At 48.4% G+C, this 132,464-nt stretch overlaps 5 protein-coding genes across 7 annotated transcripts; 3 read left to right on the plus strand and 2 right to left on the minus strand.

Moving 5' to 3' along the window:
• Positions 1–1,997: 1,997 nt before the first annotated feature.
• On the plus strand, positions 1,998–10,163 carry FAM183A (family with sequence similarity 183 member A). Its single transcript, XM_021683796.1, has 4 exons — positions 1,998–2,130; positions 5,055–5,114; positions 7,072–7,175; positions 10,053–10,163. Exons 1-4 carry the CDS (start codon positions 1,998–2,000, stop codon positions 10,161–10,163), a joined length of 408 nt encoding a protein of 135 aa, XP_021539471.1.
• A 4,823-nt stretch (positions 10,164–14,986) lies between these two features.
• Positions 14,987–22,685, minus strand: EBNA1BP2 (EBNA1 binding protein 2). Its single transcript, XM_021683797.1, has 9 exons — positions 22,438–22,685; positions 22,271–22,354; positions 21,873–22,042; positions 21,099–21,222; positions 19,714–19,803; positions 18,056–18,131; positions 17,740–17,833; positions 15,550–15,712; positions 14,987–15,443 (listed from the first exon to the last, which is right to left on the minus strand). The coding sequence occupies exons 1-9, from the start codon at positions 22,501–22,503 to the stop codon at positions 15,393–15,395; spliced, it is 918 nt and encodes a 305-aa protein (XP_021539472.1). The 5' UTR covers positions 22,504–22,685; the 3' UTR covers positions 14,987–15,392.
• Positions 22,686–23,068: 383 nt separating this feature from the next.
• Positions 23,069–88,883, plus strand: CFAP57 (cilia and flagella associated protein 57). Its single transcript, XM_021683798.1, has 22 exons — positions 23,069–23,225; positions 27,293–27,609; positions 28,963–29,249; positions 31,012–31,219; positions 34,268–34,420; positions 41,671–41,810; positions 42,803–42,968; positions 43,691–43,804; positions 46,901–47,113; positions 48,502–48,675; positions 51,464–51,625; positions 55,689–55,844; positions 57,009–57,102; positions 57,700–57,890; positions 61,108–61,281; positions 62,394–62,552; positions 64,948–65,091; positions 69,924–70,040; positions 71,354–71,488; positions 71,572–71,715; positions 79,244–79,376; positions 88,567–88,883. Exons 1-22 carry the CDS (start codon positions 23,069–23,071, stop codon positions 88,779–88,781), a joined length of 3,753 nt encoding a protein of 1,250 aa, XP_021539473.1. The 3' UTR covers positions 88,782–88,883.
• A 7,451-nt stretch (positions 88,884–96,334) lies between these two features.
• TMEM125 (transmembrane protein 125) lies at positions 96,335–99,504 on the plus strand. Of its 2 annotated transcripts, none has more exons than XM_021683799.1 (3): positions 96,335–96,410; positions 97,732–97,869; positions 98,090–99,504. In XM_021683799.1, the coding sequence occupies exon 3, from the start codon at positions 98,231–98,233 to the stop codon at positions 98,888–98,890; it is 660 nt and encodes a 219-aa protein (XP_021539474.1). In that variant the 5' UTR covers positions 96,335–96,410; positions 97,732–97,869; positions 98,090–98,230; the 3' UTR covers positions 98,891–99,504. The 2 variants fall into 2 exon arrangements, with proteins under 2 accessions (XP_021539474.1, XP_021539475.1); XM_021683800.1 differs by lacking the exon at positions 96,335–96,410 and adding an exon at positions 97,457–97,487.
• Positions 99,505–109,236: 9,732 nt separating this feature from the next.
• Positions 109,237–112,844, minus strand: C4H1orf210 (chromosome 4 C1orf210 homolog). Of its 2 annotated transcripts, XM_021683802.1 has the most exons (5): positions 112,480–112,844; positions 111,169–111,262; positions 110,429–110,481; positions 110,160–110,276; positions 109,237–110,038 (listed from the first exon to the last, which is right to left on the minus strand). In XM_021683802.1, the coding sequence occupies exons 4-5, from the start codon at positions 110,176–110,178 to the stop codon at positions 109,719–109,721; spliced, it is 339 nt and encodes a 112-aa protein (XP_021539477.1). In that variant the 5' UTR covers positions 110,179–110,276; positions 110,429–110,481; positions 111,169–111,262; positions 112,480–112,844; the 3' UTR covers positions 109,237–109,718. The 2 variants fall into 2 exon arrangements, with proteins under 2 accessions (XP_021539477.1, XP_021539476.1); XM_021683801.1 differs by lacking the exon at positions 110,429–110,481 and having other exon boundaries at positions 112,480–112,529.
• Between the last annotated feature and the right edge of the window lie 19,620 nt (positions 112,845–132,464).

Consider the following 132,464-nt stretch of genomic DNA (forward strand, 5'->3'; position numbering starts at 1 on the left):
AAGCAGGAAAGAATGTCCAATGGAAAAAAGACAGTCTCTTCAACAAACGGTGTTGGGAAAATTGGACAGTCACATGCGGAAGAATGAAACTGGACCATTTCCTTACACCACACACAAAAAGAGACTCAAAATGGATGAAAGACCTAAATGTGAGACAGGAGTTTCATCAAAATCCTAGAGGAGAACATAGGCAGCAACCTCTTCGACCTCAGCCGCAGCAACTTCTTCCTAGAAACATTGCCAAAGGCAAGGGAAGCAAGGGCAAAAATGAACTCTTGGGACTTCATCAAGATAAAAAGCTTTTGCACAGCAAAGGAAACAGTCAACAAAACCAAAAGACAACCGACAGAATGGGAGAAGATATTTGCAAATGACATATCAGATAAAGAGCTAGTATCCAAAATGTATAAAGAACTTATCAAACTCAACATCCAAAGAACAAATAATCCAATCAAGAAATGGGCAGAAGACATGGACAGATATTTTTCCAAAGAAGACCTCCAAATGGCCAACAGACACATGAAAAAGTGCTCAACATCCCTCTGCATCAGGGAAATCCAAATCAAAACCTTAATGAGATACCACCTCACACCAGTCAGAATGGCTAAAATTAACAAGTCAGGAAACGACAGATGTTGGCGAGGATGCAGATAAAGGGGAACCGTCCTATACTGTTGGTGGGAATGCAAGCTGGTGCAGCCACTCTGGAAAACAGTATGGAGGTTCCTCAGAAAGTTGAAAATAGAGCTACTCTATGACCCAGCAATTGCACTAATGGATATTTACCCCAAAGATACAAATGTAGTGATCCGAAGGGGTAGGTGCACCCCAATGTTTATAGCAGCAATGTCCACAATAGCCAAACTATGGAAAGAGCCAAGATGTCCATCAACAGATGAATGGATAAAGAAGAGGTGGTATATATATATACAATGGAATATTATTCAGCCATCAAAAAACCCCCAAATCTTGCCATTTGCAACAAAGTGGACAGAACTAGAGGGTATTATGCTAAGCGAAATAAGTCAATCAGAGAAAGACATGTATCATATGATCTCACTGATATGAGGAATTCTTAATCTCAGGAAAGAAACTGAGGGTTGCTGGAGTGGGAGCGGGTGGGAGGGATGGGGTGGCTGGGTGATAGACATTGGGGAGGGTATGTGCTATGGTGAATGCTGTGAATTGTGTAAGACCGATGAATCACAGACCTGTACCTCTGAAACAAATAATACATTATATGTTAAAAAAAAAAAAAGTAAGAAGGGAAAAAATGAAGGAGGGGTGGAAAGTGGAGGGGGAGACGAACCATGAGAGACTATGGACTCTGAGAAACAAACTGAGGGTTCTAGAGGGGAGGGGGGTGGGGGATGGGTTAGCCTGGTGATGGATCTTAAAGAGGGCACGTTCTGCATGGAGCACTGGGTGCTATACACAAACAATGAATCATGGAACACTACATCAAAAACTAATGATGTAATGTATGGGGATTAACATAACATAATAAAATAAAATTAAAAAAAAATAATAGATGAAATCAGAGGGAGAGATAAAAAATAAAAATAAAATGGGAGAGGTTTCTGACTCCTTCCCAAATCTTTCTTAGGAAATGACTGTCCAAGGTGAGGTCCAATCCAGTCCATTACCTCCTGGGTCTGCTGCTGGACGTGTGCCCTCTCCTGGCCCTATGCAGGGGCCATCCTAGTAAGGAGGATCTTGAGGCTGGGGAAGGTGAGTCGTCGGGCTTCGGGCTTCCGGCTTTGAGCTTCGGGCTTCGGAAGGAAGCGGGGAAAGAGCTAAGGTTCTGGAAGTGGGGGTGGGATGGGCGGCCCGGAGGGGTCGAAGGGAGGCTGTAATCCGGGACGCTGTTGCTGGGAGACAGCGTGGGACGCCGTTGCCTGGAGACGGCGCTCCGCCCTGTCCGCCCTCCCCCCAACCGGGCCAGCGTCCGGAGGGCAGTGAGAAGAAGCAGGACCGCACCGGGCACCGCCAAAGCCATGGCCGGACGCCAAAAGGAGAAGGTGATCCCAGATGAGGTCCATCAGAACCAGATCCTGCGGGAATTATACGTCAAAGAGCTTCGAACCCAGAAACTCTACACACAGTATCACGTGAATCCCCTCCGCAAGGGTGAGGGGCGCCCAGGGGCGGAGGTAGGGGACAGGGTGGGCGCCCCCCCCGGGAAGGGGGGGGCGGTGGGGGTGCGGGGCGGGGATGCGGGGCGGAGCACAGTAGGAGCCTTCTCTGACCTCACCCCCCTCCCTAGATTTTGGGACTCTGACTCGGCGGGCGGTGCGGAAGGTCTCGCTCCGCATCCCATCAAATACTTTAATATATTAAAATGCACACATATCGCGATTAAATAGTATTTTTGTCAAAAGTTTGAAAGGCTTTTTAAAATTCTGCTTTCGAAATAATTATATTTGGTAGGGTTTTGTGTTTCGTTTTGCTGTTTGTGTTTTTGTTTGTTGTTAATAAGCTAGTTGTGTTTGTTAATAAGCTAGTTGTTTGTTTTTCCAGGCTTCTCATATTGTCTTAGATGTTTGGGAAGTTCAGGGGTGGTGGACTCAGGGCTCATACTGCCCCCCTGATAAAGCGGCCCTGCCCCCACTCCTCACCTGGCACATTCCTTGGGCAGTTGCATGTGGTCCTGTAGCATGAGCTGCCCCTGAAGGCCACCGGGTCTCAAATCACCGGCCCCAGACCCACACGCCAACCACCGCCCAGCTCTCTTCCCCTAGACAACACATGGATACCTTAAACTCACCAGTTGGAAAACTGGGGGCATCTTGCACCTCTCCCCCACCTGCTGCTATTCCAGAGTATCTTGTTTGAGCAGAAGGTACTGCAATTTTTTTCTCTCCCAAGTTAGAAGCCTAGAAGTCATCCTCAGTCTCTTCCTCACTGCACATGTCGAAGTGGTCACAGTCCTGGTTATTCCTTAACATTTCTCTCACCTGACCCTTCCAGTGATGTGACCTCAGTGAGAGGCTATGGTGCATGTGGAAGCATCTCCACCTCTCCTCACTTACTTCCCCCCCCCCAAAATAGGGCCTGAGTCCACCTCTCTCTCCAGCATCCCTGCCAAGCCTCAGCAGGGCCCTCCTCACTTCAGTCTGCACTGATCTGATGGGCTCCTAACTACCCTCTTCCTCCAAGCCCACTCTCCCCTACACCACTACTGGCTGGAGCTATGCTAAAAGTGAGTTCGATCTCCCCAGTCCCTCTGTAACCCTCAGTGGCCCACAGCTTCTGAACTGAGGTTTAACCTGCTCAGTGCATAAGACCCCCGTGGATCGGGCTCTGCCGCCCACGTGGCCTCATCGAGACTCCCCTCTCCAGCCACACACTGCTCCTTTAATAAATATTTTAGTGCCTACTCTGCGCTGGTCACGAGCTCCCTTCTCTCCCACCGTGTCTAAATAGATGGATTTCCGTGCCGGTCACGAGCTCCCTTCTCTCCCACCGTGTCTAAATAGATGGATTTCCTAAATATATCGCACCTTTCCCCATCTTGTTACCTTCATAATCATTGTTTCTTCTTCCAGAACTTCTCTCCCAACTTCTGGGCCTAATTAACTATAGTCCACTGCAGCTCAGCTCTGTAGAGAAAATGTAATGTCCCTTTCTAGATAAAAATTGTATATATTTAAGATGTACAACGTGATGTTTTGATATACATATACAGTGAAATGCTTACAACAGTCAAGCTAAGTAGCATACCCATCTCACAGAGTTACCCTGTGTGTATGTGTGTGTGCTTGTGTGTGTGTGGGGTGGGGGGTGGTGAGAGCACAGAAAATGTAATGTCTTCATTTTGCTCATAACTAACCTGGTTTTCCTCTGGAGCTCCCAACCAATTTCAGGAAAACAAATTAAAGGTCAATTCTGTTTAAACTTGGTCCATTACCACAATTTAAATAATCCCTTCAGGCAACGTTCAGGCTTTCTAGGTCTCCCAGCTCATGTCCCTTGGGCACATGATTAGTGTGATCCATTGGGGTAAAGTGAGGACGTATTAGAATTAGAACTCGTATTTCTGCTAGAATTTGTATTTATGTTTACTTTTAGGTATAAAGAAAGAAATTATACTACTCATAGTACATAGAGAACATATAAATACACATGTACTAGGTTTGTGCTCAGAAGTTTTTTACTGGTAGGAGTCTGAGGTAAAAAATCACTTTGGAGACCACTGGTTCCTTCTGGCCTCTGCTCATTTCCTACTAGCCTCCACCTAGCTCACTTCACGGAATTACTCTGGCCTTCTCGATGTTTCTCAAACCCACCAAGCTCACTCTTGGATTCCCTCACTTTATTTGGAGCTCTGCTCACACAGCACATTCCCTCACTTTATTTGGAACTCTGCTCTAATGCCCTTATAGGGACCTGTCACCCCCACTCCCACCCCACCATCAACTCTCTACCCATGTAACATGCTTTATTGTTCTACAGCTCACTTACTTTTGCCCATTTATTCGTTTATTGTCTGTCACCACAAATAGAAGCTCAGGGAGTACAGGAACCTCCTCTGTTTACAGCCCTGTCTCCTGGGCATCAGTAATTATGAGTTGAATGGATGTGTGTGGATTCTGCCCCTCTGTTATCACATAGCCTTCAGGGGATATATCACCATGTGTCTAACCTTGTTTGGCTGCCTGGTCTGTCTGCATCCTTGTAGACCAGCTGTTTGAGAGAACATTCTGCAACAATGAAATGTTTTGTATCTGTGCTGTCCAAAATGAGGGCCATTAGCCCCATGTGGCCACTGAGCACTTGAAATGTGGCTAGTGTGCCTATGGAATGAATTTCTAAGTGTATTTAATTTTAACTATTCAAATTCAAGTAGCCACATGTGGCTGGTGGCCACTGTCCTGGACAGTGCCACTCTGGATTGTGAGGTCCTTGAGAGCCTTATTCCCAAGTGCCCAGCACAATACCTGACATGTGGCAGACACTCAGAAAATGCTCAGCAGGTGTCTGGCTAGGGTAAGTCTTCAAGAGGGTGGGGCGTTAATGTTTTAACGTGAACCTATGATGCTGTTTTTCTCTAGTTCACACAATCACCAGAAAGCCCATGTCTTGGCACGATAACCTGGAGGAACCCGCAGATGGTAAGTCCCAGTCTTTGTGAACACCACTGAGAGAGAGCACTGATAAGCAGGGGGCTGGAGAGAGCTGTCAGGGTAGTGTTACCTTGGGGCAACACTTTGATCATCTGAAAACTGGACTCACACTTGTGAAGCTCACAGGAGACTGACATATCCAACCATACGGCCAATTCATTGACTGTCAAGCCAAGAAAGGGACTCCTAATGGCCTTAACAGTGCATTCATATATTCATTCATCAAACATTTTGCTGTTACAAGCAGAGGCTCTGAAGTCATTTTAATGGAGTTCAAATCCTGGTTCTACCACTCATTAACCGTGTGACTTCCGGCAAGTTTTAACCTCCCTGATCCTATCTCTCACATTGTTGTGAGGATTAAACAAAATAAAGCAGGTACTCAGAGTATAGAACAGTATCGTACATGGTGATCAGGAAATGCTATTACTTTCATTATTACATGAGACAGTCACTCTGATGGGGTGGGGGGGGGGGGGAGGTGCAGACCTCATACAGCAGTGAAGGAGACAGACGAGTAAATAGAGAGTAAAATTGGGATGGCAACAACAGAGAAAACAGGTGCCCTAGAGAGGCTGTGGAGTTCTGGGAAGTCTTCTTGGAGGAGGTGATAACAGGCCGAGGTGGAGTAGGTCAGGTATAGAAGACCAGAAGGACATTCTGAGTTATGTGGAAAGGCACAGAAATGAGAGACAGCAGCATGGCCCAGGAAGGTGGGTAGTGGGGATGGCTCTGGTATCCAAGTGGGTGGGCCACGCTCAGGACCGATGGAAGAGAGGTATTTGATGGAAGCCCTACCCTTCCTGGAAAGCTCGCCTCCCTCCCCCCCTTAGAGTAGAATTTGATGGAGGAAAGATGTAAGGTTTATATAGGACGACAGTGTAGGAAGGTGGGGTGGGCAGGAGGCGGGCGGATCTCAGAGCGTAGAGGAGACAGAGAAGTGGATAGACTTATAGAGCATCGTCAGAGGAAGTAAGGATGTTATCTGTGGTGAGGCGACCAGCCCAGCTGGAGGAAAGGAGAGGAGCTGGGGCCTTGCAGTGATGAGGAGAGTAACAGGCAGTGAGGGACCTGAAAGTGAGCCAGGAGTGTATTGCTAACTGCTTATATTATGGATAAGCTCAGCCCGGGGCCAGGTCCTTCATTCTCAGTCATCTTGCTGAGGTGGATATTGTCACTTGGCAACTCTGGATATCTCCCCATTTTCCAGATGAGCAGAGTGAGGCCCAGAGAAGTTAAACTACCCGTCAGGCTAGTAGCAGAAGGGCCAGGAATGTCTGACTAGGAAGCCCAGGTTCTTCCCGTTGTCAAACTGCCTCTCTCACATTGAGACATGATAGGGTGGAAATTTAAAATGAAACCTTTGGAAGTCCTCAGACTATGCAGTTACAGAGAGGCGTGGGGTTGGCAGCCATACCTGTAGCAGTACAGAGGATCTGGCCTTCTGACAGCCCTCCTCCTCACTCCGCCGCAGCCACGTTGGCCCAGCTTGCTCGTGCCTCAGGGCCTTTGTTCTTGCTGCCTGTACTGTGCTTTTCCTCTGCCTCGGTCTCAGGGCTGGCTCCTGCTTGGCATCCAGATCCTGGTCTCAAGTAGCCACCCCTGCCTCTTTGTGCCCCTTTGCGTCCTCCTCCTTCACAACTGGCATCGCTGTCAGATTTGTTTGTCCCCATGGGTATGGTGCCCGCCGTCACCCCACCTAGACCACAAGCTCCAGGAGAGCAGGGACCATGTCCGTCACACGCTGTTCTACCTCTGGGGTCCGGAAGAACGCCTGGCACAGTTTGTGCTCAACCAGTATTTGTTGAAAGATGAGGGTTGCAAGGCCTTGGCAGGCCCCCGAGGCCCAGGGCTGTATCTCTGAGGCAGGCTGTGGCCTGAGTAAGGGGCACAGGAGCTGTTGGTCCAAGCCTGCCTCTTTCATAATTCATGCGTCATCTCCCAGCCAGGTTTCTAAATCTTATCCACCATGCTGCTCATGGGCCAAGGAAGAAATACACAGAGACACAGACTGAAAGCCAGGAAATCGGATGGGACTCAGAGCCCTTGGTAAGTGTGGCTCCTTTTACTTAGGAAGCACAGAGGAAACAGAGTGTGTGGTTAAGAGAACAGTGTATGAGGCCCAACTGCCTGGGTCTGAGCGCTGGCTGCCACTTATAAGCTGTGTGACCCTGGGTAAGTCACTGAGCTCTTCTGTGACTCTGTTTCCTCAGTGTAACATGGAGATAGTGCAGATATTACAGAATGAGGTGGTGTTCGTAAGGTGCTTCGAAGAGTGCCTAACACATAGCAGATGCTGTGTAGGTGTGGACCAAACAAAGCCCGCTGGCGACTGCCTGCCTGAGTTTGCTCTGCCAGTTACTAGGAGGGTGGTCTTGGGCACGTCACGTAGCCTCACAGAGTTCCATCTCCTTATCTGTAAAATGGGAACGCTGGTAACAACACGCCCCTCATTGGACTGGAAGCGTACCAGTAGCTGCGAGGAGCCTGGGAAATGTGATCATCAGCATGTTATCACCCCCCAATGAGATAGGCTTCGTAGGAAGACAATTTGAAGGACTTCCTGCCACATTTGTCTTTTAACTTGCCCACGTCTTTTATCACATAGACTGTTTTAGTTTTTGAGTCAGATGTGCCAGCCTATTACATCACGGTTTCTGGGGTTTGTGCCTTGCTTAGGAAAACCTTCGATATCCAGAGTTGCCAAGTGACTAGCTTTCCTTTTAGATTTTTCTCCAAGTTGTCGTATCTTCTTAACACTTGGCTTTTAGTCCATCTGTGTATTTGGCACCTGATGTGAAGCTGGAGACGCTCTTCCTCAGCTATATCAGAACTTCCTGCATTCCCTCAAAGGCACCAAGGTCTTGCATGCCCTGTGTCCTTACGTAGACTGCTCCTGCAGCCTGCCTCCTGACCCTAGCCTATACTCCTTGGGGGGGGGGGGGTCCTCCTCGTCCTTCAGGACTGCTCAGGAGTCACCTCTTTATAAAGCCCCAGGAAGGGACGTGCACCCCGCACTCCCCACCAGGCAGAGCTGGGCACCTTCCCAGTGTGCTCCTGGAGCACCGCATGCCTCGGCTCCCACACCATTCAGCTCAGTTCTGTGGATCAATGTAACGTGGTGGCTCTGGAGCCAGTCAGCCGAGTTCAAATCCCGGCTCCACCACCTTCTAGCTGTGGGACCTGAACCTCTCAACAACCATTTACCCACCTTAAAATGGGAACAATAATGCTGACACTTGAAGCTGTGTTGTGGGGATTAACTGAGACAATGTGTCTAAACTGCTTAGGGCAGTGCCCAGCACATAGTAAGTGCTCAATAAATGCGGACTACTGTGATGTAAGTGAGGAGGAATAGGAAAGAGAGCTCGTAGCCCATCCAGGGAGCAAGCACCTGCTTCTCTTGGCCCCTTGTCTTGATCCCAGTTGTCCTTCTCTACTGAGCGTGCACCCTTCCCAAGAACTGCCCACATCCTGTAGTTCTTACCTTTCTACTGCGGGGCCTGGCCTTCTCACCCATTTATACAGCTCTAGGCTGGGGCATGGGGCTCTGCCGCAGGGCTACTGCAGGGAGATTGGAGTAAATAGCTCGTCATAAGGAGGGAGGGAGGGAGGGAGGCTCAGAAAAAAGCTGCTCCTTTACAACAGCTCCTCTTCAGATGTGAGGCCTCACCCTGGAGAGCGGAGACTGGGAGACTGGGACACAGGAAGTGGGTCCAGCGGGCGCACCCCACCCTCACAGGGTGACTGAGTCTAAAAAGAGCAATGCTCCAAGGGACAGAGGAGGAGGATGGGTGGGGGACTGACTTACAGTGAATAAGGGCGGGGCTGGAGGGTTGTGAAGGGAAAGATAAATTATCCGAATTAGATAATTAAGCAACTTCAAAAAATATTACAAAGCGCAAATAATTTAACTCACTATTCTTCATTTTCTTAAAGAGGAAAGGCCTGGCTCCCGTGGGTACAGAGTGTGCATGTGGAAATGCATCTGTGACCAGCATATCTCATGGCAGGCTCAGATGGCCATAACAGGAAGGGCCAGTGAGGGTGCCCTGGCCACCCTGCCCTGCTCCAACCCTCCTAGGCCTTGCAGATGAGGGACAGTGTGTGCCAGTGGATCAGCCATCGCTGTGGAGTTGCAAAGCGTCTACGAATACGCCAAGCCTGTTCATCGTCACAAATGTAGGGACAGTGCTGTCAGATGGCGCTGGTGGCAGAGTAAGAAAGTATACCCCCAAAGTTAGATCCAGGTGTTATGCAACCATAACAGTTAATTAAGCCGGAGGTTCAGAGTGATATGACTGGGGGCAAAAGAGGCTTGATCAGCCCGAATTTAACTCAGGGCTCCCTGCCCCCTAGCAGAACCTCACCCTGGACAAGCAGACAACCCCAATCCCAATATTGGGACACGGGGGAAGCCACACTCAAATACCTCTCAGCTTCTGCTCTCCTAGTAACATCTGATGAAGATGTATCCTTTAATTGCATAAGTTCATCTTAGAGCTTCTATACAATTTATGTCAGAGTGCTTGCCCTTAGTTCTCTGTGTAACCACATCAACAGTATCCATTCTTTCATTCCACAAATGTGTCCTGAACCCCTAGGGTGTGCTGGATACTGTTCTAGGTGTTAGAGATAAGCAGCGACTGAAACATAGAACAGCCGCCGTCCTGGAGCTTCCATTCCATGGGGACCAAGAGTCCAGAGGTGTGGCCTCCAAGGCAGGTGTGGGAAAGGGAAGTGCAGCAACTCTGCCTAGGTTACAACTATTTTGATGTAAATGCTGTCATTTCCATTTCCCAAACAAGGTTGTGCAAGGAGACACACTGGAGGCCACACTTTCGAGCCCAGGTCCATCCGATGTCGAACCCAGGTCATCCCACCTCCGCTGAGGCTTCCTTCTGATGCCTGCGTTCTCCTCTCTAGGTCAACCCGGAACGTGATGACCGCAGGCTGAACCACTTCAGGGTCTACAATGATATCACGCTGTACAAGGCTAAAATGTGGAGCTTGGGAGAAGATGATCGCCACAAGTAGTCTTCCAGCGCTGACGGTGGCCCTGTCTTTAATACCCAACGTGTGTGCTGCTCGGATGAATAAAAATTACTTTCAAGCCTCAGTCTGACTCTTCCTAGCTGAGTCTCACATTTCTCCTTTCTGCCCACATCCACTGCTTCAAATCCTTGATCTTATAAACTAGTGGCAGAATTTCAGGTTAAGATGCATACAATATTCCCTCTGCCTCCCCAGACCCCAATAAAGGACAATAAAGAGACAAAAACCTATGAGCGCACAACAGAGAGAATGGGAGAGGAACATCAGCATCCAAGAAGACTGAAGACATATTTCAAAGATAGAAAGTTGATGGAGGAAGGTGAGGAAACCACAGATAGGACACACTGAATGGGACACCTTGGAACACAGAGCCCTGGAGAGAGGGGGCTGTGAAGCAGGGAACCGAAAATGGACATTGGGAGGGAGATCCTCTCCCCACACACCAGCCAGGCATGGAGCATCTCCCACACTGGAGGTCTACTCTTAGAGAAACGGGGAAAGCCCAGGGCTCAGGGCCAGTGCATAAAACACAGGGTAGGAGTGAGGTGTGAGGCTACAAGCAATGAAAATCTGTCAAAGGAAGGCTGAACCCCTAGCCCACACGTACATTGCGTTTCTACCCTGGGACCGAAGCTGGCAGGTTCCTCTCTGGAAAAATGAAATGGCTCTAAAGAAAAGGCCCCCACCTCCCCCAGCCCCGTGTAGTACCATTGGGAGGTCCCGTAGAGAAAGAGGCACGGAACTCAGGGCTGGTGAGCGCATAGAGCATAGAGGTGCTGGGAGGGGGGAGCGCCCCAGAGCACCCGGGAGCCCTGCGCCCACCCATACCTTGCTCCGTGTAGCTCTTGCATTGGGCTGTTGTAAGTTATGCCTGAGAGGGTGAAGCCATAGAGTGCTGTGGTCACTCCTGCTTTTGGAACCTGACAAGATCAAATGGAAGTCTGCAAATCTGAGTGACCTTGCCCCGGGAGACATTTTCATACAATATGATGAATTATTAATCATTAATGACTACTTGGGCATCTAGAAATGTGCCCTTTTGCTATAAGGGATCTGTGGTCAAACACCAGGAGGTGACCTGTGCTATCATAGATCTATGCCTTTGTCCCCCGTTCCTGACACAAACCTCCTAAATCCCATGTCATTTCCTTAGATGTGATAGGAGCACCTTTTATTCTAATGAGGCAACTCTTAGCAGCCTCTAGATAGCTTCAGAATGGGGGCTGCTCACCAGAAAGACCAAATCTTGATGAGAAACTTGGAAGTTTAGCCCCACCCCCCACCTCTGGGGAGGGAAGAGGGACAGAAGATGGACCATCAACAGTGGTCAGTGACTTAATCAATCATGCCTACATAGTGAAACCTCCATTAAGAACCCCTAAACGGGGTGCCTGGGTGGCTCAGTCGTTAAGCGTCTGCCTTTGCTCGGGTCATGATCCCGGGGTCCTGGGATCGAGCCCCGCATCGGGCTTTCTACTCTGCGGGAAACCTGCTTCTCCCTCTCCTGCTCCTCCTGCTTGTGTTCCCTCTCTCGCTCTCTCTCTGTCAAATAAATAAATAAAATCTTTAAAAATAAATAAATAAATAAAAACACCTAAACTCAGGGTTTGGAGAACTTCTAGGCTAGTGAACACATCAAGGTGCTGGGAAGGTATCATACCCGAAAAAGGCATGGAAACTCTGAGCACCCTCCCTACCCCCATACCTTTAAAACATTTTGTCAAAATTTATTAAGATCCCCTTGCATGATTTCAGCAAGCAGCTCATTTTTCTGGTCCTGCGCTACTGAGCAAAATGAGGACTGCCTTTGTACAGAGTAACAGCTTACTCTCTTACGTTGAAGTGAATGTGCTGTATTTAAAGGAACAGACCTAGCAGGGATGACTTTCAGAGCCAACAACTCTGTGATGAAAAAGAACCTGGGACCTGATCTATTTTATAATTTATACTAGAATCAGAATTAGACTCACATCTCTGCATATCAACTGTCTGCCTTCTATGCTGTCCTCGAAATACAGTATCCAAGATGATTAAGAGATTTTTTAAAGTTCATCAAAGTACTAAAAGCTCCTATTGTTAAATGCATCAAATGAAAAAAATAATAAATCTAGCATTTGGTAGACTAGAATTTGAAACATTAAACACATTGAGAATCAAGTGTTTTGCTTATAAAAAAACTGTGCTTGCCTTTTTCCTTGTGCAGGACATGGAGCAAGCTTCCTCTCTGCATGTTGGCAAACTGTCTTCCCCCTAAGTTTGGATTCGCTTCCACCATTTTATCACCTGTACTTTCAACGTTACAAAATACCCCCGCAGGCCCCTTTAATGCGAACTTTCCTACCGGTGTCACCTCCTCAGGGACATCTTCAGCCTTTTTGTCATGTTCCTCATCACGTTGATAAGCTCGCTCTCACTCCCTTTGTGGCTGCGTATGGAGTCTCCAGAAAGCAAGTGTCGCCATTCCCTTGTCACCTCTTTTCTCCTCTGGCTCCACTTGTGTCCTATTCAAATTTTACTTCCAACCTTATCGCCTGCATTTATTCGTCCTACTTTCATCTTTCTTGGTGGATTCTCTTTCAATTGTCTGCTTTTGTAAAATGTGGGTTTATGGCTGGAAGACGAAGAGGCCACCCAAGGGCACTCTGCCATGTGCGCGTGAATGGGGTAAGATGTGTAGTGACCCACCACCCACGCACCCGCAGTGATGGTTGCTCACTACTCATTACGCATGTTATTTAGGTAGAGATTTGTGGCCTGAAGAGCTAGCAGCAAAGTTTCTACTTTCTGCAATTACTCATGGTTAACAATACTTAGGTCACTGAAATGTGAATAGTGTTGCCAAGAAACTGCTACCTTGAGAGCTGAAATCCACCCACAAGGAAGAACAGCCTGTATTTGGCGCTGGGACCTGCCCGGTCCTCACCTACGTCTCAATGCATGGGACTGCAATATAATACAATGGGAGGGATAATTCTGCCTGCACCCTGGTGATACTTTGTGGGCTGATATGGTGGAGGAGGTGACATAAAGGACTTCTATGAAGTATATCTCTGAAATTGAGGAAAGTGATTCCATTTGCTATCCAAGAAAAAAAAGAAAAGGAAGAAAGGTAGGTACAAGTTTTCAAATTCTTTAAAGGTACTAGCAGTAATGACTTACTTTTGGCCTTACCAGTGTGAACTGTTAACCTGTGTTCTCCTTTCTTAAAACTCTCAATATGTTCCACACATAATCCAAAGTCTTGAACTGAATCTGAGGCTCCTTATTTGAATTACTGTACATTACCCCATCCACTAATATTGTAGATTGTCAAAAATAGGTCAGGGTAAAACATTTTGGTCTTCTGAACACATGACCTGTTCACTCAGAATTTTGTTAACTGAAATTAGTTTACAAAAACTAAATTCATTCTTTTGGTACCAGAAAGAATTATATGGAACGAGAAATTTTATATACCAATGATGCTACAAGAAAGGAAACAATGTGAAAATAAATCATTTTTTCTGCTTAAAAATGTACAGTTCTAAGGTATTTCCAGCCTCCTTAAAGTATGGTTTCTAAACTGGTATGGTGAAAGGGAGGGCAAGTAAACTTCCTACCCTATCAACACAGAGTAAAACCCAACATGCAACATGGCCTGCCCACCCATGTCCCACCTATGCCTAGCTTCCAGACAGCATTTGAGTACCTCTCAAATATGTACCACCAAGGCTCAGACATTATGAAAAGCCCCCAGGCAAAATAATTCCAAGCAGGTATAAGCTCTTACCATATGGCAGGCAATGTTCTAAGTATTTTACATATGTTAACTCACTTAACGCTGACAGAAACTGTATTTAGTAGACTCTGTATAGACTCATGTCTATACAGAGATGACATAGCACAAAAAAATTAACACAATGCCCAGGGTCAAACAGCAGGTAAGCAGTAGAAACAGGTGTTAAACCCAGCAGTCTGGCTCTTGACTTCCACACGGCTCAACATGAAAAAGGGGTATCATAATGCACAGGGAGGGGCTGGGGGAAACCCAAGGAAACAGAATGAAAGGAACAGAAGAAAAGTCTTAAAAAACCAAAATTATAATTCACATTCTAAGATAATAGAATAAAGAACTCTTAGGGGATAAAATGGAAGATGAAAGCCAAAATAAATATTCACTAGATGATTAGAAAAAAGAACAAAAGAAATCTTTTCCCTAAAGTGGAACTAAAATACAAACTTAGATCATCAGAAGGGATTCAAAATGTGACTAACAGAAACTCCAGAATTAGAACAAAGAAAATAGGGAGAAGCTATCCAATAAAATTTGCCAGAACTGAAGATCCAGCATCCTTCCAAATACCCTAACCAAAGAATAAAAACAGGCCCACACCAAGGCATGTCATCATGGAATTTCAGATTGCTGGAAGAAAAGCTTCCAGAGAGAAGAAAGAGAAGGAATGGCAGCAACTTCTCAGAGAGGAGGCAGTGCCTGCAACATTCTCAGGAAAACTTCACCAGCCAAACTAAAGGCAACTGCAGAAATGTAGGAGTTCCCAAGTTCCCTTTCCTAGGAAGATACTAGAAGATGGTACACGGCAAAAGAAGGCATAAGCTAAGACGGGAATGGATTCCAGGAAATAGTGGGTCCAATCTAGATGGTCTAGAAGAGACAGGGTGAGAGCTGTATGACAGACCTAGGTTGGAGCAGGAAATTATAAGGTGGATAAAATGACATGCGTCTAAGGAAAAATAAGGATATAAAAGGAATATTAGGCATACAGAAAAATACAAAGTAATAATTAACTCAAGGAAAACCCAAAACCTGTGCCACAAAGGAAATTTTATCATAGTACATCTAGCTGACAGTGATGGGTATTTAAACAATCATAATGATATAAACACTGACTCTTGATTTATCTAAAATCGCGATACAATTACTTAGAAGGATGAGGAAGGTGTAAGTTATATCTTCATCTATCATAGAGGAAAGGCAATTTGAATTCAAAGTCTAAGTTATCGTCAATAAATAGCAATCTTACTTAATACATAAAAGTAACTTCTCCATCTTTTATTCCTGAATTTTTAACCAAGATTATATGTTTCTTTGAAAATATTTTAGTTTATTAAAGAACTTTTTACAAAAAGAAACCAACAGAAGAAATCCAACCGGATGGTGAAATCCCAAGTCTACAACCCTTTTTCTCGGTTCTTTGTATACAAAGATGCTGCTTAGTGTGTTCTGCTCTTCATTTTCTCTCTTGTCCGTTTTCCAGGTCTCTTCTACGGAAAAAGAAATACCACATGTGGTCACACAGCAGTTTGGCCTTCTGCCCCAAGGAAAAGAAGGGTGTGGGTAGCTGTGGGATGGGACCCATGGCTCACTTACATTTGATCCTTTCTTTCCAGGCCTCTTGAGGCCCTTGCCATGAGCCGTCTTGGCCCGGAAGCTGGATACATCATCATAGCTCTCACGTGTGTTCCACTTGGAGCCTTTCTTCTTTCCACCAAAACCAAACCTCTGGTTTTTATAGCGCCGCTTAGCATTGGGCCTGGAAAAAAAAGCAGGCTTACAGGTTACCCACAACACTACAAATCCTGATGGATCCCATGGCCCACCAATACCCTTAGTTTCCTGTCTATAAGCAAAAGCTCTTAGATGTTACCGTTACCCATAATCTCATCCTTGGCCCTACATTCTTAACTCCAAAAACTCTCCAGGCAAGCTCATCTACTTATGGTTTTAACCACTAGAGCATGAAGACAAAGCAAGAACCAGGAAAGGATCCACATATATCTTGTGGCTCAACACTTATCCCTGGAAAGCTTCTTCTATTTTAACTAACTCTTGCTAGATCATCCTCAGTTGTTTCTATTCCTTTCAAAGATAGGACATGCAATTAACATTCAAATGTAATAAATTTAAAAACTGGTCATCCCACAGGAATCTCAAATTCAGCATATCCAAAATCACATGCCATCTCCCTTCCTAGACTGGTTTCACCTCCTGTCTATGAACACTGACTCGAGGTTGGTAGTCTAACCATCTATTCCAGCCTCCTAGGCTAGAAACCTGGGCGCCAGCCTTGATTCTTCCTTCTTTCACTCTCTATACCCAACACAATTACTGAGCACTGCTAATTTAACTTCTTGATTATTTCTTCAACCCGTTTTCTCTTCTCTGCCCGTTACCACTTTCAGCTCATTATCATTGCTCTCTGGACTTTGTAGTAGCCCCCTAATCAGTTTCCCTGCCTCCCTCAGGTCCATCTTTTATACAAGTACCACTGTAATTTTTCAAACACATGACTATGACCTGGTCATTATTTTAAGCAGAGCCTATCAATGTCTCCCTCATTGCCTACTGGATAAAACCCAAGCTTCTTAACAAGGCAAACACTGCCTCTGTGACTCCGCCCAGGTGCCCCTCCAGCTACATCTCACCTCTCCTTGCCCCACACTGCACTCCCAGTGGTACCAAATGTTTGCTGTTCCTCATACACAAACCTGCTGCTCTCATCTCTATGCTTTTGCTCATTTGTATTCTTCATTCTTGCTAAAATCTGTGTCTCTCCTATTCTCCTGGTTAATTCTTTTTTTTTTTTTTTAAAGATTTTATTTATTTATTTGAGACAGAGAGAATGAGAGAGAGAGAGCACATGAGAGGGGGGAGGGTCAGAGGGAGAAGCAGGCTCCCTGCTGAGCAGGGAGCCCGATGCGGGACTCGATCCAGGGACTCCAGGATCATGACCTGAGCCGAAGGCAGTCGCTTAACCAACTGAGCCACCCAGGCGCCCTCTCCTGGTTAATTCTTGTTCATCCTTCAGACTAAGCTCAGGTGGGACTCTCCTCCAGGGAGCCGTCCTCACACCCTGATCCCCAGACCGGGTCTGCTATTTCTAAAATATGCTTCCACACTACTTCGTAAATGCCTTTATCATGACATTAATACATTCTACAGAAATTATCATTTCCCCCAGGCCTGGTGTCCAGGGATGCATAAAGGTAAACTAGGAAGAAAATAATAATATCCGCCATTAGCCCTTTTAAATCTGCATAATACTATGAGGGCATACAATTTTCTCATTTGCACAGATGAGGCAACTAATATTTAGAAAGGTCAAGTAACTTGCTCAAAGCTACCCAAAATGGCAGATTCTAGACCCGAACCCTAGGTCTGCACTCTTAACCATCATACTGTGAGATGAGGAAATCAACTTTTACTGAGTATTCACTTAAAATGTGCTAAATCCTTAAATCACCCTACTTTAGGTTTTTCTTTTTTTCACAAATTATTTTTTTTTAAGTAAGCTCTACATCCAACGTGGGGCTTGAACTCATGACCCCAAGATCAAGAGTCAAATGCTCTACTGAGCCAGCCAAGCACCCCCTAAATCACCCTACTTTAATCTTCCAAGACTGATAGGGCTAAAAGGACCCATCACATAGGCTTGTAAGCCTTGGTCACAGGCAGCACTGTGCCCTCTCAATTCTTAGGCCACTCCTGTGGAGGTCTTCATTGTGCTCATGGACTGCTTGCCCAGTACCCACCACAAAGCCAAAGCAAAACCCTTTATACCCCTTCTTCATCTGCTGGCCTTTTGCTCCTTCCTTCGTTCTCCGTGCAACAGGTTTCTGATCCCCCTCAAGGAAATCCAGTTTATCGGAAAAGCCTAGGAGTGAAGAGGTACTTTGATCAGCACCAACACATTTTAAGAAAAGCTGAAGTTTCAAAAAAAAGGTTGTTCCTTGCTAAATTAATTTTAAGAGGCACATCCTGCTCCCCACACTGTTCCCAAACCTTAGTTCCAATGCAATCAAGGCTCTAGAGCAGTAGGTGTTAAAATTAGCAGCTGCCCCTGCCCCCCTATATCCTACAAGGGAGATATACTGACCTTTCTGATATTTCTTAATGGCATTCATCATATGTGTTTTCTCTCGCTGCCTCTTCTGAAGAACCTCTGTTTGCACCTGGGACATAAACAAAGGGCTGTCACCCCCACTCCAGACCATCATCACTGCAAGTGTCTCCATCCTCTTGGTAAAAACGCTGTGCTACCACCACCACCGAACATTTACTACATGCCAGAACTATGCTAAGGCTCTAAGTATATTGTTAGTTTATCTTCTCAACTACCCTGTAAAGTAGAAATTCCTATCACCCCCTGAAACTGAAGCACAGAGAGGCTAAGTAACTTGCCTGAGTCACACAACGAGAAAGTGCACAGCTGAATTCACACCCCGGAGTCTGCACTCTTACCTCATTACACAATTGTGCCTACAAAACCATAGCAAATCATGCCTAGGTCTACATCCAATTCTCAGATTAAGTACCTAGCCCCTACCGTTAGTAGGCATGAAAAGTATCAACAGAAACAATCTCCCAAAAAACCAAAAAGAAAAATAGCTGGAAGGACAAAAGCAGATGCTTACACTCAAAGGCAGGGTTTCTCAATCTCAATACTACTGATAGCTTGGACAGGATCACTCTTTATTGGGGCGTGGATGGCCTGTCCTGGGCATTGTAGGACATTCAACAGCCTCCCTGCCATCTACCCACTAGATTCAAGTAGCACACTCCCCATCGAGACGTGACACTAAAAATGTCTCCAGGCATTGCTGAATGTTCCCTGGTAAGCAAAATTCTCCCCAGTTGAGAACCACTGCCATGACATTTCCTCAAACCCAGGTCTTTGAGTTGACCTCAGCCATCAACCACCAGATCAATCCAATAAATGCACAGCTGCCCTTCCGCAGAGAACAGGATGCTGATCTACTCTTACTCCGCCGAGGACCCATCAGTGAAGTGACTCCAAATATGGACAGCAGCTCACCACCCCAGATCGTGAATGTTTATGTCCAAAATGTTGACAAAGTCTGAACACTCGTGCTGATCCTCCTCACGCTCACTTCTTCCCACAACCCTGACTTTAACTCCTGTCATCTTCTTTCCTAAATAACCATGAATTAAGAGGAAAAACCAAGAAGGGTTTCCCTAGATTTTACATTAGAACTCAGACAACCATAGTTCAAGCATACAGGTGCCATTTTTCCTCTCAGTTGGATGACAATCCAACAATATGGTTCTTTCAAAGACTTTACAATCATCTAGGCCAGTGATTCTCCAGAGCAGGATGCATTTCAGAATCATGTGAAAAGTTTTTGGGGGAAGGGAAGATAATACACACAGATTCCCAGACATTCTGAAGCCTAGAAATCTGTTTTGAAAGATTTCCGCAGGTGATTTTGCTGTGAGGTCAGGTTTAGAGCCCACTGATCCAGACCCACCCCTTCACTGTCCAGATGTGCAAATGAAGTCCAGCAAAATGAATGACTCCTCGGCAGTTACCACGCCCCCCCCACTCCCCGCTCCGGTGAGACCCTGGTGTCAAGGAAAGATGGTATTTATGGATCCGAGCACACATGCCCCTTCTGTGGGGAGATAATTAACACAAGACAGAACACACACAGGGTACGGAACCAGATCTGACCCCGGCACCCCAGGCTGACAAACACTCGGCCACATCCTATGCCCGCACACTTTCCTTCTCACCTTCTTCCCGTATTTCCTAAGTGCTCGCAGTTGCTTCGCCTTTTCAGACTTCTCCATGGCCGCCTGTTTAGCCTGCAGCTTCTGTCGAATCTAAAACACAAAATGTGGTCAGCTTATGTGATTTCAATCTGGGCTGACCACTACTTAGGGTGCACTGGAACGGGAGCAGATCTTCCCAGTTCTGCAAACTGGGGCTCAAAGAGAACTTGTACATCATGTTTTACACCTGAGGACAAGAGGCCCAAAGACTGAGCGCTCTGTCCAAGATACCAAAAGTATCAGGGACCTGAAAGGGCCTTCCCACTCCCAGTGTGCGGTTCCCTTATGCAGAACTGCCTGTTTGCCATTTTGCCCGGAGAAACGAACTTCTCCCCAACCCTACTGTCTGCAGACTGAGGTCAAACCACCTTGCAGCCTCAGTTCCCTTCTCCAATATAGCACATACACATTAAAAACTCAAACCGGTATCAGGTACCCAGCCTTTTCCATCAGACACACACATTTCAGTCAAAGGGTAAGCACCTGTCAGGGTGAGTGTACAGAGATGGGCCGAGCTCATCTCTAGATTAGCTTTCCCAAGTACCACTGAGACGAGAACTCCCTAAAATCCAGCTTGAGACCCAACAGAACTACTGGAATAGATCTTAGATTAAATTTTGGCAATTCTCTTCCTCCCAAAGTTAAATGAGGACCAATTCTACCCAACTCTAAATTATACTACATCTGATATTAATTAGTCCCTCATCTTAAAGAAAACTAAGGCCCAGAAAAAAGGAATTGTTTACAAGTTATAGCCCCAGCCCTTGGCAATGGCAGGACAAGAAGTAGGTTTCTTCTATACACCATGCCATGACCACACCAGCTAGGAAATGCAAAAGACGATCTTCAGCTCTGGAACCACAGTTCTTACAGTACTTCTCCTCTCCTTAAATGTTTAAATTAGGAAAAAATCATCCTTATATTTATCTAATTGGTGGTGACTGGCAGCATGAGTCTGAAGTAGACAGTTAAGACAGTAATTGTCCTCTGACAACTACTTCCCTATTACTGGGCTTAGTCTTTTTAAAAATGTTATAGGAGATGGGGCGCCTAGGTGGCTCATCGGTTAAGCATCTGCCTTCGGCTCAGGTCATGATCCCGGGGTCCTGGGATTGAGCCCCGCACTGGGCTCCCTGCTCAGTGGGGAGTCTGCTTCTCCCTCTGCCTCTGCCTGCCGCTCCCCCTTCTTGTGCTCACTCTCTCTCTCCCTCTTTGTCAAATAAATAAATAAAATCTTAAAACATAAATTAAAAAATAAAAAAAATTAAAATGTTATAGGAGATAAGCCAGCTGACCACACTTGAGCGTAAAGCCTTCGCTTTCCAGAGAAAACCTTTATTTCTTACCTTCTGCATCTGCTGATCAGACTTGGCCATCTCAGCGAAATAGTCACTGGGCCTCTTGGTAGGGACTTTGAGCTGATGGAGGCGGGGTAATACTGCCAGCACCGCAGCCTGGGCCTGCCGGTAGCTGCGGATGGAGGACAGTGTGATGTGGGACAAACTGGGAAATAAGCTAAGGGAGAGAGACCTTCTATTCCTTCTCACTTACCTATCTGACAAGGACAACCTTGGAGTTATCTATCCATGGTCAGAAAAACTCTCAACATCTGACCTCCACCAGCAAGAACACACACACAAATGAAAATGTAATAAAACCTCAGTAACTTGGTATCTAGGAGAAATTTAGCCATACACTCTTTAAAGAGGAAGGGGAGTTCTGCTAAAAATAAGTTTAAGAGAGTGACCACACTAACAGTACCCATTAACTTACAAACTAATACGTTATCAATTCTTACGTAGTCACTGGAAAAAGTTCATGTAAGAACCTTCCAGAAGCAAGTTTTTGTTTATATAACTGAAAGTACAAAAAAACTTGAACACTGAATACTTCAAAATAAAATTTAAAAATAAACTGGACTTTGGATTATAACTGGTGGACCAAGGAGCTCTTCTCTCAAACAGGCACAATCTCCTTTAGCTCTTTTGAGTCTAAAGAAGTCCTCCTTCTTACTCTCAGGCTTATGACAACTTCTGAGGAGTACAGGCTCACTACTTCTCCCCCCCTTCCCACTGTCTAGCACAGGGACCCTTAACTCCCACACTTGAAAACAAACATACAAACTCATCTCGCGCTGGAAGTCATCTTCTGGATCAACAGTTTTCTGATCCTTGTTCTGAGGTGTTGACTGAGGTCCACTGACTTCCGGCACGGGACTCAGGGTCACATCAAGCCTTTCAACCCATTCAAGATCCCGCTTGAATTCAGCCAAACACTGCTTCAGGCCACTCTAGGAAATTCAAACACTGAGCCAGCATGAAGGACACGGGTCAACGGACAAAAGCCCTAACCCCCAACAACCGGGTCGGTAATTGACCGTCCTAGCAATGAGCAGGCTGAGTCTTCCCTGGGACAAGAAGTCAGCACAACACACAAAATAACAAACAAAACAAAGCACAACAGTGTTTGTTGTGAGCATCTCGTGTCCTAGGACCCCCGGCCAGGCGCCTGAGCTCACCACGTCGTTCACAGCCTTCTTCGGCCCCTCTAGCACGACATTGAGGCCTGGCTTCAGGAGTCCTCGGGAAAACGCATCCTGCAACTGCAGGGCACAATCGGCAGTCAGCACCGGGGGAGTGTGGCCCCTCTCCCGCGCCCAGCCCCGCGAGCTCGGCTGACACCTACCTCTCGGTCTGTGACCAGAGAATCATCAGAATCCGAGTCCGAACCTGACAGCGGGGGAGTGTCCATGTCTCAGCGAGCGCGCGCGTCCACTCTAGTCGACAGAGCCGGGTGGCCAGGGGCCCGCGAGGCCGGAAAGGGCCGCCTCTCGTCGCGGCGGCCTGCCCCCAGCCCCTCGCTCTCACGCCGCGGCCCACGTGCACCCGAGCAGCACCAGCGCCCACTGCTCTGCGCCGCCGCTCAACTTTTCGACCGGGACTTCCGCTTCCGGCCGCAAAAGCACACTTCCGGTTTGCCGTTGCTATAGGAACCGCTCCGGCGTCGGAGAGAGTCAGGATTGCTTGGGACCCGTAGTTCTACCGCTGGATACACGAGTAGTCTGGTATCCGGAGGGAAGAAGCGAAAGGTGGGAGCGCGTAGCTGGGGGTCGCCTGGAGAAACAGGCAGCCGTGAGGAGCGAAGGAGAGGGGAGAAGCAGGAGCCGCGGGCAAGAGGGGGTGAGGAGGTGCTGGAGGGGCGGGGGGAGCGGAGGAGGGCTCCGGGGCGGGGTAGGGGCGGGGCCGGGCGGAGGGGCGGGGCGTGTCTCCAGCCTCACCAGCTGCACTGGATGTTCTGCAGAACTTTGTGGGGTACCATGTCGACCGTGGTGGCTCAGTCGCTGCATGTTTTTGGTCTTCGATCCCACGTGGCCAACAATATCTTCTTCTTCGATGAACAGATCATTATATTTCCTTCGGGAAATCACTGTGTGAAATACAATGTGGATCAGAAGTGGCAAAAATTCATTCCAGGTAAAAAGCCTTTCCATCCTGATACATAAATGAACCGTAGGTGCCAGATATAACCCCATAATCCCAGCAAGGTTACTGAAAGGAAAGTTTTTTTTGTTTTTTAAGATTTTATTTATCTATTCCCAGGGAGGGAACACAAGCAGGAGGAGTGGGCGAGGGAGAAGCAAGTTTCCCGCAGAGCAGGGAGCACGATGTGGGGCTTGATCCCAAGACCTGGGATCACGACCTGAGCCGAAGCCCGACGCCCAAAGACTGAGCCACCCAGGCGCCCCTGAAAGGAAAGTTTTTTGGCCAAATTAAATATACGTGTTCCATCATATGAATCGAATGTCTCAAATATGTTTATCCATTGTAGTGTGGATGGACATTTGGGAAACAATAGTTTTTTTGCTATTACAAAGCATGCCACTATAAAGTTTCTCGCATTTGTGTATGTTCATCCACCTGTGCAGATTCTGCAGGGCACACAGCCAGGACTAAAATTACTGGGTAATATGGTAGTACCAATTTACACTTCCACCAGGATGCATGAGAGTTGCCATCCCTTCCCAACCTCTCCAATCTTTGGCATTGTCCAACTTCCTAATTCTTTGCTAAGCTAGTGGTTGAGAAAGAGTATCTTGTAGTTTTAGTGTGCATTTCTCTACTACTAATGAGGATGAATAGCTTTTCACATGTTTATGGGCTATTCCTATTTAGTCTTGTGTGAATGTCCTGTTCAAGTCTTTTACCCAATTTTTTTTCTTTCTTTCTTTGGTAATTTTCTTATTGACTTATGGGCACACTTTCTATATTCTCTATAGAATTCCTCCCACTTTGCGGCTTGTGTTTTCTCCTTCTTTATAGTATCTTGATGAACAGAAATCCTTAGTCTTAATGAAGTAAAATTTATCAGCATTTTTCTTTTTGTGTCTTGTTAAAGAACTCTTCCTACCTATTTCCTATTAATATATTCTCCTATATTGTCTCTTTTATACTTTATACTTTTGCCTTTCACCTTTTAGGCTCTGAGTTAGGAAGGTGCTTAGTGTGTTAGGGGAATAGCAAGGAGGCCAATGTGGCCGGACTGGAATCAGTGGAGGAGTAGGGAGGGGGAGGCAAGATGGAGAAGTACCAGGGCTTTGTATGTCAAAGACTCTTACTCTGATGAAGTAAGAAGCCATGGGGGCCTTCTGAGCAGAGTAACAGGATCTAACTTATGTTTCAGCAGGCTCTGTGGCTACTGTATAGAGATCAGATTTAAGGAGGGGCAAGGGAGGAAGCAGGAGACCAGGTGAGAGAAGATGCTGGCTTGGAGTGGAGTGGTGGCAGGCAGTAGGGATAGTGATAGAAAAGACTGAAGAAGGAGCAGGTTTTATGGAGAGTATGGGGAGGTTAGTTCTTGACATGGTAAGGTTGGGATGCCCACTAGTGAGGCAATGGAGATCTTAAGTGAGCAGTTTGATTTTGGGTCTGGATACAAGGAAGAGAAGTCCAGGCTGGTGATAGAAATTTGAAGGTCATCCACACAGAGATGAAATATAAAGTCACTCAAATATCAGAGATTCTCTTAAGGAGTGAATGTATTTATAAAACAGTAGAACCCTAAAGAGTGCATTCTAGGACACTCCTACCTTTAGTGCTGGGGAACTGAGGAAGAGCCAGCAAAAGAGTCTTCGAAGGAGTAACCAAACAGATGGGAGGAGATCCATGCAAGAGGTGAAAATATTTCAAGGAGGAGTCCGTCATCAACTGGGTTAAAACAGTGTGAAAGCATTTTACAAGCTCTGCAATCAGCCAACATATATTAAGCACCCATTTGGTGTCAGGCACTGGCGATTGGATGGATGGATGGATGGGTGGGTGACAGAAGGATGGATGGGCGGATGGATGAGCAAGAAAGCCATGGCCCCTGCCCTCTAGGAGCTCTCACTATTGTGGAGACATGTATGTATTCAAAGGAGCAGGACTTGAAGATGAGCAGGACATATGCTCTGCCAGGTACGGCCCTGGCGCGAAAGCACAAAAGGAAGGAAGGAGAAGTTTTCCTTTGCCTCCTCCAGGCAGTCTCATCTGTACTTACAGTTTCAGCTTCCCACTGTGACTCTTATCTCAAATCTGCCTTTTCAGTCCCAACCAGTCCCTGAGCTTTAGAATCACATACAGCTGTCGGCTAGACCTCTTTTCCTAAATATCCCGCAGTGTGTAGCTCCCACACCGAATATCCAGAACTGAATTTGTCCTTTCCTTTTTGCTCCCTCTCTTCCCTTAAGACCCTCCTTTGCCAGATTGTCAAATACATGATAAAGCTATGATTACAAAAATAATGTAGTGCTGGTTTAAATATCCCAGAAACCCAGGTATATATATTTGTATATGTAAATGAATTTGATATATCATAAAGGTGGCATTAGGAATCTGTGCTGGGACAACTAATGAGGTATTTGGGAAATGGGAATCACTTTAAATCCTCACTTCATGCCTTTTACCATCCCAAATCCAAGATAAAGTAAAGACTTTAGGGTTAAAAAAAAAAAAGAAATCAGAAAAAAAAAAAAAAAAACTAGAACCAAATAAACATAAATAAAAATAAAATCCTTGGATGGGCTGTTTTCAGCAAAAAACAGTGGACGTCATCTTCACCATGACCCCTAACTCCCCCCACCTATCTGTGTTCCTTCCCAGCTGTCACCCCTACTCCCCGTCACCAGATGTCAGTCATTGGCTCATTTCTCCCCTTCCCCCAGCCTCACCCAGGCAACTGGTTGGACTTAGCCTTTCTCTCATCTCCCATCCCAGCCTTGTCACTACCCTCCTATTTTTGAAATAATCTGCCCCCTGGCTTCCCTTCCTCCAGGACTATCTCCTGCACAGTTGCCAGAGGGATCTTTCTACGACACACATCTGACACTTCCAAAAATCTCTGTGGCATTTCATTTGCCTCCGTGGTAAAGTCCAAGCTCCGAGTGACCTAAAACCTGGGTTCTTTGCTGAGGCACAGTGACTTCCTGCAGCCCTTCCAGAGAGGTCCTGCTGCTGGCCAGACTTGCTACAGCTCCTTGTGAAGCACAGCACAGGGCACATGCGTCAGGGCTAGCGCATCTCCCCTGCCTCACTCACCCTCCCTGCCCTGGGCTTGAATCCGGGCCGGCTTATCCACACAGCACGGAAGGCACAGAGCCTTGGGCTGGTTCAGACACCCAAGAAAATGAACATAATAATAATAAATCCAGTCTGCATTACATTCTTCTTTATACCAATCCAGGCATAAAATATAATTTTTACCATTTTATTTTTTAAACCATTTTATTAATTTTTACCATTAATGGAAGAAGGGGTCCGTGAAAGTCATAACACGGGCCTGATTTCATCTCCCAAATAAAGTATTTGCCACTTGAATCTTGGCCTCAGCCTCTGCTTTCTAGACCACAACTTCTATTCTTGTGCCTGTTACCTCATGGTTGCAAGATGCCTGCGCTAGCTCCAGATATCACTGACATATTCCAGGAAAATTAGGGGTAGAATGCATCCATGTCTTGTTTCTGAGAAAGCATAAGCTTTACCATAAAGCCAGTCTAGCAGATTTCTGTGGCTGTCTCATGGTCAGAACATCACATAGATGACCAAACCGTGAAAGAGCCTGGGGACTCCAGCCTCAAAAGTAGAGACTATCGAGTGCTGGTGACTCCGAGCATAAAGGCCTACCCTATTCCACCCCTCCAGACCCACGTTTGGTTTCCCCTGGCTCACATGCGATTCTCCAGCCATACCCCACTGTTTGTAGTTCTCCACCATGCTGTTCCCTTTCTCACATCCACACCTTTGCTCTTCCTGCCACCTGCCGCCACCTGGTCCTCCTGGCACTCTTCCCTGACTTCTCCTCCTACCTCAGCCTCAGTGAGGTACCCATCCTTGTCATTTTCCTAATACCCCAGACATAGTGGTACCAAGGGACTGCAGGGATTGACAATTACCATTTCTGTGCCTCTCTCCCATGTGTCAAACCTGCCACCACTGTGCCTGGTTCATGTTGAGTCATGGTGAAAGCACGATCGGCCCTCATTATCCCCCTTTACCTCTGTTCACAGGCTCAGACAAGAGTCAGGGCATGCTGGCCTTGTCCATCAGTCCCAATCGGCGATACCTCGCTATCTCAGAGACTGTGCAAGAAAAACCCGTCATTACCATTTATGAACTGTCATCCATCCCTTGCCGGAAGCGCAAAATCCTTAATAATTTTGACTTTCCCGTTCAGAGATTTATTAGCATGGCTTTTTCTCCAGACTCCAAATACCTGTTGACTCAGACATCACCTCCAGAATCAAACCTTGTCTATTGGCTGTGGGAAAAACAGAAAATCATGGCTATTATTAGAACCGACTCTCAGAACAATGCTGTCTACCAGGTACCTCCCCGCATAACAAGTATTGTGCAAGTTACAAAAAATAGTAAGAGCTTGATGGAATGCTTTCTATGTGCCAGGAACAATGCTGATTTCATTTGCATTTTTAAATTTAATCTCTCAACAACCACGTGTGGTCTGCATAATTATTATCCTACTTTTATAGATGAGAGAACTGAGGCTTCTAGAGTTTAAGCCTCTCACCTAAGATCACATAGGTAGTGGGTGGCAGGGGCTGGATTCACTGTCTGCTGTGCCTGTCTTCTTTCCTGTAGCCCAGAACTGCTTTCCCAGGTCGGCCCCCGAGATGGATTGAGAACTCACTTTGTCTTACGTCTGGCCTCTTCCTAGCAGCTTTGTTGGGCAGTGGAAAGATTTTAAGAATGTAATGTGAAGTGGTAGATCTTGAGGAACATGTCCATGAAATTGTAGTTACGTGGGGAGTGGAACTTGCCATCATGGTTTGAGGGCAAAACAAAGAGGACCCTTGGGAAGGCTGATTGACTGCTTAGGCAGTGGGTCCCAAAGAGGTTTTATCTTGGTGCAGTCACCCCAGGCTAGGATCTGGTACTCAGCTTTACAAGTTCAAGAACTCAGATCAGCTCATGTTCAGAGATATAGCCAGTCAGTGTCTCAGGAATGGACTCCATTTTTCTCACAAGAGGCTGGTGGTTAACCCAGCATGTGACAACCAGAATGCTCCTGTCATTTACCTGGTGCAGTTCCTCCCTAACGATAGAGAACTCGGGAGGTGAAATTAGTTCTTAGAGGTTACTTGGTGACTACAGAATCAGACCAAAGACAGAGAGAGCCAGAAGATTATTTCATCTAGGTCTTGGTGAGGTCAGGTCCAGCATCCCTATTCAGAGTAGAGTACATCCTCCCCAGTAAACATTTATCAGATGCCCACTATGAACCCAGCATTGGGAATACAGAGATGAAGAAATTGTGGCTGGTCAGCTGCTCACCATCTAGTAGGGGTGTAGGTTGACTACTATTACTATATATCCCATTTGGTAGGAGACTGCATAGCTGTCGCTGACATGGTCCCTTTCCTCCTGGACAGGGCATGCAAACCAACCAGATCCCCCTTTTCCAGCTGAGCCTTTGTTCCATTTTGTCAAGACTTGCTTATCTTCTTTTTGGCCTTGGTAAAATGATTTCTGTAGGTTTCCTAGTTTAAGATGCATGGGCCCTACAAACATAATGAATCTGTGCTCTTATCAAATATGGTATCAAAATTTATCATGACTTCATGATGTTTAAAGGATACTCTGAGCTACCTGAAATAAATATTCATTCATAAAATGAGAAGTAATTCCATCAAGATTAGTTTTATCCTTTCACATTTTACAGGTGAGCTTCAATCCTCAGGATAACACTCAGGTTTGTGTCACTGGAAATGGGATGTTTAAGCTCCTCCGTTTTGCTGAGGGAACCCTGAAGCAAACCAATTTTCAGAGGGGAGAACCCCAAAACTACCTAGCCCACACCTGGGTGTCTGATGACAAGATCATCGTTGGCACTGATACAGGCAGGCTCTTCCTCTTTGAATCCGGAGATCAACGCTGGGAGACAAGTATAATGGTCAAGGAGCCCACCAGTGAGACCAAGAACCTGGGGAAGATCCAGGAATCAGAGAGGTAATGGTACCCCTCTGGGTTGGTGCTCTTGTGAAAATATGCTCGTCATCCTAATAGCTTTATGCCAAAAATAGCATTCTTTTAAAGTCACTCAGAACCCCCCCACCTTAAAATCGACTCTTTTCATCTTCCCTCTGCCTTTCTCATGTTCGTCTATATTCACGCACAAATTTGACAGTTATGACCACAGCCTAGATACAATTCTTTTTATTTTTTATACCTACTCTCATTTTATAAGCATTTCGACTAGTTTTCAAAACCACAGATTTCAAACAGACATTTTCTAGTGGCTGCCTAATTTTCTGATTCAATTCAATAACTGGCCACCAAGCCCTTGCAGTGTGCAAGGCACCTTGCTAGGTGCTGGGGACATGGGTCCTCAAGGACCTCACAATTTGGAAGGAGCCAGCAGACCCACAAAGAAGTGCAGGGAAGTTGTTGGTAAATCTGACAAAAGCATATGGGGTAAAGTGGGGTCTTGGGTCAAGTTTACCTCTACTACAGCCAATAATAATCATGTCTCAAACATATTAGAATGTACCATTGTATGTACTAGACACTGTGTTAAGCACTTTATATGTATTCTCATTTGAGTCTTACCCTATATAGTGCAAATTATTATCATGCCCATTTTATAGACAGGACAATGAGGCTCAAACAGGTTAAGCGACTCACCCAAGATCATAACACTGTCTGCCTGGCTCTGGAGCCTGAGCCCTCCAACACATGGCATATGATAGATTCTTCTTCCTGGGTAACTTTCAGTCCACCATTTTTCACCATTCCCCACACACATGACCTCTCCTTTTTCCGTCGTGATTTTATTAAGAGCTTCCTAATAAGTCCCTCTGTCCTCCAGTTTGCCATGTTCCTAATCCTGCAGTGGGTCTGGTGCTCTAAGAATAAAGCCCAGACTCCTGAACTTGGCCCACATGTCCCTGCTGCTCTGACCCATCTTTACATCTGGGGCATCAGCTCCTGCCTCTGTCCCCCCCCACACATGTCTCGTGCACTCTTGCTTCTAGGCTCAGTCCAGTGTAGTGTCCCCTACACCACTCCTCGGGACATACTCACAGACTGACATAATCCTGTTCATTTGGCAGATCAGCTGGGAGTTCTCAGCCTCTGCTCATCTCAGATGGGTGTACCACTTCTGTAATTGTCCTCAGAAAACCCTTGTTCCCTGCTGACTGGCTGCTCCCATCCCAGCCATCAGCTCCCTAACGGTCCTTAGCACTTGTCCTCTAGACTCTAAGCTCCTGAGGGCAGGAACTATGTCAGTCTTACTGAGTTTCACAGAGTTGTTAACACAGTATAATTCCCATACATATTTGTTATGTGGAAGGAAGGAGGGAAAGAAGAACAGGAGGGAGGGAAGGAGGAAAGAGAGAGGGAAGGGGGGAAGGGAGGAAGAAAATGGAACCCTGTATTCAAATCTCAGCCCTCCTGTTTACTAATTGTGTATCTTGGAAAACTCTCTGAGCCACTTTTTCCTAAACGAAAGGAGGATAATAATGCACGCAACAACCCCAGTAATAATAGTGACCACACGGTGGTGAGGCTACCAAATAAATGTGTAACCTTCCAGTCTTTCTTTGGAGTTTGTGTAGCCGTCTGAGGCCAAAGGGTGGCATTTTGGCTGTGGGGCTCACAGTGGGTGATTTCTCCCACCCCCAAAGACAGCCCTTCCTTCTCATCCCTAGCTGAACTCACCTCGTGGGGACTGTCTCTGTAAACTTTACATGCTATTTTCTTTTTCTAGCCTGATCGAATTTCCAACCATCAGTTCCCCGGTCCCTTCCTATGAACAGGTCATGTTGGCCAGTAGCCACAGCCAGCTGGCCATGCCCCAGGTGTTCGCCCTTGCAGCCTATTCAAAGGGATTCGCCTGTTCTGCTGGCCCAGGCAGAGTTTTACTGTTTGAGAAGATGGAAGAGAAGGATTTTTACCGAGAGAGCAGGGAAATCCGGGTAAGGAGGGGAGGAAGAAGCAGAACTGGGGTCCTCCTGGCGCGTGTTCTCCATTAGCAGAGAACTGACAGGGAGTTTGCTGGGAGGAAAGGGCTGTAGGGTTGAGTGGAGATGGGGACTTGAGCCATTTGTCCCTGTGGGGAGTTTTCAGGATAGGGTGGACAGAGTGGGGCTTAAAATTGGGAGGATCTGGATTTGAATTCTGGAAGAGAACTTTGGCAAGTTATATTTTTTCTTTGAAGCTTAGTGTTCCAACAAAAATCGTATTATGATATATACTGATACTTAACGTCTGGCACATAGGAAGCATTCAGTAAATGTTTGTGGAATAAGTGATACAGACCGCTATAGAGAGAGAACATCTGTGCTTGGGGAGGATCCAGGAAGGCTCTGGGTGTTTGTGGTCATCTCTGGGGAGGGTCCTAGAGGAAGGGTAACAATTGATGGGAGGGAACAGGTTAGGAATTGCAGGTGGAAGGAACAGGTGAGGCAGAGGCACCATGGACAGGGAGCAGGTGGTGTGTCTGGGAGATATTCTGCTCCCCGGTGGAGAGGAACTGAAATCACTTGAAAGGCAAAGATGGGAGCTAAGCCTGGTGAAAGATCTCAAATGCCAGCCTGAGGAGTGTGCGTGTAATTCAGCAGACAGCCTGCTTTTGAGCGCAATCTGCCAATGGTGTATAGTTGGGGGGGATTTGGAGGCACTAGGTGTGGGGTGGCTACAAACGCACAGACTGAGCCAGACTTGACTCTGACGTTATCGGTGAAGTGACTCGAGACGAGTTGCTGAATCCAGCAAAACCTTGTTTCTTCCTGAGAAAGTAGCCCATCCCTGGTGGTTATCAAAAGGATGAGCCAACACCTGTGTAAATCTGTGGCAGTGCTTGGTGCTCAACAAATGATAGCAATCACTATCGCCATGCTTCGGAATCAGTTAAGAAGCTTTGTTACTTGAGCCAAGCAGTACTGAGGTCTAGTTACGGCAATGAATAGCAGGGAAAGTGGGAAGGAAAAGAGCCTTTGTGGAGGTTAAGCCTGCAGAACTTTCCCTGAGTAGACGTGGACAGCCAGAGATAAGGAGCTCCCAGAAATGATGCCTTGGCTTGGAGACTGGATGCCTGGGAAAAGATACCAGTGGTAGGAAAATGGGGGTAGGAGCAAAGTGAGTGGGAACCATGGGGAATTATTAGGAGTTTACATTGCCTACTTCCAAAGCAATTCATTCTTGTTTGATTATTCACTTCACAAATATATGTTGAAGGTTTGCCATGTGCCAGGTTCTATGCTAGGGGCTGGGGTGCAGTAGGGAAAGCAAGCACACTAAGAGCAAGCACACTAAGAGTCAATAGGCAACCAAATGAATATGAACTGATTGTCATGTGCGGATCAACACTGTGAAGAAAATAAAGCCAGGAAAAGGACAGGGAGTGAGAAGGTTTCTGTTCTAGAGAGAGTAGCTTGGGGAGGCCTTGCTAAGGAAGTTGACATTTTACCAGGCCCCGGAATAAAGTGAGTCAGTTGGCAATGTGGGTTAGACTTTGGGAGTTAGATCAATATGTACACACAGACACACACACACACATAGACATACACACACACACACAGCACAGAGTGCTTAGCTTGTGTCTGGTACAGAGCCAATGCTTTGTTTACTGTTTTAAGGGTTTATCATTGTGATTACTTTCACTACTGCTGCTTTCATTGAAACCCTCATATTAGGCAAAATCACTGACAGATAAAATATAGAGACGGAGAAGAAGAGGCCTGAGGACAAAACTTAGCGTTTCCTAATTTAGAGCCTGAGACAGAATGAGAACCCAGCAGAGGACACTGAGAAGTAGTGGCCATTCACTCACTCATTGAACAGATGGCTGTGGCATACCCACCATGGCCCAGGCTCCGTGCCTGATGCCTGAGATAGATGCATCAGTCATGGCCGCTTCCCCCAAGGACCTCCCTGTCTCTAGAGGAGAGCAGCAAGGCAGCACTTACTCTTTCGTTGAGCACTGCTACGCACTAGGTACGATGCTGGGCACTGGGACACAGACAAGGTCCTCAGTCTGTGGGTTCCCATTCTGCTTTACACAGTGTGATAAATGTGGCAGCAGAGGACAGCTCCCTGGTGAGCACACTGAGGTAAGATTAGGGCCCACCCAGCCCAGGGCAGGCAGGGCAGGATATTTCTCCCTCCCAGAGCCCTCACTGTGCTGGCAGAGCCGGGGGGGTTGACTATGGGAAGAAGGAATAGGGGGTATACAGGAGGACAGAACTCCAGGCAGGGGGAGGGAAACATGAGAGCCTGGTGTCCTGGCCCCCAGGGAGGCAGGTGCTGCCATCACTGCAACAGGATCTAGAAAAGTCAAGAAGATGAGGACGGAGCAGGAGCCTCTGGCTCTGGCAGGAAGGAAATTTCTAATATTGATGAGGACATTTCAATAAGTGATGCAGTGGGAGGAATTAAGAACTGAGTGTGTGGTAAGGATGTGGAGATGGTATATGCAGGCCAGCCTTTCAAGAAGTTTGATTGTTAGCAGACAAAAAGCAATGGCAGGGGGAAAGGAAATCTGAGATTATAATGTCTACTTGGAAACTCCAGGCCCTTTCAGGGATTGCTGGCTGGGCTGCTGTATGACCCCTTTTCTTTTCTCTGCCCTACATGGAAGAGGGGCTGTCACCTTCCCCTCTGCTGCCCCGAAGTACACTTGGTGTGCTTGACCACATGCACTGGGCTTCTGACAGATGGGCAAGAATGGGATTTAAACTAACCCTTGTTTTCAGAGGGGATCTCCAACTGAGATGTAGACTGTGATCATTTTTATACATGCTACTGTCTCTTAGTCAGCCACTCATCACGTTAGGGTGAATACAAAACCCACAGAAACAGAAGTGACTCAAACCCTCCCTTCTCCGCATCTGAGGAGGATCCTTGGAAGCATGCTGGTCTGGGAGTCTGTAAACTAAAAGTATCTGAGAGAACTCTGAAAGTCCAAGGACACACTTATTGATGATGTGGGAACATTACTAACAGTTATTTTGCATCTTGGGCAGATTCCTCTGGACCCACAGAGCAATGAGCCAAGTCAGTCTGACAAGCAGGACATCCTCTGCCTGTGCTTCAGTCCCTCAGAGGAAACCCTGGTTGCCAGCACCAGCAAGAACCAACTCTACAGCATCACCATGTCCCTGACAGAGATCAGCAAGGTGAGTCTTCCCCAGTAACACTTCCTTCCAGCCCAAGGACTGGTTACCATGTGGGCAGATTTTTAATCCAAATTTGCTGAGCATGGCTCATTCAGCCTCTTCATAAGAGCAAAAGAAACTCTAATCTTAAGATTTCACTGTAGACACACTCTGCTATCCTCAGTGGGATTGTGATTGCTGCAGCCTCCTTGGAGGACACATTGGAGTTGTCTGTTGGATTTAAATTGTACATCTCCTTTAACCTTGCAGTTGCACTTAAGAGAATTCAATGTACAACTATAGCTGCTCATGTACACAAAGACATATGTATATAAAGAAGTTTATTTTTCCTTTTTTGTTTTTAAATAGCAAAGAAAGCTAGCATAAATACACTGCAGACATTGCAACAAAAAAGCACTATCAAAGATGAAGAGAATCACTTTGAACTTCCAAAAGGTTCACTTCATCAAGAAGATATTACAATTTTAAAACTGTATGCACCTGATAGCATGCACTCAAAATATATGAAGCCAAAATTGACAGAACAACAAGGAAAATAGACCATCTACAATCAGAGTAGGAGATCTTAACATATCTTTCTCAGTAATGGTGTTTTTTCTTAAATAATAGGTTTATTGAGTATTTATTGGTATTTATTCCCATGCTATACAATTCACATATTTAAAGTATACAATTCAGTGGTCTTGAGTGTATTCAGAGAGTCGTGCAACCATTACCACAGTCAATTTTAGAACATTTTCATTGCTTCTGGTTCTTTTTTGTTTGTCCCTGTGGATCTGAATTACCATCTGAAGTCACTTCCTTAGCATACAGATTTGCTCCCACCTACCATCTTTTTGCTGTTACTGGCAAATACATTTCCATGCACCCAACAATGCATAACATACATATTGTTTTATATAGTGGCTTTTTCAGTAAGGTTAAAGAAGAGTGGGGATAAAATATGTGTTTATGTTATCTTTTATAATGACGTAATACCTTTACTGGTGTTCTTTGTGTTTTTTGGTGGATTCAAACTACTCTCTGGGGTCACTTGCTTTCAACCTGAAGAATCTCCTTTAGTATTTCATTTAAGGCAAGTCTGCAAGCAATAAACTCTTTTAGTTCTTGTTGGGAATGTTTTTATTTCACCTTCATTTTTAAGAGATAGCTTTGCTGGATATAGAATTCTTGATAGACAGTTTTTTCTTTGAATACTTTGAACATGTTATTCCACTCCCTTTTGGCTTCTATTATTTTTGCTGAGAAATCTGCTGTTATCTTGTTGGAGTTCCCTTGTAACTGATCAATCATTTTGCTCTTGGTGCTTTCAAGGTTTTTTTTTTTTCTTTTGTTTTGGTTTTTGATATTTTTACTATCATATGTCTGTGGATCTCTTTGTGTTTATCTTTCTTGGAGTTCATTCAGCTTCCTAGATGTGTACATTAATATTTTTCAATGAGTTTGGGAAGTTTTCAGCCATTATTTATCCAAATATTTTTCTGCTCCTTTCCTCTGGTACTCCCATTGTACATATGTTGGTGTGTTTAGTGGTGTTCCACATTTACCTGCAGTTCGGTTCATTTTTTCTTCATTCTTTTTTCTGTTTTTCAGATTGTGTAATCTTTATTGATCTGTCCTTAACTTCACTAATTCTTTCTTCTGCTAGTTCAGATCTCTTTTGAGTCCCTCTAGTGGATTTTTCAGTCCTGTTATTGTACTTTTTACCTCCAGAATTTCTTGTTTTTGTTTCTGGTTTTTTGGGTTTTTTTTGAGAGAGAGAGAGAGCATATGCACAAGGGGGGGAGGGGCAGAGGGAGAGAATCTTAAGGAGGCTCCATGCCCAATGTGGAGCCTGATGCAGGGCTTGATCTCACAACTCTGAGATCATAACCTGAGCTGAAATCAAGAGTCAAATGCTTAACTGACTTGAGCCACCCAGGCGCCCCATGAATTTCTATTTTTTAAACAATTTTTATCCCTTTTTGATGTTCCCTATTTGATGTGACATTGTTATCAGAAGTTTCTTTACTTCTTTAATCATGATTTTCTTTAGTTCTCTGAACAGATCTATAATGGCCACTGTGAAATCTTCGTACCTTAAATCCAATATCTGGTCACTTTCACAAGCAATTTCTGTTGCCTGTGTGCAGAAAAATGCAAATTAAAATAAGTCTGAGATCTTTTTTTTCCCAGTGACACTTTTCCTTGCTTTAATATTATCTTTTTCTGTTTTTGAAATGAGCTTTCAATTACAAAATAGCAAACTACACTCAAAAATGCCAGCCATTGGCATGCTATGGAGAAGCTCACAAGTAAGGACAGAGAACAGCATCCCATGGGAGGAGGTGGGAAGTGATTGAAGCAGTGGTTACAAATGTTCACAGGAAGCTAAAACTATCCAAAAGGTTGTACCTTAATGTTAGCCCAGGTTAGACTCATCACTACCTTGGGGGGTGGCCTCAGTGTGTTTGGGTTCAGATTCTACAGGGCAATACAGTTTCTTCCAGTTAAGAGTTCTTGGCTTGCAACAATCACAGGGGAGCCAGATGGCACTGGACCAGTCTAGGCTATTAGCTTTTCAAAATGCTGTTGTAGATGTACAGAGAGACTTCAGGAGCTCTACACTTCAGTGACAGTGTGCAACTTGGGTTTCCTGGCTGGATACATAGCTCAGCCAAAATCCAAATGCCATCAGTGAGCTTTAGGGATTGGTACAGCATGTTCTGCCCTTCCACATTCCTCTTGGCAGTAGTATAAACATTGTTTTGCAATTTGCTGGAAAATGTCAGCATTTAAATGACATTGTTTTCATTGGGAACATCCTTCCATGTTGCAAGGAAGACCTGGTGCTTCATTTTGCCATTTTCTACAGAAAGCACATTGAGTGGAATGAGGCAGCAGAAGTAGCCTCAGGGTGATATACTACACCTCTGGTTCCCCAGACAGCAAAGTGACAAGTGGAAGGGCCAACTTTTTCAGTAGCATATTATAGTAGTCAGAGTCCTTGGGTAACAACTCTAGAAACTTCATTAGCTAAAAGCACCAATGCTGAGTTGGCAGGAGATAGCCAGAGAATTACATGCTCACAGATGCTCTAACCTCCAAGGCATCTTTAGGGTTGTAACTAGATAGTCCAAAATGAAAATCTGGCCCCATTCAGTGCACTCATTTGGGGGTGTCAGCAGCTTATTGATGTTCTAGGTTCAGATCGAGCAGGTTGCTGTTTAGGTGAGATTCACTGATTTCAGATAATGCTACTAGAGCATTAGCCACCACCATTGGATTTGAATCTGCTATCAGATCCCACACAAAATCCAGAAATCCCTAATCTTCCACCATCTGGGCATTGATATCATGGAATTTTGCCACACAAAACTGCTGCTGCTGTTTTCCAAACATAGGGATCTTCTTCCTTCAGGCACTTGCAGGGGGCGCACAGCGATCTCGTGTAATCTTGTCCACCCAGATGCACCCCATGGTCCTGACTGCCAAGGCCCAAATTAGAGGATAGGGATCTTCACAATCCACATAGCTGTTGACAGCCATGATGGCCACGTCTGGCTGACTCTTGGAGTAGTTCATCAAATAGAGGTACATGAGCTTCTTCAATTCCAGACTGTTGGTTTGCATACAGTTCATTACATCTGGAAAGAAAGAGCTGACATCCTTCCCTACAGTCATGGCAACAATCACTTTCTTCACAGCCTCCTTCCTCTTTTCTTTCTTTTCCTTATTGAGTTCAGCCTTCAATTCAAAGATTTCTCCTTTTTTATTGATTGTGAAGTGCTTGGAGTCAGTCATGGTTTTGGATCTTTTTAATTCAAATTCAATTAATATATAGTGCATTATTAGTTTCAGAGGTAGAGTTCAGTGATTCATCAGTCTTATATAATACCCAGTGCTCATTACATCATGTGCTCTCCTTAATGTCCATCACCCAGTTACCCCATTCCCCCAACCCCCTCTCCTCCAGCAATCCTCAGTTTTTTCCTGTGATTAAGAGTCTCTTATGGTTTGTCTCCCTCTCTGATTTCATCTTGTTTTATTTTTCCTTCCATTTCCCTATGATCCTCTGTTTTGTTTCTTAAATTCCACATGTGAGTGAGAGCATATGATAATGGTCTTTCTCTGACTGACTTATTTCACTTAGCATGGTTTGGGATCTTTAATGTGCGCCAGAGGCAAGGGCAGGGGGGGGCCGCAGCAGCCAGAGAGCATGGCCTGAGTGGTGGGGTAATAGTTTCCTGCATGTCACAACTGAGAGGCTTCTTTATAAGAATTATTTTTATTATATTACCAAAAATTAGAAAGTCTGATCTCACCAGAGATTTCCGAGAATAAGGGAAAATGGGAATCCTTTTTTTTTTTATTTTTTTTTTTATTTTTTTTTTATTTTTATTTTTTTTAAAGATTTTATTTATTTGACAGAGAGAAACACAGCGAGAGAGGGAACACAAGCAGGGGGAGTAGGAGAGGGAGAAGCAGGCTTCCCGCAGAGCAGGGAGCCCGATGCGGGGCTCGACCCCAGGACCCTGGGACCATGACCTGAGCCGAAGGCAGACGCCCAACGACTGAGCCACCCAGGCGCCCCTCCTTTTTTTTTTTAAAGATTTTATTTATTTATTAGAGAGGGAGGGAGAGAGAAACAGCATGAGAAGGGAGAGGGTCAGAGGGAGAAGCAGGCTCCCTGCCGAGCAGGGAGCCTGATGTGGGACTCAATCCCAGGACTCCGGGATCATGACCTGAGCCGAAGGCAGTTGCTTAACCAACTGAGCCACCCAGGCGCCCGAAAATGGGAATCCTAATGTGATGATGACACAGGTGTTCTAGAGAGCAGTCTGATAGTTCCTGGTCAAATAGAGAAGGCATACATCTTGTTACCCAGTGTTCTGCCCCTGGATGCCTACCAGGAACTACATCGTGCTGGTCTGCTAAAGAACATGCCCAAAGGCATTCACCTTGATGTTCATAATAAGGAGAGTTGAAGACAGCCCAGATGTTTATTCCTAGGAGTGATAGAGAAGTGAAGTGGCGGGATGCATACTACAGAATACCAAGCCTAAGTTAGAAGTGATGATTATACATATGACAACATAGATGGTTGAGAGAAAAAAGTAAAACTACAGAATGCAATCTGAAGCACAATGCCATGTATGGAAATATCCAAGGACATAAATGAGACACATTAATTGGTGCCTTTGATAAGGGAGGAACAAGAGTGAAAATTAGAGAACAAAGGAATGAAATGAATACAAAATAAAAATTGACCATACATGAATTGATTATGACAGTCTACAGCTCTGTGCCGGAGATACAAAATAAAGAAAACAAAGATACAAAATCAAGGAAATAGGAGACAAGGTCATCAGATGAGCTTTGGGAATGGGGGAAAGACGAAGAGAGTTTGGAAGGCCTGGAAAGAGAATAAATGGCATGAAATCAGTATCTCTTGTAGATTCAGAAAGTGAACTTACTGAAAAACCTGGTGGAGTTACCGGGTCCATTGGAGGCTTGCAGTCATGAATTCTAAGTGAAACCAGTAAGCCTGCTTCCCTGATTCTCCATCATTGTACAGCTTCTCAGGCAGAGTGCAGAAAAAAGACAAAAGAAAGAGAACTGCTGCTGTTTTTAAGAGAAGCGAGATTTGGGGGTGTTTAAAAGCTGATAGGAATGTACCAGTAGAGACAGGGAGGTTGAAGATATTGGAGAAAGAAGGGGTAAGACATGGAAAAGATTGGGAATAATTGTGCCTGCCCCCCGACCCCAGCACAGCACCTTTTCCTCCGAGGTAGTAGGGAAGGATGAGTGGATGGAGGTAAGCTGATAAGTGGGAAAGGGCCAGGATTTGAGGGAATCCCCACCCCAGCCTTCATCCTCCTTGTGAATGGACCTAAAATCCATGCACCTCATTGAATTTCCCAGCCATCACTCCTCATTCGGGTGTCCCAGCGATAATGCCCCCGGTTACAGAACATGTGGAACCCACACAACCATTGTAGCAGAATACATTTTCATTTCAAATCATTCACCCAGCTCTCACTGCTGCCGGTGACAGAGCAACACCATCTCTCTGGAGAGAAATTTGGCATACCTATCAAGGTCTTTAGAATTTAGAATGACCTTCCCCCCCAGTATTCTACTTGTAGAAATGTATCTGTTGTGTCAGTCCCAGCCTGCTGATAGTGATGCTATTGGCTAGGGATGCCGGAGGCACTTGCCCAGACCCATTCTACTCCTAGCAAACCCCAGACGTTTCTCCCACCAGGGCCAGTGATGTGGCTGGACCGGACCTTTTGTTTCTTACTATGATACTTCGGCGAAAAACATCAGGGAACTTTGGGGGACATGACTTATTACTCACAGGCTCTGGAGGGTACACAGCGCACGTTAGGGCCACACTGTGAGGTCATGGCGGGGAGCGTGGGGCGTTGCCTTTATGAGGCTGTAAGGGTGGGATGTCTAGGGTTTTGTGGGTTCACTCTTTATTGGCTAATTTAAAGCCTAAGGGTGGGATTGAGAGCACAGGAAGGGAGAAGTGGGAGCAATCAAGCAGTCATTATCTAAATTATCCAGGGCATTCTGAGAAAGGGACCTCCATGGGTGGGGGCAGTCTACTTCCTTACCTGGTGGTTTTGCCAGCAGCTGACAGTATGTTTATTCAAGATGGATGCCTTTTGAAATGGGTGCCTACACATTCAAAAGCTTAGTGTTGTACACTCACACTGCAGGATCTAAGGAAGTAATCAGAGAGGTACACAGACGTACATGCAAGGATGTTTAGTCTAGTGTTACTCCTCAATAACAACAAAAATATGGAGGGGCGCCTGGGTGGCTCGGTCATCGGCGTCTACCTTCGGCTCTGGTCGTGGTCATAGGATCCTGGGATCGAGCCCCGCATCAGGCTTCCTGCTTCTCCCTCTCCTACTCCCCGCTGCTTGTGTTCCCGCTCTCTCTGTGTCTCTCTCTGTCAAATAAACAAATAAAATCCTAAAAAAATTAATGGAATCCACTGAAATGTTCCCACAGTAGAAGAATGGTATATCTATATTAAATTCTGGTATATCTATAGAATAAAATATTTTATCGCCATTAAGATAATGTTTCAAAATAAGAGTAGCATTGGAAAACATGCATGATATTAAAGCAGTCTTCCTACAGCCTGATTCCTGTGCACCCAGGCTAACTAATGTTCACGGTAGTACTGAGAGCTGAAGTGCACAGCCAGCCTTTTGCTCACTCTGCCAGATCTCACTCTGTGATTTCTCCAGGGGGAGCCCGCTCACTTCGAGTATCTGATGTACCCCTTGCACTCGGCATCCATCACCGGTCTAGCTACGTGCGTTCGTAAACCCCTCATTGCCACCTGTTCTCTGGATCGATCCGTTCGCATCTGGAATTATGAATCAAAGTAAGGATGAAAGGCTTTGGTACTGTAGTATGCAAGATTTCGGTTGTTAAATTTGTTCATGTGAATTATTTTAATTAGAGAGTTTTAAAATGTAATTACTTAGAAGCTTTCAGTTGGAAAAGATTTTTTTTTTAAGATTTTATTCATTTATTTGAGAGAGAGAGAGAGAGCACAAGTGGGGGGAGGGGCAGAGGCAGAGGGAGAAGCAGGCTCCACACTGAGCAGGGAGCCCAAAGCAGGGCTCAATCCCAGGACCCTGGGATCATGATTGGGGCTGAAAGCAGCTGCTCAACCAACTGAGCCATCTGGGCGCCCCGGAAAAGTTTTGTTTTTTTTTAAATCAAGCCAGGCAACTTACACGTTTCTCTTCTCTTTTTTGCTCGGGCTTGGCCTAGAAAATTGCTTTGTGTTTCATTAAGTGCTTACCACATGCCAGACACCATGCTGGACTCTAGGGACATAAAGATAACACTGCAGTATCTCACCTTCTCATATAACCTCCTATGTTCTTCCAGTTTTCCCATCCCCTCACTCCCACTAGATGTGTTTTTCACCATACGGAGCTCTTCAGACCACTCATTCCATCTATTTCTCCTTCTCCCCAGCCACCCTTAACTCCCTAGTGAATTTATCCTCCTGGCATAGATTCCCTGAGAATCTCCAACCTAGTTTGGCCCCACACCGGAATATCTTTGGTCTTTGTATATAGCTGCTGGGCTGCTGAAAAGAAACTGTGTGATCCTTCTGATTTGGGGATTCTAAATGGAGCCGTGCCTTCAGCATCACTAGACAGCTCATTGATCACTTCCCCTATCTTCCATACTCATTGCTGGACACTCTCAAATAACCAAAGTCCAGAAAAAAGGGGAACCAATCATTTTAAGCAATAAAGTATCTCAAATGCTATGACAAAAGTATTTGCCAGATACAGTGGAGGGCTCAAGGGAATTAGCAGGCTGGACTTCTAATTCAGTAATCGATCTCTCTCACAGCACACTGGAGCTATTTAAGGAATACCAGGAAGAGGCATATACGATCAGCCTTCACCCGTCTGGACACTTCATTGTAGTAGGGTTTGCTGACAAACTACGCCTTATGAATCTACTCATTGATGACATACGTTCTTTCAAAGAATACTCTGTCAGAGGATGCAGAGAGGTAAGATGCTGGAGATAAAGGTCCAGTTTCTTAGAAAACCAGGGTTGAAATATCAAGAACTAACACACTCTGGCGAGGTGAGACCAAAGCCTATCTTAGAGAACTTCAGTGGCTTTAAAAGAAAAAGGAAGAAATCCAGGTCTTCTCTCACTTCTTGAGCATATGGCTCCATCTCATTTTTCTCATGCTTATCAAGATATTTCATTGAACCCCAAACCTTGTGAGATCCCAGGTGTGATTAATCCTCTCTGTGATTGCAGAGGAACAAAAAAGCATCAAAAAGGAAAGTTGTCTCAGACTCAGGGTCCCAGCTGGAAAGGTGAGGTTGGAGACTGAGAGGGGCCAAGGAATATGCACGTTAACAGGGAGAAGCAGGAAGCAGCCCATCACATTTCCCCCTGAGATGACTGCAGAAACCAAACAGTGACTGAAGGAATTGCTTCCCCACTCTGAAACCTCTACAGAGACGAGTGAGTGCTGTGCTCTACCATCTAAGCAGCTTCATGGTCAGTGCACCTGGCAGTGGCAGCATCTTGGCCAGTATGAGCTACAGGAATAGCGAAGATGTCAGCCAGTCCTCAGTCCTATCTGCGCCTTCCCCCAATTCCCACTTCCACACCTGTTTTAGCTGGAACTCTTTAGGAAAAGGAGCTCTTGACTGTAACCTCCAGACTGCTCATTTCTTTCTTTCATTCTTGCTGTCTTGTTTTGCTTCTTTATAGTGTTCCTTTAGCAATGGGGGTCACCTGTTTGCTGCAGTCAATGGAAATGTGATTCACATTTTTACCACCACAAGCCTGGAGAACATCTCAAACCTGAAAGGACACACAGGGAAGGTAAGTGAGTGAGCAGTGTAGGGAAAGAGGGCCACAGAGTCAAGCATTACACTCACCGAGTGAACAAAAGAGAAATGAGTCCTTTCTTCCTGGAGTTCACTGTTTACGTGGGGGAAAGAGACAATAAAACAAAAGCACAGACTAATTACTAATTGCAGTAAATGCAGTGAAAGAAAAACATGGGGTGTTAGAGTAAATAATGAAAGAGTTAGCATAATTTAGATTGGGGTGTTCACAAAGGCTGGGTCCTAAAGGAGTAGGAAGGAATTAACCAGACAGAGCTGGTGGAGATCATCATTGCAGATAAGAATCCAAAGACCCTGGGATGAGAGATTGCATGGCTGTCAGAGGAACTGAAAGTCTGTGGGACTGGAACATGGATATCAGGATGAAACTCAGGAGCGAGCTGAGATTGGTGAGGTTAGCAGGGGCCCAAGTGCATGGAAACTTGCAGGCCTTTTAAAGATAAAAAAGATAAAGATGGTCTTTCTCCTCCTTGTTTCTTGAAACCATTGAAGACTTTCAGGAAAGGAAATAATACGACCAGATTTGCATTTTAGATTACTTTGGCTGCAGAAAGAAGAATGTATTGAAAGGGACGGGATGGAAATGGTAAAGAGAATATTGTGGATATCTACACTATTTTGGACCACGATGGAGGTGGGACAGATGGGGAAAGGTAGGTGGATTCAAAAGATATTTAGGCAGCAAAACCAATAGTTTTTAGACAGAGTGAAGGTGGGGCATGAAGCAAAGGGAGGGGCCAAAGGTTGAAAGACTAAGAAGAAGTCGGCAAAAGAATTTGGAGAGAAAAAGCACTTGAGAAAGAAAGGCATTTTAGGCAGAAGGACTTGTTAAAGATGATGGGAGTATAAAATAGGGTAGTGGTTTGGGATATACATGGCTGGAACATTGGGCACATTCCAGAAGTGGCGGAAGGAGCTGGTAAACAAAAAATAATGGAACTTCTCATTTTATTTATTAAAAATCTTATACAAGGGGGCGCCTGGGTGGCTCAGTTGGTTAAGCGACTGCCTTCGGCTCAGGTCATGATCCTGGAGTCCCTGGATCGAGTCCCGCATCGGGCTCCCTGCTCAGCAAGGAGCCTGCTTCTCCCTCTAACCCTCCCCGCCTCTCATGTACTCTCTCTCTCTCATTCTCGCTCTCTCAAATAAATAAATAAATCTTTAAAAAAAAAATCTTATACAAGATATTTAAGAAAACCTACAATAAACAGCCCACTTGATCATAAGATTATGAAAGCATTCCTTCTGAGATAGAGAATGAAACATGATGCCTTCTGTTAGCCTTATACTGAGTCCTAACCAATGCAACAAGGCAAGAAAAGGAAATACGTCTTAGTCCATGAGGCTCCTATAACAAAATAGCACAGACTGGGTAGCTCATAAACAGCAGAAATTTTCTCTCACAGTTTGGAGGGTGGGCAGCACAAGATCCAGGTGCCAGCATGGGTAGGTGTGAGGGCCTTCTTCCTGGTTGCAGATTTCTCATATCCTCACAGGGTGGAAGGGGTGACCTAGCTCTCTGGGGCCTCTTTCATAAAGGCACTAATCCCATTCGTGAGGGCTCTACCCTCAATGATCTAATCACCTCCCAAAGGCCCTATACCTCCTAATACCATCATCTTCGGGGGTTAGGATTTCAACATATGAACCATAGGGGAAGTGGGATGGGAGGTAAAAGACATAAATATTCAGACCATACAAAATAAAAGGCATAAAGATTGAAAAGGAATAAATAAATCATCACAGATAACATGATTGAGTATGTAGGAAACTCAAAGAATTTTCAGATAAACTATTAAAAATAGTGAATCTAGGAATACTGGAAATAATGTCACTATATTTTTTCACGTGTATTTTTACATAGTAGGAACAGACAATGCAATTTAAGTGGTGGAGAGGGAGCTGAGGAGGTGGGTAAGGATGTGCCCGACAGGGTTGGAGTCCTGGAAATACCAAAAGAGGTGGCCAGTGGGTCAGGAGGTTGGTTACTTATGAGGAGATTGAGAAAATAAGCAAATATACTGAAGATAATGGGAGGCAGGTCTCTCACTTCTGGAGAAGGGACTTACAAATATGACAAAGGGGAAAGCCTAGAAAGTTGTTTCTTTGTTTAGTGACCTGGCTGAACTAATTCTGAGAAGTCTTTCTTTCCCCTGCAGTGTGCAGCCTTGATGTCTCTGCTCAGATTTTTGTTCTTTTACTTTCCTTCTGGCTACCTAGGGGCTGCCCCTGGGTTGACCTGAGCCACTTATGAGTCACAGATTGTCCTTAGCCCCCCTGAGCCAGGTAGCCTTTCACCCTTTCCTGTTGGATTTGTGTGGCCGGGAGGCTGTTGTCACAGTGCATGGAGTTCACACTTTTTGTTCACTTGTTCAGCCAGAGATTGATTAGTAGTTTGGAGGTTCTCTCTCTGACTGTACCCAAGAGAGTGCAGCCTTAGTCATGCATACAGTCTTCTAGGCTGCCAAGAGTAAGTGTGATTTTTATCTCTAAGCCTGGCTTCCTGGGAGATGCCCGTGCACCAGAGGAGATTATTATTCTGTTAGCATTTGGTCAGATGTTATGTTTAAACCCCTTGTGCCAGTGAGCCTTCTGCCTTGTGTTAAGGATCCCTGTGCAGCTTAGGAGATGCTTTCAGGTTCTCCCCATATCCTGCTGATTGCTCTTGAGTGGGTGTGGCTGAGCACATGCACACAGCCCTCCCGACCCCCAGAGTTGTCTCTGTGATTATGGAAGGGCTCTTCCTGACCGTCTCTTTCCCTTGTTCTATAAAATTCTTACGCTCTGCTATTTTGCTTATATCGTGGACATACCAGCCTTCTCTTAATTGCTCTCCACCAATATCTCCATCATTTAGACAGTGCCCAGAGGGTGGGCTTCTTCATGCCATGTTCCAAATAAAGTCAGTTTTGTGTTTGCTGAAGGGCACGCACCAGGAAAGGACATGCTGCCTCAGTCTAGTGGAACACGTGAGGAGTGCACCCTCCTTTCCCGAAGGAGGGGTGTGCGTGTGTGTGTGTGTGTGCGCGTGCATGCATATTTTTACTGAGTATGTCTTCATCCCCTGTAGGTTCGTTCAGTTGTGTGGAATGCGGACGACAGCAAACTGATTTCTTGCGGCACAGATGGTGCCGTATATGAATGGATTCTGTCCTCTGGAAAGAGAGAGACAGAGTGCGTGCTGAAGTCCTGCAGCTACAACTGTGTTACTGTCTCCCCTGATGCCAAAATTATCTTTGCAGTTGGATCAGACCAGACCCTCAAGGAGATTGCAGACTCTTCGGTGAGTCGGCCGGGCCCCACCTCCCGGCTGCTGCCTGGGTCTGCAGAAGACAGCCTCCATGTGGGCCGCAGGAAGCGTGATGGGAAGAGGGCTCGTGAGAACAGGGCCCCTTCTTCTCGGGATAACATCCCGCCCCTCATGCCTTTTGGGTCAGCTCAGTCATTGTTACGCCTGGTATTTCCTGCCCAGCGGCTTACCTGACTGGTTTAAACTGTGGGGCCCCTTTCCACTTCCATTTTGCTGGCGGGCCCTAAGGTCTCCTCCACCCTCCAGGCCCGTCCGTCAGCAGCATCTCTAAATTGCACGCTTACCCTGGGGTAGAAACAGAATTACAGTTCCTGCTATCATCTCGGCTTACCACCATATTTGTTTGAAACCCTCAAACTCTGAAATTTAGGAACTACTTCATTTGGCTCCAAAGAGTTGAGGGAGGAGAGAAGAGATCAGCAAGGACACTTCTTCATACAAACGTGGCTGTGTCCTTCTCTGGGCACCCAGCGACAGCTGACCTGCATTGGCTTCTCCAGCTTCTCTTGGGTGCTTGTTACCGTCCCGGCGCTGGTGCCTGGGAAAGGGCACAGATACCATGGCAGCAAACTGACCTGAGACAGGTTTCCCCATGACTGGGACACAGCTGAGAGGAGGGCTTCTCTCCACTGTGCCCCTGAGTAGCTTAGTCCTAATTCTGGCGTGGCTTTTCCAGGGCTGGACCAGAACAAAGCTCCTTCAGGGCAGGCCCGCCGTTCAGCCTCTTGGTATCCCCACTAACTAGCCCCCAAACATTCAACAAGTGTTTAGTGGGAGGGAGGGTGTGCGGTTGGGTGGCTAGATGGGGAGGTGAGGGAGTTAGCAAGTGAAAAATCAAATGAGTTCCCTGCTGGTAAGGTTTTCTTTATGCAAGGGACACTGGTAACTGCTGAATAACTGTAGAACCCACATCCCCTTCTGAGTTTGAGATGCAAGGTGGCACAGCGGTCAAGAGCAGAGACACTGGGGCCTGACTGCCACGTACTCAGTGGGTGAGTTGAGGCAAATTACTCACTGTCCCTGGGGTTCGGGCAACAGTAACTACCTCAAAGGGTTTTTTGTGAGGATTGAATGAGTTACAACATGTGAAAGCCATAAAATGGTGCTACTTGAAGGCTTCCTTTTATTAGTGTTGCTCCTAACTCCTCGAGCTGTCCGTCCACCAATCAGGCAGCCACGAACGACTAATTCGTGTCTTTTCTGTGCTTGGCACTATGCCAGATGCTGTAAGGAATAGGAAAACATTTTTTTCAATAGAGAACTTGCCCCCATGTTGCTCTTAGAGGAGAGGAGGGAATGACGTGGGCACCCCAGGGGTACAGCTCAGCCCCTCACCCTGAACAGAGCCGTCTGTGTCGCAGGTCCTTCGAGAGATTTCAGCATTTGATGTCATCTACACAGCCATTGTCATCTCGCATTCCGGGCGCATGATGTTTGTGGGTACCTCAGTGGGGACCATTCGCGCGATGAAGTACCCACTGCCTTTGCAGAAAGAATTCAATGAGTACCAGGCCCACGCAGGTCCTATCACCAAGGTAAGAAGGGACCCTCTGCTCGGGGGCCCATGCCCAGAACTAGCCCTTGCTGGGTCCATCTGATCTTGCCGTCCACACACCTTCTTCATCCCTTCAACCCCCCAGTGGCTTTTCTCCCCTTATTCCTCTCTCCCTCTTTATTCATCCAACCACCCATTCAGTGACCATTGATTGGCTACTAATATTCTTTTTTTTCTTTTTAAAGATTTTATTTATTTATTTGACAGAGAGAGACACAATGAGAGAGGAAACAGAAGCAGGGGGAGTGGGAGAGGGAGAAGCAGGCCTCCCGTCGAGCAGGGAGCCTGATGTGGGGCTCAATCCCAGGACCCTGGGATCATGACCTGAGCCGAAGGCAGATGCTTAACGACTGAGCCACCCAGGCGCCCCTAATATTCTTTATTTAAACTACTCCCAGGAATATATCCTAGGAGAGAATCAGAAATACACCTAAAGATTCTTGTACAAGGTTGCTCACCATAATATTATGCATGATAATGGGCCATTTAAGAGATGCTAGAGGCATCCCATCCAGATCTCCCATCCGCTGAGTGCTGTTCATGACACACACGTCTCCTCCTCCAAGGTAGTGCCTTGGACTAAAAAGAGTCAAAGCCCAGGAGATGAGCCCCTGCCCCTCCCTGAAGGTACAAAAGGCCTTCCCTCACAGAATAGCATGAGTACACATTTGTAAATTGTCCCTCCAACAACTGCAACACCTAAGGCTTTGAAGGATGTTCCAAACTGTACACTGGCTTGCCTGCAGACAATATGCTTATTAAGAAAGGATTTTTCATTACCAACTAGAACATTCCTGTACTGAGCTTGAGTCTTACACTCAAAGTAAATTAAAAAATCCCCCTCTTTTCTTCAAAGCTATGAAGTTTTATGGATAAGGTATTTATTTCTCTGATTACAGAAGCAATGCATGTCTATTTTAGAAATAAAAATCCTCGAGGTGCCTGTGTGGCTCAGGTGGTTGGGTGTCCGACTCTTGATGTCGGCTCAGGTCATGATGTCAGGGTCGTGAGGTCGAGCCCCATGAGGGGCTCTGTGCTGGATGGGGAGCCTGCTTGAGATTCTTTCTCTTCCTCTGCCCATCCCCTACCCATTCTCACATGCCCCTGCTCTCTTTCTCTCTCTCTAAAAAAAGAAAAAAATTAAAATCCTCTTAATAATATCATTAATATTTTGATGCATTTTCTCCTCTTTTGTGTACATTTTGTGTGCATTTTAAATAAATTGAGACTATACTGTATGTACTCTTTTGTAGTCTGCTTTTTTTACTTAATGCTATTATAAACATTTTTTTTTGTATAATTAAATATTCCTCAAAAACATGATGTTAGTAGCTACACAAATGTCCTATCAAATGATGGACCATAACTTATTTAATTCTTTTCTTACAACTGGGCATTTAATGATCTTCTAGATTCTAACCAGTATGCTGCTCTGCAGAGTCCCATGGCCATCTCTGATCATCCCAAAGGCTGAGTTGCTAGACTGAGGTGAAATTCCTGCATGGAAGAGCATTGCCATTTGTAAGGTTTTCGACACATATCGCTGATTATGAGAAGGCCTTTTTCATCATTGATTCTTTTGCCTTCACAGAGGTCCCGTGTGCCCTTCTCCCAGTTTCCCCCAGTAGGTACATCTGTTGATGTACCTATTGGTGCCATATTGTGGAATGGTATCATACCAGAAGAACTGATGTTGGTACAATATGTGTGTGTGTGTGTTTCCATGTCATTTTATCAGGTGCATAGATTCCTGTCACCAGCACTGCAGTCAGGATATATAAGTGCTCCATGGCCACAGAGAGCCCCCTCGTGCTGCCCTAGATAGTGACAGCCACCACCCTCCCCAGTCCTGCACAAACACTCATTGGTTCTCCATTTCCATATTTGTCATTTTGAGAATTTTATATAAATAGGATCATACACTATGTGACCTTTTGACAGTGGCTTTTCTCGCCCAGCACAATACCCCTGAGCTCCATCTGAGTTATTTCACGTATCAGTATTTCATTTTTTCTTACTACTGAGTAGTATTCTATGGCATGGATGCACCATAATTTGTTTAACCATCTACCTGTTGTAGGATAGTTCATTTTTTCCCAGTTTTTGGCTATTACAAATAAAGCTGCTGTGACCCATCACCCGCAGGCTTTTGTGTGGACCTTCATTTCTCTGGGATAAATGCCTAGGGGAATGATTGCTGGATCATAGGATAAGTTTATGTTTAGTTTTTTAAGAAACTGCTGAGCTGTTTTCCATTCCCACCAGCACTGCATGCAAGATCCAGTTGCCAGCATTTGGCATTGTCACTATTTTTTACTTTAGCTGTCCTAACAAGTATGTAGTAATATCTCCCCATAGTTTTAATATGCATTTCCGTAGTGGCTAATAATGTTGACCATCTTTTCATGTGCTTTTTGCCATCTGTATATCCCCTTTGGTAAAATGTCTCCATATTTTTTGCCCACCTTCTAGTTGGATTGTTTGGGTTTTTTACTGCTGAGTTTTGAGAGTTCTTTTTATAATCCAGGTAATAGTTAACTCTTAAGATTCCAAATCCACAGAGGACATAAACACAGTCTTGCTTCCTCTATTCGTTAACAGAAGCTTATGAGAGCTCCCTGTCTTATTCTTACCCAGGATCCAGTCTTCCTGCCCGTGAGGGTGTGCCCGCTCAGGGTTGCCTGAATGAAGACCTCGCACATAGCCAGATCAGTTCTGGTCATCCATGGCCTCTGAAAGCTTCCTCTCTAAGCTCTTTTTCTCCTCAGATGTTGCTCACCTTTGATGACCAATTCTTGCTGACCGTTGCTGAGGATGGCTGCCTGTTTACCTGGAAGGTCTTTGATAAGGATGGTCGGGGAATCAAGCGAGAGAGGGAAGTGGGCTTTGCCGAAGAGGTGCTTGTTACTAAAACAGACATGGAAGAGAAGGTAAGAATCAGATCGAATGAAGAGGGACGTGGAAGTCCCTTACCAGACTGTGTCCGAACCCCTGGGATCGGCATTCGAGGCCCTGTACGCCTGGCTGCACCCAGTGCCCCGCTCAGACTCCCATGCTCCCTGCACATTTCCGGCCCACACCACCATGCCGCTCTCCTCCCTGTGGCTGGATCTCTTTCCACCCTCACCCCTGCCCGCCATCCTGCCCCTGGTCATCCTGACTCCTACTCTGATCTACATTTAGCCTGTGAACTAGCTCTCCTCCTCCCCCTCTTGGAGGGCAGGAACCATGACAAGCTGTTCTCTTGTGTGACCAGCAGTTTCTAGCCCTTGCTAGACACATGGAAGACAGTCGATACATATTTACAGAATGGAACTGACAAGCTGAATATGCCAGTTGTATCTGTGAAACTTAATAACTGCTTAGTGGAGCCTTATTTATTTAAAAAAAAATGAAGTATTTAGAAAACATCCCTGAAACCCAGTCTTCTTAATAATAAAACAATAAAAGTAATGATAACCAGCATTTTTTTTAGATTTTCCATGAACCAGGCACTGTACTAATTACAAGTATTTTCTTGTTTAAATGTGACATCATCTCTATGAAAAAGATACTTTTATTCTCCCCATGTTTCAAGAGGTGACTTTGGAGAAGTTAAGTGACATGTTTTAGGACTAGAGTTCTGCTCTAGATTCAATCTAGAGCCTACTCTCTTAATCACTACTCCAAAGGGCCCTCCCTCCTATGAATGCATCAAACACTCTGGGAAGATGTGTTTTGAGAGTTTTGAGTGGGCAGCTAGCTCTGCACCACGCTCCCTAAGGGAGACACCGAAGGGGTGGGAAACTCACAAGGCTTACAGAGAATGGCAGAGCTATGCATTCATTGCTGTTTATCCAGAATCTCGAGTGTGTTTATTGAATACCTGCGTTTGCTAGGTACTAGGGATGCATGTGTAAAAAGACAGGCCTGGGCCCTGTGATCAGGAAACTCATAGTCAAGTAGAGATGAGTAAAACCATCAGAACAGCCATGCAAAAATGGTCCCAAAGCAGGATGATAAGACCCAGGCATTTCCAGAGATCCCTGCTAGAGCTCCATGGAACTTTCTACAGGAAAGGCAGAGTGGGAGGAAAGGATGAGGGAGAGCCTATGAGAGTCAGGGTCTGACCTACGGCAGGCAGGCAAGTATGTCTCCTCTCTTCCTTCTTCTCTCTGTTTTCTCCCCCATTCCTCCCAGAGGGTAGGGGAAGAGAGCAACTGGGAGACTTCAGGATGTGCCAAAGGCCTGAGGTGTCCGGGCTGACTCCCAACCCAGCCCCCAGCTTGGCCTAGCAGAACTGCTGCCAAGCTGGAAGTGACTAGCATATGTTCTGCTCATTTCCTGGAGCCCCTTCTCTCTCTACATCTGTGAGACCACGCTCTTATTCCCTCTGAGCCTCTCTGTCCTTCCCATCTCCCTCCCAGCTCTCTCTCACATTTCCAGGGACTCCTGGGTGGCTCGGTCAGTTAAGTGTCCAACTCTTGATTTCGGCTCAGGTCATGATCTCAGTGTTGTGAGATTGAGCCCCATGCCGGGCTCCACACTCAGTGGGAGTCTGCTTGGATGTTCTCTCCCTCTGCCCCTCCCTGCCTCCCACACTCGCGTGTGCTTGCTCTATTTCTCTCTCTCTCTCTCTCAAATAAATAAATCTTTTTTAAAAAATTAAAAATAAAAGTCACATTTTCCAGAATTCCTGGCTCTCTTTTTCTCTTTATATTCTATGATTTTCTATGTAACTGTCTCTCAGGACATGATTTACCTACTCATTCAGTCATTCATTCATTCATCCATCCATCCAACTAGTACTCACAGAGGGGTCGGTTATGTACCAGACACTGTACTAAGGTCTGGGATGACAGAAGTGAAAGATATGCAGGGGCCTTTAGCTTGTAGCCGGGAAGGAGGCACAGGTAAAATTAAAAAGGGAAATTAAGTGTGTTACAGGTGTTACGAAGGAACGATGCTCTGGGGTCACAGGGGAAGGGACACTGACCCAGGCCAGGTGGTGCCAGAGGAAGTGAGCCTTGGATGGAGCCTTCAGGAACAGATGGAAAAAGGTCTTCCACACCAAGGAATGAGCGTGCAGAAGGATGAGAGAGGTGCTCTGGGGAAGACGCTCCTGGCTAGGTGGGGCCAGAGAAGAGAGGGTATGTGGAGCTGGAGCTGGAGGGGGATTGTGAGGGCCTTTTACACCACGTTTTAGACTTCGGACATTGTTCCTAAGGACCTGCTGAGAGATCTAAGTTAGGGAATGACTTGATGAGATTTACATCATAGAAAGCCACCTCTGCAGCCAGGTGGAGAACAGACTGAGGGAGGGAGGGAGGAAGGATGATGAGCATGTGCCTGAAACCAGCACTCCCATCAATAAATGTATTCCACCAGTCCAAGGCAGACCCCAGGGTGACCTCCTCATCTGATAAACATTCATTTAGTGCTATGTTGCTGGTTCTGCGCTAGGCATCCAGGATAAAGCATTGAAGCAAGATAGGCCAAGTGCAACCTGCAGGGAGCGCTCTTCTGAGGAGATGGTCTTCATCCACAGCCCTGTCCCCTTCACCCCACACCCAGTCAGGCACCACGTTCCCTAAAATCTTGCTCTTGAATCTCTCCATTCCACTCTCCTCCCACAACCCCCACCTGGACTGTGCAGTACCCCCCCCACACACACACCTAATCCCTCTGCCTTAGTGCTTGAATCTAGCCTGAGCTGCACACTGCCACCAGAGAGGCCTTTCTGAGACCAAATCAGCTTAATCAGGTTGGACAGGACCTTCAGAGGCCCTGTAGAAGAAAATCCTAATTTCTTATCATGGCTGGCAAGGACCTTGATGGCCTGACCCGGTCTAGGCTTCCTGTCCCTCTGCCTCCCACCCATACGACATCATACGCAATGCCCTGACCAAACATCCCCTCTCTCATCCCCACCTTTGCCCTTGCAACTTGTGTTCGTCCCTCATCTCAGTCTCCCCTCTGTGCCAGGCTCACACTTGTCCACTGGCCAGGAATGGGGAAATGTGCATAACACATTGTCAGTGTCGGGGGTGGGGGGGAGATGGGCCAAAAGAGATGAGATGGGGATACGCAGCATGGGGTGGGGGGTGATCGTGGATGAGCGAGAGGAAAACACCTGTGTTCTCCCCCTCTCTGTCATCAGCATTACCTTTTTCGGGAAATGAAGGTGTGTGTCTCACAGTATTTTTAAAAAACTTTGGCATCAGTGAATACAACAGATTGCAAGAAGTAGTCACTAGACACAGGAGCCAGCAAGGCAGGAAGAGTTAGGACCCAAATTAAAGTAATGATAGTGAGGCCAGAAGAGGCATGACAGATGTTGAGCGGGACACACTGACAGTCTTGTGGAACCACCTGGCTCTGGGCATCTCTCGCAACTTGTAATGATGTCATTTGACTCCCTCTGTAGTAAGTTCCATGGGGCAGGCATCATGGTTCAACACATGTTCTTCAGGTACCTACTGTGTGTTAGGCACGCTTCTGTATATCAGTATGCAAAGCCAACAAAGATCTCAGCCTTCCTCGAGCTTGAATTCTAATGGGGGAAGAAGACAAAAGGCAATAAACAAAATCATACATAAATTGTATTGGAAAGTGCCTAGATCTAAGAAAATAGTAAAAAGTAGAGCAGAGTGAGCAGGGTCATGAGTGCTGGGAATGGGAAGGGAAGGGTCACAGGATTAACTAGTTTGGCCCGAGTAGACTTCACTGAGCAGGTGGCATTTACGCATATTTGAAGATGAGAGAACTAGCATCATGCCTGGCGCACAGCGGGGCTTACTGAATGGACGTCATGAGGGCAGAGGAAGAAGCTCATGTGTCTCCTGGTTTTTAGTCCAGGTGTCTTGTGGGGAAGAGATGACAAGTTCTAGTGGAGACACATGAGTTTGAGGCTGGGCGGAGCCACAGATCTCAGAGAGCTCAAGGCTACCAGTTTAAATATTCTAATTCACCCACACTGTGAATGTTCTTGATTCTGGTGTCCTTCTCCCAAAGGCTCAGATTATGTTGGAGCTAAAGACTCGTGTGGAAGAATTAAAAATGGAAAATGAGTATCAGCTTCGACTGAAGGACATGAACTACTCTGAGAAGATTAAGGAGCTAACAGATAAGTTCCTCCAGGAAATGGAGTCCTTGAAAACGAAAAACCAGGTCTGTTTGAGAGACTCAGTCAACACCCACAAATAACAAGACGTTTTCAATTTACTCAAGATGGAACTGGCGTACACTATCCAAGCTACGCTCAAACAATGAACCATATGATAATGTGTGATTTTTCAGCATAGTTGATAACATCAGAAATGCTTACAGCAAAGTGCCAGGTGGAACAAAGCAGAATATAAAACTCTCTATAGTGAACGGTATTAATCAAGTAAAATAAATACACATAGATCAGTTCGTAAGAAAATAGCTAGCGCTGTGATTACCTCTGGAAGTTGGGATTCTGGGTCATTGCAATTTTGTTCTTTATACTTTTCTGTATTTTGCAAATTCTCTACAATGAGACTATATTATCTTTATGATCAAGAGAAACTTACTTAAAAACAGAATGAAAAGGTCACAGGAAAAACAAAGGATAGAAAAAGAGCTACCAGAATTTCAGGATCATCGGCAGATTAAATAAAATTAGTCTAAATGGTCCTCCTGTAGTTAGATTTGATCCAGAACTCACCCAGAATAGTTCCTTATTCTCCACATATCTGTCTTGCCCTTCATCCAAAACCCCCAATTTTTGGCTCAGAGGGTATTTGTTTTTTATGTTATCTCCACAGGTCAGAGAGTTTGACCAAAAAAAAAAAAAAAAAGTCCCTGGCTGTTAGTTTTATTACCTTTAGTCAACAAACATTGCTGTGGGGCCCTCCATAAGCTAAACACAAAGTTATTCCTGGGGGCGGCCCCTCTGCCTGCAAGGAGCTTTCCTGCTGGATTAAAGAAAACACTCCTTAGAAGCTGACACATTAGCACATCCAAGAATTTAGTTGACAGCAACATGCAGACAACAGAGAATTCAAATGAATCTTTACTTTCTTCCACCCCAAAATCCATCTGCTACATGTCCAAAACCGAACTCATCATTGACAAGACCCATTTAGTAGAAAGGATATAAATAGAGAAAGTCTAGAACTTTCAGAGCAGAATATAATGTAAAGAAAAAGTGATAGCTTGCTTGTTGCTCATGGAACAACGCTTGGTGCAAAATAAGGGCTTGAGAAATATTTGTGAGTGAAGGAGGATGTCACTTATAAAATGTGTTCTTGCCCTAAGGCAGCTTTCAGCAGATGTGTGGGAATGAGAATAGTCCATTCTGTGTTTTAGGTTTTAAGAACAGAAAAAGAAAAGCAGGATGTGTCCCATCGGGAACACATTGAGGACCTGCTAGACAAACAGAACCGTGAACTGCAGGACCTGGGTGAGTACCCAGGTAGAGGCCATGGGGTTGGGTGGGGGCAAAAGTCTGAGAGTCCCCCGGATCCCACAGAAGTCCCAGGTAATCTGGCTTTATCTGCCCACACGCTGCATTTATGCCCTGGATCTCATTGTGGTTTTTACTCCTGTGTATTTGCTCATTCGTTAAACATGTACTAAACCCTTACTGCATGCCAACAGGAGATAGAGAAGAGTGGGGGTCTGGAGCCTGATAGGCTATCATGGGTCCCAGACTCACCAACCATATTAGGTGCTCTGGGGAGTCACCTAACCTCACTGAGCCTCAGTTTACTCTTCTGTAAAACAGGGCTGCTGATAACTATGTTGCATATTCAAGACATTCTTCTTGGCCCTGAACCCCCAAACATCCCTCTGCCCTTTCCTGGAAACCTTCTGCCTAGCCGACACTGTGGGGACGTTTGGCTGCCTGATGAGCTGGTGGGGTGTGGGCAGGTGAGGAAGCTGGGCAGGCATTTGCCTCGTGGCTTTGAAGGCACCTGCCCTAGCTGCTGCTGGCCGCGAGTGGGAGAGCTCAAAGGCTCCTGTCCCACATGAAATAACCATCCTTGCTTCTCTCCAGAATGTTGCAACAACCAAAAGTTGCTTCTAGAATATGAGAAGTACCAGGAATTGCAGCTCAAATCCCAGAGGATGCAGGAAGAGTATGAAAAACAGCTTCGGGATAACGATGAGACCAAGAGCCAGGCCCTGGAGGAGCTGACTGAGTTTTACGAGGCCAAACTGCAGGAAAAAACCACCCTTCTGGAAGAGGTACTCACCAGCAGCTGACCTGCACCTCCCTTTCACGGTGCATCCTGCAGGCCTGGCCTGTGACCAGCCCGGAGAGCTGTGGGAAAGCCAGCCTCGCTTTTGCCTTCCGTCCCCTCCCTTCAGCATGCGTGCATCTGGCCTTGGCATCTGCTCATTACCATTTCTTTCCCTCTAGACCAGGGAACCCAGTGAGCTGGGAGGTGCTCAGCTTTAGGGACTGAAATTCTGTGGACAGGCTATGTTCGTATCTGCTGTTCTATCCTAATTGTATCTTCAAGCCTTAAGGACTGGAGAGACCTTTTTAGGAGAAGTCGGTAGGACCTAGAGAGGAACCAGGGCCATGAACGATAGGGCAGGTGGTTGCCTGAAACCCTTTAGCCACTTCTTATGTCTTACGAGATGAAATCATTCCTTCACTGATTTAACAAACCCAGATGGTATCTTAATGGTTTACCAGCTTGAGTGTTGGGTGACCAAGAGAAATAACGACTGGGGGCCCAGTTTTCAGCTGTGTGAGGGAGGTGGTCACACAGATGGATCCTTGGAGAGGGGCACACAGGATAGCTGGGGGACGCAGACCGCCCGGAGAGGGCAGGGCCGGCTTGCAGGAGCTAAGGAGGCCCAGGAAGAACTGAAGCTGGAATGAACAGGAGACGGGGGAAATGCAGGAGGGAAGGGCACGCAGGCAGAGCCAAGTCAGAGAACGTTCAAGCAGTTTGGGTTGCCAAAATATCTAGTTTCCCAAGATGAAGAGAAAACTGAGAAGAGCCAGATGGCCGCCTTTTCCACATGAAATTGCAGCAGATGGCACACCGTAAGTGAGGGGCAGGAGAGCCAGGGAGCTGTGGAAGGGGTTTTGGAGGGAAGGAGGCAGGGGGCGACGGAGAAAAGGACCAGCAGGTGCGTAGCTGAACGCGCAGCCCAGGTTGTATACCTGAATTCTGGCAGCCTTCGTCCGCCGGGCCGCGTGCTTTTCCACAGCAGGGTTCAGCAAGCAGGACGGCGAGTGAGGAAGACGTGGAGCAGCCCTGCTGCCTGGCTGGGGTTTTACTGAGCGGTGCCACAGACAGACACAGGTCGTCTGCTGAGCAGCCAGCAGGTCCGGGCCAGAGAGGGGTAGAGAACTGAGAGCCTGGAAGACAGTGGGGGAATCGGGACAGGGCCGGGGGACGTGGCAAGCTGGAGAGCTGTGCCAGATACCTGGGGTCCAACAGGGAGATCACCAGTGCTGAGGGCAGGGCCTGCATTTTCAGGTTTCAGATGTGGCCCCATTCCAGGACTGGACCTGAGCGTGGGTGGCTGAGGCCACGGTGAGACAGGGCTCAAAGCACCCTGGGACATTACAGGACCCTCTGTCCCCTCCCCCAGTTAACGGCAGGAGGACTGAGTCGGCGCCCAGAAGTCTTCAGGGAGCTGGGAAGGGAGTAGGCAGTGGGGGATAAAGGAGGTGGGAGGTGGAGGGTGGAGGGCTCCTCACAGCTTGAGCCTCTGCAGGCTGAGCTCTGACAGCCACACTGGGAATGTTCCCTGCCCCAGCCCTGCCTGGCACTGCCGGCCTCCCAGCCCTGGTCTCAGGTCCCTGCCCACCTCCCAGCCCTGGTCCCCGCTGCTGCCATCCAGCTCCCTCCCATCCACCCACGTGGAGTAGCCAAGTTCCCCACACAACCTATGAGCCTCTGCTCTGGATGATTCCTGGCCGCTGGTCCTCCCCCTTACAGACTCAGGACGAGAGCCAACTCCTGGAGGGATTCTTCACTGCCTGTCTCCCCTCCCACGGGGCTAAGCAGCCTTCCTCTGTGTCCTCAGAGCCCCTAGACTCCTCACTCTTACATGTCCTATGCAGTAGCATCCTGCCTTTACTTCTCCCCACCCCCCAGCCTGGGAGCTTCTCAAGGGCAGGGGCTGTGTCTCACCCATCAGCGATTTTCAAAACCTGCAAGGGATGGGGGGGAGGGTACGTCCTACATGTTCCAGAAATGTTTGTCCACTTCCAGTAAACTGATCTGAGCTTTGCCTTTGGGGGCTTGAGGTTTGGGCAGGGGGATGAATCTGCCCTGAGGGGAGAGAGGCTGGCCTTCCTCCCAGGACCCCCACAGTGATTACAACCCGTTTCTTCTTCTGAGTCAAAGATTTCAACTCAGAACTTCCCTAGGGAGCTCCCACCTGGCAGGCCTCCTCGCCCACTTGGCTGGCCTACTTTCCTTTTTAGCCACATCTACCAGAGCCAGAGCGGTGGCTGACGGGTGACTCTGGGATGCAGACGGAGCACACGGCCCCAGGCTTCTGTCTAGCAAGGGTCTGGGGACACGTGATGGGGAACGAGAGCAGCCTTCCTTGGGAGCCCAGTTTTAAAACCATCTTGTCTCTCTGAGCCTCCGAAGCGCTCACTCCAGGGATGGTACAGCTCGTGAGCATGCCAGGGTCGGTGTGAGGGGAAAACAGTGGACTCTGACTTAATCTATAACTCGCACCACTTGGGGGCAAAGAGGAGGAACGCCCGAGTCACCTCTCAGACACTGCCAGGCAGGCGGAGTTAGTTTTCCCAGCATCCGGGCTCCAGGCTTTCACTGTCTACGTACCAGCTGCTGGGCAGGGGGTCCCCAGAGGTGAGCAGAGGGATGTGACCCCGCCATTGAGGAGCTTCTGTGCCAGTGGAGGGTCCTGTCAAACAGGCATCAGTAACATAAAGTGCTGGGGGACGTGCAGGGGACTGGATTAAGGAGCAGGAGGGCAGAGTTCAAGATGCCCTCGTTCAGGTAGCGACTGAGTACCTACTGTGTGCCCGGGCAGGTTGTAGTCTGGGAACGCAGTGGTGGGCATGAGAGACCGGGTGTCTGCCCTCAAGGACCTCCTATCTAATGGGAAAGGCAATCGAGTAGTTCCGCAAATATAAAGTTACAACTGTCCCAAGTTCAGTGAGAGAAAGATAAAAGAAGCGTGGGTGTCAGGGTGAAGGAGACCAGCGGTGGGGCAGGTATGAGGATGTCAGGAAGGTGGTGGTTGAAGTGATGGAGCCTGCGGCCTCATCCGGCAGGGAGAGAAGGAAAGACAGAGGACAGACAGGAGGACAGTGGAAGGTCTGGGGGCCCGTGGCCTTGGTTCCCATGTCTGTAATAACACTTGCCCTCCCATTCCGCACGATAGGCCCCATGTGCACTTCTCCCGGGCCCGGGCAGCACGAAAGTGTCGTGTGTCCCTTCTCCCTTCTCTGAGCCAGGCACAGGAAGATGTCAGGCAGCAGCTGCGGGAGTTTGAAGAGACCAAGAAACAGATTGAAGAGGATGAAGACCGAGAAATCCAAGATATCAAAACCAAGTACGAGAAAAAGCTTCGGGATGAGAAGGAATCAAACCTGCGGCTCAAAGGAGAAACAGGCATCATGAGGAAGAAGGTATGGCGCCGTTCTGGACAGGCCTGGGCTCAGGCAAGGGCTGCATTGCCCAGAATACCTCCGCCTGCCAGGCAGGCACACCCTTCCCACCCCTCCTCGGGGCTCTCCCTTCTTTGTCCTTTTCACAGGGTTAACAACATTCACCCTGACACTGATGGACACCCCCGGCTTTCATTTATGGACAAGTAGGATTTAGTCAGTTTTCAGAGTTAAACCTCTGGTAGAGGGGCGCCTGGGTAGCTCAGTCGTTAAGAGTCTGCCTTCGGCTCAGGTCATGACCCCAGGGTCCTGGGATCGAGTCCCGCATCGGGCTCCCTGCTCCATGGGAAGCCTGCTTCTCCCTCTCCCACTCCCCCTGCTTGTGTTCCCTCTCTCACTGTGTCTCTCTCTGTCAAATAAATAAAATCTTAAAAAAAAACAAAAACCTCTGGTAGAAATGGAGATGAGGACTTCTGGAAGTTAGGTCAAGTCCTAGAGGTGTCCTTAGGCTCTCGGTGCAGGGAGTTCTGGGTGGGAGAAGGACTAAGGCATAGGATGCTTAGTTTACAAGGCGGGGCGAAGAGCTCACAGATCCTTGTAGAATTGCCAGTTTCCCCAAAACGTTTAGCTTAGAGAAGCCAACTTCAAAGCAAACTCACGTTCCTTACCGTTAGAAATCACACTGCTTATCAATCAGGGACAATGTCATCTTCCCTTCTTAGACATGGCAAGGTGGCTCATCCGTTACAATATCTATGACCTTGAAGGGGCACGGATCCCCACCTTTCAAGGTTGGTGTGGTCATGGAAAACTCTGGGTCCAGAGGAGTTGGTCTCCAAGCTTCTTGCCCCGAACAGTCCATCCTCACAGAGGGGAATGGGACTGGATCTTCCCAGGCAGGATGCTACATCATTCATGTGGCCTAGGAAATCCTCAGACCTGTCCCAAATCAAAAATTCACTCCTCAAAGCCCAGAAATGTTGAGTGCTAGGTGTGTTTTTCAGCTCACGAGGGTGGAGAGTCCGGGTCACAGGTTGGTGATGGGGAGTCTGTAAGCGTACAGACATTTGGGAGGCGGGTGGGGGGGGTTTGCAAAGACTTTGTTGTCTCTGTTGCTGCACTTGTATCCACAGTTCAGCAGCCTGCAGAAGGAGATCGAAGAGCGAACCAATGACATTGAGAGCCTGAAGGGGGAGCAGGTGAAGCTGCAAGGGGTCATTAAGTCCCTGGAGAAGGACATCCTGGGCCTCAAGCGGGAAATCCAGGAAAGAGACGAGACGATTCAAGATAAGGTGAAGGCTCGTCTCTGTCCTCCCTCAACCACCACCTAGATGGACCCAGGGGATGAGGACAAAGCTCAGAACACAGGGCCCCTGGATGCTTGGAACACATTCATGGAACCTGATGGGGGATGAGTGGTCTGCGAAGTACCTGCTGGGCACTTGGTACTGGGCTGATTGCTGCAAACACGCCACACTCCGTTTTCCCAGCAACCCCAGGGGCCACAAGGGCCCCAGCTGTAGAGCTCAGGAAACTGAGTTCCAGGTGGTTTGGTATCTTGCCCAAGATCATATAGTCTATAGGCAGCGGACTTGGGCTAAGAACCTAAGTCAGCCGACTGCAGGGCCCATGCTCTCCACTGCTCCAGGCATCCTCGGGTGACTGTGCCCATGGACGGGTATATACCGTGCCTTCTGCGCGGTATATAGGCACCCTACAACTGCTGGGTGCCCCAGAAAGCTGGTATCCCTTTTCAGGATGCGTTTCTTACAAAACACTTAGAAGACAGACACGTCACATTTTGTGAGGCTTACCAAAATTTTGGATCCTTCTAAGCAAATCCAGGCTGTGTGCCCTCCTGCCCATCCCCTCACCATTCCCGCCTCAGGCAGGCAGAATTCTCCAGTGGTTGAGATCATGGGCTTCCACACTGGTTAATTGGGTTCCAGCACAGGTTTGCCATTTACTGGCCACAGGACTTTGTGCAACTTCTCTGAGCCTCATTTTCTCACCTGTGAAGTGGGGTCCTTCTGGGGGTCTGCTAAGGGGAATTGGATTGTGCCTGCATGAAATTTCTGCATGTGAGTGTTTGTGTGTGCATCTGGGTGTTGGTGTAGGGAAGGTCCAAAGCTCTCTTCAGATGCTCAAAGGCGGGTAAAGAGGGTAAGGCCTCCTGACCTAAAATTGCAACAGTCTCCTCTCCAGCCAACGGCCTTCCTTCCCACTTCCTACCCCTGCTCCCCACCAGCGTACTCTGTAACCGTGTCTCTCTTCCACTTAAAATTCTGCCATAGCTCCCCATTGCCTGTGGCAGGGGCAGGAAAGGTTTTTCTATAAAGAGCTAGGTGGTAAATATTTCGTGTTTGCACACAGTGTGGCCTCTGTCACACTACTCAGTTCTGCCACTATGTTATAAAATCAGCCGTAGACCCCGCATAAATGAGTGGGCTTGGCCATGTTCCAATAAAACTTTATTGGAAACGGGTCAGATTTGACCCAAGGGCCATAGTTTGCCAATTCTAGCTCCTGGACACCTTCTGAGCCCCCTTGAACCCAACAGGCAGGACCGTAGCCTCCTCCCCTCCTCCTCTCCAGCCCCATTTCTCACTTCCCTGTGAACCACTGCTTTACACACCCGCTGGTTATTCTTGGCGCCCTCGGTATATACCGTGCCTTCTGCGCTGTCCTCTTCTACAACACCTCTCACAGGGTAGGGCTACACTTGTTGACACGTCTGCTTTTCCAGCTGGTGCTTTCTCTGTAAGGGCAGGGACTGTGTCATAGTTCTATTTGGCATCTCAGCCAAAGGTCTTCATTCAGTAAACATTTGATGGATGGATAGATCTGCATTCCAATTACTATCGCTGTGTAACAAATCATCCCAACACCTAGTGGTGCAAAACAACAACTGTTTTATTATGCTCTCAGATTCTGTGGGTCTGGCATTCGGACAGGCTACAACAAGATGGCTTGTCTTTGTCCCCAGTGGCAGGGACCTTGCTGAGCCTCAACCAGGGGTGACTCAAATAGCTGGGGGCTGGAAAATCAGTATCCAACGTGGCTTCTTCATGCACCTGTCCAGCCCCTTGGCCGGGAGGGGGCTGGGAGGCTGGGTTCAGCTAGGACTGGCCACCAGAGTACCAACATGCTCCTCAGCCTGATGGTCTCAGTGTAGTGGGACTTTTTCCAGGGCAGATGGCTTCCCTCAGAGCAAAAGTCCCAAGAGAACCAGGCGGAAACAGCTTGGACTTTTCTGAGCTAGCCTGGGAAGCCACACAGCATCCTTAAGCGCGTTCTTCGGGTTACAAGCAAACCATAGATCAAGCCAGATGCAAGAGAACCGAATTAGATCTTAGCTCCTGACAGAGAAGCATACGGTCCCATTGTAGATAGAAGAGACTCTGGGACGAGAGATGCTGTGGAGGCCAGCTTTGGAAAATACAGTCATCTACAAGCTGTACTTGAATGAGTGAATGAATGAATGAATGAATGAATGCAGTCCTAGCACAGAAACCACAGAGGAAGGGCTGCAGCCTCATGGGGGAACCAGCCTTCATATCCCCGGCCAGGAGAGCAGTCTGTGGCCTCCTTGGCCAGGGCACAGAATTGATGTCCTTTGCCTAAAGGGGATGCCATATACCATGGCTTCCTGCTCTCTCTCTCACTTCTCTCTCATCTCACCCACAGGAGAAGCGCATCTATGATCTGAAAAAGAAAAACCAAGAACTAGAGAAATTCAAGTTTGTACTTGACTACAAAATAAAGGAGCTGAAGAAGCAAATAGAACCACGAGAGAATGAGATCAAGGTGATGAAGGAACAGATTCAGGAGGTGAGAGCCATCTGCGACAGTCGGGCCTCTTGGACCGCTGTCTCCTCCCCGACTATTCCTGACTGGCCTGGGGTGGGGCAAGGAGAGAAAGCTCTCCTCACAAGCCCTGCCTGCTCCCAAGGGGTGTGGGCCTCCACTCTGCAGGAGAAGCCACAGGAAAGGCCCAGCGGGGAGTTCGGTGGTGCAGAAGTGAAGCGCTTTAAGGTTTGGCTTGCGGCAGGGGGTTGGGGTGGGCCTGGGCCCTGCCCGCACCTCAGTGTGCGTGCTCTGGGGGGCCTTCGGCCACCAGGGGGCAGTGTGTACTCAGCCACCAGCCCGTTGCAAGAGAAAGCATACCCCTTCAACATTTTTTTCTCAGTCTGGAAATGGTGGGGGCATATGCGAAGCTGCAATGTTTGGAATCCATCTGAGGAGGAACGGGAAGTCATGAAGGCTCTTGAGAGGAGAGTGGCAGCTTTAAGTGTGTGTTCTGGGAAGCAGACAGGATGAAGGTAGAGAGGAGAGATTAAAAGCAAGATCAACAACAGGACAAGGGCTCCTAAGAGTCCTGTGAGGTACAAGTGTCCCCTTTCAGCCCCTCTGCCCCATGCACGTTGCATCTCCTTAAGCAGATTGCAGCTGACAGTGGGGTCCATGGTTGATCTAAAATCAAATTCCTGGGGCACCTGGGTGGCCCAGTTGGTTAAGTAGCCGACTCTTGATTTCTGATTTTGGTGGAGGTCATGATCTCAGGGTCAGGCTCTGTGCTCAGCGGGGAGTCCGCTCAAGGATTCTCTCCCTCTCTCTCTCTCATTCTCTTCTCCTCCCCCTCCCTCTCCCCCACTCTTGTGTCCGTGCTTTCTCTCTCTCTCAAATAAATAAATCTTAAAAAAAAAAAACAAACCAAAAAAAACACCTGAATTCCTGACTTCCCCTTCCTCCTGTTTCCTGTTTCTCAGTAAATGGTACTACAATCCACCCAGGTGCTTAAGGTATAAGGGTAGAGTCTTCTTGATTCTTCTCTTCCCCTAACTGCTCTATCCAAATGATTGCCAGTGCCTATCTGATGGACTTCCCAGAGACAGCTCCAATCCAGGCCTCGTTCCTCTCTGCTGCCTCACCTGCATCCAAGCCTCAGTCATCTCTCATCTGGACTTGACTCCCGCCTCCAGTCTGGTCTCCACATAGAGGCCACAGCAAACCCCTAGTGGTGTCCTCTCCCACCTAGAATAAAATCCACACTCCCTACTGGGGCCCTGCATGATCCAGGTACTACCCCTCTCCAGCCTCGTCTCCAGGCTCCCTCCCCAGCGCCAGCCCAAAGGCTCTCCAACAGTTCTGCTCCCCATCCATTTTCGCTGATGGTGCCAGGCAAGGATACAAATGTGTCAGGGAGCACCCATGGTCTCAGTGGAACTGGATACCCAGGAGCTATGGTGGAGAAAAGCAAAGCCTTTTCTGTAGGAGACCCAGGAAAGAAGTCAGGTGGTGGGACCCGTCCAGGGCCAGAGTGTCCAGAGAGGGTATGTTCTCATGGCAGTGACTTACTCCCTGGCCTCTGGGAAGAAGTAGGAGGTTCCCAGTTGACCACAGAGCCACCTCATCGGGGCCTCCTGCCATTCTTGAGTGACATCAGGGTCCAGAAATGGCAGTCCAAAAAAGAGCGGAGGCCCCACTTGCCTGGAAAGTGAATGTACTGCAGCCCCCCAAAATCACTGTCCTGTTTCCTCTCCTCATTCATCGGGGAGATTTGCAGCCAGGTCAGTTACTTTCCACCCCAGCACACCTGAAGGATTATTCACTTTCCCGTCAGGAACTGGGCCACCCGTTCTCAGCAGGGCCTGTCTCTGCACCCTGAGGGTGAGTCCAACAGGGCTCACCCTCCTACCCCAACCCCTGGTGCCAGTGGCCACCAGGGCTGATATCTGGGCCCGATTCCTTCCCCAGGCGCCTCTGACTTTGGGGCTTCCCTCTGCAGGTCAGAGACCCATTTGACCCACCCACTGCGGGTCTCCTGTGAAGTTCTTTTTCCTACAAGAAGGAAGCTGTAAGAAACTCTGGCTTGTTGCTGGAGCTGAGACCTCTGTGAATGAAAATCTAATACTTCCTTGATTTAGGTCCCTCCCTGAACATAGACTTTTCCAGAAGAGACAGGACCCCTTCCTAGGCAGAGAGTGTCCAGACCTTGTCGTTGTACTTCACACTCTTGTTTACTCATCTAGTGCAGGGTTCCTAAACCTCAGCAATTTCATGTTTTAGGGCGGATAATCCTTTATTATGGGGAGTTGCCCCATGCATTATAGGATATTTAGCAATATCCCTGGTGTCTACCCACTAGATGCCAGGGGCCACCCTCCTCTTCCCCCAGATGTGACAACCAAAAATGTCTCCAGACGTTGCCAGATGGCCCCTAGGGGGTAAAATGCCTCTTTCCTGCCTCCTCCCCCCATTGAGAGTCACTGAGTGTGAGGAGTAACACATGGAAAAGTAGATGGGATTTCCTCACCAGGAAAAGGATGCTTGTTCCCACATACTGGCTTGTATCCTAGCTGTCCAGCCAGTTATTCAAATTCAGCATATTTCACAATTTTTCTATGACATAGGTCATTTTTGTTCTCGGCATGTTTTCATGTTTTGCCTGTAGTACTTCCTTTCTCACCTAATCGGTCGTTGCTGGCTTCAAGACTACAGAGGAAGACGCACAGCCAGCTGTAGGCACTCAGCCATGACCTTGGAGAAGCAAGCCCCTTGCTCTCTTCCAGCCACCGTTCCCTTAGTCTCGCACCCTCGTGTCGCCTCCTGACCGGTCTGCCTGGCTCCAGTCTTGCTCCCTTCAGTAGGACCTCGGCATCAGGCCACCTGACCCAGCTCAGCCAACCTCTCCGGCCCCCATCCCCCTCCCTCCCTCACCTGCAGACCCCCCAGACCACCTGTAGCCTGCAGAGCTGTGCCAGGCGGCCCACGCCTCTGGCGCTCGCTCTCTGCCTGGAGTTCTCTTTCTCCACTCTGACCTCCCATATACCTATTTGTCTCGCAAAACCTGACTGAGCCTCCCTGTTCTGGGTGCCACCCCTAGCTTCCTCCGTGCATGCAGAGGGCACTTTCTCCCTGGACCTTCCCTCCTAGCCCTCTAGACCTGCGGCTCTTGAAGACAGAAACCCCCTCTTCATCAGTTCTGTTTCCGCAGGCCTGCGAGCCCTGGCCAGCCCTCCCCAGTGGACACGTTCTTTCTTAAGCGGCGCACGTCCCCACGCCTGCTGTGTCCTCCACCCGGTGGACACTGTGCCTTTATCTTTTCACTCTTCTTCCAGAAGGCAGGTTGCTTCAAGCACCCCTCTCCTCCCTCACAGAGGCTCCCCTTTGCCTTGGACATTTGCCGTGCACGCACTCATTCAGACGAATAGCTACTGAGCTCTGTCTTCCCGCCAGGCGCTGGGTCAAAGGGCTCTTCTGTCTGTACAGAACGCTTCCAGTAATGATAACGTTCTACGAGCTGCCCCTTCATGTCCAGGATGTGGATGTGGCTCACTCAGCCTTCCTGGTACCCCAGAAGTCAGGAGCTTTGAAATCTGACCAAAGGACCTGGGATAGACTAGAGGAGCTACTCCATCCAGCTATGAAAAAACCCAGTGAACTAGCCCATCTCCCCCAAATAGCGAACCTCTCTATTAACAGGAATACTAGTGTGCACCAGATTTGGTGCATCAATCAAACATCACCCCTTTGCCTTTGGCAGAAATTAGATCAACTGAGAGCTCACATACCCCTGGTCTCATCCTAATCTGAAGCTCCAATTGTCATTCACATGTCTCCGGTTAATACAAATGCAGTAATGAATAAAAAATCTTTCAGAAGCTCATTGGTGGTTTCTTCCTTTTCTTTTGAAGACGAGACATTTTCCTCAGTTGTACTTTTTTTTTTTTAAAGATTTTATTTATTTATTTGACACAGAGAGAGAGAGAGGGAGAGAGCAAGCACAAGCAGGGAGCGCGACAGGCAGGGGAGAAGCAAGCTCCCCACTGAGCAAGGAGCCCGACATGGGGCTCTATCCCAGGACCTTGGGATCATGACCTGAGCCAAAGGCAGCCATTTAACCAACTGAGCCACCCAGGTGCCCTTCAGTTGTACTTCTAAAGACCTTTTCAACAGAATGATTGAGGTGGAGGGTCCTTAGACTGGGGATGCCTACCTGCTGGTCCCTTACAACTTTCTGCTTAGGGTGGGATTGACTCTGATGGCTTGTGGCCCCAAAAAGTCAAGATCCTCTCACAGGATTTCACAAAGTAGGGAAGGAAGGTGCTTCTCTGCAGAACCCTGCTTCAGGTTCCAGGTTCCAGTAATTGAGAGTCACCAAGTAACAAAGAATTCAAGAAAAGAAGGCAATCAGCATGGCTGAAGGAACAGGGAAACTAAGAAAAATTCAGAGCCTGGTTATAGAAACATGTGGTCTGGCTTAATATATCCACCAAGGGGTGGGGGCTTTGGGGATGGCAAGGAGTTAAGAAGAAAGAGTCGGGGTGTCCGACTCTTGATTTCAATTCAGGTCTTGATCTCAGGGTCTTGAGATCCAGCCCTGCGTCAGGCTCTGCACCGGGCGTGGGGCCTGCTTGAGATTCTCTCTCTCTCTCTCTCCCTCTGCCCCTTCCCGCCACTCTCCTGTGTGGGCCCGCTCTCTCTCTCAATCTCAAAAAAAAGGAAGAAGAAAGGTTTCATTGCAGAGGACATAGGTGGGAGCTAGAAAAGAAATGCCCTGGTAGCCAGGGAAACATCCCCACTGAAAGGCTGCAGTTCCCAAATATAATTTTATTCCCTTACTTTCTTATTCTTGACTTTTCCCCCCTTGTTCTCTATAGATGGAAGCAGAACTGGAGCGTTTCCATAAGCAGAACATGCAGCTGGAGCTGAACATCACGGAACTGTGGCAGAAACTACGAGCCACTGATCAGGAGATGCACAGAGAGAGACAGAAGGTGTGAGGATTTCAGAGTCTGGCAGATCTTGGATTCAGGATCCGGCACCTGTCGGCCGCGGGTAGCTGGCTTCCAAGAGACAGCGCCAGCACATTGCTAAGATACATTCCCATTTTAACTCACTCTCCACTTGCTCACAGCCCTGCCTGGTTTCATGCCCATGCAAATGTACGTGACTGCCTCCATCTGAGACTGAGGACTTTGGGTAAAGTGCTCTAGGGGATGGGAGGCCAATTTCATAAGAATGCTTGCAGCATTGGCTTGTTTGGCCTGGGAAGGAATATGCTCAGAGAGGTCATTTATAGGCAGTGGCAAAAGGTTTTGACTATCAGAAACAAAGCAAAAACATACTGAAGAAAAGAGAGCCTTCAAAATTGTTTATTCCAGTCTCTGTAGGTAATTAAGTAAGGCCAGAGACATTAGAAGGTTAAGGCACCCAGAGCCAAGTAGCATACTCAGAACCAGCACTGGGAACTAGGTCTTCTGGTCCCAGGCCAGGACTTGGTTGCACCCCCACCCCCTAGCACAGGGCCCCCCATGTTTGGTGAATTGGATTGATTTTTTTCCATCCCCCACATTAAGCGTTGACTCCGCACTAGGTCAGAACAGAAGCTGCAGAGCCACCAACGTGAACTGACGCAGATCCTGCCCTTCACAGATGGAATGGGTGGCTAGGTGATTTGTGGTGCGTGCACAGCAATCCTAAAGCAAGATGAAAGGTTATGACAGATGAACAAAGGGCTACGGGAGCAAAGAGAAAGGAGAGACCCTCCAGGTCAGGGGTACGGGAGGATGGGCATCAGAGAAAGCAGGATGGAAGAGCGAGCGTCTGGCCCAAGTGTGCGGATGAAACCAATCTGCCCAATTTGGCCACGTTTTCACTACCCACTCACAGCAGCCCTCCTGTCAGGAAGGATAAACCCTGGGTGAGCTCAGAGAGGGGACAGGGAAATGCTGGCCCAGGGACCTGCAAGAGAGAAGCGATACTATCCATCTTGGCTCAGAAAGGAACAGGGGGACCACTCGTGCTTCCTCTCATCTTTTAAGGCCTGTGGTCCTGAAAGGAATCCAGAGCCAATGGAGGAAACTTCTGGGTGGCCTTTTAAAGATGAAGCTATTTGGGCAGAAGCACATGGGTGTTAGTACCTCTCTCTGCCTCTTGGCTGTGTGCCCAGCTAGGTCTCTGTGTCCACCGTGGGCCCCAGCAGCCAACCATGAGCCCCAGAGGAAATGTCTCTCATCCTCCTGCTGCCATCTGCCTTCCAGCCCCGGAGAGCCCCTGGGGTGCCAGAACTATATGCCTGTGGTTGCAGGAGCGGGACTTGGAGGCGCTGGTCAAACGGTTTAAGACAGACCTTCACAACTGTGTGGCGTACATTCAGGAACCCCGGCTCCTGAAGGAGAAGGTCCGAGCTCTCTTTGAGAAGTACGTGCAGCGGGCAGACATGGTGAGCCCTGCTCCCCTTTCCCCGCACTCACCTGCTCTCCCAGGTCCCCCTCCCTCACTGAGAAGCCCTTTCTGCCCCATCAGGTGGAGATTGCAGGGCTGAACACGGACCTGCAGCAGGAGTATGCCCGTCAGCGGGAGCACCTGGAGAGAAACCTGGCCACTCTCAAGAAGAAGGTGGTCAAGGACAGTGAGCTGCACCGCACTGATTATGTCCGCATCATGCAGGTACCTGCACACTCCTCAAATGTCTGGGGGGCCACTAGCTTTCTCTACAGCTTTCTCTTTGACTCCTCTCCTCTGCCTTCCCTGAGCTTGACCCATGGCCCAGAGCCCCTCCAAGTTTTTCTAGGTGTGCCCTTGCCCACCCCTGCCCCGCCAGTGCCCATTCGTTTCTACCCCCACCCCTAACTCCACAGGCACCCTTTCTTTTTTTCCTCTGGCCCTCCACCCACGTGATTCTAGCTCTCCTGAGTCACTCTCTCCTCTTTTCTGCGGTTTCCCACTCTTATTTCACCTGACTTTGTTTTGCTGCTTTTCAGTCTGCTACTTGAATCATGGGATCCCTGGTATCCAGTTCCCTCTGAACACACCCGTCTCCACCCGCCTCATCTGCCTTTTCTGGTGCCTCAGGTCCCTTCCCTTATCTCTCGGGTCCAGAGCCAACCACACCCACAATAGTGTTGGCCTTACTCTGATTTAATGAGCTGTCCACATCCACCTCCTAGGATCCTTCATCGGGCTGTGCGGAAAGCGCTGACCCCATTATGGCCGCCCCCACTTGCGCACATTATCAGGACTGCCAGTCAGGATTCTACTGCCAGATTTCTGTTTGAGTATCAGTATCATCTGAGGCAATTAATGTGATTTAATATCAAAAGAGAACATCAGAATCACATTTATAAGGCACATACCTTTTTGTGTTTATATTTCTTTAATGCCATAATTAAAATACTGGAATGAGGATGGGCTGCAGTTGGATTGAAACAAACCAGTTCCCGACTCAGCCAGTCCCTACCTGGGCGAGCAGAGTGCACCGCGATTCAGGCCAGACCCAGGCAGGGCGGGTCTCGTGCCATCCTACAGCCAGCCCCTGCCTCAAACCACTGCCCTTCTCCTGGGCCACAAAAGCAGTCAGAAGCCCAGAGAGAGGCGTGCATTCCATTGGTGGGACCCTTTAGTCACCAGCAGTGGGGACACAGAGCCACAGCTAAGGATCTCAGGACGCCCAGGCACAGAGAGCCCACCGGGCTTCTGGAATGCAGTGTGCTGGGCAGGGGGACCAGGACGACTATGGAAGCAGTTGGCAGCTGGTGACGTTGCTGAGCCTTCATCTGAGCCCTGCCACCAGAGCACAGGCCTGAAGTGTCCTCCAGGGGGGGGGTCCCTCTCTCCATGCCCAGCAGATTTGGGTAAAGCAATTGTCAGTCCTCGGAGAAGAAGGAAAAGGAAAGGAAAGCCCACAGGCTAGTCCGCCGGTACATCCGCATGAGGCCCCTCAGGGCAGGCGTAGGTCTTCTTTTACTCTCGGGGACCCCAGAGGGCACATGCCCACTTCTGCTGGGCAGGGTGAGAGGGTGGAGGGAGCAAGGAGACACAAGCAGGGCTCCTGCCAAGCCCTGCCCCTCCCTGATGCCTGGCAGAGGGAACCGTCAACCAGGGGGAGCCCCGGAAAGTGCCTTCTTGAGCAGCTTTTCTTGAGCAGCAAACCTGTGTGCTGTGGAACACTGCAGATCCATAGGTGTTTCCCCAGACAACCGCAAGGAGCCAGAGGGGGGCCAGGAGGCAGGGTTCTGGGGTCCTACCCTTTACCCAGGGAGACTCCTTGCTTATAGTAGCAGGCTCGGTGTCAGACTTTGTTTGGAAGAAAGGAAAGGAGGGAGGGAGAGGGAACGAAAAGAAAGGAAGCAAGAGAAAAAGGAAGAAAGAAAGAAAAACTTCCAAAGCCACTGTTCTCAATTATAAAAATGGTTTCCTTCTTTGATCTTCAGCTGAAGGAGAAGGGCCAGGCCAGGTGTCAGAGCAGCAGAAACGAGAGTAGGCACAGTCTGTCTAAACCCAGGTTATGCTGCCCCAGCCACTCTCACTGGGAGACCTGGGGGAACCTCCTTCGCTTCTCCAAGGGCCTCCTTTCCTATCCGTAAGATGGGGAAGAAAGTACCCACTTCAGCGAGTTACCATGGGGATTGAATGAAATGAGTAACACGAAGCACGAGGCACTGGCTGGGACGGAGCAGGTGCTCCCAAATGCCCTCTCCCTTCCGGTCCTCCCACCGAAAGACCTACTTGAGAACCAAGGCGGAAGTCAGTGGGAGAACCTGGAAGGCCATCCCAGCAAGGACCAGGGCTGCCTGTGGACTGGGGACGTGGGAGCGGGGATGGCCCAAAGGCTCCCAGACTTCCCAGCGGGTGGCCAGCGCCCGCCCCCCCCCACCCCACTTTGCTCTGCGTAGTTAAGAAGCTGCTTCTGCCGGCACCAAGGCCCTGACACTTCAGTCCAAAAAGGCAAGGAAGGCCAGGGCAGAACCCCAGAAAATGAGGTCACTGTCTCATTTATATGTTCAGACAGGAGCACAGGGCCTCCGCACTCGCTCTCCAGCATGCCTGCAGATAGGAAGGCCAGAATCTCTTTGAATACAAACAATGAGGACACACGTTTTATTCAGGACACAATTTGGAGGGCTTCTTACAAGCCAAGCTCCGTGCCAGGCCATGGAAGATTCCGAGATGAATGTGATAGTACGCCTACCCTCAACAGTTCCTGGTAGGAAACTTAAACCAGATACAGACCACCCCTGCTCAGTACAGTCTATCCAGGGCCATGGGCCCGTGGGAGAGGCAGGGAAGAGGCACTCGAGCTGGGCCTTGAAGGGAGTAGAGGCAGTCAGGGAGCAAGTAGAGGAAGAGACTTCCGGGCAGAGAGAACACCTGAGAACGGGCAGGCAGGGAAGAGTGAGGCGTCTGGAGTGTTTGGGGACCCCGGAGTCCACAGACTTGCTTTATCGCAGAATTCCAGGGGCAAGGAGAACAAAGCCGGCTGGAAAGTAAGCAGCTTAGAGTCACTTGCCAGAGCTTTCCTGGTCACACCAAGAAACATAACGTTTCTCTTAGAAGCAGGTGCCACCCAAGGTTGAAGCAGGTAGGGGTGTTCTCTGTTTTGAAACGATCCTCTCTGTTGGCAGGGTGGGAAGGCAGGTGGTGGGAAACCCCATGAAAAGACGGCTGCCCCTTGAGGGGAGACGAGAAGGCCTTGGAAGGGGCTAGGTTGTGGCATCAAAGGACAATTCAGAGTAGAAATGAGGAAACGTCAGGTCAGATGTGAGAGGCAGGTTGAAAGAGGACCAGAGAGATGCCTCTTCTGTGCAGTTAGGCAGGTGATGATCCCACCAACGGTGGGTTCCAGAAAGACGCCACCGATGCAGCCTTCCAAGTTCACGGAATAAACATGCTGCCTGCATTTTCCACGCTGCCAGGCACCGCAGTATTCTTAAAGGTGTCAACATAGGGAAGGCCAGTAGGGGGTGCTATAGGCATTCCCTTCCTTCTCCCGTCTGGGCTGAAGGCTCTGTCAGGGTCCGTTCCCGCGTCTCCACCCAAGGCAGTCCTGGACAGCTCAGTGTAGCCCCTTTGTTTAGAAGGTTTTCTATAGAAATGGACTTTAGCGTTCCCCCAGCCGGTCATACATATCTCAGGACCTGACACTTGATGGACCCCAGGTCACATTCTTCCTGCCGCAGAGGAGCTGCTGGAGGACTTGGGGGGGGGGGGGGGGCTTTTGTAGGTGGTGCCGACCGAGGAGGGACCAGGAACAAAAGACTCAGCAAACCTGTCGCATCCACATTGTAAGCTCACACAGCTACCCAAAAGCATATACAGTTGACCTCAGTGTGACCTCTGGACTCCTCAGAACACAGACCGTGCCAGAAAGCACTGTTTAAGGAGCCAAACTTGTACTTTTGGGGGGATTCCATGGCCGTCCACATACTATGTGAGGTGTTGGAATGGAGTGACATCAATGAGAGGTGGAAAGTAGAGTCTGGGAGGCAACAGTCCTAGAGGCAGACACAACTAGATTCAAGTCCCAGCTCTGCCACGATGCGCTGCCTTGGCCTCAGTGTGCTCATATGGAAATGAGTCTAATAATACCTTCTTATGTCATAAGGTTGTCGTGGGGATTAAATGAGTTATTGTACGCAAAATGTTTGATGTGATGCAGGGATCCAATCAGTGCTTGAAATTATGATTACTCTTGTCGTCGTCATCATCATCAAGCATTTAGTGCCTCAAATCCTGTTTGCTCCCCCTTAGTTCCAGGCCTGAAACACTCTTCCCTGCCCCCCACCTCCCCAGGGAGCCTTTCTCACACTGGGTGAGCATGCCTCTTCAGACTCTCATGGCATCTCTAAGCACTGGATCCAAGCTGGGCCTCCCATGTCCACCACAATGACCAGTGCACAGTAGGCTTTCAGGAACAGGTTCTTAGGTGATTTTTATGCATGAGTGAGTGAATGAATGAATGAATGAATGAACAAATGAATGAACAGAACCAGGAACCGGGCCGCATTAAGTCATGGGTCTCAATCACACTCTAATAGGGACTGAGTCACGTCCTGGAGGCCCATTTAGGTGGCAGTCATCATGGAGGTGTCCGAAGCAGGCAGTGGGGTTAGAAACAAGCATTCACACCAAAAAGTACCAGGAGCCAGAAGCCCCAATCATGGTAGCAGAGTTGTCGAGGATGGAGGGCTGGGGAAACACTAGGGCAAGGGCTCTACCTGGGGCCATTACGGTAGTAGAGGGGAGAGATGATAAGAGCTGGCTATGACACTGACTTGAGGGGCGCCTGGGTGGCTCAGTCATTAAGCGTCTGCCTTCGGCTCAGGTCATGATCCCAGGGGCCTGGGATCGAGCCCCGCATCGGGCTCCCTGCTCAGCGGGGAGTCTACTTCTCCCTCTCCCACTCCCCCGCTTGTGTTCCCTCTCTCGCTGTGTCTCTCTCTGTCAAATAAATAAATAAAATCTTTTTAAAAAAATAAAAAAAATAAGAGCTGGCTACGAATCACAGCAGGAAGGGTGAACACGAGATCTGGTGAAGGCACAAAATTGATAGGACTTAGTGACAGAATGGCTGGAGATGACCAAGCTGTACTTCAAGATATAGCTGGAGAGGACTGGTCAAATGGTACCTTCAGCCGTCTCTAATCTTCATTCTGATTATTGTTACTTTACTGAACAAGGCAAGCAAAGGGAAGCTAAGTGATGCCCATGAAGAGGGGGAGTGGAGAGAACCCCTGAGGTGGAGCAGGTTTGCCTGAGTTCCCTGCGGCCCTCCTAAATCTCCCTGCTGTCTGGTCTCCCCTGCCCGACCTTTACGCTCTGGTTTGTAATTTTCTTGTTAGTAAGAATCTCTTCTTCAGCTTGATATCTGCTGCATTAGTTATTCATTTGTTACCCACTCCATAAGTATTTATTGGGCGCCTCTTACATGCAAGGCAGAGTCCGAGGTCTTAGAACCAAATACAAACATACTTAATTGAGTACGTCACGTTAGAAAGTCAGCGTGGAGAGGTTCCAGGGGAGGAAACTGGCAGCGAGTTTTGCTGGAGAGCATCTGGAAAGGAAATGTGGGCGTTTCATCACTAAGGCCTGGGTTACTTAAAGAGTAAAAGATCAGATGGAGAAATCTGCTGACTTTATAGGAAAAAAAAAAGCACAAAGCCCAGCCTGAAAACAAGGGATCAGCAATAATTGGGCATTTCATCCAAGAGAATTTTTTTTAATGAGGAATACTGAAATTAAGTGGTATACTGAAAATCTGAAGGTACATACATCTGATATGCTCAGATAAAGAGGCTCCAGAGGGAAAGAATACGTTAGGGTGTCTCCAGTTTGGGCACTGCTCCCACGTGGGCTCTGCAGGCATATGCCCCTAGCAGAGAAGCGGTTGTCATGGCTCATGGACAATAGTGCTTGGGATCACCCTGTTCTCTGGGCTGACTCCATGCTTCCCACTATGGAGAGTGTCCCAAGTGGTGGTAGTCCCTGGTCTGTTTTATGTAGATTTGGCCTGCATTTGCCTTTTTTGGCACCCTGACCCTCAAGGGCTTTGCTACCCACCAATGGTCTGGCCCTCAGGCTTGTGGCAGCATCTCTTAGGAGCTAGTTCAAAATGTAGAATCTCAGGACCAGCCCCAGGCCGACTGAGTCAGAAGCCACATTTAACAGGATCCTTTGTGCTGTCACATGAGAAGCAGTGCTGTGGACAAGCCAAGTACGGAATAGCCAGTCCTTTTCTGGACCCATGGGAATGGGGACACCTCCGTGGAGCCACCCTCAGTGCCCTCAGGCTGAGTGTGAAAAGGAAAGCAGAGATTTGAGGTGTGGGAAGGGAAGAGAGAAGCAACTGCTTGGTTCCAGGTGCAGAGCTCCCACCACGGGACCCCCAGCAGGCTCCTCATCCTCGCTCCTCTGGGTCTGCCTCTTACTTTGTGTCTGGGGATATAGAACAGCTGCATGTCCCCCACACACCAGCCATGTCCTATTTCTGTGTCTTTCACTTGCTGTTCCAGTTGTGTGTGACCCCCTTTACCCTCTCCTTGGTAACTCCTTGCTGCCTCAGCCCAGGGAGCAGTTCCTAGGAATCCACCCTGGTCATTCAGGCAGGGCTAAGTACTTTTCCTCTGTGCCCCACCCCTCCATTGTTCCCTTGATCCCAGTGCTCATCCCCCTTGGCCACTGGTGACATTACCTGTCTCTGCAACATCCTGTGGTCGGAGTTTCTTGGTCAGTTTCAGAGCTGCTTCAAGGTCATAGACTTGGGAGTGGGTGAACTTCACATCCCTGCTGAGCTCATTTATCTCCTTGATCAGGGAGACATTTTCCTGTAGAGGAGAGGTGGCAAGGTGGCCACCACGCTTGGCTATACCCAGATCCCCCACTAAACCCAAAACTCTTCAAGATCAGAGGCCAGGTCTTACTTTCTATGTACCCCAGGATCAGCACAGTGCCTGGTCCATAGTAAGTACTCAAGTAAATATTGGAATGGGTGAATGGGTGGATGGATGGATGGATGGATATTTGTCAAACACAAAAAGAGAAGTGAACTGTCAATGGATAGAGCAAATGTTCATTATTCATTTATTTTCTATGCTCCTCACTAAACAGTATGCTGCTGAGGGCAGAAACCATTTCTTATTTCTGTCTGTATCCCAGGGACATAGCAGATACCACATAAATGTAGGTTCAACAAATGAATGGGGAAAAATGAATAAAGTATAGCATAGTACTTAAGAGCTCAGAGCTCTGGAGCCAGACTGTCAGAGTTAGAATCCTGACTTTGCCGATTCCTATCCATGTAATTTGGGCAAGTTACATAACCTCTCTATGCCTCAGTTTCCTCTTCTATAAAATTTTGATTATAATAGAATTTCCTCATAGGGTTATTATGATACTCCAATGCATTCAATTCATATAAAGTGCTTAGAAAAGCATTGTTGTTGATGCTGGAAAGGGTCTGGATGCTTGGGAATGGTATACTCTATCTGTATCTTATGTTGCCAGAGTCCACCTGAAGGTAAGTCAGCTGGTACCTCAAGAGGTTTATCCATGGGCTAGGATAAGGACTTGTACCCAGTAGAGGAATCTGGGTCCAGGCCCAACCCTGTCTGTTCCACACAACCTCAGCCCCAGGCCAGGACAGGCCCTGTGCCCACTGATCACTCATCCATCCATACTCATTCTCTCTTCTCCTTTACAGGAAAATGTCTCCCTGATCAAGGAGATTAACGAGCTCCGCAGGGAGCTGAAGTTCACCCGCTCCCAAGTCTATGACCTTGAAGCAGCTCTGAAACTGACGAAGAAACTCCGACCACAAGATGTTGCAGAGACAGGTAATGTCACCAGTGGCCAAGGGGGATGAGCATTGGGATCAAGGGACCAATGGCAGCCACAAGGAGGTCTCCCTTTGGCTTCCAAGGCTGCCTTTCCCCAGAGTCAGACCACATCTACCCCATGGCCTTCCGGGAACCTCTCCATGCTGTACACCTGCTATCCAAAGGATCTGTGAGGCACTTGCCACATTCAAACATGTGTGGGACCAAAATCCTTGGGGTTAGCTATAGTTTTAGAATTCAGAATCTTTCCGATTTTAGAAAGAGCGTACTATATACTGCATATTACATAACATCCCTAGGGGAGTCTGAGGCAGGGCCCTGAAATCAAACACATTCGTATTTCTTTAGTGAAACATGAATATTCACACTGAACTTCATAAATTTTAAAATGCTTTACATTTTTAGAGCTCTTGGCACTTTAGGATTGAGGATAAGGGATTGTGGGCCTGTGCAATTAAAATAAAGACAAAAAGAAAGATTAGAAATATTCAAATGGAAAGGAGGAAAGAATGACATTAGAAATATTAAATTATATCCTAAAGTTCCTCTGAATTTCTGACGGCCAAGGCAAAAAGAGAAACAGAGAAATATGATAGTTTAAATAGTCCTCATTTATGGCAAAAGGAAGGTTTAGAGTTTTTTTTCCTGGGGAAACAAACCTTTCCTTGGCACTAAATTTTGTAATAAACTTAACACACAGATCCTTATGAAAGGGATGTTGAATAACACAGTGGACAGCCTTTAACTGTATGTCTTCAGACAATTAAAAAACATGCATCAGGTATCCATTTCTTATCTGGACAGTCAATAAAGACAGAGAGTATAAGGCATTTCCATGGAAAATTAAGTCAGTGTGATTCAAGTGTATTGTTTTCTGGTGGTTTATGCTCAGGAATAGAGCTTAGAAGCCTCGATGAATGGGAACCTGCCATGGCCATAGATTGAGGCTTTCCAATATCAGTCATCTCATGTACTATGGTCACGTGAGAGGTTATCACTGGGAGAAGGTGACTGAAGTATACACAGGAACTCTCTACTATTTTCGTAATTTTGGGGACTCTTAACCTATTACAAAATTATATGTATAATTGTGTTGTCTTATCTGCCCTTTTTATTAGCGTCGAGGAGAAGTTGAGACAAGAGTAGACTCTCTGAGTAGTACCTGAAGTGACAATATTAGGTCTAAAGAACTGACACAAGAGCACAGTATGTGTTACGAAGATTGAGATGCTTGACCTCTTGGAGATGAGGTGGAAGCATAGATGTGCCTGCGAACAATCGCAAAGCCTCTCTTTAAAAAATATTTCAAATATGCCCAAATGTCCTAGCAAATAATCAACTGAGACCTCCTCAGGATACTGTCTGATATAGCCAATTTCTTCTTATTACTATTGTTGAAATTTTCAGACATATACAAAAAATGAGAGAAAAGCCTAAGGAATTCCCATGAATCCATTCCCCGACTTCAACAAGTATCGGTTCCTGTCACTCTTGCTTCATTGGTATCCACAGTCCCCAGTTATTTCCTCTCTCATCACAGTGGATTATTTTGAAACAAACCCAACATCGGATCATTTGTGTGCTATAGTTTTACTCAAGGAAGATTTCATTTGTAACAGTTGAAGACAGGGATTACCAACTGTCTGCTTTGATCATGAAGAACCTAAGTCTGACTTCTAATTTTGAACATGGGGCCACCAAGACAAGTTAGCTCAAAATATATAACCTCAAGTTTTGTAAGATTGACCAATTCAGTTGGTTTTTATCTGGGGGCCTGCCTGGATGGTTCAGTCAGTTAAGTGTCCAACTCTTGATTTCAGCTCAGGTCTTGATCTCAGAGTCATGAGATAGAGCCCTGTGTTGGGCTCCATGCTCAGCAGGGAGTCTGCTTGAGATTCTGTTCCCTCTGCCCCCCACCGCCCTGCAAAATAAATAAATAAATAAATAAATACTTTTTTTTTTTTAAAGAATTCTTTATCCAAACAGGACAGGTTGCCATCCCCAAACCACCATTTTAGTTTTAGCAGCATTTGTGTTAAGTTTTCATTCACATAACAATTAACTAGCAGGTCTAATAGACACCTGTATGTTTTTCAATTATTAAAACCATATAATTAGACTTCTAAATAAAGATGGCTAATTAGAAACCTACTAAAATGGCGTAAATAAACCATATGATCAAAGGAAACACAAAAGGAAAGAGATACAAAATTTTGAAAGCTGGAAAATGGATAGATGAGTGGTAAATGACTTCATAGACTCCTAAGCCAGAAGTAGGAACCTAGAAGAAACTTAATGTACATCACAAAACCTCCCCAAGGCTCAGGAATTAGCAGAAGCAGATATCTCAGGAAGTAGGGATGAAGGTGGGGCTGAAAACAAGGAAAAGTCTTTAAGAAGCTGTTAGATCTACCTAGTATCCAATACAATGGCTAAAAATAGATGGATCAGGTCCATCATCATGAAATTCCTAAAGACCAGAAAACAAAGGAAAAATCCTTCAAATTTCTATAGAGGATAGGGGGAGGTTTCATGCAAAATATCAGAAATCCCAATTGCAGGATACAAAATCAACAGACAAAAATTAGTTGCATTTTTATACACTAACAATGAACAATCCAAAAATGAAATTAAGAAAACAATTGCATTTATAAAAACATCAAAAACAACAAATGCTCAGGAATAAACTTCACCAAGCTGGCAAAAGACTTGTACGTTAAAAACTACAAAACATTGCTGAAAAAAATTAAGACACCAATAAATAGAAAAATATCTTATGTTTGGAAGACTTAATACTGTTAAGATGTCAATACTACCCAAAGCAATCTACTAATAGTACAATCCCTGTCAAAATCTCAATGATTTCTTTTGTAGAAATAGAAAATCCATTCCAAAATTCATATGGAATCTCAAGGTATCTCAAACAGCCAAATCAATCTTGGAAAAGAAGAACAAAATTGGAGGTCTCACACTTCCTGATTTCAAAACTTACTGCAAAGCTATAGTAATCAAAACAGTGTGGTACTGGCATAAAGACAGACATACAGACCAATGGAATAGAGTAAAGAGCCCAGAAATAAACCTTCACATATATGGTCAAATGATTTTCAACATGGGTGCCAAGACCACTCAATGGGGAAAGGACAATCTTTTCAGCAAATGGTGCTGGGAAAACAGGATACCCACATGCAAAAGAATGAAGTTGGACCCTTAACCTTACATCATATACAAAAATTAACTCAAAATGGACCAAGGACCTAAAATTTCAGAGCTAAAACTATAAAACGCAAAGAAGAAATATAGGAGAAAAGCTTTATGACATTGGATATGGCAATAATTTCCTAGATATAACATCAAAAGCACAGGCAACAAAAGGAAAAATAAATAAACTGGACTACATCAAAATTTAAAACTTTCATGCATCAAAGAACACTTTCAGCAAGAGTGAAAAAACAATCCATACAATAGGAGAAAAATATTTGCAAGTCATATATCTGATAAAGACTGAGACCCAGAATAAATAAAAAACTCCTACAACTCAACAACAACCAAAAAAAATTTTTGATGAGCAAAAGGCTTGCACAGACATTTATCCAAAGAAATTACAAAAATGTCTAATAAGCATATGAAAAGATGCTCAACAGAAATCATTAGAAATATGCAATTTTTGTTTGTTTTGAGAGAGAGAGAATGCACATGCAGGTGCACACATGTGTACAAGCGGAGGGGGAGGAGCAGAGGGAAAAGGGAGAGAATCTTAAGTAGGCTCCATGCCCAGCACAGAGTCCAGCACAGGGCTTGATCTCATGACCCTGAGATCATGACCTGGAGCTGAAATCAAGTCAGATGCTTAACTGACTGCCAGGTGCCCCAGAAATATGCAAATTGAAACCACAGTGAGATACTACTTCATGTCCATTATGATCACTATTATCAAACAACAAAACAAACAAACAAACAAAAACCCTGCAAGTGTTGGTAAGGATGTAGACAGGGAGGGAAGGAAGGAAGAAGGAAGAAATGGAGTTAGATCAATATAGAATGAATTGGGAAACTATAAGCTAACTAGAGAGGGAAACTTACCTTACAGAGGGAGATAGGTGAGATAAGTATCTGTCAGTCTTGGCTCTGGATGAAGGAAAGAAAAAACAAGAGAAAAGATCTCTCCCTGAGAACTCCTAACCAAAAGTCCCACTCAGGCAGGTTTAAGTCCAGAATTTACACTTAATTTGTGGCTCAAAGCAATGTTGGCTGAAGATTTAGTTTAACTGGTAGTGTCTCCAGGTCCCAAGCAGAACCAAATACAAATTTTCTATGGAAGAATACATTTTAAAACCAGTTGTCAAAAAATTCCTATAGATAACATTCTAAGGAACATGAACCCACAATCAAAAATCACTAAATACAGGAGGAAATAAATCACCATGAGTGAAAAACAACAAAAGTATCAAACTACAGAATAAAATCAACAAAGACTGTGGATAATAGAATTATGAAAATAAAAATATTTAATATATTTAAAGAAATAGAAATTTGAAAATAAGACAAAATAAGAGTTTCCCAAAATTGGCTAGGTAGATTAGAAAAAAGAACCAAAAATACTCCTAGAAATGAAAACTATAGGTTGCAATTAGACTCAATGGACAGACTGAACAATGGGTTAGAGGTATCTGAAAGGAGACTTCGTGAACTAAAAGAATGAAGAAATTACCCAGACTGTAGCCTGGTGGGACAAAGGTATAATAAAAGACAAATGAGACGGGTTGGGATAACCCAACTTATGTCAGTTTGAGAAAGAGAATGAGGAGAGGCGACATTATGATAAAGAATAGCTGGAAGTTTTTCAGAATTGATGAAAGATGCCAATCATCAGGTCCAGGAAGCCCAGTGGATCTCAAGCTGGATAAATAAAAAGAAATCTATATCTAAACTGCAGAAAACCAAAGACAGAGATGTTAAAAGCAGCCAGAGAACAGATAGATTGCATATAAAGGAATAACAACTCAACAGATACCTGACTTCCCCAGAGCAACAGTATAAACCATGTAGAAATTGTGAAATAGTGTCTTCAAAGTGCTAAGAGGTAATAACTGTCCCCTGGAGTTATGTAACTGGTGAAACACAAGAAAAAAATTTTTTTTACAAACAACTGAGAGAATTTGTCACCAACAAAACCTCATTAAAGGAACTTTTAAAGAATATATGTCAGGAAGAAAAATTACTCCAGAGGGAAGTCTGACAACTGTATAAAACAATACTAACAATGTCTAAATTGTGGATTAAAATACCAAGACAGAAATAAAACACTGAGCATTTAACCAGGGGAATCAAAGCTAAAGCATTCTAAGTCTTGTATTGTTTTGCAAGAGGGTAAAGATATTGATTTACTTTGGACTCTAAGTTAAATATACTTCTTAAACTTTTTAGGATAACTATTAAGAAAGAAAGAGTGTATATACCTTCCAAACCAGTAAAGGGGAAAACCCCCTAAATTTTAAAAAGGCCAAAAAAGAAAAGGAAAAAGTGACATCAACATAAAATGCAAATAAAACAGTAGAAATAAATGCAAATGTATTAGTAGTCACATTCTTATTTCCCATCATGTAAAATCAGAACTTAATCTCCCAAAGGAAGCTTGCAGGCAGGATGCGGAGAGGAGACTGCCCAGCTCTGGTAGAAGGCAGGATCAAAGCAGAGCACGGACCAAGAGGACACGGGGAATATGAGGAGCAAGATGGGGACAGGGGCCATGAGGAGAGCATTGACATGGCCCAACCATGGAGGAAAAGGACAGGAGGGTTTACACACCACAGCGCATGGAAGAAGACCATCAAAGGGGGACTCTGTAAGACTGAACCAAACAAACTGATGAGCAGGCAGGTCATTATCAAAGGGATGAGAAAGAATTGGGGCAGTGAAGAGAAGAAACAGGAAAAGCCCAGCCCATGCCCTCAAGATGTTCACAGACCAAGGAAGGAGACAGAGAGGAAAACAAGGGCCAAAGCCCCACATTCAGCCCACTGGACCATCTTCCATGTGAACTGGTCTCAGGAGGCACAGTTGCACTCCTGGGAACATTCATGGACAGTGTCACCCAGGCCAGGGATGTTTCAGGAGACAACTGCTTCTGGAGGCCAGCCACCAGCCAGCAGCTGTGTCAACCCTGAGCTGTCTCATAGCTCTGCAGTGTCTGATTTCCCCATCCCTTGCCTGTTAGGATACTCCTCATCCAGTACATCCCAGTGCCCAACCTCTGAGGTCCATTGACCTCACTCAGTGATTGCAGAGCCTGGAGGAGCTTAAAGCTACAATCCGCATCAAGATCCTTATGGCACCTGGTGAAGCACTGGGACAAAGAGAGGATGGTATGGCTAGTGGTAGGGCAGAGTAAGAAAAATTCCAAGTGCTGGACTATTTCTAGGCTCAGTCTAGTCCGTACCTCCAGGACTGTGGCCTCACAAACACAGGTTGGATCTCTCTGGGCAGCAAGACAATAATTGAGTAAGTGTAAAAGCCAATGGAGAGGGCAAAGATCAGTCCAAAGACTACGCTGGTAACCAGGAAAGAGGAAGAGGCTAAGGGAGCAGGTGGAGAGGCAAACAGAAACTAGGCAGAGGCAAGTGTTACAGGTGGATGGGCTTGTAGGCTTGGGTGTGCTGTACCTTCCCAGGGGTGCTGCTCTCCCCAGGGCCAGGCCACAGCTTGACCAAAAGGATGGTTATCAGGGGCAACCAGTAGCAGCAGGAGGATGAGGAGTCAAGAGCTAGAAAAAGAAGAAATAATAAAAGATCAAGAGCCTAGAAATTGCCAAAAAGAAGAAGAGTTGAGAAGCAAAGGCAAGAAGAGAAGGGTCTAGACTTCTCTTAGGAAGAGTGGGATGAGTCAAGCACTCTTAATGCTGGCCCCATCTTCAGACCAATTAGAAGCCCAAGGCAAGGCTGGCCACTGGGCTTTGCTGACACTTGCTCCTTGCAATACTCTCTTCTTTGGCTTCCAACATGTATTCTTCTCTAGAGTTAACTTCTGATGTACAGGAAAGAGGTTGGCAGTGGGTAGGAAAGAGACCGCTCTTCTACTGAGAGAAGCTTGACTGGGAGTTGGAGACACACATTGTCAGCGAAGTAGGTGTCAGTGTCATCTGTGAAGAGTGGAGAAGAGGATGGATTTGGCAATAATTTCTTGGATGTGACACCAAAAACACAGGCCACAAAAGAAAAAATAGACTACATAAAAACTGAAAACTCACATGCATCAAAGGACACAATCAACAGAGTAAAAGGGCAGCCTGTGGGATGGGAGAAAATATTTGCAAATCATGTATGTGATAAGGAGTTAGGGTCCAGAATATGTAATTAACACCTGCAGCTCAACAGTAATAACAAAACAACCAGATAGAAACATGGGCAAAGGACTTGAATAGACGTTTCTCCAAAGAAAATATACAAATGGCCAACAGGCACATGAAAAGATGCTCAACATCATCCATCATCAGGGAAATGAAATCAAAACCACGATGAGATGCCACCTCACATACGTTAGGATGGCTGCTCTCAAAACAAACCAACAGAGAAGTGTTGGCGAGGATCTGGAGAAATTGAAACCTTAGTGCACCATTGGTGGGCATGTAAAATGGTGCAGCCACACTACATGGCAGTTTCTCAAACATTGAAAATAGAATTATCATATGATCTAGAAACCACTCCTAGGTATATACCCAAAAGAACTGAAAGCAGGGTCTCAAAGAGTTATTTGTACCTCTATGTTGATAGCAACATTATTCACAGTAGCCAAAAGGCAGAAGCAACCCAACGTCTATCACTGGATGAAGGGATAAACAAAACTAGTATGTACATGCAATAAAATATTCTTCAGCCTTAAAGAGAAAGGATTTTGACACATGTTGCAACACAGAGGAACCCTGAGGACATCATGCTAAGTGAAATAAGCCAGACACACAAAAAAGAAAAATACTGTGTGATACTACTTATCTGAAGTTCCTAGAGCATCATGTTCTTAGAGACAGAAAGCAGAATGATGGCGTGAGTGTTCTTGCAAGAGTTCTGGGGAATGATTGCACAACAATGTAAATGCACTTAATGCTACTAAACTCTGTACTTAAAAGGGGTAAGTGTTATGTTTGACCATAATTTTCTTTAAAGAGTTGGAGTGAGGAGTTAGAGTACAGGCCAAAGTTCAGAAGCGCAGCCGGAGTGGGGGAATGAGAGTTTGCTAACCACAGGCAGGAAGTTCGTCTGGGGCTGGAAACTGAGAATTTGAATCGCATAGGTAGCACACAACAGGCCAGGTGTGAATGGAGAAACTGGGTGGTTGGATAATCTCAGGTTCGGGCTGTGCGGGGCACATGGGGCCAGAGGACAAGGCATCTAGAATGTCAAGGGTGCTGTCAAGAAAATGGCAGAAGAAACCCACGGTGGGTCTAACTGGACAGAAAAGGGAGTGGATCTAAAAGGAACCCCTTTGGTAGGTAAAAAATGGAATAGTCCAGATAGAAGAGATATACACTCAGTCAAAGAACAGAAATCTTGAAGGCAGTGAGAGAGGTGGTAATCGGAGGATGGGCTACTACAGTAGAGATTTAAAGGTGTGGGGTCCTGGGCCTGCTGAGGGAGGGGAAGCCACAGAGCAGGTGCCCACATGACATGGAGGCCAAGGACATAAATGCTGAGAGTTCAGTCTGTGGGGCCAGGGAACAGGATGAGCCATGGACCCTCGTGGATACCAGCATTGTGTGGGGTGATGGCAGCACCCGAGATAGGAGGGTGGAGTCGGGGCAAAGTCTTCAAGGAGCATGAATGAGTGGCCAGCCCAGGAGGGGTAAAGAGGGGTCTGCCTCCTGGAACAGGGGTCTTATGTGTGGAGGAGGACTGGGGGATTTGGAAGCCAACCTAGGTCAGCAGGAGAGCGCCACCCTGCTTGGGGAATGGGGCACAGGGGGAATGAGCAGAGTCCGCTGGAGGGGCCTGGGGCAGGCAGACATGGGGGCGGGGCTCAGGAGACAGTGGAAGGGCCTGTCTCTATCCCTAGCGTCTGGGATTGAGTGTCTGTCCCTCAGTAAGTGCTCAATAAATCAGAGGACAGAAGGGAAGAAGAGGGATAAGCTGGTTTCAAAAAAGCTTCGCAGCAGTCCAGTAACAGGCCCACAGTAGACCTGCTCTGTGCCTTTCAGTGTCCAGCGAGGACATGTCCGGCATCGCACCCACCATGAGACTGAATGAGCAAGAAGAAACCGGGAGAATCATCGAAATGCAACGCCTAGAAATCCAGCGCCTCAGAGACCAGATCCAAGAGCAAGAGCAGGTGCCGGGCTTCCACCCCGTTGGTGGAATTCGGCTTCCTTCCCTTGTCCAGTCAGAAGTGGACTATGAGGTGCAGATCAACTGATCCCCTCTGGTAAGCCATGTGCAGGTGCCCCTGTGCCTCTGCCCCTAGGCCAACTCTGTGCTGTCCCTGCAGGCCCTGTGGCACTGGCCCCGCCAACCTCTTCTTCTTGCCCCAGGGAACTTGAGACATGGGCAGAATAAAGACGTTTGCCCACAACCGTGTCCAACTCTCTGTTTAGCCAGGGAGTCCGGGAGGGGTAGGGAAAGAGGACACCCTGAGGACTGGGGGGCTCCAGTTCGTCCAAAGTCGTTGCTGCTTGTCGCTGTCCAGGCACAGGGCTGCCTGTCACTGTGGAGACCACACGGTGGACTTGGGCCCGGCTTCCTGCTGCCTCCTACTCTCTCTGGGCCCCTAGGGTGTCCCTGTCACAGTGACCAGCTCATCCCCCTCAGACCAGTGTGTGCCCAGCATGTCCTCTGCCCTCTAGGTGAGCAGGCCTGGGGAGGAGGAAAAAATTCAGGCCCCTCTGATTGATTCCACCACAGAGACAACAACCCATGACATCATCATGCCCGGCAGGTGGGATGGAACAGACTTCATTCCAAGCTAGCATCTTGGGCTTCACCTTTGCAGAAGAAACTGACTTGAAATGGGGTCAGGGAGGTCAGCGGAGCCAGATGCTTTAGGGTCTTGAAGGCACATTACAGAGATGACACTGTCCAGAGGCCAGCACAAAGCCCCGAGAGTCCCTGCTCTCCGCTCCCAGGCTCTTGCCACACTGGCTTCCTTTCAATTCCTCCAAAAAGTCAAGTTCTTCCCTGCCTCCGGGTCATTCCACATACTTATCTTCTCTGCCTGAAATGCTCTTGTCCCCACACCTCACTCAGTGAACTTCATCCTTCAGATGGTAGTTGAAATGCCGCTTTCTCAGAAAGACAGTCCCTGATCCCTCCCTCCCCCATCTAGATTACACGCGCCATATTGTTTTCCTTCATAACCCTCACTATAACATATCCATTTGATGGTGTGATGCTGCCTCTCCCACTGGGTTCTCAGTTCTGTGGGTGCAAGGTCCGTGTCTGTTTTTAAAGTCCCTTGCATGTTCAGGTGGAGCATTGATGGAGGGACCCGAGAGTGGAGGGCGGGGGGCTGTGGGAAGGATGCTGTGGCCAACCATGAGTAAGAGGACAGCTTCCGCGACCCAGATGGTGGCAGTGGAGATGCAGGGATGTGAATTCTTCTGACTTTGGGACCGAAGGAGTTAGCCCAGCACAGGGAGAGGGCCTCGGGAAGAAGGCACGCACAGAGCAAATGGGGCTCTTGAGCAAACTGGGGCTCTTCTGTGGCCAGAAGGATATTCACCGGGGCTAGGATGCAGCAACATTCAAGCGACAGGGTTTTCAACCTAAAAGTGCCCTAGAATCAAATACCTCACATTTTACCTACAAGATGGGCCACAGGTTACAGGTGAGGAAATCAAAACCCAGAAGGGTGAAATCGTTAGCACAGGCTCGTCTTGGCGGGGCCAAGATTGCAGCCCTGGGGCTGCCAGTGGTGTCCATGTTCCAGCCCTGGGCCAGGTGGTGGAGGTGATAGGAGTATGAATAGTCTCAACCAGAAGGAGAGGGAGCTGACAACCCCCAAGCTAGGCTCCCCTCAGCTGCTGGCTGGCTGTAGTCCAGCTGCTGGGAGGGAAGCGGAAGCAGAAGCCCCAGCCGAGGGAGAGCGTGGCACTTGGGCCAGCAAGGAACAGGGTGTTTGCTCAGCTGCCCAGGGGGGCAGGGGGACGGCCTCTGGCTGGCACACCTGGAGCCGGAAGTCTTGCTGTTTTGTGCAGGGCTCTGCCTCTCAACGATCAATGCTGTGGCTAGACTGGCCCTTGTGGTTCTGATTATGATTCTGAGACGTTCTGCAGCAACCACCATCAGGAAACTTCGAAAGAAAGGTTTATTACTTATGGGACCTGGAAATTACACTTGGGCCACACAGCAAGGCCAGGGGAGGCAGCAGGAAGAGAGGGAGGGAGAGAAAGCAATCTCACAGGCCTGGGGTTCTGCCCTATTGGGGTCAAGTGTGGAGGCCTGTGGTCTCTGGGCTCACTATTTAAAATTTAAGAGTGGGAATTTAAAGGGTAGGAAGGGGGAGAGGGCCTCAAGGGGTCAGTTACTGAAATCAACCAAGATCTCTGCAACAGAGAAGCCTCGGTGGCTGGCAATGGGTTTTTTGAGATAGTCCTCTTTGAAGCAGAGGTCAGGCACTTGCATTACAAAAAGAAAAGTCACTGTCGGGGCTCAGCAACGCCACTTCACCACTCCATTTTTCTCTGGGGTTCCTACAACCAGCTGTTGGGTGGCATTGACTGGGTGGTTGATACATAGGAGACCTCGCTTCCGCTTTGCCTATCCTGACTCCATGGGGAGCTTCTCACCCCACTGGGGAACCTCCCCCTTCACAACCTCCCTCTTCACTGGCCTACAGCCTGTTGACCACCCCCCCACCATTGACAGAGTGAGCCTGGCAGTCACCTCCTCCTGCAGCACCCAAGTGGCTAGGCATTTGGCATACGGACTCCACTCTCGTTCTTCTGGTTGTGGTCCATTATTAAGCTCCGGGGACTCATTCATTTATGGTGGGACAGCTGGTGCTCTGGGAGACTGCCCTCTCTCTGGGCCTTCGGACATCCATTGGCTCCCTTGCCCTTCGTCTAGAGTCTTAGCATCAGCTACGGCCAGACAGTGTGAGCTGCCTAGCGGAGTCTCCTCTGCCATCCTATTCCCCTGCGCTGAAGACCCTGCCCCACAGGAGATGTAGCATTCACATCTACCTTTCCCCACTGCTTTTTACACAAAGCATGACCAGCCGTTACCAAACAGCTGCTCCTAGGAAGTGCCTGAGGGGCCCTGGTGGGCCTGGGAATATCCGCGTGTCCAGGGAGAACTCCCTTGCAATCACTGCTCTGGATTCGGAGTGAGAGGTTAGAGAGAAGGATGTCAGGCCCAGGAGTGGGGTCCATTCTTCCTGAGCTCTGTTGGGATAAGCTCCCCTAGACCATTGGAGGTTCAAGGGCCTGCTTATGCTTTGAGCTGAGCTGGACGGGAGAGCAGACTTGCAAGGAAGTAACCCTGCTGTGTGCCAGGCAGTGGGAAGAACTAACATTCCCCATCACCTACGATGACCAATCATGCACGAGAATTGGTATTTATTGGTCATGTAGTGTGTGTCACATGGTGGGATTTGGCAGGGGTGGCAGGTGTCGACTAGGACTCACCTAGCACCTCCTCTGTGTACCGAAGCAGTAAATATATTAAAATTGGGACTATGAGAGTCTAATTCTGAGCAGAAGAACTATGGATGCCTTTCTTTGGCTCCAAGTAACACAACCCAACTCTAGCCAGTTTAAGCCAAAAGGGGAAGTTTATCATCTGGCGGGGCCGGGGGGTGGGGGTGAGGGGTGGGGGGCTGGTCTCAGGAATCTCGGGGCAGAGATAGAACCAGGCCTCAAGAGAAACTTGAACCAGCGGCTGGCTGAAACCACCCCTCCCTCTCTTGTCCCCGTGCCTCTCTGCAGACCAGTTTCCGTGCCCAGCTCAGCTGGCAGAATGTGGCTCAGCGTCTCGTTAGTCCCCGCTCCAAAGCTGAAATGGAATCTCTAGTCCGATTTTAAAATGCCAAAAGAGAAGTATTTTTGGCCTCACTTGAGTCTGGGGCTCGTCTCTAGCCATAGCCGGGCAGATGGGTCACAGGACGTGATCCTGGTTGCTGGGGTTCATCCCTGGGGTGAAGGCGGTCATTGTGAGCAGGGCAGACACTCCCAAAGATGTCCCTCTGAGGGAACTGTCACTCATGGAGCACGGGGGTCGGGCCGGGGGGAGGGGGTGGTGACGGGCGGTGGCTTGAGCTGCAAACCGCTTTATGCCTCTTGCCCTCCATGCTGCCCTTCAGGAGGGCGGGGACAGCACCTCTTCTGCTCATCACCATGTCTGCAGCACCTGACACAGCAGCTGGTGGGAACACAGAGAAAGGAAACGATAAATGTTTGCTGGAATTAATCAAGAATATAATTATAGTATTTAATCACACACACACAAAACTATTTAGACTAAGTACTGTTGTCCCCATTTTACAAATGGAGGACCTAAAACACATAGAGTTTAAGCAGTTTTTCTCTGGTTACACAGCTGGAGCTGGGGGTTGACACTTCAAGGTCAATCTAGCTCCCAAACCAGTGGGCTTTCCACCATTCATTCAACATGCGTTCACCCCGCACCTATTTTACACCAAGCCGATTTTAGGAGCTGGGGAGACACCATAAATCACACTCAAATCCCTTCCGTCATGAAGCTTACATTTTAGGAGAGTAGGGAGACAATATTCCAGACAGATAAGAAAAATATATAGCATGCTGAGCCGTGATAATTGCTACAGAGAAGCATAAGAGAATAAGGGAATAAAATAGGGCAGGGGGACAGGAAGTATGGGGAAGGTTGTGATTTCAGGGTGGCCGGGAAGGCCTTCTTGCTGAGAAGGTGATGTTTGAGCACACACCTGACAGAGGTGCAAGAGGGAGTCATGTGGGAGAAAAGCATTCCAGGCAGAGGGAACGGCCCATGCAAAGGCTCTGAGCAAGAGCAAGCCAGGGAGGGTAACTGCGATGAAATCAGAGAGGGCCTTAGAGATCCAGGAGGACTTCGGCTGTTTGCAGAAGGTAGGCCAGTGGAGACACGTAGCACGGCTCTGCCTTAGGACCGGGTCATCCCAGCTACCAGGGTGACAGTAGGCTGCGGGCTGGTGGGAATGCAGCAGAAGCCGGGAGACTGGGCCACAGGGCCTCTCTTTTGAGAGGTGGACCTCTCAGAACTCCCACTAATGGACCAGTTAGAATCCACACTTTGCACTCTGGGCCCACTGCCACCTCCTACTCCTGGCTTTCCAGGAGCCTGCCTGTCCACTTGGACTCCAAAGTTATTTGATAAGACCCAGACCGAGACCAAGGACTCATGCAATCAATGTGTGAGCTGAGGAACCTTTTAGGCTGTGTTACCCATCACCCAAAAAGGTCTTTTCAAAGCGCTCAGGGGAAAGGGAGAGAAAAATCTCATGAGTTCTGCTGCCCCAGCTCCATCCAGGACAGCTGGACCATGGGTCTGGCTGCGCTGACTTCTTGGGACCAGGAAGATAAATACTTGCTAGAAATCAGCACGTCAACCTGAGGAGGACACAGCCTGGAGCCCTGACCCTCCCTGCCCCCTCACCCCGCCCGCCCCAGGGCAGGGGGTACCTTTATAAAGTTTTGCAAAGTGGCACACCCACGTGGTCCTCCCTGAGATCCAGCCCGCCCCACAGCAGTCAGCTTGCCGTCACTTTTCCTTGAGGGGAAGAATCATCTAGATCTGCACTGATCAATCAGGGAGCTGAGGGCCACATGTGGCAATTGAGCATTTGCAACAAGGCTAGTCTGAACTGAGATGCACAGAATAAAAGACTGAAGTAGCTTATTACTCATTTGTAATCATTCACTACCTGGAAATCATAATCATAAATCATAATCATTCACTAACATGAAAATATTTGGGGGTTAAATAAAAATTGTCGTTTATTATTTTCACCTTTTTTTAACCTTTTTAACGTGGCTACTAGGAGATTTTATTATTTGTTTAAAGATTTTATTTATTCATTTGCCAGAGAGAGAGCACAAGCAGGGGCAGCGGCAGAGGGAGAGGGAGAAGCAGGCTCCCCGCCGAGCAGGGAGCCCAAAGCGGGGCTCGATCCCAGGACCCTGAGATCATGGCCTGAGCCGAACAGGCAGACGCTTAACCGACTGAGCCACCCAGGCGCCCCTACTAGAAGATTTTAAATTACATCTGTGGCTCACATTATAATGCTATTTGACAGCACTGCTCTCAAGTTATGACTGGCTCCCCCATCCTCTCCACAGAACAAAGCTAAGAGAGGTCAAGCATGATTATTTTGTGAGCCGATAATGGGAAGAAAACTCCGACTTTTTCTTATCTATTTCACACATACCAGAAGGAGAGAGAGGAAGAGGCATTGCAAGGGGCCCAATCCAGGAGATGGGTGACAGCCTGCAACCACCTCCAAGCGGGCCCCGTTCACCCACCCGAAGTGCGTGTGGTGTTAGAAGCAGAGCGCTGGCCACATCCCTGGTGCACTTCAGAATCCTCCAAGGGCACCTCAGAGGAGTCCAGACGCCTTGCCATGGCAGGCGAGTCCCTGTGCAACCTGCCAAACTTGTCCTTCCAGCCTTATCTCACATGCTGCCTGCCCCTGTCTCTTCACACATTCATTCATTCGACAAATATTTACTGTTACTTCCCACGTGCCAGGCAAAGTGCTGGCTACTAAGGTCAGGTGGTTAGCAAAACAGACACTAAGACCCCCCTGTGGTGGGGGATGACAAGTAAGTAAATAGAGGCAATTACAGCACATGCTTAGGTAAGAGCAGCTGTGCGGCAAAGCACTAGGGGCCGTGGGTGTACCAGAGGCACCTAAACCAACCTGGAAGTCCGAGAGGGCTTCCTGGAGGAGGTGACATCCCAGTTGAAGAATATGAGTTGGCCAGACTGAGGCTGGATGGTGGTAAATACCCCGTGCAGGGGAACTCTGAGTTCAAAAACCAACCGGAAGGGCAAAGCAGTGGACAGAGCATGCAGAACTGAAGGACATGCCATCTGGTTGGAGGGCAGGGGCCAGGCGCAAATGACTGGCCTGGGGTAGATGGCAGGGGCTGTGTGAGCCCTGCAAAAGAGTGTGGCATATACCCTAAAGGGTTTATTCTGCAACAGTTTTAAGCAAAGGAGCTCCCATTTCACACCTGAAAAGCCTTTCCCCTCCTCTGGGTGAGCTCAAGTCCCACCTCCCCCAGCAGGAGCCACGTCCAGGGGGCCAACCTCCTGCATCAGGCCCTTGGGGCTTTAAAGGAGACGGAGCAAGGGGCTTGTAGGGGCTCCAATCCAGGGATGAGGGTACTGGGCCTGAGTTTGGGGATCAGCTGGTGTTGGGGTTTGGGGCTGAGGCAGGATTTGAGTTTGGGGCTGGGATTTGGGGGCTGAATTCAGGAACAAGAGTCAAAGTCATGGTCTAGGGTCTAATTCCAGAATTTGGAGCCTGGGATTGGGGTGAGGAGTTGGAGCGGAGGTTTCAAGCCAGATTTGGGGTTGGGATTTGAAGCTGGGGCTGGAATTGGATTTGGAAATGGGGCTGGGGGTTGGGGCTAAGATGTGGGGTAGGGGTTGCAGTCGGAGCTAGGAAATCTAGTTAGGGTTTGAAAGTGCAGCTGGGGTTGGGGGTTAGGCTTAGGCTGGCACTAAAACTAAGCTGGGCTTGGAGCGGAGGGGGGATGGGTTAGGGTCCAGGCTCTGGGGCAGATAGACAACATTCCTCCTGCTGCCCAGATCTGAGAATTGTGTTCGAGCCCTAACAGCAGCGGACAGAAGCCCCTCCCTTCCTAGGAATGCCTCAGCCCGGCAGAAGGAGCTGTGCCACGTCAGCCAATCGACTCAAGCCCTGCCTAGGAAACACCTGCTGATCCTCCTCCCTCCCCACGCACACCCCCAGGGCTTACCTGGATGCAGGTTAGGCAGGTGAAGCACCTCCCCGGAAATGGAGCTGGAGTGCCGCATCTGCCTGGCCCTGCCTGCTCTGATCGGATCCAGCACTTCCAGGCTTCTTGTGAGTGCCCCATGGTCCCCTGACCCCCAACGCCCCCACTTTCTCCTACTGGCTCGGCCTGAGAACCTCCACCCACCCCCAGCCTGGCCCCACTGGCCCAGCACACCTGTGCAAGCGCTTTCAGACCAGTGAAGGCACAGTCCTGAGGAATGCTGGGATTGACTCCAGGTCCCCTCCTAAGGCCCCTCCCCCACCTCCCTTGGGAGCATCTGCACCTGCTCCTCCCACCCTGTGTGCTAGGCTGCCCCTTCAGAGGGGTTGTGAAGGACAGACTCATGGGGGGTGTATACCGTGGAGGGCCATGTTCATCATATTCCTGGAACGACCCAGGACCTGCATCTTATGTGTAAAGCAGGGGTCCTATCCTGAATTGGAGGGGAGAACATTGTATTCTTTTATTTAAAAAAGCGTTCTTTAGGCATCTCTGCAGGCCCTGGAATTCCCATTGGAATTTTGAAGTGGAGATGTCAAATGACTCGCCCCCATCCTTCAAAATAAATGTTATTGTCCTCACTTTTCCAATAGGGAGAATGAGGCTCTAAGAGGAGAACTCATCTGGGGCTTCTCTGACCCTCCCTTAAGCCCCTGTTCTGACTCACCCACACACCGGGCATTTATCACATATATGCACCTGCTGTAAGCTGGGTTTCCTTGAGGGCAGGGACCACACTGCTTTATTTTGCCCTGTTTGAGTCATGTTGGCTGGCTGTTAAACGAGTAACCACTGTCAGGTCCCTCGCCCAAGTCCCATGGCTGGTAAGGACAGCAGCTGGGGTTCAAGGACAGAGCCCTCCTCCCTTTGCTCCACTTTAGAGAAATCCTAGAGGAGGAGAATGGCATGAGGGGGTTGGTGAGAGGGAGAATGGAGAAAGGAGCAGGAAGAGGGGCGTGGGTGGGGGTGATGAGGCAGGAGGCGTGGGGATGGAAGCAGGGACTATGTGGAGAGAGGTTTACAGGTGGCCTCCCTGGGACGTGCACTTCACAAGGAGGTAGGAAACATGAGAGGAGGAGGTCTGAGCTAAGATGACGAGCTTGGGTCGGGAAGTGTTGCATCAGAGATGACTAGGGAACATCAAGGTAACAATTGGCTTTGGGTCTGGAGCTTAGGAGGGAGATCCAGGTTTGGGGGAGAGAGGGATTGGGGCACCAGCAGCTGTGGATAGGAAATCAGATGAGACGTTGGGGAAGGAGAGAGTTAGGGATTAGATCCTGACCCACAGAGAAGTAGCTGCAGTCCCAAGAGAGAAGGTTCAGGGTCAGGCTGCTGGTTCCAGAAGGGTTAAGTCATAAGCCCCCTCCCTCCCCGCAACCCTCCCCCCAGGAGCCAGCGGTGACAGCTGAGGCCATGTGAGTCTGATCCTGAATGAGGCTTTATCTCTGCTCTCGGTCCCACCATCCACTGTGGCATCAGCTCCTTCGGCCAGCCGGGATGGGACAGGCAACTGAGAGAGCCAGAGAGGTCAGGGGCTGGGCCAGGGGCTTCCCCGGAGGGGTGGGGGAATGTGTTCTGTGGGGGAACTCTCCTGGGGCCATTGGAGAGGCACTCCCAAGTGGCAGTGCTGGGGAGGGGTCTGTCGGGGGACACTGGGGCAGATTCCCAGGGATCATCCCCCAGGCTCCCAGGAGAGACCATAAAGGGCGAGTGGGCTGGGGAGGTAACAAGTGTGATACCCCTGCAGGTGATGGTGACCATACCCTGGACTGGGAGAGGAACGGGACTCTGGGCCTCTAGCTGCCAAGCAGGTGGTGGGGGGCTCTAGGCCATGACCCGCACCCTGTAGCCCTGACGCTGCGCTCTGCCCTCTACCCCGCCCGCCGCCATGTCTGAAGGAGAGGCTCCGGCCGGCGGGGCCGGGGGGCTGCCCCCAGACATGCTGGCAGAGCAGGTAGAGCTGTGGTGGTCCCAGCAGCCGCGGCGCTCCGTGCTCTGCTTCACTGTGGCCGTGGTCCTGGTGGCGGGCTGTGGGGCGGGGGGCGTGGCACTGCTGTCCTCCACCAGCAGCCGCTCGGGCGAGTGGCGGCTGGCGACGGGCACTGTGCTCTGCCTGCTGGCCCTGCTGGTTCTGGTCAAGCAGCTGATGAGCTCAGCCGTGCAGGACATGAACTGCATCCGCCAGCCCCAGCACGTGGCCCTGCTGCGGAGCGGGGGAGGGGCCGATGCCCTCGTGGTGCTGCTCAGCGGCCTGGTGGTGCTGGTCACCGGCCTGACCCTGACTGGGCTGGCTGCCGCCCCTGCCCCGGCCCGGCCACTGGCCGCTATGCTGTCGGTGGGCATCGGCCTGGCTGCCTCGGGCTCGCTTTTGCTGCTGGGCTTGCTGCTCTATCAGGTGGGCGTGCATGGACACTGTCCCCCTCGCCATGCGGCCGCCCCCTCCAGCCACGGCGACCACAGGGGCAACGGCGGCATCTTCAGCATCTCAGGCCAGCTGTCTGCCGGCCAGCGTCACGAGACCACATCCAGCATTGCCAGCCTCATCTGACCGAATTCCCCTTTTCGGCCACCTGCCTCAGCGGCCACAGAGCTGTGCCGGGGTGTGAGCGGGCGTGAGTGGGTGTGTGCTTGCACGTACATGTGCAGAAGAGTGTGTGTGAGTATGTACGTCTCCCCAGGACTTGTGCTGTGGGACCACGTGTCCCCATGCCACAGGAAGGCGTGGGGTGTCTCCTCAGAACTGGGGGTCTGTGACCATGGAATGGTCAGTCTACCTGTCCCTCTCGAGTCCCTGAAGATTCTTGGCCCCTATTCCCAACACCCCTCAGATGCCACCCTGCCTTGTGACACCTATCAGGGACTTCCAGGAGTGACTGTTACCTGCCTAGCCCGGAAACCATCCCGGTGGCTCTTCACTGAGGAGAGTAACTGGTGACAAAGTGGAAAGAACACGGGCTCCACGATGTGCCAGGACTGGACTGGAACCCCCTCCGCCCATCTACCACTCACCAGCTGGGGGCCTGGGGCAAGTGACTTAACTTCACTGAGCTTCAGTTTCTGGAGAGTCACAGTCGTGGTCATGGAAATCGGTCGTGAGGGCCACATGCCATCGTGTATGGAAGGACCAGGCACATGGCAGGTGTGCAATAAAAGTGGTGGCCGCTGTCATTGTGATTGTCTGTCCCTCGCCATCTCACCTAGAGACCTTCCCTCCCCCTCCCCTTGCCCGCCCCCAACAACTACCCTTCTCCAGGGAACACTGTGCCTCTCGCAAGCTGACAAAAGGTGCTGTGTCCCCAGTCAGGCCTGTGGTTTCTCCTCATAGGTACTGCGGAGGCGAGCTGGGGTGAGTGGATGCTTCCCTTCAGGAAGGTGGTGGGTTTCTGGTCCCAGGGAGCGGGGCGTAGAGAGGAGTGTGGCCCGAGTACTTCACATTTGCTCCTGCACTGGTTCAAGATAAAGCCTGAAGCACTGGGGTTTTATCAGCTGGTTTCTCTGGAGGCTGCAGCTCCCTACCCCACCTCTAGGACCAGAACATCTTGACCCCTGTAGTTGCTGCACCCCACCCCCGCCCGCCCCCCAGGCAAGGGAGGGTTGTGTGAAACCCCCCTGGGCTGTAAGAGTCACTTCCTGCTTGGGGTCAGCCCTGGAAGGGATCGCCCTTCTGCAGCGCAGAACTTCCTGGGTGGCAAAGATCACCTCCCAACGTTAGTTTCATCACTCCTGCTTCTCAGGGTCAGATGCCGCGCGGCCCGGCCAGGGCCCCAAGAGAGGCAGGGACACCAGACGGGCCTCCAGGGGGCGCTAAGCATAGAGCTACATGTGCTCTGATGGGAGAAGATTGCTTTCAGGGGCCAAGATCTAGGGGCCCTCCTGGAGAAAACGCTGAACTGATGGATGAGGGAAGGGCGTTGCCAGCCGAGGAGGAAGCCAGGTGAGCGGAAACAAGAGGCCATGTCCGGGAGCACAGGGACGGCAGAACCTTTCCCCGGGAACTATGGCATCTCAGACCCCACATATTCAACATCCCATCCCCCTCATCCTCATCCTGAACCATCTCCTCGTCTCACCTGGGGGCTGTGGCCTTCACCCAGCACCCAGGTTAGAAAGCTCGGTGTGGTCCCAGACAGCACCCTCGCTCCCTCCTTATCCGGTGTCCAGTGACCACATCACCACCTGTGGACTCCCCCACACATGTGCATGGGGTGCTCAGCTCTCCAGGCTCACTCCCAGTGCCCTCCCCATCTCTGCCTGATTTGTGCAGCCTCCCCTCGGCCTCCCTGCTTTTGCTCTTTTCTTCTTCAGTTTACCTCCCTCCCAACCCCAACACACACACTTGAGCCACAGTGACTATTAGGCGAGGTGGTGGGGTTGGGGGAATGTAACCGCCAGTTGACCCGTGAGCTGGACCCAGGCGATGGGAGGCTCCTCACCCCTTCTCCTGTCCTTGAAATGTGTGTCGCGCTTGCCTCTCCGGCTCCTAGAAGTTGCCCCAAGGATACAGCCTTGAGACAGTGGTGTCGTGGTGAGACTATCTGGATGGTATGAGAGACTGAACCCAGTGAAGGCCTCTGTATAAACTCTTATGGTCTGACAGGCAGGTGCAGAGATCTTGTCTTGTAGCCACCCAGGAAAAGCCTCATAAGTAAGTTCCCTTGCCCATTACACCTGCCAGCCACCGATCTGGAGTGGCCTGTCTCCGTCCCTGGTCTCTTCCTGCCCTCCACGTACGAGGTCCAGTTTCAGACTATACCTGGGAAGCTCCAGGTGGCAACCCAGTGCTGTCCTAAAACGGACTTACGTTCAGGTCCTTCCCTGATCCCCCACGGCATGCAGACTAATGTGCAGGCTCCCTGACATGATTTGGCCTCCCTCGCACCTCAAAGCAGCCCATGAGCCAGCCCCACGGAACTGCTGTGACCTCCCCATGTTCTCTCACTTCTCCCAGCGTTTGTTTCTCCTCCTTGCCTTCATACCCTTTGAGACCCAATTCTCTAGGCATCTTCCCCAACCCTGTCCCCCCAAACTAACGAGTTGCCCATTTTCTATGCCGGGCCCCACAACTGTAGACACCAGTCTGCAGTTCTTTCCCTGTGTGCCTGTCTCCTGAATCAGGATTGGGGTGTTGCTCATCTGCATATCCTTTGTTCCCAAGGTGGGCCTGACACACAGTAGGAGCTTTACTGGATGAATGAATTACTCAGCTTGGTCGGATGGCAATAGGTATGCGAGGATCAGGGAGAGACCTACCCAGAACGGGATGGGTCAGGAACTTGGGCCACTGTCCACTGTTGGCCCAGAATCTTTCTGCCCCCAAATTCTCACTCTTCCAGGGCTCCCATTCTCGACAACTCCAGGGCCATCAGAGGACCATAGACTGCCTCTCCATCCTATAATATGGGGAGAAATCCTGTTTCTTTTCATCTGAGACAGGGTTAGACTCTTTCACGATATTTCTTTTAAAAAACTAAAGGAAGGGTGCCTGGCTGGCTCAGTTGGTGGACCCTGCGACTCTTGATCTTGGGGTCATGAGTTTGAGCCCCATGTTGAGCCTAGAGATTACTTTTAAAAACCCAAACAAGGGGCAGAAGGTTTGTTTGAGAAAAACAAACAAATAAAATGCTACAACAAAAACAAAAAAACTAAAGGAAAATAGAAACACAGGCCTAGAGAAAGGGGAGGGGATGAGTCCTATCGCACAAATGTCCAAATAAGCAGCCATTGCCGACAAGGCCCGTGTTGAGCTCTCCTGGGAAGGATGCCAGATGAAGAATATGGCCCTTGCCCCCGAGGGCCGTTCTAAAGGGCAGTGGAAACTTCCACACCCAGCTATAATGTGGGTCTGGGCAGGAGCTGGGTCGAGGCACAGGCAGGGCAGAAATGCTTCTGCAATCACTAAAGCTGACTTCCCACAACCTCCCACCTCCAGCTTGTTTGCTCAGAGCATCTCTCTAAATCCCATCTCGGTCCACGCTGCAACCAGACATCCACTGGCCCCTCCTGTCTTCCCTCCCCCTCCTGTCTTCGTCTCCCTTCTGGTTAAGATCCCATGGCCCATCATTTCACCCACTCCTTGACAGAGTCCTCAACTCCTTAGCCCCCCTCTCCCCGTCCTTTGGTCCCACTGCCCCAGCAAATCCCCCTCCTTGGATGAATCCACCCACAGTGGATTATTATGCTCACGGTGAGCGGTTATTAGAGAAATCCGCACGGCCAGGCTGCCTGGTGTCACCATGAATTCCTCGTCACCCATCTCAGCTGGGCTGCCATCCTACTCATCAGTTCCACTGTGCTTCCCTGATCGGCTCCTGCTTCCACAGCGGCGGCCCCTAAGTTCTCTCCATGGCCTTCAACCCCAGCAACACCCCCGCAGGCTTGGCCTCCCTGTCCTGAGAAAATGAGTCATGTAGCGGGAAGCCTTCACCTTGCTCCTACCAAATAGCTCCACCTTTACTCCCATCTGTGGAATGGCCTTGTCGGCCCAGCTGAGGAATTTGGACTTTGTCCTCAGGACAATGAGAAGCACGGAAAGCTTTTAATGAGGAAAGTACTCTGGCCAGAACAGGATTTAGGACCAGCTGGCTGCAGAGCCAGGAATTGACTTTAGGAGTAAACGAATCCGAAGAAACGTCCAATCAATCCCAGAAGGGCCATTTCCGCTGGCCCCTGAGGGATGAGAAGCAGATGGCCAAACTAGAGAGATGGAGAAGAAAGACTATCCCAGAAAGAAGGAAGAGCAGACGGAGGGTCCAGAGATGAGAGAACTTGGCTCCTTCAAGGAAACAGAGGGTTTGTGTGGCCGGAACTGGAGCATTCACCGGCAAGAGGCAAGGGGTGCAGCCAGAGAGGAGCCCTGGGCCAGTCCCAGGCTTCAGAGGCTCCATAGTAGGTGGCACCATTTCTTAAGGTGAAGAGGAAGCCGGTGAAGGATTCTCAGCAGGGGAATGGCCTGGTCCGAATTGTGTTTTAGGACAGTCATTCTGCCTGCAGCATAGAGAATTAACTGGGAGGGGCAAAAATAGGGAGAGAGGAATCCTTCGGTTGATGAAAGCATCTCCAGATGCGAAATGATGGCCACCCAGACAAAGGGGTGGCTGTCAGGGCAGAGCCAAACACAACAGAGCTGATGGACGTTCGGAGGGTGGGACCAACCTGTCTTGGTGACTGAGGAGCTTTTTAAGCTGGGAGAGATGTGATGGGTTGATAGAATGTCGATAGAACAAGAGGGTTAAGACAGAAGGCAGAGAAGAGGCTGTTCTTAAAGTCCCCAAATGGAGAGGCAGGGAGGGCAGCTCCAGGGCACGCACCGGAGGCCTTGGGCTTAGGATGCCACTGTGATAGGAGAAAAGAAAGAATGCAGACCAGGGAAGTTTGGAGCAGGAAGTGGAGGGAGGCCCTGGCCAACAGCTATTCTCCCTGTGACGCAGAGGCCGTTTTAAAGAGCTGCTATGGAGGAGAGGTGAATCTAGCCAAGAAAACAGCAAGGTTGCCGGAAGCCTGGAGAGCCCCTGGGAGGCTGGACACCAGGCATTAACACAGGCTTTTCGCAACAGTGTACAGAGGCCAAGATGCCGGCCTGGGGGACAATGGGGCAGGTAAGGGGAGGATGTTAGCGAAACGTTGACCTAATGGACCCTGAAATCTAAGCTGGTATTGGGTAAAAAGCAAAGCTAAGCAAGAGCTGATGGAGAGACCGTGGAGGTCCCCATCAGGCAGCAGGGGAGGTAGAGAGAGGCACTTGCCACAGGTTCCTCCTGGGCTCAATAGTCACATTCCAGGTTCTCAGCCGTGTCACCTGGACAGATACTGGAAGAACATGTTCCAGAAACTTATGATCTGTTCCAATCTGGGTGGTTCTTACATTATATCCAGTTACATCCCACGTGAGACCTCAGGCCTTCTGGGGACACTCAGTTGTCTAGAGGAGCTTCCTCCAGGCCTCAGGGGACCAACACATGCCCCCTCACGCTCAGCTTTCTGCACGCCGATGGGGGCTGCCTTCTCGACTGTTGCCCAGGACCTGTGAGGCTCCTCTGGGCATAGCCGTGGAAGTCAGCCCCAGGGACTGGCTTGGAGCATACCACTTCTAACCTCACAGCCTGCCCTTCCAAACCTGGAGCTTGCGCCCTGAGACTTCTCAGCTCCCATTCACTCGGGGGAGGGGGGTGCCAATCCCGGGCAGGATGGGAGCAAGTCCAAATACCAAAAGGTTCCTTCTCTAGATCTGTTTTATCAGTACTCTGGGGTGAGATCACAGCATTGTTGCTGAGTGAAGCAGGCAAGTTGCAGTTAACTTGTTTGTGCCTCAACTTCTCAGTCTATAAAATGGGGGTGCCTGCCCAGCAGGGCAGTTGATCTTACTGTTATTATATTCTACACTATCAGAGATTCTAATTCAAGTCCTTTGCTGTCTTCACTGGATTTTCTTTTCTTTCTTTCTTTTTTTCCCTTAAGATTTTATTTATGGGGCGCCCGGGTGGCTCACTCGGTTAAGCATCTGCCTTCGGCTCAGGTCATGATCCCAGGGTCCTGGGATCAAGCCCCACTTCGGGGTCCCTGCTCAGCAGTGAGTCTGTTTCTCCCTCTCCCTCTGCCGCTCCCCCTGCTTATGCGCACTCTCTCTCTCTCAAATAAATAAAATATTTTAAAAAAAAGATTTTGTTTATTTATTTATTTGAGAGAGTATGTATGTGTGTGCATGGCGGGGTGGGGGGGGAGGGGGAGGGGGAGGAGCAGAGGGGGAGAGAGGGTGGGAGGGGAAAGAATGTTAAGAAAACTCCGCACTGAGTACAGAGCCTGAGGTGGGGCTCAATCTCACAACCCTGAGAGCATGACCTGAGCCAAAATCAAGAGTCGGAGGCCCAACCAACTGAGCCACCCAGGTGCCCCAGATCTTCTGATCTGAGTCCTGGGAAACAGACACAGTCAAATCTCCAGCCCAGAGTGAATGAGGAGGAAGGAAGCTTGGCAAGTCAGGATGAAGACTGCCCCCCTGCTGTAGGGAGCTAGCCCTGAGGGTACCCAGAGGGGTTTGGCTAACACTTGCTGTATTCTACAGGCTAGGGTACAGAGGGCTGGGGGCAGAGGCAGGCTGGGGCCAGGGCCTGAAGCCAGGGGAGGGAGGACAGAGAGAGGTCTGGCTGAGTCCCAGGCCTCCCACGATTCTAGCATCACTGGGCCTTTGAACTTGTGGACCCAAATCACACTCCCTCTTTGTGCATGGGGCCAAGCGTGCAGAGCACAGTGGAAACCCCTCCTCAGAGGAATCCAGGAAAGCCTCTCAGGACAGGGTCCAAGGTTCCTACGACCTTAGGGGCCTGCTCAGCCAGGCATAACACCCACAGCAGGTTCTGGGAGGAAGCTCTCCCTGCTGCCCCTTGCTGGGGCTGGGCTCAGGAAAAACAAGCCCTTACCTTCCCTGGATCCTTCAGAGGTTCTGACTCAGGTCCCGAAGAATATGTGACCATGGGGACAGCTGAGCTGCTCTCTGGCCCAGAACTCAGGCAGGACAGCCCCTCTAGGTAGGCATTGAGGGGACATAAGGGCAGGGAACAGGCCCTGCTGCGTTCCCAGCGGCTCTTCGCTTGCTCAGGACGTGCCCTCAGCCCCTTAGTTCTGCTACTCAAGGTCCTTCTCAAGGTCTTGGGCTGGGGCAGCCTACGCTGCTGTTCCAGACACAGGGACTTTCCAGGCCTGCGAGGGTCAGACTGTCTCTGGACTCGGGAACAACGGCCGGGGTTGGGGACAAGTGCACTGGGCTCCCCTGTCACTTCCTCCTCTGCTGACAAGCCTTTAGATGTCAGTGTTCCCCTAGTTAGTCCTCTGTACCTCCTCCACTCCACCCAGGCCCCCTGATCTTATTCACTCCTGGGTCTCAGGGACCCCACTGCAGACTAGTCCCAAACCCACACCTGCAGGCCGGACTTCTCCCAGGTGAATCCAGCTGTCCCCGGGCACCTCCCCCTGGAAATCGCGCATCAAGCATTGAATCCTTGTTCCCTCAAAGCCGGCCCCTCCCCAGGTTGCCCAGCCACCCAACCAGAAACCAGGGCGACTTCATTGCCTCCTTCCTACTCCCCACATCTGGCAGCAGCAAGCCTGCCACCCCTTCCTTCCCTGTGTCTCTGGAATCTCTCTGTTCCCTGCCATACCTTAGGCAGATCTTATCACCTCCCTCTGGGTCTCTCCCTTCCGACCCATTGGCACAGCATCCAGAATGACTTTTCTATCATGATTACATCATTCCTTGACCAAAAAAGTCCACAGATGAGCCTCAGCTGCTCTCATATTGAAATGCAAGCTATCTTGGCACCAAAGCCCTAGCTGATCTGGTCCACCCTTCAGCTTCACCCCCGCCTAGGGCACCCCTCGACCCTACACTACAGCCCAGCTTGACCTGCCTTTTTCTCAAGCTCCTCCCTATATCAGTCCTGCCCTCACCTTCCTTCTGTGCTGCCTCTTTTCTCGAAGGCTAGCACTGCATCCAATGGGCATATGCAGGGTGGCCACCTGATTCATGATGACTTCCCCTTGTCTGGGAATGACCTGGAATAAATAGGCAGGCTCCCAAAATCACATTTGCACTACAGGAGCCTGCCACCATTCATAGCTGGTTGGACTAGTGGTGGATACTTGACCCAAACTGGGCTGATGACATTCTGTCACCTGAGTACTTAAAACTTGGAATCAAGAACTCGGGGGTCCCAGGTATGGAGTCTCATTAATGCCCACAAGTGACATAAGAGTACGTTCCTGTCCTCAGGCTGCTGGAGCCATCTGCTTCCTGCCCTCCTGAGTCAGCTGTCCCTTTAATTCTCTTCCCATTGCTTTCAACCAAAAGCTTAACTTTCTCCCTTCTTAAAACTGCCTCCCTTGCTTAGATTATTTGGTTTTTTTGGTATTGAGTTGTATAAGTTCTTTTTTTTAAAGATTTTATTTATTTATTTGAGAGAGAGAATGACATAGAGATAGCATGAGAGGGGGGAGGGTCAGAGGGAGAAGCAGACTCCCTGCTCGGCAGGAAGCCTGCTTCTTGCTCTCCCACTCCCCCTGCTTGTGTTCCTGCTCTCGCTATCTCTCTCTCTGTCAAATAAATAAATAAAATCTTAAAAAAAAAAAAAAAACTGGCTTCTAAAAAATAAAAGAAAGAAAAAGATGCTCAACATCACTCAATATCAGGAAAATGCAAATCAAAGCCACAATGAGCTATCACCTCACACCGGTCAGAATGGCTAAAATCAATGACACAAGAGGATATGGAGGATGGGAGAAAGAGAAACCCTTGTGCACTGTTGGTGAGAACACAAATTGATGCAGCCACTCTGGAAAACAGTATGGAGGTTCCTGAAAAAATTTAAAAAAGAACTAGCCTACAACCCAGTATTCACACTACTGGGTGTTTATTTGCCCAACGAATTCAAAAGGGTACGTGTACCCCTATGTTTATTGCAGCATTATTTACAATAGACAAATTATGGAAGCAGCCTGAGTGTCCATCAGTAGATGAATGGATAAAGAAGAAGTGACACACACACACATATAATGGGATATTATTCAGCTGATTATTCAGTTCTAAAAAAGAAATCTTGCCATTTGCAATGACAAGGAGAGATCTAGAGAGCATAATGCTAAGCAAAATAAGTCAGTCAGATAAGGACAAATAGCATATGATTTCACTCATACACAGAATTTAAGAAACAAATGAACAAAGGGAGAAAAAAGAGAAACCAAAAAACAACTCTTAACTACAGAGAACAAACTGATGGTGACCAGAGGGGAGGGGGGCAGGGGGATGGGTGAAATAGGGGATGGGGATTAAGAGGACACTTGTCATGATGAGCACCAAGTAACGTATGGAATTGTTGAATCACACATACACCCCAAAACAGCATCCCTTGCCCCAATCTCCCCACCAGCAAGGATGAGCCTGCCCTCCTCCTCTTCATCAAACTCTTGAGAAAGTCTCCCACATTCAACTCACTCCCTCACCTTTCAACTCCTCACTACTCAGCCTGCAGTAATGAAACAAATGTGACAAATATTTATTTAGCATCCACCTTGCACAAGAATGAGGACACAGAATGAGACACGGCCTGTGGCTTCAGAGAGTTCACAGTCTAGCCCTGAAGATAGGCACAGTAAGGGGGCTGTGCAAACTCCAATACAGATTAAAATCCACCGCCATGGCCAGAGAAGGGAAGAGGAACTCACAGGGTGCAGTGAGAGGGAGGGCTCACGAGAGGCGTCCTGGAGGAAGGGATGCATGAGCCGTGTCTTCCAGCTAGGAGTGATGAGGAACATTTTTTTTTTTTTAAGATTTTATCTATTTATTTGAGAGAGAGAAAGCGAGAGAGATAACAGAGGGAGAAGGAGAAGCAGACTCGCTGCTGACTGAGCAGGGAGCCCGATGCGGGCCTCGATCCCAGGACCCTGAGATCATGACCTGAGCCAAAGGCAAATGCTTAACCAGACTGAGCCACCCAGGCGCCCCGACAAGGAACACTTTAATGCACAAGTCCCAATTCAGGAAAATAAAAATTAGTGACTCCTTTTTACTTTCATTTAAAATGAAAATAGATTTATTACTACCTGTGAAAAATGTCATATAACCATTTAGATTACTTACTTTATTGAAAAAATTTCAATAAGAAACTTGGCACACTGGTTTTCACCAGCTAAACTGTTATCATCCTGGCACACCAGAAATGCCGGCAGGTAGGCAGGCCAGAGGGACTCTATTGGCCAGGGATTTTCATCACTGTCGTAGAGGATTTTTTTTTTAAGATTTATGTATTTATTTGAGAGAGAGAGTGTGTGTGCGTGTGCATGAGCAGGGGGAGGAGCAGACAGACAAAGAGAAACCTCAGCGGGGAGCCCAATGCAGGGCTCAGTCCCAGGACCCTGAGATCATGACCTGAGCAGAAATCAAGAGCCAGCCGCTTGACCAAGTGAGTCCCCTCCCCCACCACCGGGGGACAGAGGATTTGAGAGAACAGAAGGGCAGTGTAGGCCGGGTTGAGAGTGTGAGCAAAAAGGGCATGGAGAAACACCATGTGGGAGAAGAGGAATAACAAATAATTCGTTTAGTAGGGAGTGAGGTTGGGAAAGTGAACCAAGAGGCTGAAAGAGGCCTTATTCCCCTAGCCAGGCCCTTGGTAGTTGTCCTGAGAACAGCAGGGAGCCATTGAGGGTTACCGAGCGAGAGAGGGTTTGTCCCTTTAGTACCTAGCATCAGGGAAGGGAGGGTTGCTCTACCCCTGGTTAGCCCTGAAGCCCTAGATCCCTCTCTCCCTGAGGCTTGTGGCCCCCCTGTAGTATCCACTACCCTTAAGTTGTCAGGTATGGGCAGGGGGTGGAGGGGGTCTAAAGACTGGGGCTCAGAAGGAAAAGTTGTCCCTGCTACCCTCAGTCCCCAGCCCGCCAGCGCCAGGCTGAATGTAATTGTCCTCGATGAAGCCGTCGTCGTCCTCGTCACCCACCTCCGGGCAGACCACCTTGGCCGTCCTGGACAGTGGGCGGTGCCGGTAGCTGGCCCGGTACTTGCGGCAGAGGTGGCATTTGGCAGCAAGAGCAATGAGGAGGGAGAGGACCACAGCCCCCAGCATGACCCCTACCAGCGCAGGCCATGCCCGGGCCCCAGTGCCTGGTCCAGGGGACACAGCTGATGCTGCTGGGAGCTCTGAGGGCCCCACGGTGGCTGCAGAGGGAGGGATAGCATTATGGATGGGGGCCCCAGATGGGTTCCCTGGGGAAACCGAAAGGTGTGGAGACAGGGTCCTTCCCCCAACCCCCCTCCTCGGCCTCCTTCCCAAACTCACTTTGGTTTGCCTCACTCATGGAGGGGCCTGAAGACACCGGTGAGCCTCGGCTTCTGCCAGAAGAGCCTGAGCGCCACAGAAACCCCCAGATGCCAGGCAGCCCTGGAGGCCAGAGTCCTAGAAGATACACACACAAGTGGGTGTCCGGGGAGCACAGGTGCACATTCCCCGGGGCACACGCACGGCCACGTTAGGGCGCTGCACAAAACTCTGGACACTGGACGATTGACCATAACCAGTCGCGCACAAAAGAGAAATGAGCTGTGTACCTGAAAATTGGCTATTTGTAAGGGAACACCGTGGGGTCCGGCTCTGCAAGCCCCTGAGAAAAATGCAGGAACTTACTCAACACTGTGTCTGATTTAGGCACCAGGCAATGGGCTCACAGACCCCTCTAATGTGGGTATCAACATTATCCCCTCTCTGTAGATGAGGAGTCTGAGGCCCAGAGGGTGAACTAACTCAGCCCAAGTCCCAGGACTTGAACCCAGGTCTCTGAAACCAGGGCCCAGAGCCCAGTCTGCTACACTGCTTGGTAGGCTGAGGATGGGAAGGGGGGCAGAGGCGGTTCTGGTTCCCAGGGGTTGGACAACAGCAATCGCTCAGAGCTAATGAACCAAAGTAGAGACCACATGCAGAGGAGAGTGCCAGTCCCTACCCAGGCAGGGGGCCCCACTCCTCCTCAGTCAGGAGCTCCTGCCACCCCACCTTGACCCTCAGCTCTTCAGACACATGGCTGGTCCATCGACCTCCGTCTGCCCCCAGAGGGAGGCAGTATTCAGGGAGTAGCCAAATGCAGATCACCTCGATCAGGAAATTATCTGGATAAGAACCCCTAGGGCTAGGGAGGAGCAAGAGGGAGCACCTGAATTAAGGGAGTATCTGGAGGAAGATCATCTAGGCTTGGGAATACCAGGAGGAGGAACGCCTGAGTCAGAGGAAGGCCTGGGGGAGCAACACCTGAATCTGAAGAGTATCTAGAGGAAGAGCACCTAGGTTAGGGAAGTACCTGTCAGAGGGACGCCTAGGACTGGAGATAATGTGCAGGTGGAGCACCTGAATCAGAGGAGTACTGTGGAGGAGTATCCAGGCTAGGAAAGCACCTAGGAGAGAAGCATCTAGTTTAGGGGAGTACCTCCCATATTCTTTAATACTGGTATCTTCATGAAACCCTCCCTCCTCTCCTCCAACCTGTCACTAAGCCCCATCAGTTCTTCCTGGAACTAAATATCTCTGCAATGGCTCTGCCCCTCCCCTGCACCCCACTGGCCACTGCCCCATCCAAGCCACCTTCATCCTATTCCTCGACTCCTACGTGACCTCCTAATCCATCTTTCCCCACCTCCAGTCCATTCCCCAGAGTGATGGGCCTAAAGCCCAAATCTGAACCCATTACTCCTAAAAATTCTTCCAGAGCTCCCCAGGCCCTAAGGGCTGCACGTAGATTCCTCAGCATGTTCTTCCAGTCCCCACAGCCCAGCACAGGGGCCTCTCCCCGTGCTACACACACACACACACACACACACACACACACACACACCCCAGCACAGGGGCCTCTCCCCGTGCTACACACACACACACACACACACACACACCAGCACAGGGGCCTCTCCCCGTGCTACACACACACACACACCCCTCCCACCTCACCTTCCCTCTTGTTTCCGAGCCACCCCCTCCTCAGAATTTTGAGTTCCCTATCCCTCCAGGTGAAATCAGACCATATCTGCCTGTGAGGTTGTCCCAGGACCCCCTTGGAGGACCCCTTCCCTGGCCTACACAGTCAACTATCCAGCAGAAGTGGCCAGTTACTAGATGGGCAGCTGCCGGGGGCCAACGCCTGGGCTGGTTAATGTGTGCCCTGGTGCTGGCAGAGAGCTTGGTGCTCAGCTGCTCAGGGCGGGTAACAGAGGAGGATGGGGGAGCTGGAGAGTGAAGGGGGGGCGTCAGAAAGGAGAGCTCAATCACTCATTCATTCACTGGGTGCCTACTCCAGGCCCCAATAGGCACTGGATCCTCAGAAAAATCAGATTTTAAATGGAAATGAATTGTATTCAAATTGATGTCTCTAAGATTTTACTCCTACTCCTTTCCTGCCTGCCCTGTCCCTGTGAATTCTTGTCAAGGACACACACCCCCACAGGTTGTCACCCTACCCCCACAGGTCACATCTCTTCCACCGACAAACACACACCCTCTGATCTCACAGACATACGCACCCCACCCTGATTTGGGGCTCCTTTTAAAGCTCCCAGGAGCCCTCAGGGATCTGTGGGATCCCCCTCCCAGGCCCCCCAATGTCTTCCCCTCTGCTCCCCACCTGCAGGAACTGTGCACAGTCCAAGGAGGAAGCTTCCGGCTGGGGCGGGCAGAACCTGGACAGGTGGGTGGGCCGGAGCTGCCGCTTGACTCACCTGGGGACGCCGCAGGCAGGCGGGGCCTAATCCGCAGGTGAGGGCGGAGGGCCGGGCAGCAGGCAACGCCTCCAATCAGGAGAACTAAGAACACTTCTTGCCAAGCTTTTGCGGTGACCTTCTGGCGCAGGCCCCACCCCCACCCCCAGCGCCGTGTGGGAAGTTGGTGGGGGGGGGTGGCCTTGCGGCTGGGATCCAGAGAGGGGTCCAGGAAGCCCTAGAAGGGACAGGCAGACATCTCAACAGGCAACTGCTCGGGCTGAGGGCCCTGATAAGCTAGTGAATTTCCCATGACAGGTACAAAGTCCAGAGTTGAAGCGGGAGTTTTGCAGGCCCTGGAAGGCGGTGGGCCAGAACTGGAGGGGAGGAAGAGAGAGTTCTTCCTGGGCAAAGCCACAGGGACCAAGAACACTCAAAATTGCCTGCAAAAATGTTTGTGAGCCCTCGCTGGGGTGGGGGGGGGGGGGATGTGGAGGTCAATGGGGAGTGTATCTGTGCCCTTGGGGGTTTATTGTGTGCCTAGGTGTCTACCAGGATAGAGGCTTCTAGCCTTTATCTGGATCTCAAGGATCCTGGGAGCCCACAGAGCTAAGCTCTGAACCTTTCCCTATTGCCTTACTCCTCTTCCCCAAGCCTAGTGCCTCCTTGCTCTTTAAGACCCCGCTCAGGAGTCACCTTCCAAGAGCATTTGGTCCTCCCGGACTAGCCCCGCCTTCCCCCTGCAAGCTCCACCTTCTAGCCCAGAGCACCCTCCCAGCCGACCTCCCACCTTCCCGCTGCAGTTTTACAGTGGGGCCAGGTGGAAGGAGTTTCACAGTGGGGCCAGGTTCTCACAGCAGGCCCCTGACATAGGGCAGGTTCTCAGTAATATTGAAAGGAGGAAGTGTTATGAACTAAGCCATGCAGGCACAAGAATTCACAGGGAGCCACAGGGTACAGCCTGAGCAAGGGCTGCCCCCAGGGCTTGTCAGTGCGGCCTGGTAGAACCTGCAGGAGTTGAACTCCTACTGTCAATGGCCCCTTCCGAACTCTCCTGCCTTGTCCATCACCTACCCCGCACACTGCGCCAGCCATGCCAGACGGCTCTCTATTCCTAGGACCCAGCATGCTTGCCCCTCCCAGGCTTTGCATGTGCCCTTCCTGGGACCCCAACCCTTCCCTCCAGCCCTGCCCCCCACCTGTCCATCTCCCACCCGGCTGATTATTCCTCCCAGGCCAATTCATCACTCAGGCCCCAGATCCAGTGCCTCTTTATCTAGACTAGCCCTCCCTGACATGCCCTTGTCTGGGTCCCTCCTCCCCTCCTCTGTGCTCCGAAGACCCTGGCCCTTCTCCCAGCTAGCACTGACCGCACAGTTTTGTGATTTTCTCTTGATTTGGCACAATCCCCTATGAGCCGGTAAACTCTGGGGCAAGGGTCTGTGTCTGTCTTGTTCCTCTCCATATCCCCAATATCTAAAATGGCAGTAATAAATGCTTCTGAAATAAATGAATGAGAGGAAAGTGAATAGTATCCCAGATGGGGCAGTGGGGAACCAAGGAAGGTTTGGGGTCTTGCTTTGATTTTGAATCAAGGACATGATCATAGGATTCAAAAGCTATTCATTGAACACCTAACAGTTCCAGGAGCTGTGCTGGTTCTTTTTTTAATTGAGGTATTCATATAACATAACCTGATTCACACAATTCACCATTTTAGCCATTTTCAGTGCACAGTTCAGGGGCATTTAGTACATTCGGAACATTGTGCAAACATCCCTCTATCTAGTCTAAAACACTAGCATCACACCGCCTGGGTACCCCAACCCATTAAGTAGTCACTCCCCATTTCCTCCTCCCTCCAGCCCCCAGCAACCACTAATCTGCTTTCTGTCTCTGTGGATTTGCCTATTCTGGGTATTTCATACAAATCTAATCATATTTGTGCTAGATTTTTAATGAACTATTTCATTTAAACCTCATAACTACATTATGAAATAGATGTTAATTATCCCTTTAACAGATGACAAAAATAAGGCCCTGAGAAGGTAATGTGCATGAAGTTCCACAGAAGAAAACAAGTAAAGGTCTGCACATCCATCAATCATTTATTCAATGAATACTTATTGAACACCCATCACAGAGCCACTACCAGCCCATACAACACGCATTGCAAAACAGCAGAAGGCAACCTGCTGGATGCCCCCAGTGCATGGAGAGCAGAGAACAGGCTGTATGTCAGCACCTGCCCCTCAGCCAGGAGCTCTGATGCAGTGAACAACCCTTACAACCTTCCATGGCAGCCCTGGCAACCATGTGGTAAGCTCAGCGCTAGCTAGCTAGCACTGGGGACAGAGTTCCCCTGACCATACAGCTTTCGTTCTGGTTGGGAAGGCAGACAACACACAAGTAAAGAAATTAATAAGATTAGTTCAGATAATGAGTGCTATGAAAAGTAAAGTAGCTTCATGGGATAGGGAGTTGTAGAGGTGGCTGCTACTCTACATCAAAAAAAGAGGGGACTCACGGAAGAGGGAATGTTTGAGCTGAGATCTGACTAAGGGTAGGATAGCAATCATGCCAATATCTGGGGGAAGAGCATTCCAGAAAGAGGGAACAACAAGAACAAAGACCAAGGGATGAGAGCACGCTGGCTCATCCAAGCAACAGAAAAGAGGCCGGCTGGAGGGAGACAAGTCAGTGGGGAGGGATGGGAGGGGCTGTGTGAGGGGCCTGTGGGACCAGCTCACGTGGCTCTATCCTTCCCTCCCTCGGTGAGAGGGGCTGACCTTCTTTCACTCTGTGTGAAGGATGGACTAGAAGAGGCCAGGGTAGAAGCAGGGAGACCAGTTGGGAGGCTGTTGCTATCATCCACGAGAGAGGGAATGTGGCATCCATCAGTCAGGTGGAAATGGGAAGAAGTGCTCAGACTCTAGACATATTCTGAAGGTAAAGCCAACACGATTTTCTGACTGGATGTGGGGTTTGAGAAAACAAAAAAAGGAACCAAGAATCACTCCAGAGTTTTGAGCGAGCAACTAGTAGGTGACAGTTGTCATTTACTAAAATGAGAAGACTCTGAAAGGGGCAGATTTGGGAGGGCAGTCAGGACCCCAGTTGTGGACATGTTAGTTGTGAGATGCTGTGGGGCATCCAGGTAGCATCCTAAGTACGCAGTACCTTAGACTAGCCTGAATGCAGCAGGAAGGGAAGAGCTAGACATCCAAGTTTGAGAACCAGCAAAATGTGGATGATTTTTAAAGCCAATCATCTAGATGAGATGCCCCAAAGGAAATGTAGAAAGAGAAGAGGGCCGAGCCTTGGAGCTTGCCAGAAGCAGAGGTTGGGGAGGGGAGGAGAAGCAGAGGAAAGGAGGCTAGGACTAGCCAGCGTGGTAGGAGGCAGACACACCAGAGAGATGTTCGGGGGCCAGGGAAGCAAGCGTTTGAAGGGCGAGGGCTTGGTTAGCTATGGCAGATGCCGATGATAGGTCAGCTAAGCTACGGACTGAAAATTGACTTCGAAATAGGCCATGTGAAGGTCCCTGGCAACCTTGACAAGAGCAGTTTCACGTGTGGTGGGGACAAATGTCCGACGGGGCACGGTGTGTGATGCATGAGCGATGCACGAACGAGCATGGGAACAGAGGTAGTGAAGGCAACTCCATCAAGAAATTGTGTTGTAAAAAGAAGAGAGAAGCAGGGCAGACTTTGGAGAAAGGTGTGGGATCCAGGGAGGATTTTTTTTTTAAGGCTAGGAGCTTTTAGACCATCTGTGTCTGCTGATAGGAACAATCCAGGAGAGAGAGGAAATTGATGACACAGAGAGAAGAGACAATGGGAGTGTGAGTCCTTAAGGCATCAAGGGGCATGGGGTCAAGTGCACAGGTGGGGGGTTGGCATTGGACAGGAGCAGGGAGACTCCCTCTGACGAAAGTGGAGAGTAGAGGTGAAACGATGGGAGCCTTAGGGAGTTTTCTTCTGGTGGCTTCTGTTTTTCCAGAGAAACAGGAAGCAATGGCATCAGCCCATGGTGAAGAGTGGGGGAGGGGGGTGTTGGTACTGGGATTCTAGAAGGTGTGAACTCTTCATCCTGGGGTTTGGGAGAGAGAAGGGTCCGGCCAGGTTTGGGGATTTGCCTGGCAAATCGAATAAAACCAGAGAGGGGCAAGGGAGCCGAGCTGTGGGCAAGGGATTGTTTGCCATGCTGGCCCATGCACTCTGGGTGGGGTAAAGAGGATGTGAGGACCAGGTGCAGGAAGTGTGAGGGACCCAAAAAAGTGGTAGGATGGACGGATTTTAGGAGCCATTGCTGGTGGTGCCAGAGAGAGTAGGTTGAAAGAATAAGAGGTGGTCAGCAGATGGTGGCATATGGAAATGGAGGTTACCCAGGGGATACAGTTCTTGATACAGACATGCCCTACGAGATGAACCATGGGGTGGTCCTGAGACGGGGGTCTACAGACCGATGATGGTCTTACTATGCCCTGAAGCATGTTAACTCCACCTGCTAATCAGAAGACTAAAGAAAATGTGCTAATAGCTCTATTAGTAAATGGAAGAGACAGGATTCGAGCCCAGGTCTTCTGACTCTAAGTCGAGCACCTTTCCAGTTATATCCCACCTAGATCCCTCTTCTGTGAGTAAAACTTACCATCAAGGGGTTCGGTTTCTCACAATCATTTGCAGTGACAGACAGCAGTCACTTCAAAGATTTGATTTTACCTCCCAAAAGAAATGGAGGGCACTGCTAATAGAAGAACAGGGAATGGATGCTGAGCAAGCAAAGAACAAGGTGTCCTGGACACCTGGGTGGCTCAGTCGGTTAAATGTCTGCCTTCAGCTCGGGTCATGATCCCAGCGTCCTGGGATCGAGTCCCACATCGGGCTCCCTGCTCAGCGAGGAGTCTGCTTCTCCCTCTCCCTCTGCCTGCCACTCCCCCTGCTTGTGCTCTCTCTCTCTGACAAATAAATAAATAAAATCTTAAAAAACAAAACAAAACATGGTATCCTGCTCCCCACCTTGCACCCACTCCCTTCTCTATCTGGCCCAACCCCTCCCTGGGGCAGCCCTGGGGGTCTTAGCCTCGGGTGGTTGCGGTCCCCTTTTGAGAAGCTGATGAGAGCAGGAAAATGCTTGTGAACACAGTCACAAATATGCTCACAGGTCAGCATGGAGTAGGTGCTCAGTAAAAACTTATCAGATGGATGATAGGTTTTTATCAGTTAGAATTCCAGGGGGCTCACCTGCTCTTTCCAGGTTAAGAACTGGTGTTAACCCTTTGCACTCTCTATGCAGGAAGCTCTGTTCTGTTGTAAACAGATGGCCCCTTGAAATAGGTAGAGGACCCCTCCCTCTTGCAAGCCACTGGAGGGTGGTTGCCTGCTTCCAGGTCCCAGTCATGGGCAGCCTCCCAGAGGTGGAGTCAACACCTCCTTAGGACCACCGGACATTCTTCCTCCACCATTCAACCCCCACGGTCCCTGGAGGCTGGCCTGTCCCCGCTCCTGGTCTGCCAGCGCTGACCTCCTGGACATGCCCCAGCATTCAGACAGTGACTGACGTAGCCCCAGTGGGGAGTGGGATTGAAGCTCAGTGAAACAAATCTCCTGATCTGCTCATCACCAAGAAGTCACACTTCACTGAGGTAAGCTCAAAGGATATATCCTGGTGGAGCTTCCCAGACCCAGACCTGAGACTAGGGAAACACGGGAGATGGAAGCTTCCAGTGTTTCCTCACTTCCTCAAGGAGGACAAACCTGTCCAGGGCCACAGTATTCCACAAAGCCATGAAAGAAGAGCTTACCAAGCTGCTTCTAGCCCCAACCACACCACCCGGAAACTCCAGTATAATTTCCTCTGATGGTTGCCACATCAGTCCAACAGCCGGGTTCACGGAACAACTTCTTCCCAAGCTGCCATCTCCATCTTGCCACATTGGATATATAATTAGAGCTCACCTGTGCCCAGTGTCATGAGGTAGCAGTCTGTAGCCCCCCATGATCAGCTATCTCTGGAGTAACTGGGTCCAGGAGGACAGAGCTCAGCAGACCTGGCAGAGGATGACCCCACCCTCTCCTGAGGGATGACATGCCCAGGCAAGTGGCCAAGGGGGCAGACCAGCTGGACAGAGTGGCCCCATCATGCTGCCCCCACCCAGCCCTGCCTCCCCACTTCCCAGGCAATGGGAGCAATCATCTCTCCCACATTCTTGCTTTCTCGTGGGGCTCTGGTAAGAAAGGGGAAAGGGGGGACGTTGGTGCCCACCTGTGAGTCCCCGGGAGTGCTGGGGCCGTTCCCATGTGGAAATGCTCTGGTGGCAGGTGCCACTTACGGCTGAAAGGAGGCGTGTCTCCGCCCGGGGGCAGGGAGCCCTCACCCTGGTGGTGGTGTGCTAGCAACCCGTCCTCAGAGAGGTGGCAAGGATGGAGCTGGCAGAGCACCAGCGTGCCTCCAGGGGAAAAGGGTCTCAAGAAAAGAGTGGGAGTTGGGGCCCTGTCTTCAGACACTTCCGTGTCACCTCCGTGTCGCCAGCAACGGATCACAGGAGCTCATGGACTTGTGCTGTCATTACTTCTCCTCCTCAAACGATATTTGCCGTGAGATGGAACAAGTAGGAGGCACCCCCTTCGTTCACCCGGGGTTGTGGATCTGCCCGACGTGTGGCTGTGGTCTCTGGTGGCAGCTTGCTCTCAGCAAATGTGCTTTGTATTCCAAGGAGGCCTGCTATTGTTTGAGGCAGAGGGACAATGAGTCATTGGTGTGGTGTGCTATTGACCCCAGGATTTCAGGGTGGCAGGGCTGACGCAAGGCCCTGGTAGATCTTCAAGGCCCCATCTCTGCTGGGCCTCCACACGACCGTAACCCAGCACGGCAGGCACGGAACTCGTTCTCCCAGAGGAAAACCTCCTATGCTTCCAGAGCGCATGTGGGTTGGCTTCCTTGAATCATTTTTAAGAGTTTGGGCGATGAGGGGCGCCCGGGTGGCTCAGTCGGTTGGGCGACTGCCTTCGGCTCGGGTCATGATCCCGGAGTCCTGGGATCGAGCCCCGCATCGGGCTCCCTGCTCGGCGGGAGGCCGGCTTCTCCCTCTCCCACTCCCCCTGCTTGTGTTCCCTCTCTTGCTGTGTCTCTCTCTGTCAAATAAATAAATAAAATCTTTAAAAAAAAAATGGGGGCGCCTGGGTGGCTCAGTTGGTTAAGCGTCTGCCTTCAGCTCAGGTCACGATCCCAGGGTTCTGGGATCGAGTCCTGCATCGGGCTCCCGGCTCAGTGGGAGGCCAGCTTCTCCCTCTTCCTCTCCCACTCCCCCTGCTTGTGTTCCCTCTCTTGCTGTGTCTCTCTCTGTCAAATAAATAAATAAAATCTTTAAAAAAAAAAATGGGGGCGCCTGGGTGGCTCAGTTGGTTAAGCGTCTGCCTTCGGCTCAGGTCACGATCCCAGGGTTCTGGGATCGAGTCCCGCATCGGGCTCCCGGCTCAGTGGGAGGCCAGCTTCTCCCTCTTCCTCTCCCACTCCCCCTGCTTGTGTTCCCTCTCTTGCTGTGTCTCTCTCTGTCAAATAAATAAATAAAATCTTTAAAAAAAAAAAAATGGGAGCGCCCGGGTGGCTCAGTCGGTTGGGCGACTGCCTTCGGCTCGGGTCATGGTCCTGGAGTCCTGGGATCGAGTCCCGCATCGGGCTCCCGGCTCAGCGGGGAGCCTGCTATTCCCTCTGACCTTCTCCCCTCTCATGCTGTTTCTCTCTCTCTCTCTCAAATAAATAAATAAATAAATAAATAAAATCTTTAAAAAAAAAAAAAGAGTTTGGGGGATGAGGGGCGCCTGGGTGGCTCAGTTGGTTGGGCGACTGCCTTCGGCTCAGGTCATGGTCCGGGAGTCCTGGGATCGAGGCCCGCATCGGGTTCCCTGCTCGGCGGGAGGCCGGTTTCTCCCTCTTCCTCTCCCACTCCCCCTGCTTGTGTTCCCTCTCTTGCTGTGTCTCTCTCTGTCAAATAAATAAATAAAATCTTTAAAAAAAAAAAATGGGGGCGCCTGGGTGGCTCAGTCGGTTGGGCGACTGCCTTCGGCTCGGGTCATGATCCCGGAGTCCTGGGATCGAGTCCCACATCGGGCTCCCGGCTCAGCGGGGAGCCTGCTATTCCCTCTGACCTTCTCCCCTCTCATGCTGTTTTTCTCTCTCTCTCTCTCTCAAATAAATAAATAAAATCTTTAAAAAAAAAAAAAAGAGTTTGGGGGATGATACATGCTGACGGTAGCAGCCCCCCAGCGACTGCGGGCAGAGACTTGAAGCTGCTTGCCATCCAGAAGGACGGTGTAGCCCGCCTCGTTCACAGTGAAGCTCTCTGGCGGGGAAGCAGATGGTCTGGGGTCCGAGCTGAGCTGCAGCACTTAGCTGCCTTTAAGAAGCATGCATGTCCTCACCTGTACCATGAGGAAAATAATAATGAAACCTCAAAGGCAGAGAGCCCTCGAGAAGGCATCAGCACCCTTTCCCGGCACCTGTAAATGTTCAGTAACTGTTAGTCATGGTGATGGAGGTTTGTTCCTAAGACTCCTGCTTGTGTTACTGGGTCATTTTCATTTGGACCGAGGTCAATAAACACCTGTTATGTTTGAAGTAAGTCCTGAGCTTTGAACTGTCTGAACCCTCCTGTGGGGTGTTCATTCCAGCTTCTGGCCTCATAGGGTTTCTCGGGGCCAAATGGCCTTTGTCAAGCAGTTTGCATGAAAGGGACTTCATTCAAAGCCTTATCGGATTAACTGGGGCTTCCTTTAAATAAGGGCTTGTTTTCAGAAGCTTTCTTTCTCCAACAAGGAGAAAGAATACAATGGATTCCAAGTAATCTGCAGTCCTCATCACAGCTTGTCACAAACACCGGGCACATCTTTTTAGCCCAGGGCAAAAACACACACACTCACTGGCTAAATCCAGGAACACAGCCTCAGCCTGATGTTCCAGAAGCATCTGCTGACAGACTTCCTCTCAAATATAGTTATTTCCTGGAAGAATAGCAAAAACTGGTTTTGAATCAACAGTATGGCTTTAGTTGCTAGGGAAGTTAAGCCTTGTTACCAACAGCTGACCTAAAAAAATCTTAAAAGAATTACTTTCTTTTTTTTTTCTTCTTTGCTTATCAACATGAAGAATGATTTATTGGTAAAGTCAATTTCAGGCAAAGACAGGGACTTAGGAATTGGGTGAACATGTTGCTTATTTCAACCAAAAGAAAACTTCATCAGTTGCGTAGGCAACATTTTATTTGGTTTTTCAAAAAGCAATTGTGACCAAGAGGAGAGAGAGATAAAGCACTTGTGGAATATATAAAGACACCAGCATTTGGGGTTGCACATAACAAAGAAATATCTTAAATACTTTTCAAAATATTCTAGGAGCCAATACACAAGGGCAGGCTTTAGGAGAGGACAGGAATGTAATGGGGAGGGGCATATTGGGACCACCCATCTCCTTAACATCAGTGGGGAAAACAAAGCAGCATTCAACTTCACATACTGACTTTACACAGTTTGTATATAATAGCTTGACTGAAATCCAAGAAGCAAAGATGGAACTCTCACTCTGTTTATTTTGAAAAATAATTGCATGGACACCCAGGTAATCCACCCTTGTCTGGCAGGTTTCCTTGGGAGGAGTCTCTGTGACTTAGCAGAGGACTGATCTGACACATTCCTATGGCCTTGATGTCAATTTTGAGGGGCAACTTGGAGAGATTCATGTTCTTCACCCTCCATGGACCCAGCCCTAAGTTTTGCCAATAGTTTTTTGTGCATAATTTGCATAACAGTTTCACCCAGATGGGTCTCAATTCCACCACCATTTCTGCAAGAAGACTGGGAACTTGTTTACATAAAAAATTAAGTCGAATTCATGGGCATTTTCAAAGGAACTTGTAGCATGTTTCCACACATATTTACATGCAATCCAAAACCCTCAGGGCAGTTTAAGAAGCCACGTGGAACACCATGGAAGACCATGGGAGACCACGAAGGGGCATAAATTAGTGTGTGGTCTGAGTGACCTGTTAGGGGAGGGGAGGCTGGTGGGCCTTGGAGGGTTGGGCTTTTCTCTCCCCCTGGAACATGAGGGTCACTTGGACAACAGTGGACCCAACCCATTGGGGTGACCATAGGAAATGGGCCCTTACTTTCCTAAACTAAAAGTCAAGAAAATAATGCTTCGATTGGTGAGCAGCTGAGCACTCCCTCCAAAGTGGTACTTAAGACCACAGCCAGACCTTCGCACTCCTGAGTTGTCTCATGTATAGCAGAATGTTTTTTGCCTTTTCTCAAATCAAGGAAATAAATGTGAAGTATTGGACTCCCTTTATGTCACATGAATTTTATTTTATTCTCAAATATGGGTCAGAGATCAAAAAAATAGAAAAGGTAGACAGTGACAGTTCTCACTCCCAACCCCCTGCTCCCAGCTGCCTTATTCCTCTCACCCCAAGTACTTACTTTTATAAATTTCTGGTATGTCTTTCCAGTTCCTCTATGCAAATACAAGCACTATGAATATACATACATATTTTCTCCTTTCGTACCCAAAAGCCAACATACTGCACACACTGTTCTGCAACTTATTTTTTCACTAATTAGTGTGTCTTGGAGAGCCTTATATAGACTTAGAGAGTTTCTTACAACCATTTTTACAGCCGCAGAATATTCCATCATATGGCTACCTCAAAATTTATTTGACCAGTCCAGTGTTGACTAACACTTCGGTCTTTCCCAATCTTCTACCATTACATATAGTGTTGCAAGGATAAGTTCCCAAGAATGTGAGTCAGAGAGTCAATGTATTTGTGGTTTTGACAGATATTCCCAAATCACCCTCCTTGGGAGCTACACCAACATGCATTATATGCAAACATACCTATTTCCCCACAGCCTCATCAAGACTGTGTTTCTGCCAAGTTGGTAGATGAAAATGGTACTCAGGAAGAGTTTTACTTTGAATTACTCTTACTATAAGTAAGACCAAGCACATTTTCATATTTTAAAGGACCATTTGTATTTACTTTCCTATAAACTGTTCATAATCATGGAATTGTGTGTTAACATGTTATCTTTTTTATAGTCTTTGCCCATTTATCTATTGGATTTTACGTGTTTTTATTGATTTCTAATCTGTAATACGAGTTACAAATTTTTTTAAGATTTATTTATTTATTTCAGAGAGAGAAAGAGCATGAGCGGGGGCGGGGGGGGAGGGGCAGAGAGAGAGAGGGAGACAAGCAGACTTCCCTCTGAGCGGGGAGCCCAACCTGGGGCTTGATTCCACGGCCCTGAGATCATGACCTGAGCTGAAACCAAGAATCAGACACTTAACCAACTGAGCTATCAGGCACCCTGAGTTACAAATATTTTTGACATTTACCTCTTATTTTTGCCTTTCAGGTTTTTCTTACATACACTAAATTTGATTAACCTTTTCGTTTAAAGTTTGTGGTTTTTGAGGCCTAGTTAGAAAGGCTACCCAATCCAAAGTTAGAAGGAATGGGGCACCTGGGTGGCTCAGTTGTTAAGCATCTGCCTTCAGCTCAGATCATGATCCCAGGGTCCTGGGATCAGGCCCCGCATGGGGCTCCCTGCAGGAAGCCTGCTTCTCCCTCTCCCACTCCCCCTGCTTGTGTTCCCTCTCTCTCTGTGTCTCTCTCTGTCAAATAAATAAAGTCTTTTAAAAAAAAGTTAGAAGGGAATTCACCCACGTTTTCTTCTAGTTCTTTTGTGGGCTTGATTTTTAATGTTTAAATCTTAGACTCATTTGGCATTTATCTTTTTTTTTTTTTTTAAGATTTTACTGTTTATTTGAGAGGGAGAGAGAGAGAGCGCGCACACCAGCGGTGGGGAGGGGAGAGAGAAAGGGAGAGGGGCAGAGAGAAAGGGAGAGGGAGAAGCAGACTCCCTGCTGAGCAGGGAGATTGACCCGGGGCTCGATCCCAGGACCCTGGATCATGACCTGAGCCGAAGGCAGAAGCTTAACCGACTGAGCCACCCAGGCGCCCCCAGCATTTATCTTGATATATGATGTATAGACCCAACTTCATTTTTTACAGACAGCTGCCATTTGTTGCAACACCATTTATTAAGAAGACCAACTTTTCCTACTGATTTGAGATACCACTTTTTATTTATGCTAAGTTCCTGTATGTATTTGGGTCCATTTCTGGATGTTCTCTTCCATTGGTCTATGTGTGGGCCAGTTCCATGTTGTTTTAATTACTGAGACTTTATATGTAATATGTTTAATGTTCTGGCAAATATTGCTGTGAAGTAAACCATCCCAAAAATTTAGTCATTTCAAATAAAATTCTTGTATTTTATCTCCCAGTCTCTGTAAGTCAGGAATTCCAGAAAGTCTTGGCTGGGTGGTTTTGGCTCATTGGGTTATCAGACAGTAACTATGACTGGAAAAATGTTGGAGGGGAAGAGCTGGAGCAGCTGGGGGGCTGGCCTGTCATCTCTTTGTCATCACGTAGCTTCAAGGTTTCTTTATGTGCTCTCTCTACATGAGCTACTTTGGGCTTCCTCACAGCATGGCAGCTTCAGCAAGGTGGGACTGTTTACATGGCAGCTCAGAGTGATGGTGTGGGCGCTTCTAGGAACTAGAAGCTGCCTAGCCTTTCTCACCCACAGAGCATCACATCCTCTGCATTTGTTTGACTGCAAACGACTCAATCCTCTCCAAAGCCAAGAAGAGGAAACATGACCCCACCTCCCAGTGGGGCAAATGTCAAGGTCACATTGTAAGAAAAACACGTGGAATGGGAGATACTGTTGCGGCCAATTTGGAAAATACAATCTGATAAGGCTGGAACACCCTTCATCAATCTTCTATTTCAGAGTTTTCCTGACTATTCTTACCAGGAGAAGTCTTTCAAGTAACCTTTTTAGAAATCGGATACTTGAGGTGAATTCACTGATAATCATGTGTTAACCTTTTATCATTTTCATAAAGTACATTTAGTTCTAATTATGGTCAAGCTCTCACTATCAGATATGATCCGTTTCTGAAAAATATGCTTTAAAAAAAAAATCAAACAATTGGGATGAATGTTGGGTTTGGCAAGGCAGAGGGTGGTTCTAAGATAAAAAGCATTGCCCTTGACCCACGTAGTAATGGATTAAAGTTGGAGACATCCTATGAACTCACGTTTAGCTTAATATAAATAGAAATTATTAAATATAGAAATACTTATGCACCAGTTGGCATAAACACATATATTTCCTTGCTCTGTCTGCTGGGAGGGCCTAGGAGTAATACCCCAGCAGCAATGAACATACCTGGCACCCATCTTCTGGTTTCTAATGCCATTCTCAAATAAAAGAAGGCACAGTTCCTCGGAAATGGCTGATTCTAGGACTAAACCAGGGAATATACATGATGAACCTGGAGCATCTTTTTTGTACCAGGAAATAAGGAAGTGCTGAAGCACAAACAAACAGCAACAACAACAAGACCCTTTGGTGGGGATATGTCAAAGGAATGGAGGAGTCAACTGAAAGATCTCCCAATGACCAAAGATAGAACAATCCAAGCAATAAAATAAAGTAGCATTGGATTATAACCCAAAGCATGAAAGAAATACACATGAGTCCATAGTGATATACATAAATGCTTAACTAGATAAATGAGTGGAGGAGAAGAGAGACATATCTCCCTTTCAGAAGAATTCTGAATAATTTATGTGAAGTTTCAAGGAGGGGGAGCATAGGGACTTCAGAGGGAACATTGAAGAAAGGCAGGAAAAGAATAGTGACGTTACAGTGGAAAAACCCGACCACTACCACCTCAGCTAGGTGATCAGGGTCAATATCAACAGTGATAAACATGTTGATAGGATGTAGCTGTGATATGAAAGGATGAGGATAGCACTTTACCTCTGTGGCCTTGTTCCCCAAAACCTGCAACCCCAGCCTAATCATGAGAAAAACATTTATAGACAAATTCCTATAAAGGAACATCCTACAAAATACTTGATCAGGACTCCTCAAAATTGTCAAGGTCATCAAAAATGGGAAGTCGGAGAAACTGTCTTGCCAGAGAAACTGACAGGCCAAGAAGAGGCTAAGGAGACATGGCAACTAAATGTAATGTGATATTGTGGATGGGATCCTGGAACAGAAAAAAGGCATAGGAAAAAACTGAGGAGACCCAAATAGACCACGGACTTTAGTTAATACTAATGTATTGATACTGGTTCATTACTTATGGAAAATATACTAATGTGAGATGTTAACAGGGGAAAGAAGGTGTGGCATATATGGGAACTCAGTACTATCTTCTCCATTTTTCCATACATCTAAAACTGTTCTAAAAAATAAAATCTATTAAAAAAAAAAAAGCACTGCTCCTCCTTCTCAGGAGAATGAGATTCATAGGAGCCTATGGGCTGTGGCTGTAGACAGTGCCAGCACTGCCCATCATTCTGATACTGAGGAAACTCGGTCAGGCACCACCAGCCCCATCCCTGACTTCTTCACAGGGTCAGGTGAAAGGTCAGGTAGTCCCTTGATGTAAACCTAGGATGAGGGAAAGGATATTTTCCCCAGGACCACCACTATCTGAAGTACAATCTAAGTGGAGCCCTGGCCAGCCAGCCAATCCTCATCTCTAAGAGTGAGCTCCCACCCAGGCTCCTGCCCATGACCCAACATGGTCTGGGGGGTCCCTATTCCACCCCCCTTCCTTTCCTTCCTTGCTCCCCAACCTCCATTCACAGAAGAGAATGGAAGATGGAGGGTGGTCTGTCTTGGAGAAAAGCAGTCCTTGGCCCCAAATAAGCAAATACAGCAGTCTCTCATGGTCTGGAGTCCTCTGAGTACCTTGGGGTCAAGTAGGACACTCGTTGGTCATACTTGGCCAAGGAGGCCAACACAGCCGACTGAACCCCATCATTTTGGAGGAGCTCTGTCCTTCCCACCACACCCCAAGAGAACTTAGAACCACTGTGTAGGAAAGACTGAATTCCATGTTGAGATAGTTTAAGAGTCTTGTGTTACAGTCAAGATGGAGATGGTAACAAATCAGAAAGGCCTGTGTTGGAAATGTCCAGTGCAGAGTCTTTATATGTCCGCTCTATGGAGACGTGCGGGTGTGTTCAGAACAGCAAGGGAAAAGGTGCACACCCTGATAGATGACCCTGTTGGACTTCTTGTTTCCTGTGGCCCTCGCTTCCTTGCCACGCGCACAGCCACACCATAGACTCTGCCATACCCCAGAAATGCTATACCCCTTAAAACAAACTCAGATCTCACCTTTGACCCCAGCCACCTATCCCCCCAACTCCGTTACCCTACTAGACTAGTGTGACTCAAAATGTGGCTGGCGGCCCAGCACTCGTCAGAGAACTGTTACAAGGAGATAAGGGCAAAAATCGAGAGTAAGCATTCAGAAACGTTTCTGTCACGCTGCCGTAGCTGCGAGACATCCGAGCACGCTCCCCGTGGGCGCGTAAAGATGCCGTCACGTGCGGATTCCACACAGGAAGCGGAAAGTGGGGGGGGGGAGAGCTGCCTATTGGGCATGCGCAGTAGGACGGCGCATTGGTCCGTGTGATATGAGAAGCTGCGTAGCCGACTCCCCCGCCTCCCCTGACTTCACCCTTGAAGCAGTAGTTCTTGCTCCTCCTATAATTCACTCCTGGGAGAAGAAACTCTTCTCTGAGAGAAACACCTCAAAGCCCAGGCATTCACCCCTTCCCTCTGGTTTCACTTCTTTCTCAACCCAATGTGGACCCCAGAGAGAACCTCCATGAATGTTCACACCATCCAGTGCATCGGTCCAAACGGTCTCCACCAGGAGTGAATCCACTTCCGATTCAGGCTGCTGATTGGTGCTGGAGTCCTGTGAGGGAACCACCCTTGGTGGGATGATGGAAACTGGGAATTCCCTCCAAGGAAGACGCAGCCCCTACCCATGCCTTTCCCTGTTATAACACAACAAACACACACTTATTTTTTGCTGAATATTTATTGAGAGCCGATTATTTGCAGTGTTGTCAATTATGGGCAGTTGTGGTCCCTGCCCACAAGGAGCTCATTGTCCAACAGGAGATACTGGCCAGGTAGTGAAGGAAATTGAAGCTTAGGGAGAGGTACAGGAGGCCAGGGGAGAGTATAGCTGGCCCTGAAGCAGCACACACACGTTGTAGCCGGGCAGCAGCTGGGCATAGGGGTGGGTGGGTGGGTGGGTGTGGGTGTGTGTGGGTGTGTGTGTGTGTGTGTGTAGAGGTGGTCAGTGGGGGGAAGGGAGGTCAATCATGTCTCTCCAGTCAAAATGGAAAAGACAGCTTCTGTTATCATTTTTCTCAGACTGAGTCATTATTAGCAGCACATGCAGGAAAGAAAGTACCACAATCAGGGTTGTGCATTGTTCTGGCCAAAGCAGATCCTGTGGTTCTGAAACTGTCATTCTGGAACTTGGATCTCCCCCCCCCACACACACACAAAAGAAACATCATTCCAAAGGAACCTCAATATGGGTCAGACATCACTACATGTGTCACTAAATCATACCCTGAGCCTCTAACAGGAACCCCAGTAAAACACGGGCCTTGCCCAGAAGAGTAAGTTGGTTCCCATTCTTTCAGCAAATGCCCTGAAGCTTCAAGTCTTCAGGTCTCTGCCATGAAAGGATCTCGGTTGCCTTTTAGGCTAAACATTCCAAAGCATGGTGTCTGTCCTTCTTGTGGTTGCAGCCCCAGCATGTGGCACAGGGTCTGGCCCACAGGAGGGGTGTGGAAAACATCTGCATGCAAGCACGGGTTCCTGGGAAGCTGCAGGCCTGTCCCCACCTTGGTTTCATTAACCTGTTCCTAGAGGACTATGCTATGATCTGAATGTTTGTGTCCTCCCAGAATTCAGTTGAAATCCTCCTGCCCAATGTGATGTTAGGAGGCAGGGCTTTGGAGGTGATTGGGTCACGGGGGCAGAGCCTTCATGAATGAGATTGATACCTTTATTTAAAAAAGGTCTGAGGGGCACCTGGATGGCTCAGTCAGGTAAGCGTCTGCCTTCAGCTCAGGTCATGATCCCTGGGGTCCTGGGATCGAGCTTAGTGGAGAGTCTGCTTCTACTTCTCCCTCTGCCCCGCCCCCTACTTGTGCTCTCCCTCCTGCTCTCACTCTCTCTCTCGCTCTCGCTCTCGCTCTGGCTCTCACACTCTCTCTCAAATAAATAAATTTTTTAAAAGGTCCGAGAGAGGTCCCTTTCCGCTTCTGCCCAGTGAGGGCCCGTGACCTGGAAGAGAGCCCTCACCTTGATCGTGTTGGCACCCGCTCTCCCAGCTTCTAGCCTCCTGAATGGTGAGAAATAAATGTTGTTTATAAGTCACCTAGTCAGTGGTATTTTGTTACGGCAGCCCGAAAAGACCGAGACCACTTCTCCACAAGAAGCAGCCCCAAGTCTAGACCAGCTATGAAAAATACACAATGACTTTCAGTGTCACTGGAGGTGACACCATTGAGCAAACCCAGTGGGTCTTGATAGTTCCAAAAACACAGGTCCATTTTTCAGTCGCTATGGGCAAATGATAGTTAATTTCATTACCCATTCCTTTTTGGTCCAACTACAGCTTCTTACCAGTAACATTCCAATTATAGGTCCCTAAAATTTGGCATTTGGAAACTAAAAGTGGCGCGTAGATTAGATTAAAATCCCAATCTCAGCGGCACTAAAATCTCTACTTCAGCATTCCACTAGGAAGCCTGGTGGCCCTGAAACCACTGGCAGCTGGGTGGCACTGGGTCCCACGGCACCCCCAAATACACCCACAGACCGGCAGCTGGAATTCCCACTATTTGCAGGAAGGCGGCTTTCTCCGCAGTGAATTATCAGCCTTGTGTGGAGCTGGTCATGCTGCCATTCCCGTTCTTGAGGGGAAAAAAAAATCATCTTTGGTCGACCTCTTTCATTATGAACTAAGTTTGTTTGGGGGGGTTCAAGGATTGACCTCACAATGTGTAGAGCTGCATATTTTCATGAGCATTCTCTCGACTATGACTTTCCCAGTGACTGAGACTCTAAGATACGCCTTATGGCTTTAAGTATTCCTATTGCGACAGCAGATCCATGTACAACCCACTCAGAATGTGTTTGTGCAGTGATATTTCATTTGTGACAAGCTGTTTGTATACCCAGGCTATGTATATTACTTGCAACAGTCAGCCTTCTAGAATGAGTGCACCCCCAGTGCCAGGGATAGGCATGGATTTGCAGCAAAAATAATCGGGGCACCTGGGTGGCTGAGTCAGTTAAGCATCCGACTCTTGGTTTCAGCTCAGGTCATGATCTCGGGATCGTGAGATGGAGCCCCACAGCCCCAGCACTGCTCAGTGGGGAGTCTGCCTGAGATTCTCTCTCTCCCTCTACCCTCCCCCTGCTCACGTGCTCTCCCTCTCGCTCTAAAATAAATAAATCATAAAAAAAAATCTGACATCAGGCAGACAATGAGCTGGTGCCTCTGGCAGCAGCCTAAGCTAAGGACTGTAAATGCCGGAGGCTCACTCCCTGCACATTCCTTGGAGCTGCTTAACAGGTGCCCTTGAGGAGCCACTAAGTCAGAAGTTCAAGTCCCAGCCTTGCCACAACCCCAAAATGCCCTCAAACACCACAGGCCTTACTTTTCCCAGCTGTAAAACAAAAAAACTATATGAAGGGAAGCAAAATATACCACCATGAAATATATCTCCTTGGCATATTGATTATTTTAAGCTGGTTTTTTTTTTAAGATTTTATTTATTTATTTAATTGACACACACAGAGAGAGAGAGACAGCGAGAGAGGAACACAAGCAGGGGAAGTGGGAGAGGGAGAAGCAGGCTTCCCGTGGAGCAGGGAGCCCGATGCGGGGCTCGATCCCAGGCCCCTGGGATCATGACCTGAGCCGAAGGCAGTCGCCTAACCAACTGAGCTACCCAGGTGCCTCTAAGCTGGTTATTTTTAAGAAACAGTAGACACAGGGGAAGTTCTGAAAACTGCGTAGAAGTTACCCTTTTACACTGATAAAGAAAATCTCCATTTATAAGGGTGTCTCCCCCTTGTTGTACCAGGAAGAAGGGAACGACTCAATCTCTAGAAACTCTTATCAACAGAGGGCAAAAACTTAAATCTGCACAACAATCTTACCCACATTTACTGTGCTTTTCCTAGTAGTCTCCCAGAACTGACTCCCCAGCCCCCGCATCCTCTTTTGTCCATAGCTGAAGATGGTATTTAAAGTGATGGCTTTGGCCATTTTGGGGAGTTACTCAGTTTTCCTGGGTCTCTCTTACAGGTGTGGAAAAATCTTCCCTTCTTCCTTTTAAGATTCTTTAGCTGGTCTGATAATTACATTGACATAAGCCAGATTAACAGAAGAGAGATAAATTTAATTACATATATATGGGAGCCCTATAAAATATGAGACCCAAAGAACAGCCAGGTGGCTAAAGCTTATAACATCCTGAACTAAGGCAACGGTGGGCTACAAAAGGGAGGTGGGTATGGGCAGGAAGGCAGAAGAGATGTTTAAAAAACAAAGGCTGCCCCATTATGTGCACAGCAAAGGAAAGAGAAAGCTCTTCCCAGCCTCATACCTAGGAATGGGGTGTCTGTGGGTCTATGGGATGGGGGGAATTTTCCCTGACTGCAACGGCAGTCCAGTCATTCATCAACAAAATGAAAAGGCAAGCTACAGAATGGGAAATGATATTTGCAAATAATATATCTGATAAGTGGTTAATATCCAAAATATATAAAGAACTTAAACAACTCAACACACACACACACACACACACACACACATATAAATCTGATTTTAAAATGGGCAGGGGACCTGAAACATTCTTCCAAAGAAGACATACAGAGGGCCAACACACACATGAAAAGATGCTCAACATCACTCATCA

This window comes from Neomonachus schauinslandi, chromosome 4, assembly GCF_002201575.2.
Source record: "Neomonachus schauinslandi chromosome 4, ASM220157v2, whole genome shotgun sequence".
Taxonomy (NCBI): domain Eukaryota; kingdom Metazoa; phylum Chordata; class Mammalia; order Carnivora; family Phocidae; genus Neomonachus; species Neomonachus schauinslandi.

Excerpts from the sequence above, each read along its gene's own strand:
- FAM183A (XM_021683796.1), top strand. The coding sequence starts at position 1,998 with ATGGCCGGACGCCAAAAGGAGAAGGTGATCCCAGATGAGGTCCATCAG. Across the intron at positions 5,115-7,071 it reads CCTGGAGGAACCCGCAGATG|CCAGGTTTCTAAATCTTATC; the intron begins GTAAGTCCCAGT and ends GTCATCTCCCAG. Across the intron at positions 7,176-10,052 it reads GATGGGACTCAGAGCCCTTG|GTCAACCCGGAACGTGATGA; the intron begins GTAAGTGTGGCT and ends TCTCCTCTCTAG.
- EBNA1BP2 (XM_021683797.1), bottom strand. The coding sequence starts at position 22,503 with ATGGACACTCCCCCGCTGTCAGGTTCGGACTCGGATTCTGATGATTCT. Across the intron at positions 22,355-22,437 it reads CTCTGGTCACAGACCGAGAG|TTGCAGGATGCGTTTTCCCG; the intron begins GTAGGTGTCAGC and ends TGTGCCCTGCAG. Across the intron at positions 17,834-18,055 it reads CATTAAGAAATATCAGAAAG|GCTTTTCCGATAAACTGGAT; the intron begins GTCAGTATATCT and ends CTTCACTCCTAG.
- CFAP57 (XM_021683798.1), top strand. The coding sequence starts at position 23,069 with ATGTCGACCGTGGTGGCTCAGTCGCTGCATGTTTTTGGTCTTCGATCC. Across the intron at positions 34,421-41,670 it reads CCCTGACAGAGATCAGCAAG|GGGGAGCCCGCTCACTTCGA; the intron begins GTGAGTCTTCCC and ends TGATTTCTCCAG. Across the intron at positions 65,092-69,923 it reads TGAAGGAACAGATTCAGGAG|ATGGAAGCAGAACTGGAGCG; the intron begins GTGAGAGCCATC and ends TGTTCTCTATAG.
- TMEM125 (XM_021683799.1), top strand. The coding sequence starts at position 98,231 with ATGTCTGAAGGAGAGGCTCCGGCCGGCGGGGCCGGGGGGCTGCCCCCA.